Source organism: Eucyclogobius newberryi, unplaced genomic scaffold (genome assembly GCF_026437365.1).
Source record: "Eucyclogobius newberryi isolate DKJ021-1_F unplaced genomic scaffold, fEucNew1.0.hap1 SCAF_15, whole genome shotgun sequence".
Taxonomy (NCBI): Eukaryota; Metazoa; Chordata; class Actinopteri; order Gobiiformes; family Gobiidae; genus Eucyclogobius; species Eucyclogobius newberryi.
Window position 1 is genome coordinate 1,106,537 of NW_027315779.1, and position 111,568 is coordinate 1,218,104.

Here is a 111,568-nt window from a genome sequence, read left to right on the forward strand (position 1 = left end):
TCTGACTACTTATGCTATCAAACAATAATTATTTTTTGATTCCACTTGCAAACTGTTCACCGCCTTCTTTTCTTTCTCTCACTCCTGAGGACCTGTGGACCCAGATGTCCCTCCCCTGATGAAGTGGTCCCTGCCCTGTGTGGACGGTCCCTCATCTGCCTGAGGAGTGGGTCCAGCTCGCCCCCGACGGTCCCTCATCTGCCTGAGGAGTGGGTCCAGCTCGCCTCCGACGGTCCCTCATCTGCCTGAAGAGTGGGTCCAGCTCGCCTCAGTCGGTCCCTCATCTGCCTGAAGAGTGGGTCCAGCTCGCCTCAGTCGGTCCCTCATCTGCCTGAAGAGTGGGTCCAGTTCGCCTCAGTCGGTCCCTCATCTGCCTGAAGAGTGGGTCCAGCTCGACTCAGACGGTCCCTCATCTGCCTGAAGAGTGGGTCCAGTTCGCCTCAGTCGGTCCCTCATCTGCCTGAAGAGTGGGTCCAGTTCGCCTCAGTCGGTCCCTCATCTGCCTGAAGAGTGGGTCCAGTTCGCCTCAGTCGGTCCCTCATCTGCCTGAAGAGTGGGTCCAGCTCGACTCAGACGGTCCCTCATCTGCCTGAAGAGTGGGTCCAGCTCGCCCCCGACGGTCCCTCATCTGCCTGAGGAGTGGGTCCAGCTCGCCTCCGACGGTCCCTCATCTGCCTGAAGAGTGGGTCCAGCTCGCCTCAGTCGGTCCCTCATCTGCCTGAAGAGTGGGTCCAGCTCGCCTCAGTCGGTCCCTCATCTGCCTGAAGAGTGGGTCCAGTTCGCCTCAGTCGGTCCCTCATCTGCCTGAAGAGTGGGTCCAGCTCGACTCAGACGGTCCCTCATCTGCCTGAAGAGTGGGTCCAGTTCGCCTCAGTCGGTCCCTCATCTGCCTGAAGAGTGGGTCCAGTTCGCCTCAGTCGGTCCCTCATCTGCCTGAAGAGTGGGTCCAGTTCGCCTCAGACGGTCCCTCATCTGCCTGAAGAGTGGGTCCAGCTCGACTCAGACGGTCCCTCATCTGCCTGAAGAGTGGGTCCAGCTCCAGTCTCCCTCGTGTCCGTCTGTGAGAGTCGGATCTCTCCTTCACTGGAACTCCTCCAGGTTTCTACGCTTTTTTCCCAAAGAGGTTTTTTTTGTAGTTTTTCCTGGCCGAGAAGGAGAGTCTAAGGACAGAGGACCCTGGGACATTGTCCCTCGCCACCACAGACATTGTTGATTCATTTCTCCCTGTGGCCCTCAGAGGCAACTGTTGTTGTGATTTTGGGCCTTACAAAAATAAATTGATTTGATTTGATTTGAATAAATAAAAAAATAAATACATTGCACACATGATTAGAACTGTATACAATATTTATTATTGACAATTGATTTATTTCCATTGGTTTTCATGTAGTAAAGATGGACACTGGTTTTACAGGGCTTTGGGGTTTTGTTTCAGAGAAAGTGGGAGAGGTAGCGACAGAGAGAGGGAGGAGAGAGTGAGAGAAGAAGAAGAAGAAGAAGAAGAAGAAGAAGAAGAAGAAGAAGAGAGAGAGAGCAGGGAAGAATATGGCGCTGCTGGAGAGGAGTCCAGGGCAGCATACAGGCTAAGGCTTCTTCTGTGAGTGTGTGCAAACCATCACACCGTCAAATAGGGTTTCCCCGTCTAATTGTGTCCTTAAAGCCTCCAGTGAAAAAGACAAATCCTTCCGTAACACCCAACCATTTCAGGAAAAAAAAAAGAGTCACCATTTACAAGTTTCCGTAAAGTTATACAAGGGGACTTCCAAAGCAGAGAGTTTCAAACCGTCATTCTGTGGAAGGAATATTCAAATGGGCAAAGGAATGGCCAAAAGACAGTGTCCTTTTATAGACGGGAGTATAAAAATATATCCAACCAAAAAGCACGGTGAATCCAAACACAAAGTAATCAACTATAGACCTTTCTGACAATGTGCTTTGTGCTGCTCGCTCACTGTTTTATCTCAGACTAATTGGAACTATTTCTACGCTAGATTTAGTGTGTGAAGTGAGAGTTGTCAGCAGCTGAGGTTCAACAGGAAGCAGTAGTTAATGTTAGAAGGGAAGTTATTGGAAAAGAAAGTGTCAAAGTTTTAGAATTGTGTGTTTGCGTGTTCCAGAAAAAGGGGAAAATCTGTAAAATATCAATTTAAGAACTTTTGCTGATATAAAAACACATTGACCCCTTAGAATGAACAGGTTGACCCTTTACATTTCTGTCTCGTCAGAAAGTAAAGAGTAAAAATAAACATGATAGATGTGACTCGGGGCAAAATTCAGAAAACTAAAACAATATTCCATCGGATCTCAATGTAAATGTATTTTTGTGGTAGAAAATTCTGCACTTTTTAGGTATTTCATCTTGAGTCATTTTACAGTGGAAAGTTTTTACTTGTACTTCACTACTCTTGAGAGCTTTGTACTCCACTGCACTTTGGAACTTTTTGCACTTTTCATGATTTGAGGGGTTCTTTTTAACATTTTGTTCATGGTGACATTCTGACTAATCATAAAGTATACATTAGAATAGTTAAATTCACTAGAAAATGTAAGTAAAGTATTTAAATTGACCTTTGTTGATTTTTACAGTACAAACAGGTGCTTCAAAACTTTTACTTGAGTAGATTTCATACACTTTTACTAGTTTACATACTTTTGTATCTGCACTTGCTTGAATTGAATACTTCTTCTTCCTTCACTGATGTTTTTATAATAACAAGAAGTATAAGTATAATTTGGGTAAAGTGTGTAATGTACCATTACACACACATGTCATTATTAGACCAAAAAAAAACATTTTTTGTTATTTGTGATGTTCTGCTTTATCCCAATTCTTCATTTGAATCATGTTTTTTGGGCTCCATTGCAATATTTGTAATGTATTTATTCACACATTTGTCAATGTTTAAAGGGTCTCAGATAATCAAAATATATAATAAAAAATAAAGAAATAAAATAAAAATTGGTTTTGTCAACGAAAAAAAAGAAGAAAAAAAATGCATCAAACTAATAAATCTTGACATATTTTTGGGAGGATTGTTAGGAAAAAGGAAATCATGAACCTCGGCTTTACGGCCACCTCTTAGTCGTGCCGGAGTCTGGGCTGATTTCAGACTAATATGTTGCTGTGTGAGGTGTTTTTCTCATTTCACGGCTTTAATTAAATGCGATACAGCCACTCCACGCTGCAAAAAGAATAATCGCAACTACATTCATGGTTTTAGCTGTTACATTTGGCAAAGTAAAAGACTTGGACTGAAAGAGCAGAAAGAACCAAACTATGGCATTTTCACTGAGTGTTTGAGTGACACGCTAAAAGAAGCTATTTACACAGTTTCAGTATATTTTGCATTCGCTTACGGTATAAATATTATTATTGAAAGTTTCCTTTAGTCTTTTCTGTAGAAAGGTAATTTTATTTACATGATAATATAATATGTACCAATCGAAAGGCTATTATCTGCAGTATCATATATGTACATACATCATCATGATTACTTTAATTGGACACGACGTCACTTTTCTGAAGTGAGATCCACCATCACTTTGTCGCCGTGGAGATGCTGAACTTTCCACAGTATGGCATTAAACACAACTATCTTGCATTTATCCAATTACAGGTGCTTTTATTACTCAAAACTGTCTTGAAAACACAAATTCTTACAGTGAGCGACGTCGCCTCGCCCCCAGATCTGACCCGTAACGCGCCACGTCCTCGTCTCCGCGGAGGGTCGATTTGTTTAAAGCCATAATGCGGAACATTCCAGGCAAAGAATGATGACGGATCCCTCCGCCGGTAAAGTTACAGAGAGCGCAGCACTCCGGAAAAACAAAAATGTGCCGACGCCGTTAACAATTATAACTGTGATCAAATGTAGGATTGAGACCAGATACCATTGTGTACATCAACCAATAAGACAGACGTGAAAATGAAAACAACATTGTCACAAAACACGAGATTCCTTGGCCTCTTCCTAAACAGGTATTCCAATTTCAAAATAGTACCACAAATCTTCATAAAACCGCTAAATGTCCGAGCGTCAGGTTGAGGTCAGACATCGTGAGAGGCGGGTGACCCAGATTCAAAATAGTAGAACGTTAACACTTTGACTACAGCATGCAGTAAGTAACACACCTCCCGCGGCGGCGTCTTCCAACAGCCACGGCGGAACCTTCCCCTCACGCCTCCGTGCCCAAATCCACGGCGTTACAAAAGGGAATGAGTCGCGTGTGTGTGAAGCGAAATGGAGACGCAATGTTCCTCGCACGAGTCTAATTACAGTGACACAGATTCGTCTCCTAAACACAGTACAGACGCGGTGAACGCAACGCTAAAGGGCAGTTCTGTGGTCTGAAGGCAGAGTGGCCATCGTAAAAGTCCAAATAAACAATAGACAGTGGTGAAAGTTTAGCGTTGTTATTATTAGGCCCGAGCGCCACAAGCTGGCGAGAGGCCTATTAATCTCGTAAGGCCGTGCGAAGCACGGCTGCGAAAGTGCGCACGTAGTGCGCACAAAATCGAGCGCGAAGCGCTCGCCCACTTCCAAACACTCACTAACGCACTCCTCCACTCATGCACGCCCCGTGCATACTAATTAGTTGTAGGAAAATGGAACATTACCGTTGTAAACGGGCGAAGCCCGTGCAAAAGTTCGCACTAAACGAGCACTTTACATTGGGATGACGACCGCGAAGCGGTCGTCATCCCCATATAAAGCACTCATTTGCGCTAAGTAGCTCACGAATACGTTCCCCATCTCTTGCATGTTCCGTGCATATAAGCATGTAAGGCAAAAATTGAACATTATTACTGTATAGAGGGCCAAAAACACAAAGTGGGCGGAGCCCACTCAAAATTATCGAAAGTACCCGTCAGTGACCAGGGACCCACACCATGAGGTAGGAAAGCGCGAGCGCTTTCCGAAAATGTATAGTTTATGATATTTGAAAAATGGGAAACATTGTTTTCGCATCGGAATATTATTCTTTCTTTCTTTCTTCTTCTTCTTCTTCTTCTCGGGACCAACCCCCCTATTTTTCACCCAGTGAACATTGACGAAAAGTCACAAAAATTTGCACGCCTCTAAAAATCGTGCCTCTCTACATTCTGGCTATTTCCCTTTTCTAAAATTAAAAAAATTGGCGCGTCAGCGCCCCCAAATGTACCAAAAATGCATTGAGAGATGGGAAATGACCCAAAAAAAATCTGATCGTAGAATCATGAAATTTGGCGCAGAGGTAGATGGTGACAAGAGAAGTAAAAAATATTATTACGGCAACGCCGTCCGCCCAACCAAATGTCGGCCATATTGCTTCAAAAATGGCTAAACATGACTTCGGAGTTTTTCCAAACGTCGTACTTTTACGAACTCCTCCCAGGGCGTTGGCCCTAAAAAGCTGAAATTTGGTGAAAATGCTACTGAGGAGTGGGACATCAAAAGTTATCCAAATTACATTGATACCTCTCACGGTCTCTGTGCGGCGAAGCCGCAAACTGTAGCTAGAATTTCAGAAATCTCCCATATTTAAAATTTCTGCCGTTTGCGCAGATAAAGTCCGAATTGCGTCAAATTAGAATCAGTTGTTAAACTCTTTGCCCTAAACCTACTTGAAGTGAAATAAATTCATTTGGCGCCACAGCGCCCCCTACAGATTTTATATGGAGGTTAAATGTTTAGTTTTGCGAAATTATATGAAATTTGACACACAACTCAATTTTAGCATCCCCATCAAAAAAGTCAATGACTCATGTCATAATTGTTATGGCGTTGCCGTAACGATGACCGAAACCTTTCATGTTTACACTTTAGACTTTCACAAACTCCTCCCAGGGCGTCAGCCCTATTAACCTGAAATTTGGTGAGACTCATCTTCAAGACCATCAAAAGTTATCCACATTTTCATTCAAAGAGTCACGGTGTCTGTGCGGCAAAGCCGCACATTTTGCCAAGAATTCAAAATAAAATTGCTTTTTGATGGTAAAACAAAGGGGAGAAGATGTGACAGCGTCACAGATTCAGCAGTAGGCGTAATAAAAGGACAATTGGGGCGCGTTAGCGCCCCCTCCTCTTGCGGCGTGGCGGCGGTGTGGCGGCGGCGTGGCGGCGGTGTGGCGGCGGCGTGGCGAGGGCCGATCATTGCCGCTTGCGGCTATATTTTAGTTTGTTTTTTATGACCGAGCGCTGACATTTCGTGAGTATACTATAGTTTAAAGTGGTCACATCATGCGCTGCTGTACTTGGCATTTGTATTTTAGTTTTCGGCGCGGTAGGAACACTGAAAAAACAAATAAATTAAGCATTAGGCATGGTGACTACGCTAATAGAGTTGATCGTTGGATGCAGACGGGCTAAGAAGGAGTGATGGTTTAGCAATTGACTTAAAAAAGAGCAGAACATGTTCAGGTTTCTGATCTGTGACGTTACAATCCAGAGAATGAAAACAAAATACAACTCCAGGTTTGTTAATAACATGGTTAAAAAGCTCAATAAGTTCAAATTTGCATGATATGTGGCCTTTATTGTGTAGTTATCATTGCACCATGATTTTAGCGATAGAGAAAAATAACTGCGTGATACTGTCTATTGTTTATTAAGGGAATGTGTATCAAAATGTCATATCTTTAGAGAGCACCGGGTTTTGAAGGTACAGCCTCGATGGCTTTAGGATCGTCAGTGCGCAATACGTTTCACAAAACTGACCATGGGACGTTAGCACAGAGCAGAGGAAACTGCCACCATCAAAACTATATTTGTCTTTTTTTTATTATCCTGAATGCTATTTTCAAGTGGAAAAAGTATGGTCCAATATGTGATTTTTGTTCATCTTTTGTGCTTTGTCATATGGGCCATAATTTTTCGAAATAAGATGAAAATTGACAAATTGTGTAAAGTGCTTTTTTGTTAGTGAATCATTAGTGTTTAAGATATCAAAAAGTGATATGATTTTACTGTAACTCTGAGTAAATATTAGTTTTAGTAGTCTTTAATTCCATAATAGTTGCTATTCACATAAATACATGTACATACACCGTTGTCAGGAGAAATGTATCATTATGGGATAGACCTCCTTTAATATATTTGTGTACATGTGCTTTGGGTAATGTTATTATTGATTATAATGCATTTTATTTGATATTCTAACGAGGGTACACGCATTGGAATGTCACTGTCTTAAAAATAAATATATATACAGTATAAAATAAGTTAAATTAATATTATAGTTGGTATTTCTTTTTAAATGAGAGGGTGTTTAATCTCACTCAGTCGGATGCAAACTCGCGTCAGTACAAAGTCAAGTGTAGGGCAGTCGATTTTTTTTTGTGCTAGAACTATGAAAGACCTGACAGTTTTTAGTACTCAAGCTTCGGTCACAGTACTCAAATATCACCCGTCGCGTTACTCCATGTAAACTTGCACCTAACTGGTATTTTGGCAACTACTCATACTCTGAAAAAACCAATAAAAAAACAACAAAAATAATACAAAAAATAAGTTACTACACAAGTTACACAAATGCAGAATCTAAATTAACCAGGAACAGGCGCCTTAAAAATGTTTGTAATCTCATCTTTTGAGTATCTGGTAAATATAGCGTTTAAAATCCTGAATATTCAAAAATGAAATGGGAAAAAAAGATAAACATTTAACTTTTTTTGTTTTGTTTCTACAAATGTCCCTGTTCAGTTGATGTAGTAAAGCCAGTAAACGATGTTGAAGAAGGAGAACATGGTGGGGAAGATCATCCGCGACCACTTGTCAATAGAGTTTACGTCAGTCAAATCGGGGATGGTGATTTTGAGCTGGGACGCGCGCCTCCGTAGCCGGCTCTTTTTGGTCATGTGTCTCTCCAGCGCGTTGCGCCCGAAGTTGTGCCGCGCCAGGCCGGCTTTGCGGTACTGCAGGGTGGAGCTGTCGTAGGTGAGCATGGTGTTCCGGGGGTCGTTCAGGCCCAGCGCCAGCTCCGAGATGCCCATGTCGTTCTTCAGGTCCAGGGTGCTCAGGAGGATGTTCTCGTGCGGGTCCATCTGTGCGGAAGAGGAAGCATGAGCAAGCACGGGACGCTTTGTTGTCTTATTTGAACTGGTCTGGGATGACATTTGCGTTGGTTTGAGGTGACGGGCCGCAGTAAACAAGCGGAATATTTATCGGTGATATTGAATCTGCTGGATTTACATAATATGGGCTGAATATACCGGAAAAAACAACATGCATTTTTGTCAATTTTCCACTTGTTTTAGGCTTGTTTGGGGGATGGAGGGATAAATGTGCAGGTGTAACAGTAGTCTGGCCCAGAGGGGTTTAGTCTGGTCCAGAGGGGTTTAGTCCGGTCCAGAGGGGTTTAGCCTGTTCCAGAGGGGTTTAGCCTGGTCCAGAGGGGTTTAGTCTGGTCCAGAGGGGTTTAGTCTGGTCCAGAGGGGTTTAGTCCGGTCCAGAGGGGTTTAGTCCGGTCCAGAGGGGTTTAGTCTGGCCCAGAGGGGTTTAGTCTGGTCCAGAGGGGTTTAGTCCGGTCCAGAGGGGTTTAACCTGTTCCAGAGGGGTTTAGCCTGGTCCAGAGGGGTTTAGCCTGGTCCAGAGGGGTCTAGTTTGGTCCAGAGGGGTTTAGTCTGGCCCAGAGGGGTTTAGTCTAGTCTAGGCTACTTTACCACTACAGTATAGTTTGCCCAAGAACAGTTCATCCCCGGGTTTTCTCTGGCCAAGGCCAAATTACACCCATGGTTATTCTGGGCAGGGGTAAATCTGGCCTGTTTCATTGGGTTACGGTGGACTTTATGTTTCTCTGCATTTGACCCATCCTTCAATGTAGCTGGGGCAAACTGAACAGTGTGAGCAGAGCAGAACAAGCAGTGTTCTAGTCCTAAACTGCACGTGTGAATGACGGTTGTTACTGAGTGTTTAATTTGACTGAAAAAATCAGCAAATAAGGCTAAAATGGAATTAACGAAATTGTCTTCTTGGTGCGTGGCAAAAGTACCAGCCAACAACAAATACAACTTTAGGTAGTCCAAACAAGGAGTAGGGTGGTTCTGGTTGGCGCAAGACCAAATCATGTGTAAGCTATCTTTATACGGCGTCAAATTTAAACCAGATCTTCATAAAGACTCAAATTCAACACTTTAAATGATTCATCGGAGATTTACCCTGTTCTTCTGATCTAGGCCGATGGCTGCGTCGTCCATAAAAATGGGCTCCCACATCGAGTCGTGTCCATCCAGGTCTCGCTGCTTCATTCTGGCATACAGAGTGTCGTCTCTGCCAACTACATTTCCCACAAGCCACTGCAAACACACAGCATCACTATGGTTACTTTAGTCATTTGATTTCCCTTAAGTTTTGTTGGTCATGTTAGTTGCATTTGTTTATTATTTCATGTGTTATTTATTGCTTGCTTTGGCACAAGAAATAAACAGAGTAGTGAATTTCCAGTTTTCTTTTGTGTGCATCCCATCTTGATTTCCAACCGGGTCAAATTCCTTTTTTTTTCTTTCTTGCAAAGTTGTCACATCTCGATCCAGAGCCAGCCATACAGTTATAGTTACATTGCCTAGCATTTACAAACAGACAACACTAGGTCAATCTTTCGTCTTTGTTCTGTGTCTGTAATTACCCTGACCCACATACAGTACACAGCATTATACATTTTTAAACTCATAACTTCTGCAGCATTGGAAGCAGTTCTTTCACTCTGAACTGGCATCATTTAGACAAGTTTTGAGTGCACAATGCCGTGAGCACAATAGACGCAGCTGTGGAAGGGAGGAACGCTCAGGAAGTCAATGGTACAAGACAAACCCACTGTTGATTGGCTTGGACAAAGATCTATAAATAGTCTATTAACATAGTACATTTTGCAGGGCCGCTCCCTGCTCGTCTCCTTGGAAACGTTATTGCCTTGCCTGAGATCTTCCACACAATGAGGTGTCTTTCTCACCCTCGCCAACTTTTTTTGATGAGCCGACCCCGCTCTCAGGAAAAAGGTTTTTTTTGACGAATGAAAACAGCTTTTAATCAGAAGTAAATGCAACATAGACCGTGTAACATTCCAAGCAAAGCATCGACATTCCCATGGAGACAGGTCGCGGACAAAACCGAAAAAAAACAATCATATAGTGCGCCATTGATAGTAAACCGTTTACACAGGGTTAAAGGTTCCTTATTGTCTCGTCTTGTCTCCATGGAGATGTTATTGCGTTGCCTGAGGTCTCCAATCAGAAAACATAACTCCGCTGACCTTGTTGGGATCCATCCTCAGCTTCTCGTTGTTGGCGAGCGAGGACCTTTCCGCCGCTTTCTTCTGTCTCTGTGGCCCGCGTCCGAAGAAGATGTAGTTGACGAAAGCGTACTCGAGCAGCGCCAGGAAGACGAAGACGAAGCAGCCCATCAGGTACATGTCGATGGCCTTCACGTAGGGGATTTTGGGCAGCGTTTCTCTCAAGTGTGTGTTGATGGTGGTCATGGTCAGCACAGTGGTGATACCTGGAGAAGGCAGAATATATATACGGTTAGTGGAGAACTGCAAGAGAAGGATACAGAACCCACCACTGTCAATTATACTGCGAAGTAGGATGTGAGAAGAGAACAGCACTGCATTTTGTTCATTTATAACGCTGTCATTGTTCATTTATAACGCTGTCATAAGATCAGGTATTCTTGGGTTCTTTTTACTGCTTTATGTGCCATTTCCTGGTCAGCACAGTGGGGTACCTTCTTATTTCTTATGTTTAGTTTATGTCTGTGTTTGTCGCTCGTATAGTACGGAACGGCGAACCAGATCAGGTATTGGTCGATTAATTTTGCCCCTGGCCTATGGACCAAAACAAATGCTTTTTAAATTAAATGATTTTATGCCTTTTCATGAATTCAAGACACCCACAAGACCAACCACACTACCAGTGCTTTTGTTTTGTACAATTTCATCCCATGTTGTATTTGTAAGTGTGTTTTTTAGCCACTTGTTAATGTTATGGATTGTTTTATTGGATGTTTTATTCTCATTTTATCAGATCACGTGTTGTATTTGACAGGGTACCAACAAAAAGGAGAGTTTCCCCTGTATAAGTACATTATAAAAACATTTTGTGAGTGCTCAGAGGGAGAGGATCTCATGAACAGGATTAATGAAAGGTTTGTGAATGAAGCTCAGTCCAGATAAGGAGGGAACAATGAAACATTTGCCTGACCAGCCGTTCTTAACACGTTTTGGCAGACTACTTATCAAAACCGTGAGGATCTGGGGCTCGACCGCTGCGTTTCAATTTCTAGGGCGGAGTTTAGAGCAGAGACAGAACCAATCACATAAACCCAGAAGTGACGCAAAAAACGCCACACGCTTAACCGGATGTTACGTAGCCCATGTCAACAAGGCGTGTTCCGCGTTATCCGTCCCTGAACGCAGAAAATGTCTCCTGAATCGCGATGACGCCCTTCGTATAACCGCATCTAACGCACGTTCATCACGGCGAGTAGAGCGGACTTTCCTGATTGTTCAAACCGAAGCGAGAGCAGAAGTAAACACTCGGTCACGAGCCGGGTCACGAGCCGGGTCACGAGCCGGGTCACGAGCCGGGTCACGAGCCGGGTCACGAGTCGGGTCACGAGCCGGGTCACGAGTCGGGTCACGAGCCGGGTCACGAGCCGGGTCACGAGCCGGGTCACGAGCCGGGTCACGAGTCGGGTCACGAGCCGGGTCACGAGCCGGGTCACGAGCCGGGTCACGAGCCGGGTCACGAGCCGCTTCCGTATCTCAGTGTGACTCGTTAAAACCTCCGACTGGGATTGGATCGGTAAATGGATGAACGACGACTTCATTGGCTCTGACTCGGGTTCCAGACCGTACGCATTCGAACAGAATGTGGGCGGGGCTGGCGGGTCAGGCAAATGAAACCGAGGTAAAAAGCTTTTTTTTCATTGTCCGTTTCATGATTTTAATGCATTTTTTCCTGTTGTGTGAAGCACTCTGTATCGCCTTATGTACAAATTGTCTTCTACAAATAAACTTGCCTTTCTACCTTACGCTTTAGTGAAACGTGTCGTCCAACCTGACAAATGATCTCTAACTTCCAAAAATATGACCATAACACGTGTCCTTTACAATGCTTTTAAATCCATCTTCCGTGTTGCTCTTGACTACTACTTACTGCTGTTCATCATGTCGTCAAAATTCTGCGAGGCATTTCCAACAACGCCCTTGATACTTGCGGGATTTTGCTGAGCGTGTATTATTCATCGCAAAAATCTAAAATTCCAAGTCATGTTTTCGAGACACCGGGGCAGCGCCTCCCTCTGACAGCGAAACCTCCCAGATTAAATCAGTGCCCCGTCTACATTTGATTAGGACTGTCAGGATCAATGAAGCCAAGGACCCCACTCTGTGATTTCAGATGTAGTTATAAAAATGCGCCAAAAAGAGCTGCACCGTCAGAAATGTGAAAATCTGAAATTCAAATGTCGGCCATGATCCTGTTCATTAGCAGTAACTCCTGCCGGGGAAGTTGGAGGCAATTAAATGAAACACCAAAGCAAAGATTTGAGGATTTTTGAATCAGAAACTTTATGAAGTGCAGTAGAGTTTTACATTTCCCACACAAATAAAAAAAAAGTTTTATATGTATTTAACAACATAATTATCCTTAAGGTCTTAAACAGACGGTTGTGTTGACTGCATCAGATTGTGTATTGAAATGTGAAGAGGCTGGAACAGAAAAGGTTTGAAAAGTTTCCATCCGAGAATCATTTTCAATCTGAAGGTACCGGGTTAAGGAGCTTGAGTAGAGCAGTAGATTTTCTGACCAGTACCTTCAGATTGAAAATAACGTATGGATGGTAGACGAAACAAAAACCATTGTCTACCATTGAGACCGTTTCTACCATGGACCAATGACCATATCTGGACAAATGAAGGATTAAATATACCTGTCGTGTAGCTGAAAACAATATAATACAAACAATGCAAAACAGTGCAATGAAACAGCAGCATTTTTATTTTTTTAATTTATTTCATGTATTTAATGTATTTGATTTATTTTTCATTTTAATCTTTTTTATTTATTTTTCATTTATTGTATTTATTTTATTTATATTATGTATTTTGTTTATATTATGTATTTTATTTATATGATGTATTTTATTTATTTATGTATTCATGTGAACTTAGATGATTGGACTAGAAGTAAATTGAAAACATATTTTTGGAGGAATCACTTTTCATGTATTTAATGATGATTCCCCCCAGTGTACGTGACGATTCTCCAGTGGCAGCAGTAACCCACAGCAGGAGAAGCCCCATTGTGACGGCTTTGACCTCAACTTGATCCAGCTAATGTTTTCATAGACCCCCGCAGCACCTGCATTCATCTACATTACATTATTTAAGGCAATTTCTCACAGCAAACAATTAGTAAATGGTCAGACAGCTGTCACAAAGCTGTCACCGCTCACCGCAGGATTTAGGCAATTTCACACAAGCTGCTCTCACCTATAGTACGGATTTCTAATGCTATTATTTCTACTGTAAAAGCTATAACCAGGTCAAAATGAAGACTGAGCAGTAGTAACAGTAGAAGCAAGAGTAGTAGCAGTAGTAGTATTATTATTATATATATAGTTCTATGTATGTGTGTGGTATTAGCTAATGGCAATTGTTATACTATAGAATGGCGTTTTTTGTTATAGAAGTACCGTTTTTTCCAGATTATAAATCGCACCTTTTTACATAGTTTTGGTGCGATTCATACTCCGGAGCGACTTATATGTGATATTATTGTTATTTTTACACTGACAACCACAAGGAGGCGCTCTAGGCTTTAAGCGACGTAGAAGAAGAATCTGCACTTCCTCTTCCTCTGGAGTTTGTGGAGTTGTTTAGAGGTGACACAAAGGAATTATTCTGTTACTGTATTACATTTCATTTCAAGATGAAATGTATGTTCTTGGTCTTGGATTTTATCAAATAAATTTAACCAAAAACTAATACTCCAGTGCGACTTATACATGTTTTTTCTTCTCTATTATGCTTTTTTTTTTTTTGTGATTTATGCTCAGGAGCAATTTATAATCCACAAAATACGGTAATAGGAATGATTTTGCATCACTAACTTTGTGGACAGTGTCACATATAAACCATGAAATTCAGTTGACTGCTGGTGCCTTGCCCAAGGACACAACAACATGAACTGGGCACATCCAGAGTATTGAATTGTTACATCTGATGTGAGTAATCTGGTTATTCACCGATTATTCACACCTCTGCAAGTTCTGATACGGCAAATCATGCAAAATGAAATAAAATAAAGAGAAATGTTAAAGATTATTTCAAATTAAATTGCACATTGTAATCCAAATACAACAATGACTCTATAAATCCATTTATTAACTGACACATATCTCCAGGTTTGTATGCGGACACGCCCAAAAATAAGACCGAATTATTGTAATATGACAGATTTGTACTTTTCCACAGTTGACCTCATTATGCCCTATTTTACGCATGGTTCAATGTGAATACACCATTGTTTTCTTATGTTAAAATAAATTATTACGTTTTCAAATACCAGTATCATTTTGCTTTTATTTTTTTACCATTAGGATCCATTAAAATTCTGGGCCAAGGTCAAACTAAAGGTCAAACTCAGGTCAAACTAAAGTCATCTACAAATAGACCAAACATTTCTCTGACTCCTCCGACCAGCCTTTTTTTATGCAGCACTACTTCCCCCCCCCCCCCCCCAGAGCTGAGTTCAATCAGTGAAATTGCCCTGTCGAGTAAAGCCAGGGCCGAGTGGAGAGATGTACTGAGCTCGGATGGACGGCGTGACAAATATAGACGACTCCAAACCGCAGAGGCACACTTTCTGAAAGGATTCAAGCTATATTTGAAACCCTGTGATGGGTATGTGACATGGTAATACTCGCAAGGGCTAAAAATATACATTTATACTGTAAATAGAATGCTTTTTAGGGAGAAAGGGACTAAAAGGAATTCTGAGGTCAGTTCATTTGGAAAATAAAGTAAAAATAAGCTATATCTTTTGTAGATAAGAAAGGGTCAAACTGTTGTTGCGAAAGTGACAAAAATATTTATTTATGCATTTTATTTATCTATGTACTTTTGTCATTTATTAATGTATTCTTACTTTGAAAAACATACATTGTCTGTAACTTTTACAACTTCTCTTGGGCCTGTCACCCGCTCGTCTCCATGGAGGTGTTTTTATTTTATTTTTTTCAGCTTTAATTTGAGTTTTAGCCTACGACATTAAACATATCCGTCTCCATGGAAACGAGCAGGTCACATCTGTAGAGAGGCGAGTCCACTAAGTAAGAATTCATGTTTTTCAAGGTGTTTTTGAGCAATTAAAATAAACAACAAATGTTATAATAATTGAATAATCATAAGTAGATAAATTTGTGGAACATTCCAGGTAAAGTGTTAAGATCTCCATGGCAACGAGCAGATGAAGATGACCCACACATCTAATTTTTTGGTCCTAATTTAAGATCGTGTGGACTTGGCCGGGCCTTGTTCTGATCCTTTTTTAGTTTTTAGGTTTAGTCTTTGGTTTAGTCCCAGATTTTTCTTCCTTCAATATTCTAAAGTATTTATTGCACATCTGAAAACATTAGCATTCAACCCACACTTTGAGCGTAAAGCGTATCAAACACTGAGCACACACTTTTCTCTTGATTGATGCCGATTCACTTCATGTTCATAAAAGCATTAATTCCCACGTGTTTCACCGCTGTCGATGTCGCGTCCGTGCGAGCCGTTTTTACCTAAGGCCACTCGGGCGGCCGAAGCGTCGTAGTTTATCCAGAAGGAGACCCAGGACAGGATGGTGATCAGGATGGAGGGCATGTACGTCTGCAAGATGAAGTAGCCGATGTTCCTCTTGAGTTTGAAACTCAGGGACAGACGAGGATACGCTCCTGCAGGAGAGAGAGGGAAAGCACTGGTCATTCAGACGATACGGATGTGGAGACATGAGCTGCACCTTAATGTTTGAGTCTTGGGTTCTTTTTATTGCTTTATGTGCCGTTTCCTGGTCAGCACCGGGGGGTACCGTCTATTTTATGTGTGTATTTATCGCTCACATTGTATGGAACTGTAAAGCGACCTGGGGGTAAAAATACATGCATTGTTTAATAGGTTGACATTGGAGATTTTGCAATTTCAGGTCATGAGGAGCGTGACCTTTATTTTATTTTTGATAATAGAGTTGAAACTTTAAACTGATTTAGTTAAAAAAAGGTACATATGGTTAAAAAGTGTAGGATTATCTCTTTACAATTGAGATAAGACTGAATTATCAGCTCATAGACTAATACAAAAATCCCATGAATTACAGGACATGTTTGGGGAAGTCTAAACTGCAGGTATAACATGATTATTATTAGTTTTTATTATTTTTTTTCAAAATAAAAAGATAGGCTATTTTTTTGTTTGTTGCAGAGGACAGTCTGTCACCTTTAATTATCACAACCTTTTGAGTTTGATAAATACACCAACTCCAACTCAGATTGTACTGCGATGTACTTGTGCAGCCCTAACTACTTCAACTATTTACTTTCCCAATATTTTCATCAAAATAATTGGATATCAGTATAATTTTGTTTGTATTTTTTATTGTATCATTTTGGTCACAAGATCCTAAACTTTTGAAGCACTTTTGATCAAATAAATGGGATTGAATTTCATAATATTGTTGTTTAGAAGAAATTGAAAAATGTATGATACAAACATAATTTATATGAAAACTGTCAAAATGCTGCAACTTAAAGAACTAATTAAATGCAATCGATTTCTTCAAATATGGATGTTAGGTCTGCACTTGTGGTATGACATTTACAGTCACATTTTGGCACATTTGTCATCGTTGTTCAGAATTCCCTGAAGAATTTGGACTCTAATTGCCAGCAAGTTCACCGAATATTCACTTAAGCACACGCACAAAGACATAATGACATTACATTTTCTTACCGCAGTTAATTATCAGATCTGAATCCTAATTATTTTCCAGCGCACTGACTCGTGACCTAATGAACTGCTCGAGTCTTGTTTCTCTGTGTGTCAATTGGACATTTTAACATAGTCAAAAAACAAGATGCATTTACTCTCAAGTGTCAGCGACGTGTTTATTTTCACTCCATATCTATATTTACGTGAGATTTTCCTGGAGTGGTGATGGATCGTGCCGTGTGTTTTTGCTTATCGTGGCTGGATCTGAAAGCCAGCGTCAGCGTGTGCCGTACATTCCACACTGGGGGATAAGAGACACTATTTTTGTACAAAAACAACTCACTTTTGTATTTTGAGTCACGCCTGCTTTACCGAAGAGCTGAAAAATGCTCGCATGTGAATACTATCAAGGTGTCAAAGAGCGTGTGACCTTTTTAAAACCTACTCACTCCTTACGCTGTTTCTAAAGCAGGAACACCAACTTTAAAACTGAAATATTTGCCAGACGGATATTTTGTTGTTAATAAATGACAGTGAATGCTGAGAACTACTGATACATGTTCATCATTAGTATATAACTTAACCTCCAAGTCTGACCTCAATCTAGTTTGACAGGGTATTATTTTCCTGGCCCTCCTGTTGCATAATAATGTGTGTTTCCTGTATTGTCTTCAGATCTTTTCACCTGTGCGCACAATAATCTTACTTTTGACAACTCAAGTTCTTCATTTATTCTTTCAATCTTGGCATAAAACAGGCTGACAGTACCTGACTTTATTATTGTAATAAAAAAAAGCCCCACTGAGCAGCAGCTAATAATAAATAACGTTAAACCGGAACGTTAAACTAAACCCAGCAGTTCGAGCTGAAAGCAGAGCTAGCATTTACTGCACTGGTGGTCCGCCCCTGAAGCGGCTCTGAAGATGCAAACACGCCTGACAATTCACTGAATATTAACAATGATCCAAGGAGTTTGTGAGGAAACAGAGCAGGGAGTGGCAGACAATAGGGTTTGTATGGCCATTACAGGGCTGTTAGGAGATTAGTTTCAGGTGAAACTGTAAACAGGACATCATAATATCAGGAGATTCCACCCGATGGGCAAAGCTTACTAAGGGTGGAATAAATACTAAAGTTCTCAGAATGATGCAATCATGATGACCGCGCAGCGAGTCAAACTCTAAACAAGTGATAATGCCAAAATATAAGATAAGATATTCCTTTATTGTCCCACATGGGGAAATTTCATTGGTGCAACGCAGGTAGATACAGAGGTAGATACAGAAGAACAGATCACTTATAGGAAGTCTGAAAAACACTTTCAGTAGAAGATCTCCTATAAATAAATAAAAACTCCCATAGACAAATAAATACATAAATACCATTGCATGTGATCCCGACAGTAATTGCACATGAATATGTGTCACGACAGCACATAGATTGCACATGAATTTCACAGTAATTGCACATGAATTGCACATGAATTCCAACAGCAATTGCACATATGACAGAATTGCACATCAGTATTAGGTTAGGTCAGTATTGCGACGGGATAACGTGACGATCTCCGGGTAAGACGACAGTTCTCCGCAGTTTCATGAGTTCCTCCTTTGTGGAAACGCGGTACGAGCCGGGGGGCGGGGCCGGAGCCGGGGGGTGGGGCCGGAGCCGGGGGGCGGGGCCGGAGCCGGGGGACTCAGAGCCAAAACACATCGCAACGACACGACGAAAACACTCAATCCAGCCGAATAAAGTCAAAACAAGTTAATTTAAAGCGATTCCAGTGCGTGTCCCGATCGTTCGTGAAGTTCCTCTTTCATATAAACGTGTATATAAACGTGTACCGACGACACGCCGTACTTTAGCGCGGCCGGAGGGCGCGGGGGGGGGCTGGTGGGCTCGCTCGGAGCTAGCTCACGTCACAACAACACAATGACCGCAACGAAAAACGCTCAAATCCAGCCGAAAAAAGTCAAAAACAGTTGAATTAAAAAACTATTCCAGCGCGTGTCCCTATCGTACAGTAAAATAGAAAAAACATATTAACTATATTTACAAAATATAGGAGATAAAGCACAATAAGTGTGAGAAAGAAGAGAGAGCGTTTACACCGGGCTGCCAGCTGTACCAGCGCCTTATGACGTATGAGGTGGAAATATGAGGTGGAGTGAAGCAAACTGAGGGCGTGGTCTGGCAAAAACTAACGTTAGTGAAAGATCAGGGATGTTTATAACTTTTATATATTTCCCTCGAGCAGAAATGACCAATATTAACCTGTGTGGGTTTTATATTCGAGGAGAGAGCGAGGCAGATGAGGGGAAACTTCCTCCGTCTCGCCTGATACACGACCACACACAGGGCGCAGGGCTGTGGACTCTAGTCATGCACGGTTGTGTTTTGACCCACAGGTCGGGTTGGGCCGGGCAAGAAATTCTCATTTCATTGCGGGGAAGGTTTGGACGGGTTATAAAATGCTGACCGCGTCTCGTACGTCCACGCTCCGCCTGCAACATTGCATTTTACTGCGTTTGAATTCACTTCCTCGTTCGGCTCGTTTCTTTGTCAATATGAAATTGTAATAAAACATGAAGCATTATGTAGCTTACATCACTCCTCTCACCACAATCAGCTGAGCTGTCTCTGATAATACTGTCCATAACAGCAGCAGGTCGGGGATCACAGGATATGGGATATCTTTGTTCTTGTTCTGGCAGCCCTAAACAAACAAACGTCTTGCTTCTTATGAAGTATGAATTGGCCTTTAACGCTCTTCGCGCTGCGTTGGACCTGTTACTGTGCGGTCTGGACTGGACCGGACTGGACCGGACTGGACCGGACTGGACCGGACTCGACCGGACTGGACCGTAGACTCATATGCTCAGATTAGAGAGGAACATCTGTTTGGAAAATCAAATGAATCCTCAGAGTCGCATCACATTCACCCAAAATCCTTCTGCGCACATGAGATCAGACGGAGCTGACCACAGTGTGACCACAGTGTGTCCACAGTGTGACCACAGTGTGACCACAGTGTGACCACAGTGTGTCCACAGTGTGACCACAGTGTGTCCACAGTGTGACCACAGTGTGACCACAGTGTGACCACACCACCGTGTGACCACACCACAGTGTGACCACAGTGTGTCCACAGTGTGACCACAGTGTGACCACAGTGTGACCACAGTGTGTCCACAGTGTGACCACAGTGTGTCCACAGTGTGACCACAGTGTGACCACAGTGTGACCACACCACCGTGTGACCACACCACAGTGTGACCACAGTGTGACCACAGTGTGTCCACAGTGTGACCACAGTGTGACCACAGTGTGTCCACAGTGTGACCACAGTGTGTCCACAGTGTGACCACAGTGTGACCACAGTGTGACCACACCACCGTGTGACCACACCACAGTGTGACCACAGTGTGACCACAGTGTGTCCACAGTGTGACCACAGTGTGACCACAGTGTGACCACAGTGTGACCACAGTGTGACCACAGTGTGACCACACCACAGTGTGACCACAGAGTGACCACAGTGTGACCACAGTGTGTCCACAGTGTGACCACAGTGTGACCACACCACAGTGTGACCACAGTGTGTCCACAGTGTGACCACAGTGTGACCACACCACAGTGTGACCACAGTGTGACCACAGTGTGTCCACAGTGTGTCCACAGTGTGTCCACAGTGTGATCACAGTGTGTCCACAGTGTGTCCACAGTGTGTCCACAGTGTGTCCACAGTGTGACCACACCACAGTGTGACCACAGTGTGACCACAGTGTGTCCACAGTGTGTCCACAGTGTGTCCACAGTGTGACCACACCACAGTGTGACCACAGTGTGACCACAGTGTGTCCACAGTGTGTCCACAGTGTGTCCACAGTGTGACCACAGTGTGACCACACCACAGTGTGACCACAGTGTGACCACAGTGTGTCCACAGTGTGTCCACAGTGTGTCCACAGTGTGATCACAGTGTGTCCACAGTGTGTCCACAGTGTGTCCACAGTGTGTCCACAGCGTGACCACAGCGTGTCCACAGTGTGTCCACAGTGTGTCCACAGTGTGTCCACAGCGTGTCCACAGTGTGACCACAGTGTGACCAAAACAACCAAAACTTGTGCAAAACAAATAAAGGTAAATTAAATATAGAAACAACGCTCCGAGGCTGCATTTATTTTCCTTTTCTTAGACCGCGGTTATTTTATTACTTGCTTTACGGATCCGCCGCACTTAGGTTATTGATTTCTACAATACAAATACATTTGTTTTTATAAAGTACCGCAGACAACGCAAAATAGCATTAAATGAAATATAAAAAGCCGTATTAAGTCAAAAGATAAGAGCGCGTGAACCGCATTCAAAAGTTATATCTTGAGCTCATCTCGCCACCCGCAGGTCGGGCCTCGCGACCCCCGCTTAGGGAACCACTGTTTCAGAGTATTCCAGTCACAATAAAATGATAAAAAAGCCTCGCTTCCACTTCCACCATCTGTTAAATGTATAGCTGACACTCGCCACTTATTGTAAATCCTTCCTGATGGCAAGGACGCGACACAACGGCTCGTCCGCTGCTGCTGATGCGTTCCACAGCGACCTCGGGGTCAAATCGTCCACATCAAAACACAGCTCTTGTTAAAAAGGGATTCCCCAAACTTCCATCTCCACAGATGAGCTGACGATGACGAAACGCAAGGGCCAAACGATTCAAGCTGAAACTCACGCATGGATCCACAGACACGCAGCCAATTCAGCCACATTATGTTATTAATAGATCCGGGCAAAGCGAGACAGCGTTCAGTTCACTGGTTTTTCACAGTTATTGAATTAGTGTTTTGCATGTATTCAATAAACCGCTTCCCTATATATTGTGCTCCACAAATTGTTAATTTAACGTGCACAATTGCTCGTATGGCAAATGTATAAATATGTAAATGAAATGTAGATGACTATCACTGTGAATCTGTTAACGTTCTCTTTAAACGGCAACATAAGGTGTTTAAATGCTAATGTTATGGTAATGTTTATAAAACGGGCAAACCAAATTAAAACTGCAGCATTATCCATTATGTTGCCGGGGAATGAAAATAATATGATGTGGCCAAAAGCAGGGAAACAATAGCCTTTTAATTAAAAAGATGTGATAGCAAAATAAATGTAATTGGAATAAATGAAACACAAAGACAGCTCATATTTACGGAAACAAATGTAGATGAAATGTTATAGTGGAGCAATAATGGAAACGGCTGCTCAGTCGACTTATCTAAGGCTGCAGTTTGTTTCCTGGAGCGCCGATTTTTCTATCTTGACTTGACACAATGAGTCTGTGGCCTCAAAGATGAAAAACAATCTTTACTTCACATTTACGTTCAATAAATCTTATTATAGGGCATAAATAAATAAAGAAACGTTAAATAGAGGTCACTATTGAAGGTTAAGGACAATTAAGAGTAAATTTAGTGTCGATTCAGATTAATTTACTATATTATTTACTAGGCCTGGGACAAGAAACAATAATATTGCACTAGAGTAATCGTTTGTGATACTTTTTGTAAAATCCCGATCATTTTCAACAAGGACAATTGCCATTATACCACCAGAATGTGGAAAAAAAGTAACTTCTCCATGATCATTGCTGTTTTCACATTAGTTCACTTCTATAATAGTCGTTTGAACACCAATTTAATCATAAGAAATGATTAGTCTTTCAACTTACCTTTTCAAACAGTCAGAAATATTAATAGTTATTGTAATATTATCGTTAATAGCAATGATTTTGGCCATTTATTATCCTGCCGATTATCTCCACACATTGCCTAGACGCGGTGCCTTTTTTGGGGGGTCCACAGTCACTGACGGTTTTTCCCCTTTTGTCTGAGACCACTTTCCTCTTTTAGGGGGTGTTCAAGCAGGCGGAAGACCCTCGTCCCAAACAGAGCCCCTCCAATATCATTACTGAGGTACTTTTTTATGTAGTCGTAGTCTTTAGATGGAGCTTATCACTTCTACAAATCCTCTAAAGAACATCCATTGTGTTTGTTCTACCTGTTGAGAAGACCACCTTCTTGGCGAGGAGCTTGTGGTCCACGATGGAGAACTGGGGCAGCTCGATACGGTCCACTCCGGTCACGGCGTTGTGGCCCCCCCTCCAGTAAAACTCGATGTCATCAGTGGTGTATCCGTCTGAGACAAACACAAAGAGCTTTTACTGACGCTCACGAAACCAGAGATGAGCTTTGGCTGTTTGGAGAGTAATAATCACCAAAAATATTGATAACATTTGCCATTTTCTACATATTTTCCGGACTAAACTTTTTTCATAGTTTTGGCCGGGGTGCAACTTATACTTATATTTATACTTATACTTATACTCCGGAGCGACTTATATGTGATATTATTTGTTATTTTCACACTTGCAACCGCATTTCATACTCCAGTGTGACTTATATATGTTTTTTACCTTCTCTATTATGCATTTTTTGGCTGGTGCGACTTATAGTCCTGAAAATATGGTGTTATTAATATTATTTGTGGAGCGGAAAACGATCAAAGACGCAGCGCAATTCGTACTCACGCCGCTGCGATCCACTCAATACGCACAATAAAACTCATTTTTATTCATTAATTTCCTATCAATATATCACATGTTTTACCACTAGAACTACGCGTCCCATAAGCCTTTGCAGCAGCCGCCAGTCGCACCAAGCAGTACAGACTTCAGCAGAAAGGTGTGAGCGAGGGAAAAGGGCGATAAAAGGTGAGAAACTCGTGGAGGATGAGAGAGTTCTGTGGACGTTAGAGCTGATGTGGATCTAACGAAAAATACAAACTTCAAAGTGCAAAACCAGGAGCAACAAGTAAAAACCTAGGTCAGTGTCGCTGTCTGAGTTTGACACTGATGCTGACAGACAATCAGAATGCACTCATTTCATTCACTACAGGAAAATATAGAGTCATAGTTCAGAGTTAACAGGCCTTTGATATCAACATTTCATATCACAAGTAAGAACGCACCATGAATATGAACTAAAACTGTCTTTCACATGCTGATTTGTGCAAAACAGTGCCCAAAAATGACCAATACTATAAAAAGCAATTCCATTTTGTACATACATTCTACATAAACCGCGACCCAAAATGAGTTTGACACGTCTAATACAGACGGAAACAAAAAACATTGCTGTAAAGACCATTGGAACGTCGTGGCTTTACCCTGAAGATGAAATAAAGCACCACATTCACAGAAAGCAGGAGGAGCCAGGCTTCTTTGTAGTCGTTATGTGACTGGGATCCTCTCTGGACATGATGAAGTTTGCATCTCTGTGTGAAGCGGTCAGCACATGCATGAAATGGCCTCTGCTTGAACGACCATTTCAAACGTATGCATTAATGTTGAAGCAGTCTGACTAATCTATATCCGTGTGTGCATCCGTGCGCTGAGAGGCCAAGGGCGGCTCATTTAATGCTTTGTTGACCTACCTATATATACCGTAAATAATATCTTGACCTTGGTGTGTCTGCGTTAAACTTGGCCCAGTTCAAATACCAAACTTCAAGTCAAATATTTATTTTATGATGATTACTTTTTTTGCTTTCATGTGGAAACAACAGAATGGTGTATTCGGTTCCAGCAAAGTTTTTATTATGTCATTTAATCCATAGTTTTCTTCACTGTAACGTAAAGGCTGTTTTCCTGAAATGCATTTTGACACCGTCGGGACACAAAGAGCACGACTTACTCTACCACCTACACACACTTTATAATGTTGTGTTTCACAAGATTTTGATGCGACGAAGTCTAAAATATGAGGCAACATTTTATATTTTTAGGCAAATTTTCAGTCGGATCGAGTTTACTTATAAACTAAATAAGATATCCAGAATCCCCTATGTAAACTTTTTGTATCTAATATGTGAACAAAATGAACTAAGACATTTAAACCTGGCTCAGTCTAATTTACATATTTAAATGTCCCAAATACATTTAAATATGCTTTGCACATAAAATGCCTTATTTCCATATGGAAACCTTACATGATGATTTATTTATTGGCCTTTATTTAAAAGAGATGCTACATCTTTGTTTTAGGGTACGCCCCAGAGGGGAGGAGCCTATTGTACATGTGGTTAGTGGTCGGGGAAACTGGAGTAACCAGGAGGAAACGTTGGTTTGGCAATCAAAATTCTTTACAATTCTAAAACTACTATTTAGACACAATTACAATTGAACATGTAAATAATTCGACTCGACATAATAGCCCATTGTGCCGTGTCCAAGCGCAGCCGCGGAGCAGGAGCCTGGGTCAGAACACACGCTGGTCAGATGGTCAGTCGGCACTAAGGCCACTGCAGGAAGAGCCTGGCGCACCTGCCCACTGACCAAGAGCCAGTTTAACACTAAACGCTCTGGTCGATTGTTGAATAGAATGAAATGAAATTAAGCTTTTGTGATTTCTGTCATGTCTTTGTGAATGCGTTTTTCCTGTTGCCTTGTGTACGAATTGCGCTGTACAAATAAACTGGCCTTGCCTTGCCTTACGGAGACAATTCCAATTCCATTTAGGATTTTTTCCCCTATTCACCTGTAGCGTCTCTGCTTAACAACACCCAATCCACAACACAAGGCTTCTTTAAAAACCTTTAACGTCTCGATCAGCGTTTTGACTGAATAGTTTTTTCCTGGCTGTGGATACGAGGGTGGCGTTCTGGGACAAACAGTGGAGCTCTGCATCGGCCCGGCTCGCAGGACAAGCCACGTACTTGTGCCAGCGTCTGTTGAAGCTGTTCCAGAACTCGGGGCATTCGCCGCACGCTCCACAATCACTTCACCGAAGGTTCGAGAAAAGTCCGAACCCAGGGACACGAGGAGAACCATGGACACGAGGAGAACCAGGGACACGAGGAGAATCAGGGACACGAGGAGAATCAGGGACACGAGGAGAATCAGGGACACGAGGAGAATCAGGGACACGAGGAGAACCATGGACACGAGGAGAACCAGGGACACGAGGAGAATCAGGGACACGAGGAGAATCAGGGACACGAGGAGAATCAGGGACACGAGGAGAATCAGGGACACAAGGAGAACCAGGGACACGAGGAGAACCAGGGACACGAGGAGAACCAGGGACATGAGGAGAACCATGGACACGAGGAGAACCAGGGACACGAGGAGAATCAGGGACACGAGGAGAATCAGGGACACAAGGAGAACCAGGGACACGAGGAGAACCAGGAACACGAGGAGAACCATGGACACGAGGAGAACCAGGGACACGAGGAGAATCAGGGACACGAGGAGAATCAGGGACACGAGGAGAACCAGGGACACGAGGAGAACCAGGGACACGAGGAGAACCATGGACACGAGGAGAACCAGGGACACGAGGAGAATCAGGGACACGAGGAGAATCAGGGACACGAGGAGAACCAGGGACACGAGGAGAACCAGGGACACGAGGATAATCAGGGACACAAGGAGAACCAAGGACATGAGGAGAACCAGGGACACGAGGAGAACCAAGGACACGATGAGAACCAGGGACACGAGGAGAACCAGGGACACGAGGAGAATCAGGGACACGAGGAGAATCAAGGACACGAGGAGAACCAGGGACACGAGGAGAACCAGGGACACGAGGAGAACCAGGAACACGAGGAGAACCAGGGACACGAGGAGAACCAGGGACACGAGGAGAATCAGGGACACGAGGAGAATCAGGGACACAAGGAGAACCAGGGACACGAGGAGAACCAGGGACACGAGGAGAACCAGGGACATGAGGAGAACCATGGACACGAGGAGAACCAGGGACACGAGGAGAATCAGGGACACGAGGAGAATCAGGGACACAAGGAGAACCAGGGACACGAGGAGAACCAGGAACACGAGGAGAACCATGGACACGAGGAGAACCAGGGACACGAGGAGAATCAGGGACACGAGGAGAATCAGGGACACGAGGAGAACCAGGGACACGAGGAGAACCAGGGACACGAGGAGAACCATGGACACGAGGAGAACCAGGGACACGAGGAGAATCAGGGACACGAGGAGAATCAGGGACACGAGGAGAACCAGGGACACGAGGAGAACCAGGGACACGAGGATAATCAGGGACACAAGGAGAACCAAGGACATGAGGAGAACCAGGGACACGAGGAGAACCAAGGACACGATGAGAACCAGGGACACGAGGAGAACCAGGGACACGAGGAGAATCAGGGACACGAGGAGAATCAAGGACACGAGGAGAACCAGGGACACGAGGAGAACCAGGGACACGAGGAGAACCAGGAACACGAGGAGAACCAGGGACACGAGGAGAACCAGGGACACGAGGAGAATCAGGGACACGAGGAGAACCAGGGACACGAGGAGAACCAGGGACACGAGGATAATCAGGGACACAAGGAGAACCAAGGACACGAGGAGAACCAGGGACACGAGGAGAACCAGGGACACGAGGAGAACCAGGGACACAAGGAGAACCAGGGACACGAGGAGAACCATGGACACGAGGAGAACCAGGGACACGAGGAGAATCAGGGACACAAGGAGAACCAGGGACACGAGGAGAACCAGGGACACGAGGAGAACCATGGACACGAGGAGAACCAGGGACACGAGGAGAATCAGGGACACGAGGAGAATCAGGGACACGAGGAGAACCAAGGACACGAGGAGAACCAGGGACACGAGGATAATCAGGGACACAAGGAGAACCAAGGACATGAGGAGAACCAGGGACACGAGGAGAACCAGGGACACGAGGAGAACCAGGGACACAAGGAGAATCAGGGACACAAGGAGAACCAGGGACACGAGGAGAACCAGGGACATGAGGAGAACCATGGACACGAGGAGAACCAGGGACACGAGGAGAATCAGGGACACAAGGAGAATCAGGGACACGAGGAGAATCAGGGACACAAGGAGAACCAGGGACACGAGGAGAACCAGGGACACGAGGAGAACCAGGGACACGAGGAGAACCAGGGACACGAGGAGAACCATGGACACGAGGAGAACCAGGGACACGAGGAGAATCAGGGACACGAGGAGAATCAGGGACACAAGGAGAACCATGGACACGAGGAGAACCAGGGACACGAGGAGAACCATGGACACGAGGAGAACCAGGGACACGAGGAGAATCAGGGACACGAGGAGAATCAGGGACACGAGGAGAACCAGGGACACGAGGAGAACCAGGGACACGAGGATAATCAGGGACACAAGGAGAACCAAGGACATGAGGAGAACCAGGGACACGAGGAGAACCAGGGACACGAGGAGAACCAGGGACACGAGGAGAACCAGGGACACAAGGAGAATCAGGGACACGAGGAGAATCAAGGACACGAGGAGAACCAGGGACACGAGGAGAACCAGGGACACGAGGAGAACCAGGGACACGAGGAGAATCAGGGACACGAGGAGAACCAGGGACACGAGGAGAACCAGGGACACGAGGAGAATCAGGGACACGAGGAGAACCAGGGACACGAGGAGAACCAGGGACAAGAGGAGAACCAGGGATACGAGGAGAATCAGGGACACGAGGAGAACCAGGGACACGAGGAGAACCAGGGACACGAGGAGAACCAGGGACACGAGGAGAACCAAGGACACAAGGAGAATCAGGGACACGATGGGAAACTGCATGTTCTCAAGAGCAGTGACGGCAATTCACCAAACAAACTGTAGAAGGCTTTTGGGATCGTGTGGGATCATTACTGGGAAAAATCATTGAAGTTACACCAAGAGTAAAGTCTGTTCCTACACAACAGAAGTAAAAGCCTATTAGCACGGTCATATGCTCATGCACACACTTCATACAATGTAGGAGTGGAAAACTACTAAGAGGATGCCCAAGGACTTTAACAGCTGCCATTAAGTTCACTGCCGGCACACAGGAAGGCCTCCACGCCTCACAATACCTCAATTATAGAAGATGTCTGGTCCTACTATACATTATTCAAGCATGTTAAACATACAAGACCACGCGTAGCAACTCGGGGGAAGCCCTTCACGGGAAATACAGAGCCATTTTATAACATTTTATCCTACAAGGAGATAAATAATTAAAACTAAAAGGAAGAATGAATAAAAAACATGCAAGTATCCATTTTATCCACTTAAACCTGCAGTAGATGTGTAAAAGGACGCATTAATATTCATTGGAACCGCAGTCGCTAGCTGCTTTTGCTCTCATTTTGGCTAAATCAATGGAGACGACGACAGTGGGCAAGAGGACTAAAAGATTGACTAGAGCAGAGATGTAGTTATTGCTGATGACGAGAACTGGTGGAGGAAAAAAAGGAAGCAAAGTACAAAGTTCTTATCTGAGCCTAAGTAAACGTTGTTGTGTAACACGGGCCGAGGCAAAGAGTCTGCAAAGAGCCTACGAACGCGGTTAAAGCAATATACTGTATGTGCCTGCCCAGACGCAGGAAGAACATGCAAACAGAAGAACTCCACCCGTTTGGAGTCGAGCCCGGAACTTCCTTATTGTGAGGCGAGTCTGGTAGTTACTCAGCCACTAAGCCACCACGAACCAAAAGAGTCAGCGCTAAAGAAATGCCTGTTTTTGAGGGGAATTAACAACCTTTTTTAGAAGCAGAACCGTAAAGAAGTCGTAAACATGTCTCGCATCTTGTCAATCATTTTTAAATGCCTGAAACCACAACTGGAGATGGTAGAACAGGTTTAAAAGGTGGTCAATGTGTCAATTTTAAGTGTCTAAGTAGCTTTCCAACCACGTACAGGACAAACGAGGTACTACACCGACTAGTTTCATAAGGGAAAAACTGATTGCCACGCCCACTTTGTGCTTCCTTTCACTCTGATGTGGTGAACTGTGATAGAGAAACAGAAACTTTTATTCATCAAATGTCTAGTCACACATTTCCACTTTGGTCTCATCAAATAATCGAAACAGATTCAGATGACAACAACTCATTATTTTTCTACGATGAATGAAAGAGTAAAGATTACACCGACTCTCATCCAACAACTAACTCTGATCAGTTGCTTACGTTTCTCATTCAGCACAATGCCTTTTTAAAAAGTAGGCCTATGAGTGATACCATTTGGTCTCATTGTATTTATGGAGTGTGGGATTTGCAGTACGTATTATGAGGTTAACGGTTTAAAAAAGCGCTTGACTTTTGCTGTATTGCCCATCGTACAATAACAAGTGAGGCCAACGTTCATGGTTCATTTTGTCTGTGAGCTTGAACCTGTTCTGACAGTGTAAACACCCAGCACCTGCCCCCCTCTTCTGGAACCTGCCCCCCTCTTCTGGCACCTGCCCCCCTCTCCTGGGCCTTCAAGGCAAGGCAAGGCAAGTTTATTTGTAGAGCACATTTCATACACAAGGCAATTCAAAGTGCTTCACACAGCAGGAAAAATGCATTCAAATCACAAAGAAATTACAGAAATACAATAAAATTAACTAAATTAAAAATTATCAATCCAACTGATTTTCTAAACTAATAAAATCCCAAACAAAAGAGTGCAAAGAAAAAATCCTTTCAGTCATATGCGCAGCTAAACAAAACTGTTTTTAGCTTAGATTTGAACATTGTCAGAGTAGAAGCCTGTCTCACATCTTCAGGAAGAATGTTCCAGATTTTAGCTGCATAACACTGAAACGCAGATTCCCCATGTTTTGTCCTGAATCTGGCACCAGCAGGAGGCCGGTCCCTGAGGTCCTCAGAGTCCGAGATGGTTCATATGGCACTAACATATCCAAGATGTACTTTGGTGCTAGGCCATGGAGAGACTTGTACACAAGCAGAGCTGCTTTAAAGTCTATTCTCTGAGCCACAGGGAGCCAGTGCAGAGACCTGAGAACAGGACTAATGTGATCATACTTCCTGGTTCTAGTCAGGACCCGAGCAGCAGCGTTCTGGATGAACTGCAGCTGTTTTACAGCTCGTTTGGAGAGGCCAGTGAGCGGCCGTTACAGTCTAATCTACTGGAGACAAACGCATGGATAAGACTCTCTAAATCTGGTTTTGACACTATATTTTTGATTTTGGCAATGTTTTTTAGATGGTAAAAAGCTGCTGATGTTATTGATTTGACGTGGCTATTGAAGTTCAAGTCTGAGTCCATTATTACCCCCAGATTTCTAATTTGGTTTGTAGGTTTTAGAGCGAGACTCTGGAGGTGACCGCTAACACTTTCTCTTTGTTTCTGTGGGCCAAAAACGATTATTTCAGTCTTGTCTGAGTTCAGCTGGAGAAAGTTGTTTTGCATCCACAAACTGATCTGTTGGATGCAGTGACAGAGTAAATCTACTGGTCCATAGTCACCTGCCGACAGTGAAACATAGATCTGAGTGTTGTCTGCATCATAGTGATAGGACACATTTTCACTGCGTATCAACTGACCCAACGGCAGCATGTAGAGGTTGAACAGAAGGGGACCCAGGACTGACCCTTGGGGCACTCCACAGGTCAGGGTCATGTGGTCTGAGACACAGCTACCAATTTCAACAAAGTACTTCCTGTCTTCCAGATAGGACCTTAACCAGTTTAGGGCAGTGCCAGTGATGCCCACCCAGTCCTCTTGTCTCTGTAAGAGGATCCCATGATCGACAGTGTCAAAAGCAGCACTCAGATCTAACAGAATTAAGACTGAGGCTTTGCCCGTGTCAGTGTTCAGGCGGATGTCATTTGTCACCTTGACAAGAGCAGTCTCAGTGCTGTGATAAGGTCTAAAACCTGACTGAAAAACATCAAATGAGTTGTTTATTAAGAGGAAATCTGTGAGCTGTTGGTAAACAACCTTTTCAAGGACTTTGCCCAAAAATGGCAGATTAGAGATGGGCCGGTAATGACTCAGTACTGCGGCATCAAGACTGCTCTTCTTTAGGAGAGGCTTTATGACCGCAGTTTTCAAAGACATTGGGAATGTTCCAGATTGAAGCGACATGTTAACTATGTGAGTGAGTGGTGCTAACAAACTGTTCAGCACAGACTTTAGAAATTTGGTGGGTAACACATCAAGGCAGCATGTAGATGAACTCAGACTGGTGATGATCTCATGGACAGTTTTGTCAGTTACTGGTGCAAAGTGAGTTAGCTCTAAGTGTCTTGGTGGTTTTAGGGTAATTTTTCGCATTGTGGGATTTATAGCATTTTTAATGCCCTGAACTTTGTCATTAAAGAATAATGCAAACTCATTACACTTGGATGTGGAAATGAGTTCTAACGGCAGCTGAGCTGGAGGGTTTGTTAATCTGTTTACTGTGGCAAACAGGACACGCGAGTTGTTACTGCAGCTTCCAATTATTTCAGAAAAATATCTTTCCCTAGTTCTACATAAGATTAGGTTGTACATGTTCAGCTTTTCTTTGTAAATCTCTTTTTGAACCTGGAGCATTGACTTGCACCATTTCCGTTCGGCCCTGCGGCACTCCCTTTTCTGTGCCCTGACCGAATCATCATTTCTCCACGGCGCCTTCTGCTTATTTTTTACCATTTTAGCCTTTATAGGGGCGATGGTGTCCAGAACATTCAAAACACTAGATGTAACAGAGTTCAACAAATCATTTACATTAGAACATGAGACATTTTCAAAGTTTATCATTTCCATAAACAGTGCACCTGTGCCATCACTTGTGTCTCCTCTGAACAACTGCAGGACCAACTGGAGGTTTGGGAGAAACAGACAGGTCAAAGAAGACACAGAAATGATCAGACAGAGCAACATCGATCACATTAACATTTGAAATATTTACCCCCTTTGTAATTATGAGATCTAGAGTGTGTCCTTTGCTGTGGGTGGGGCCTCTCACATGCTGAGTAAGACTGAAGGTTTCAAGGACAGCATCAAGCTCTTAAGTGTTTTTGTCACAAATTATTATCAACATGCACATTGAAACCACCCGTAATGACCAAACCATCAAAGTCTGTGCATACGACTGAAAGCATCTCAGTAAAATCATCAATAAAACTTTGGCAGCGCTGGGGAGGCTTGTATAAAACAATGAAGAGAATGGATGGAGACCGTTTTAGCTCCATTTTAAAGGATACATACTCTTTTAAAGGATACATACTCAGTTCAAAAAGCCAAAGCAAGAACAGGGAATAATGGGAAACTCGCAAAAGCAAATCTTACATATACTTTTACTGATTTACCGTATTTTCCGCACTATAAGTCGCGTTTTTCATAGTTTTGGCCGGGGCGCGACTTATACTTGTATTTATACTTACACACTTATACTCCGGAGCGACTTATATGTGAGGTTATTTGTTATTGTCACACTTGCAAATGCATTTCATACTCCAGTGCGACTTATATATGTTTTTTTTCTTCTCTGCTCTGCCCTCAGTAAAAGTGTTTCAGTTAAGAGTTAAAAATCATTCTTTGCTCTCATGTATCATATGTAATATTTTATTTTGAAGGCCCAGTCAGTCATTACAATGCATTGTGGGAAACATGAACCAAGCAGATGCATTTTTTTTGGCTGGTGCGACTTATACTCCGGTGCGACTTATAGTCCGGAAAATACGGTTTATTAAGTTTAAGTATAAGTTTATTTTGAATCTAAAAAGACGCTTGGATGTCACACTATTAGACGTAAATATCAGGCTCTACGCTCTGAACGCTTTTGTCTTCATTTGAGGTAAACAGGCGCCATGTTGTGGTGGTTGTAGCTGCTACGTGATTCCTTGACAAGACTAAAACCATGAATTAATGTTGTAATATTGTGAACAGATCTGAGAGAAACTTCATCCCAACAACAAACCACTGAATTCTGCAGCTGGAAGAAGAGTTCAAACTGTGTCATTACATCACAGCGATGGGAAGAGGCCACTCCGATTGTCTGTGTGTTCTTTATGATGTAATCCTGAACGCACGAGCCTGACGCAGGAGGCAGCAAGGACCCGAGTGTATCATGACGTGTAACCATGACGCGTAACCACGACGCGTAACCATGACGTCGTATGGTTCAAAGTTATGGCCACATCCAAACACTTAGCTCCATACAACCGAGAGTTAAAATGTACGTATTCAAACGCAGACGTATGATTTTCGTTATTTAAGTAAAAATCTTTAAGACCAGGAGCAACGTTTCGTCCGGCCCCAAGCCTGGTTTCCGTAGCAATTCCAAGTTTGTGGAGCTGTAAAGTGAATCTGTAGCTTTATCTGCATTTATTTCTCTTCTCTGTCTCGTTTTGTGATGCATTAATGTTAGACGCATTATGCACTCAAAATATAATCTTCCATCATGACCTGAGTGCAAAAACACATTGATAAACAGGAAACTTGGGCTCAACATATATCACATATAAGTTATCTTCACTGGAAATATAGCAGTTTATCACAAGATCAAGACAGCGTTTTGGCGATAAATAATTGTTTTCTCTTCATATCTGCTTTTTGCCACCGTTTTCCCCGCATTATTTTTTTCCCAGACATTGTTAGTCTCTCCGTGATACCGACGTGCGCGGCCGTAACACCCAATCGCATCCCAGTAGTAACTGTATTGCTGTTTTTGTACCGGTGAAAAGCACACGTTATGAGCATTTTAACCTGAAACCAACGGAAGCCACACACTTCGCCGTGTCCCCAAGTCGCTTCCACCGTTTGTTCTGCGCTCACAACGGCCCCTAACGACTTCCTATCTCCTCTCTACCATTCTGCACTTGCTTCCATCTGATTACCTCCATCTCCTCCGCCGCTCGGCCTCTTTCGCTCGTGTTTGTGACGTGGCCGGCGCGCCACAGTGGTTTTTTTTTTTTTTTACGTGAGCGCTTCTATGCCCCTCCCCCTCCGGCCTCGTTTTCCTCTTCATTAACACCACCCTGACCTACATGATCTGTGGTCTTCATGCGGACTTCCTCTTCCCTCCCTCCTCATCCCTTTGACACGAATAATAGCGTCTCTTCGCCTGCACTGATAGATTGTGTTTTACTGTTAGAAGTAAAAAAAAGTATTAGTATTCCACCAGTCAGTGCAAATGTTGTGTTTTTAATTGGGACACACGTTGTAATTGCAATTCGATCTGCCGTTTATCATTTGACAGTCACATCACATCCAGGAGCATTAACATTTTATCATGAAAAGAAAAAAATACAATATATATAATATTCTGCATTTCAGATCTTTTTATGTTTTGTATGCGTAATCTACAGGGTTGGTTTTACAATTATTGTGTTACTTTAACCATTGCAGCGATTGCTAAGTGTAATCACGCAAATTGTGTTTTGGATTGCATTAATCTTGTAATTTTAGCATTGAAACATTAAAATTAGAGAAAAAATGTGTAAAATCTATAAAAATAATCAACCAAAAGGCCGTCTTCTTGGTAATTCTGAGTAAATTATGCATATTATACATTTCTAGTGTTCCTTCAATTCTTTCATCTCTTGCACACCATCAGCTAATGTGATGCTTATGATTAATTAAACTCAATTTATTATTTAATATGAGCCTGCAGGGGATTCACTCAACATGTGAACAGACATATTTGCTGAAGCAGACATTTCTTGATTTTACTGTCAAATGCATGTTCTTTTCGCACTAAAAGCAAGTAAACACAAACATCCAGCGAAGGCTCCAGAACTGTTTCATTGTGAACGTTAACCGGTGGCGTTTATGGATGGGCGAGCAGACTTTTAGTGTTATTAATATTTAGTGGATAACATTTGCTCATAAACGTGTACAAAAAAATCCCAGGCAGAAGTCATTGTCGAACCCCATTCTGAGCTAAACTGCCATGTCCTGGTGAAGTGCTGAATGGACTCGATAGTGTCACTTCATTGCCTGTATTTCTAACTGACAAAATTAAAGGCGGTATGGACGATTTTTCGGCGATTTGAGAACGCAGGTGGAAGTGCACATGCCACTCCCCCGTGTGGACTGATACAACACACACGTGCGTTTGTTTATTAGCGCAACGGAGTGCATCGCATCTCTCGTCTCCCGTAGATTTCTGTCCACTTCTGCGTCAGCTCGAACTGTCTTTCTCCGTCTTCATTTTGCCCCGTACACTGAGGGAACTATATTATGATAGATCCATGCGCTTAGGCACGCGGAAACGTGGGGACGAGCCTGACGCGGCTGCAGGTGAGCGATAGGTGCGTTTTATGATTGATACGTGGCAGGACAAATGATTTATCCACGCCACGAGGAAATATGATAAAAAATTTGCTGAAAAAAATCGTCCATACCACCTTTAACTGAAAAAAAAACTTCTGTTGCTTCGCTTCGCTTCTCCTCTGCACATGCTCAGTTAGGCACAACCTGCAAACATCCGAGATTCCCACACAGGTTTATTCAGCGTGTTTTGAGGCTCTAAAACAGACCTGAGCATTTGTGGCCCTCGGCATGTTTTAATCCGGCCCCTAGAAAGATTTTAGTTTCTATTTTTTAACTGTCTGTTACATCTGTCTGCACTGGTATCCTTAATAAAGATGTTAATTCATTAAATAATGGATTCAATAGCCAACATTTTACAGAAAAGTGATATTTTATTTGATATTTAACATATATAGATTTTATTTTTTTAGCACCAATGATCGCGGGCCGGCCTGGATTCGAATATGGCCCTCGGAGGAAAATAATTGCCCACCCCTGCTCTAAAACAAGCAGCTGCCCGCTCTGGTTCTAAAAGCTCATGTTAGAGAGCGGAACACGAACGAGCCTCTGTTTGAAGTGAGTGAATGCGCAGCACGGGAGATGACAAGCTAGATTCCCGAGCTGCAGTACTGCCCAGTGCCCTGTAGAGGCCCCTAAAAGAGACCGCAACTTTCAGCCACGCTCCAGCAATTAGGATTGAGGGGAAAACTGTCTTATTTGGATATATTTCTGAACAACACTGCTTGCGTTGATTGCCCTGACTGCAGGACACGGCCGTTAACCGTCTGAATTATACCATCGTTACAGAAAAACTTAAACCAGAACCAGAACACCCATGATAGAAATAAGAACCAGAACATATACAACCCGTGCAGATCATTCATAAACGGACAATTCAGTTTAAATGATCTGAACAGCCTCGCTCTTCCTCCTGCCATCTTCTTCGCTCCAAAACACGGCACAGATTCATTTTTGATTTCTTTCGGTTCAAAGTCACTTTTAAGTCATTCCCGATGTCAATTAAAGACGTCGTCTAAGTTTCCGCAGCGGCGCTCAGAGATCCGCCGCTGACTCTGGAGCTTGGACAGGGGACGGCACGTCAGAAGATAAGATAAATAAATAAACTGAGAGTATTTACACCCTGGAGGATGTTAGAGCGTTCTAAAAAATGGCCTCCGATGGGAAGAGATAGAGAGAGGAAGTCATTCTGTCTATATGATGTGCATCGCTGGTGCAGAAAATATAACTATTATTTGGCGGGGACGCGACAGCACTGGCAATGTGTGGGGGGAAAAACAGGAGGAAAAGAGCATTGACTCTCCATACAAAGTGGACTCTCGGTGACAGCTTCTGCATGCAAAATCATCAGGATCAGGGAGCCTTTTGGAAATGGAAACGATACAGCGGTAAACCTCTGGGGAAAAGCAGAAAATAAACTCTCTGGAGGTTTTGGTTTGGTTTACGCACATGATCTATTGAGCCAACCCATTAGGTATTAAGCACCGGTGCATATTAAAGGTGCACTGTGTAACTTATCTGGATGGTCAGCTTGGCTCCATTCAATGAGGTGTTAATATTACGAGGCGGAACCTGACCTGTATCTTGAAGGTCTCTATGGAGGCAGTAAATGAACAAAGCAATAATAGTTTAGTGTGCAAAGCAATCACATCTCTATGGAGACAAGCGGTTATCAGAAAAGTTACACAGTGAAGCTTTAAACAACACATATTATGCGTTATTTGTATTATTGACCTTTAAACATGCTCAGAACTTAAACATAATGTATCGAGCACACATTGACAGCCATGATTTGCGTTAGAACTCCATCTACTGGTCGCAAAGGAAATTACCATGGGAAAGTAAAGGAACGCTAGCTTGCCACCGACATGCTAACACAAGCACGCAGCTGTAACGAAGGTGATTTATAGACGTAAAAACAGCACTGAGCTCTACATGTTTTTCTGAGACTCAATTAAGCTAAATACAACGACCGGTATGCTTTTTGATCAGGGAAAAACACGATTGAAAACTTACAACGATAAATTTAGCATGCCATTAAAACAAAATGTCCACTTGTCAGCTTTCAGGAGATTTACTTGGTTTAACAGTCGGTTTATTGACACAATTCAAAGATCTGTTTAAAAGAAAAAGCACACACACACATTTATACCAGATTTCTATACACACATGGTCCTCCCAATGATTATTTAGTGAAAAAACAATGCAGTGCTTGTTCTGTTATCCTGTTATGCCTGATGCGTAGTCCAATATGAGGTAAACAGCTGCGTGTAACAGTGACCCAGAACATCAGGAGGTTAGCCCTTATGAATAATACACTTACTCGATGGTATTTTCCTGCTAAGGTAAAACTACTACTACTAAGCATGTATTATGTAGAGGCACGCGTGATAACTACTAAACAAATACGAGTTGACAGTGCTCGCCTTGCAAGGTTAATGCCCGATCTGCCACATCTGTCAGGCGAGAGGTAAAGGCGAGGGTTGGGTTAAGCTCCTACTGTTGTGCTTTTGCATGGAAAGTTTAATGCAGTACTCTGGAGCATAGCTATCTCCATGGAGGCAAGGGGGTGACGCCACCAGGCCAAGATCTGCGAAGAGGATAGTAAGTAACTGTCCCCTGTACGAGGCACTATGTAACGCAGTTTTTTGTCTTTAACTGGACACAACACGACTGGCGGAATTAAATAAACCACTAGTAAATAAACTGTTAAACCGTTTATCTTTGCTTGAGTTGTTAAAAAATCGATACATTCTCAGGCCATGTCCACACAATCTGATAAAACGCATATATTTTTCTATGATTTGACCTGTCGTCCACTCATAACTGGAGTATTATGTCCTTGAAAATGGTGCTTTTGGAAAAGACCAAAGTGAAGATTTTGGGTTAATGTTTTAAGTTCCCAAACGTCACTATCTGTGACAATTAATGATTACACGTCACATATTATGCGTCCTTGTTTATGCCTGACAGTAGACGGCATGGATTATTTAAGAAGTGTGAGGCTTAGAAGCAATTCCACCTCTTTGTCGGTCCAAAGGAATGAACTTCGTGTTTTGCGGAAGTGACGACGAGAAAAGGCTCGATCTCATTGGATAGATTGGCTCTAACTTTGAGGTAAACACCACCAACTATTAGTCTGACATGTTTATGACTGCACTCAAGAGCGCAATTATATGGGTTTGTATGGATGGACATATATTCAAAAGGATTATGTGTATACTTTTTATAAAACAAAGGGCGGCGGTATCAAAATACCCCCCTGCGTGCGTACATGGCCTCAGACTAAAAATTGTATGATCCAATCTGTTTGATGTTCAAAGTTAGATCCATCTTGACTAAAACTTGTATGATTAATATTCTTCAATAAGTGCATGTGTCAGAAGGATTTGTTCAATATTTATTACAGAAATCCATCAGAATTTTTTCACCAAAGCACCAGAGTTACAGGACCCGGGGCAAGGAAAATTTAGCTGACTAACTGTCAGAAACTCTGTGAATGATTCCACTATAGAATCTACTAAATAGTGCAGGGCAGATAGTGAATGAGGGGTCAGGAGCCGGGCGGGTACATTCAAATGCAGGCCATGTTTTTCGAGCACCTAAAAAATTAGACCACGTTTTAACTGGCCCCTCCAACTCTCTAGTCTATTGCAGCAAATCATTTTACAATCCATATTTGTAGCGATGCACATTTGTCTCCACAGCATTTAAATGTCCTTGTGTCATTAAGCACAAAACGCACTAGCATTAGCATCTAAAAACAACCCCATACATACGAGTGCGAGAAGAATACCGTATTTCACAAATATGTACCGAGCAATTGACGAAACCAAAACTACTAGAATGGAAAATGGGCTCGTAATTGAACAGACTGATGTGTACTCAGGACTTTGTTGATAATTGAATCCCACGCGCGGCTCCAACACATTAACTTTTAATGGCCGCGGCTCACAGCGGGAGCAAACATTCGCAGCTACGGGCCTCGCACTAAAGGTGTCCTGGGCAAAACGCACCGTAGTTTTTGATTAAGACGTTTCTCTGTTGACCCCTTTGGCTGAAACAGTGGGCCCTCGACACTGGCACTCACATGAAAGCCAACATGGAGATGTAGAACTTCTTAATATAGCTACAAAATAAAACAGTGTGGACCAGGTCAGCCTGGGATCACACCCACAGCCTCTCTGTGGAATCAGCACCACTAACTACAGCTGTGCAGTGGAAGGATGGAGTGATTCAATTGGATATTGTCAGTTTACTTACAGCTTTCTATCTCCAGCGTGCAGTTCTGCTCGTCCAGTGGGTATCTCCTCAGGTCCATCATGCAGGCGGCGGTGGTGGTGATTCTGGGAAGGAACGGGCAAAAAGCGAGGTGAGTTTCCAATCACATCACTTCCTGTAGCTGTAAATGTCCAAATATTCTGCTCTACTTTCAACCCAAGATTTTGTTTTATTTTTTACGACGTCAAATAAACACATTTTAGTTCCAATGGCAACACCTTTCCAACGTAGAAATGTACAGACAAAGGTTTATTCTTTAACATTTTTTCAGCAATATTAAAGCTGGAGTACCACTCTTAATTCTATAACCGTGTATGTAGACGTGGGCAATATATCTTAATGTAGATAATACTGTGGATGTTGTTTTGTAGATATGTAAAACTTAAATATCAAGTATGGTTTATTGTAAAAATGCTACATAAAGAGCTACTTTGAGCTCAAACTGCTCAAACGTTTATAGACATGGTTTGACACGTTATGATATCTGTCTCGGTCTTGTTATCGGGATACTCCAACAAATATTGAGATGATCGTTTTTGTCAATATCACCCACCCTTACGTGTGACGCATCTGAAAATAAATTCATGTGGGTATTATACATTTTATAATACCCACATGAATTTATTTATATTTTGTTGCTACAGAGTTTGTGAAATTTAAATGCATACTTCCTCCATTTGCAGTTAGAAAAGCACTGTACTTGATTAAACAAAGACAGAAATCCAAGATGGAATTTTAGAATGCTATACTCTTTTATATCCTGAAAAGTAGAGTGCCCAGTTTGAACCTATTTCAGCATTTGGAGAGGGAATGCTGAGGATATGGGGATTACAGGGCTAAACTAATCCTGCCACTGCCCTCTCACTTTTTGTTGGGATAATCCTTTAGACCCCCATTGAAAAGAAGAGGTGTGTTCCAGCTCAATACAGTGACAATACAAAACAGCACAACAACGGTGAACAGAATTTGTTCAACAAGCATATTACGTCCTAATTATGTTGCATAAATAAAGTCATAGACAATTTATATTCTAAAGTTGCAATATACATTTCTTTAAAGGACACATACGATGACAACATGACTTTTTTGAGCTTTTAACCATGTTCTAACATTGTTTATTCATTCCAAATTATACCTGGAGTAGCATTAAGTTTCATTCACTCTAGTTTGACAGATCCTGTTCAGAAAATCCTCACCTCTCCGAGCGTCAAAAACACTCTATTCTGCGTTTCCCCGCTGTGTGATACTGTGACCCGATGACACAGATATTCAGCTCTGTTTTTGAATCTGTAAATCAATGTTAGACTCTTTCTGAGCGTGTCTGCCGTAAAAACACAATCAACTTGCGTGTCTGCAATAGCATTCGGAGAAATGTATTAATTTTCCCTCTGCTGCCAGTAGATGGAGCAAAAGTATATTTTTAGAATAGGAAATGCCAGTAAAATAATGTTTTTTTTTATTCTAAAACATGAGATGTCAAAGTAAATGTACTCAAGACCATGTTTTAAGGCCAATAACAATTCAATTCAGGCAAAAATATTTCTCTAAGCAAAAACCTCTCCCCTCTGCAGAATTGATAGACTTGATGGATTATGTCTGAGTAATAACTAATAATAATGTCGTAAAATGTGTAGGTTGGGGGCCAGTTTAAAGCTCTTTTCTACACTGTGACTATGTTTTAATCAAGTCAAATATAAGACTGGAGATTTGAGGTTTTATTTTTTTGGCTGATTTTGCTTTGTGTAAGTTATAGTTCTGAGTCCTAACATGATGCAATAATCCTAGCTTCTCCAGACACCAATGACGTTTAATGGGCTTATTCTTATTATCTATATGATTCACTTAAACAAGGCAGTGATGTACCTCTTACAGTGTGGCCTAAGTCAGAGGGAAGTTTATTAAATGGACCATAAATGCAGTTCACTTCACAATCCATCTGTTTACATTGCCACGCCTAATTTGTAATATTGTCGAATGTGGCATGTTGAATCTTGTAGTAGAAAATGTGTTGTCCCAGATGTGTTGCAGAAACTGTTAATCTGAGGTGAGAGAAGTTTGATTTTGTTCTAATCGACAAATGAACTCCTCTGTTTCACAGGCGTCGTGGAAATAAACACATCTGATTGGACTTTTGGAGTTTGACTGGCGGAAACTCACTCTGCGGAAAGCATTGCATTATTTATTCTGTATCCCAGGCAAATATAAATGAACTATAAAAATGAATGAAAGAATTGTGTTTGTATTTCTACTTTTAATCGGGCTGAATTTTGGTTCTTTGGACTTTCTTGGACTTCTTGGACCTTTTATTTTATTGGAAAATGTAATCGTGGACCTAAAAGTTAGTGCAATAGATAAAGACAGTAGAAGGTCTAATATCTATGGCAATTATAAATGTGTTTTTTTATGTTTTCTGTTTTAAACATCTCATAATTCAATAATTCATTCAATTATATTTAATTCCAAGTCCATTTATTCTCCTGTTTCCACACATCCAATGAAGCAAATGTTGCAAACAGAAAAACACTTTGAATAATTAAATGTCTGCTCCACTGAAAGATTGCTCTGAAATGACTATTTCTGACAGCAGTATGGTTTCCGGGAAAAGGGCAAAAACAACCTCTGATGACTAAAATAATGATTCACTTCGGAGCTATGACAACATTGACTGGACGTGTTGTTAAATGACCAATTTCAAATAATTGTCTTGTGTACACATGGAACAGATGCATTGAAGTCTTTTTATATCTCAATAAGCTGCGTAGGCCCTCGATACGCCTGTGTAGTTATTGTGACGCCTGTGTAGTTTCGGTTTTATAAGACTTACTCCTTTGTGGATGGTCTATTCGTAAGCATACTTACTGTGCTCTGCCATGTTTTATCTTCTATTCTTCTACCCAACAAAAACATGACATAAAACATCATTTTTTCACCGCTCATTTTAATTTCCACTCCGCCGATCGCTCATGTGCTTGTTTGCGCCTGTTCCCAAAAGAACCCGTTATCAAAGCCCCCACGATGTCGTTCTGGTACCACAACTTACATTGGACAGTTATAGCTGATGAATTGTAGTCTAGTTCCTAGTTTAGTGCTGGCATATTGTAAATTTGGGTCATGCTTGGTTTATTCCTGATTAACCCTTGTGCTGCCCTCGTTTGTTAATATATAAAACAAACCATAATTGATTATCAAAAATGTTATAAGCTCAAATAAACAATAAATATTTTTTTTCAGAATCAGAAAGGGTTTATTGCCATTGACAATATATAAACTTCACAAACATAGGAACTTATCTTGGTGATCGGTGCAACATAAAACAATTGATAAGTAGGAACAATTCTTGAACAATTCTTGGCTGGAATCTGGGTTTGGGGACTTGACTTGACCAGAGGGAGCAGTGTTGCATGCTGGGTAATCGTCTGCACACCTGAACAGAGATAGCTTAGTGCCAGAGGCTCGTCTTGAGTCTGGTCCACAGCGGGGATAATCACCAGCGCGGCCTTGTGCACCTCTCAGCCCAAAGTCTTTTACATCATTCCAGCTTTTCCATCTGGTGCAAGAAAACTTACCTCTGACATTTCTGATGCGTCTTGTAATTCATTTCGAACATCTTAAGTGCTCAAAACTTCCCCAAGATAAAATGAAATTGCATGTTATTATGTTTAATTTAAAGGGGTAAAAATGTAGAGCATTATCAGAGTGGCTAACTACACTTTGTACGTACATTTATGAGAAACCAGGAAAGTAGTAAGGATATTTACCTAGTAAGATAAATACATTTTTTCCACATTACTTTAACTTAATAATTTAATTGTAAATCAGGTCTTATTACTGTATTTTCGGACTATACGTCTTTTTTCATAGTCTTGGCTGGAGTGCGACTTATAATTATATTTATACGTATACATACTTATACTGTAGATTCAATCAATCAATCAAGTTTATTTGTAGAGCACAATTCGTAAAAAGCGCATTACAAAGTGCTTTACAATGTTAAGACATAATGCAGTTTATAAGAATATAAAACAGTGTATGTCAAAATAAATAAATACAAACATTAAAAACAAATTATTGTGGTATTTAAAATATTAAAAACCATGTAAAAATATTTCAGTCATAGGAGCGGCTAAACAAAACAGTCTTTAGCTTAGATTTCAACACAACCAGGGTGGAGCCCTGTCCCACAACTTTGGGAAGGCTATTCCAGACCTTTGCCCCATAGAACTGGAACGCAGATTCTCCGTGTCTGGTCCTGACTCTGGCACCAGTAGGAGGCCGGTCCATGTTCAGTCCTGACTCTGGCACCAGCAGGAGGCCGGTCCATGTTCAGTCCTGACTCTGGCACCAGCAGGAGGCCGGTCCATGTTTAGTCCTGACTCTGGGCACCAGCAGGAGGCCGGCCCATGTTTAGTCCTGACTCTGGCACCAGCAGGAGGCCGGTCCATGTTTAGTCCTGACTCTGGCACCAGCAGGAGGCCGGTCCATGTTTAGTCCTGACTCTGGCACCAGCAGGAGGCCGGTCCATGTTTAGTCCTGACTCTGGCACCAGCAGGAGGCCGGTCCATGTTTAGTCCTGACTCTAATGTGATGGTACTTCCTGGTTCTAGTCAGGACCCGAGCAGCAGCGTTCTGGATGTACTGCAGCTGTTTTACAGCTCGTTTGGAGAGGCCAGTGAGCGGCCGTTACAGTCTAATCTACTGGAGACAAACGCATGGATAAGACTCTCTAAATCTGGTTGGGACACTGTATTTTTCATTTTGGCAATGTTTTTTAGATCGAAGAAAGCTACTGATGTTATTGATTTTATGTATCGGTTGAAATTCAGGTCTGAGTCCATTATTGATCCTACATTTTTCACCTTGTTTACAGGTTTTAGAGAGAGAGACTGGAGGTAACACTTTCTCTTTGTTTCTGTGGGCCAAAGACGATGACTTCAGTCTTGTCTGAGTTCAGCTGGAGCGGGAGGATTAGATTTAAGAATTAGATCAGTTGTAGCTCAGTGCTCTGTAACATTTTCTCCCACTAGCAACTTTATATGTTTTACATTCTGCTCCTACCTAAGAAGTTACTGTCTTATAGGGGAAAATATAATCCATTTCTGATTTATAAAGATGTTACAGAACATGAATTACTGTAAAATACTTAAAATCATTTCATCATCATTCATTTAGGCCATTATCACCCGCCCCTACAGGATTGACATAACTCTCCCTGCTCAAGATTAGATTTGGTTTTCGATCTGGTCTTCCCCCTGAGAATTGCAATGCGTGCAGCGTGAGCACGTGACAGAGACAGGTGATATCAGACCAGCCCTGAATATAGCTCTCCTGTTTCAAAGTCTCTGTGCACAGCCTCGTCTGCTCCTTAGTGACTATACTCATGAACGCTGCCAACTGTTCTGACTCATCTCCATATGTTTCCTCACCTTCAGCATCCCTCACTCTCCCTCTCTTAGCTTCCTGGACTAAACCAAACTTGTGGGGTTGAAGCAGCCTGAGGTCTTTCCTGCCATCAGCCAAAATCACACCAAACAACATCTCTGAGATCTGAAAATGTTATGGCCAAATTGACTTGCGTGCCTAGCTTTTTATTCCATCAATATTGCTTTTACCTGCAGGCTTTTTGTGTGGTTAAGGTTAAGATACATTGTATTGTCCCCGTGGGGAAATCTGTCCTCTGCATTTGACCCATCCTTCAATGGCGCTGGGGCATCTCCTCAGATCTCTTCTCCAGATCTTTGCGCTGGGCTTGGTCAGGACTATCTTCGCTGGAGGATTTGACCTATTGATTATGTTTTGGTTTGGTCCGGCGTACCCAGACACGGGTAGAAACATGCAAACTCTGCACAGGAAAAGCATTACAGTGTTACAAGCTGAAGAGAAAATGGAAGCTTTTTGACAGCCAATGTGAGCACTGTCTGGTGAAGGTGTCTATTCTTAGAGGTATAGAGGTGCTTCTCTATTTGTTCTTATCACTGAAAATACATCTTGGTCTAATGTTTACCATTGATGCGTTGTCAGAATACTGATTCTTGCCATTGCCTGTTTTTGAGTGACTTGTTATTTACAGTAATGACAGCTTTCAGCGCGTTCCTGCCCATCGCCAGCTGGTCGCCTCCCACAGGCCAAATAAAAAACATAGGGAGCTGAGTGTCCATGCCAGATCACTTGGACTCTGGTGCGAGGATTCACAGCAGCAGATGATCATGAAATTGACGCTGTTACTTAGATCAGATTAGATTAGTCTTTACTAATTTGTCCTTGGCATTTGACCCATCTTTCAATGCAGGTGCTGGAGGCATCTTCTCAGGAGCAGTGCATCGCCCAGGGAACCATCTCCAGATCTTGACCTCGGCTTGGTCAGAACTTGGTTAATGGGGAAAGTCCCCAGTCACAGGGAGAAACATGCAAACTCCACACAGAAAGGCCTTTCGATTTATGAAACTGCCCATTTCAGTAAATAATTTAGCTTCTAGTTTAGGGAGCGAGTGGAGAGAAGTGACTCCAGCTTCTGTCAGTTCCTCTCTGTGGTAAAGTCGAGAGCAGACGCCAGCCCATAGAACTGCTCTGCCTAAGCACATCCTGCTGAATAAGTTCAGCTTCACCGTCTCTGTGGGCTGGTTAGGTCAGACGTGAGACTTTTTGAAAGAGGAAAAAGGTGTTTAATCACTGTCAGTCCGAACCAGTCTTCCTATTGATGTTTAATCAAGTATTGCTCAGGTCATCAAAATGCATCAATAAAAGCAAATTTTCTATGTATTTTGACTGAAAACTGCAGTTTGGATTGTGAACATTAAAGCTACTGAATTTGAATAGCCAGAAGAACATGTATTTGTGGTATAGTTGTTCAAGCAGGTGCCGCTCTTGGCTGTAGGGGGTCTTCTTGAGTTACATTTACTATGCTCTCCCTGACTAATATTATTTTTTGCATTATAGTTAGATAAGATATAGACCGGTACATACATATACTGCTTCAGGCCCCTCCCTATATAGAGAGGCTCACACTCCTGTAGGCCTGTTTGTACCCTGAAGAAGGCCATGCTCGGTCAAACCGTATTATGTGTCAATAGCCATGTAATACAGGCATTTTAATTTTTTGTAAAATCACCCCTAAATGTCTTTAAGGGGCGTGCGTGATCAAGCGGGCAGTCGCTTCCACAGCTGTGCGCTACAGCCAATTACTGCTCAGGCCCCGCCTCTGTCTCCCAGATGTTCCCAACGCAACTCATTTGTTACAATTTAGTCCAATTTAAAGTGTGTCTAAAGTCTCTCTCCTAGTATGGAGGCAGTGTCAGGGTTTGTCCAGGAGAAAACGATGGTCATTGTATAAATAGTTTACAGAATAATAAAACAAAACTAATTTGTCTCTTCAAGATTCAGGCCTATTATTTAACTTTTCTTGATAGAGGGTGTGTCATCGACATCTGTTTGTCGTCCTCATAAAGACCTTAATACGTTTTCATATTCGTGATGGCCGTTATTATGCACCTTTTACGACCACGCAGAGTTTTAACGGCATAATAAAGGCCCTTGCAGGTGTGTTTACATGTGAGTACCAGAAGCGCTTGTCCCCCGCTGGCTCTCACCAACATTATCTCTCACGATGTGTGAGCTGCAGGGCATCTGGCTCTCTCCTCCGCTCCTCACTCCATTTATCAGCCACGCCCTTTCACTCACACGCCTTCTCCTCTCACCTCGCATATTTGGCCACTTTATTGTGTTGCTCGGAGCACTCGAGCGGCTAAACAAAAACACATGTGCTCACGGCGGCTCTGCACATTGTGTCCGAACACGGCCCCGCCCAGTTTGCCTCCAGTTGCCTCCATTAAGGATTTTAGAATGTTTGAAATGTTCTGTGTTCATGACCTAAAAACGTAAGCACCAGCATCTCCTCTGCTGTTCTTCACACTGACATAACTCACCACCTCTGCACTATTCGCGTCACTGCCTCAATTTCATCACAGGGACCATTCAGGTTTCCATCATCTAATCTAATTTACGACTGTGATAAATCAAATCGCACAGGCTTCCCGGGGACAGGGAAAAGCTGCATTGGCAAGAGCTGTGTGGACTTTGGGACATGAGTGAGATTCTCTGACCCAGTTTAGGATGAGTCCGAATTTGGTCATCCTACTTACATGATATTGAGTGTCACGGGTGATGGATTTCTTCCTCCGGTCTCAATCTAATCCGCCTTTATCCAAAGTAATATTTGTGCCGACTTTTTGTGTGCGCAGGAACCAGCCAGAACCACATTTCATGAGATTATGGATTTTTCATTTGCATATGGAATACTCAACAAGGACTGATACTATGGGTTAGCTGGGTCACCTTAAATGACCTGCCACATCGGGGATGTTGTAGACTTTTGCCTGTTTGTTCCAACATAGTGAAGTCAGTATAGAGCTACTGAAGTATTTTGTAACTCTCAAAATGACTAAAGACATGCCCCGTTCATTGATTAACAGGGCGTGTCTGTTAATCATCCTGGCAAAATCCCCCTTTTGACTGTTAAAAAGCATTCAAAACTATTCTCAAAATCTCACAATGCACTCACAAGATCACAGGCTCATGCAGTAGTAACTGTTTGTACAGAGAAGTAAATTCGGTATTCATATGCAAAAAAAAAAAGGCAGGATAAATAACTAGTTGACGAATAAAGATTAAAAAGTTTCCCCCCTCGCTGTGGTTGACTCAATCTCGTGTCTCGGCTCATCTTCTCATTCCATTCCTTGTGTTGTACTACGTTAACTTACAAGGTATTTCCACACCATTTTTAACCTCATTCTTTTCCCAGTTTGTCTTTAAAACCAACCTCACTAATGGGTCACTTTGGTCAGCTTTGGCCTTTCATCAGAGTTTTGCCGCTTTTTCCTTCTGCGGAGCCCGAGCACTGCCAGGATGACCACAGAGATGTAATGCCTTTCAATAACTTTTTATAGACGCTGGGCATCAGAGGCCAGTTTGGAAAACGAAGCGATGAGCCATCATCGAGTGGCCAGAAGTGAACTGTCATCATTTTGGACTTTGAAGGCGAGATGAATGGGCCATCAACTTCAATAATCCAATAGGGGCAGACTGGCTTTGGGCAAACGGCAAACAAGACACATCGGATGAAATTAAAATTGATATCCAGTGCTAAGAAAGACGATCAAAGAGCTCTCAAGAAGAGCAAAGTTACACAACATGAGCTAAATATCAAATATGGGTTGTTATGTGATAATAATTGGTTTTGGGATAAGATAAAGTTAACGATTTTGACACAAACATGATTACTACAACTATAACTGATGTTTGTGTTTATATCAATTCCAAATACTGCCAAAAATGCATCTGGTATTCTTCTAGGAACCAGTTTACATATAGTACATAAAAAAACGATGTAGTTATTACAAAATGTGCACAGTTGGAGGAGACTTTGTATTGCACTCTTGGATACCACAACCCTGACAATTGTAGTGAAACAGTTCCTTGGTGCGAGGGCAGGTGGCACTATGAGTCCAAGACAACGATCACTACAAGTCAAATTTAGTTGTTGACAGCAAGTCATTTCATACCTTTCAGTTTATGTTTTGCAGTAAAGATTGACAGAGGGTCTTTCATGCCACACACACTCACTCCAGACCTGAGTGAATCAATAGTCTGACTAAACCCTGAATCGATCGGAGATGTCACGAAACTCATTGAGATTTTAGATATTGTGAAAGCATCATTATAAGTCCTGGGCCGTATTGAACCAGCAGAAGCACTGTCACTCTGGATGAATAAAGAGTCATAAGAATAAAGAGCTGTTTCATGTGGAAAGTGTGTTCATTTTTGACGTACCAGATGTTGACAGATTCGTTCAAATTGTACTTTTTGAATATATGAGATGCTACTTTCAAAGGCACTGTACAGAATGTTTACTGTCTTTAAAATGAGAAAAAACAGAACTAGTACGTTTTAAATTTAAAGCTCTCCAAACGTATTCCCCACTTTAGTGACACATTCCTAGCAGCAATTATCCAAAAGATTCTCTGAAATGTGTTTAGAAGTATTTTACACAACTGGAGTTTTGGCATCACGATAAAGCTAACAAAAACTAGCACGCCAAGAGCACCTTTTCTGGTTTGTGGGGAATAAAACGCTTTATAATTGGATGTAGACAGCACTCAGCCGTCTGATTTTGACCTTAAGAGCTTTAACAACATATCTGTACTGGGACAATCAATATTACACGAAATAAATTGGGTGAAATTAAATATATTTAACTTATTTTTACTTTTTCCATTTTATTGCACATAACAGCAGTAAACTAATGTCACAATGTTTATGTTATGCAGTGTCAAATGTCCCTTTTGGTGTAGCAGTTTGGTAAACCGTTACCAAACTTCTCTGTTAAGCCTAAAAGAGGGGAACTAACATGTAAGTGGGGTCTAAAGTGGAGACGATCAGCTTGACATTACAATACAAGTTTGATTAGATTCTTAATTTAGGTCGTATGTCACTTTGAATCAAATCCAGGGAAATCACTAGAACACTTTCACCACCAATAAAATGATAGTTGGTCTAGTCTTATGGAGCAATGTTCCAGAAGCTTTATAAGACAAGACTCAGATCAGGCATTGACAAGGTGATATGGCCACAACTGAGTAACACTCATGATTTCACACAAAAAACCTGTCCTTTGACTAATCGCCATTTATATACGATTGATTCTTATCTCTATCCTTCGAGGGTTTGAAATTGGTCTTTAATCTTAGCTTTGTTTTAACTCAATTTCACCATAAAAAATATATTTAGTTGGAACTACAACATTTGAGCTGATTTTTGCTGTTAAACAAGTCCCTAAGTCTCAAACAAAATTAGTTGTTTTTCACCTAGTCACACTTTTTTGACGATGAAATACCTGAAGAAGACCGTGATCACAGGCTCCTGACCGCCACAGTCAGACCATCTCAAAACCATGCTGTCTACGATTGTGTGCAACGTGTCACCGTGGTAACAGCGATGTCCCTGCAAAGTATCAATAGGACGTGAGACTTACCTCAGTCCGTACAGCACAGTTCCGTCCGGGTGCAGTCGGATCATCCTGTTCTTCACCGTCACGCCGTGCACAAAGGATTTCTTATCGTTGAGGAAGTACGTGTCCGGGACCCACAGCTGGTCGGCCACGCGGTTGTCCAGAGTCAGGTTCAGGGGGATCTCGGAGTAGGACAGCCGTTTGTCCCTCCACGCCTGCTGGAAGTACATGGTCAACGTGTAGTCCTGCAGGGAAGAGCAAAAGAGAGAGAAATTACCCAAAAGGCAAGCGTTTTCTACTGTCGGAATGTGTTTTCTTTGAACTGATTCAAGGGTTCTTAGGTTCCTAGATCAGACACTTCAACTCTGACTGAAACTTGCATGAAAGCCGAGGGCAAGTTTTACCGAAATACATGAAATAAATGGAAAAAGATTGGACTCCAGCGTACCACTTTATACATTTCCTTGCACGTAATGAAAGAATCAACCCTAACAGTAGAAATAGTTGTAGTAGTAGATTTATTCGGAGTTGTATTCCTGACACAGGCGATGAGGAAAAGTTACTCTTGAGAACAGTCTTCCTCGGAGCTATTTGTGGTTTCAGACTGAACTTTACGACTAGACAAGACTTCAATATTATATGAAGTTCACATGAAAGCAAATGGGACATACTCTCAAAGTACAGAGCAATTGGGGATTCCTTCTTCATGGAAACACTAGGTTAGAACAAAGTGTGAAAGAATGCGTTAGAGAAAGAACAAAATGGGGAGACAGATGGTGAGTTGAGCCTTTGCCACTACAGAAGTGCTGATATATATTGTTATGAGCATAAATTGGATTGAGTTTGCGTTCATGCGAGTGGGTAAAGGAAAGAAGAGGAAGCCACATGCGCTAGACAAATGAAAATAACCTCCGGGCATTTTCCAAAATCTGTTTCACAAACTCACATCGATCCGCTCTATTTGGTTTGACCGTGTTTCGGGGATTAGATCCGGGAATGGACTCAAACTTTCTACGTTCTACATCCCGAACGCATTCAAAGGAATTTACATCAAGGAACCATTCAACCAGTTCAGACTCTCAAACACCCACTTTCTCACAAGTGTATGTAGAAAATGGAGGCAAGAATTTTGAAGTGTCTTTAATATGTTTAACAAAGTATTACAACTATTTTCTACCAACTTATTGCACTTATTTCACTTGTATAATAAAAGTAAAGGCTCAATTTCAGTGCTTAAAACAGATTGGTAGTTACTGTCGCTGCATTTATACTTCCCGTCCGACCATTTCTAACGTCAGGTCTTTGCTCCGCTAAATAGCCACAAGAGGGCACTAGACGTAACTTAGATAATTGACCAAAACGGAAGAAAAATAACAACCAGAAAAACAAACATGGAGGCACCCACGGCAGTTTTTTTTAATCATATTTGTTGTAAAAGAGTCAAGGAAACAAAGAGAAGCTTTTATTTGTTTGGCAGCTTGTTCTAGGTCCAGTGTTGTGCTGTGTTCACTACTGTGCCCAGTGGTCAGCACATGTACAGCGCCGTACTACACGTCCACAAGCTCAGAGGGGACTGACCAAATGATGGACAGATCAAAGCAGAGGAAGAACAGAAACCTCTGCGTGTTTGGAACGTAGAACAGAAATGAGCCTTCAGTGCAGTCGACAGTAGTAGGTTTTATCTTCCTGTTTATAGGTGAGATCTTGAGGACTTTTCACCATAAGATTGACCAGCGGTTCTCAAACTGTAGCGCGTGTACCACTGGTGATATGCGGTGTACTTCAGGTGTATGTGGATTCTTCTGCAGTTTTAATATTTGCTGAAGTTAACAACAATTCATTTCCAATTGCTGTCCTCTTTTGGGTTTGTCCTTCTTCAGAACCAGGAAAGAAAAGTCCTATTTCAGGCTTTTTTGGCCATAGTTTAGATCCAGAATAGATCTGTTTTAGATCTGGTTTATAATTGGTGGTACTGGAAAAGCCAAATACTTTCTTAGGTGGTACTGATATAGAACATTACATTTTTCACAACTCCAAAATCCGTGGATTAGAAAATACATCAAAATGTATTGTCCACTTTTAGTTTGGAATAAATTAGTCTCAACCAAAGCTATTAAAAATGAGTTTACCCATAGAGTATTACACAGTACAATTTACAATGCTTATAAAAGTTGAAGCTCATTTGCTAAACAAAACTAGAGATTTTTTTTATATTCAGATGCAGTCTAAATCCCAAACAAAGTAAATCTAGGACATGGTAAAACAGTCAAGCTGGCATTCACTCCACTCGTACCAATCACCATAAAATATTCAAATGCACGCGCCGTCTGAGGAACTTTTGTCATGACTGGCACTCCCAACTTCTTTCAGGAGCGGCTGAACATGCATTTTTGAATATGGCCGACGGGTACAGATCTGACATCCTGCCCCGCCCTGGGATAAGAGCTTTAGGATGCGGAGGGCGAGAGTGGTACGCACGACCTGAGCTGACTGAAATGGGTTTAGGCTGTGCTTCTGTTGTTTGTACCTTTTGGCTTTGGGAACAAACACGTTGGGATTGAATTTTAAAAGATGGACGTTACGCACGAGTCACTGAGGGTGAGAAAGATGAAAAAGGAGAGAGAACAGACAAGCACGTGGTAAAAAGGTGAATCCCGGAACGAAATTTACGCAACACAGATATCACAATGTCAAAGTTTCTCTATAAAGCGCATTTGGCTCCAGTTAAGATGTCATGTGCATAACTGTATGATCTCATGTTGTGGCAAGTCGCAAATTAGCACTTAAACTTGAAATCGATTGTATCATCACTCATCAATCAAGGCGGGTAGTCCTCAGTTTCATCTAAAAGTACATTTCCTTGAATAACTTTCAAAATAAAATTAAAAAACATTCAGACACCATATTTATACTCCAATACTTTTTTTTTTTTTTTTTTAGTCTGCAAGTGACAAAAGCTTTAAATAACGTATTCAACTAGAAAATCTGCAATGGCTGAAGCCATTGCTGGAGTGTCTGCGTCTCTCCCTCTTGTATTGTGAGTGATGTCACAATTTTTTTTATTATTATTATTATTATATTTTCCATTCCTCCCTCTCCCCCTCCCCCCCCCCCCTCTCTCTCTCTCTCTCTCTCTCTCTCTCTCTCTCTCTCTCTCTCTCTCTCTCTCTCGCTCGACTGGCTCCGTCCCAAAATTCTAAAGAATAAAGCCTAAAGAATAAAGTATAAAGAATTCCGCTGACACTCATAATGCCTAAATTCATTTACAAGAGTCTGAGGACTACGAAACGTCTGAGGAATAAAGTCTGGCGGTAATGCAACACTCGGATGCCAACCGCCATAAAACAACAACAACAACAACAACATTTAAATGGGGAAAAAGTACTAATACTTTTGCAAATTCTGTAAAAAGTACAAGTTTTTCAAATGTCAAACGTAATAGCACACGTACTACTGCGAAAGCGATCATAATGAGGTATAACATGTTCGGTTGAAGCGTTAAGGAGTTGAAACTGGCTAAATGGAAAATCATGGAAAATATAATAATAAAAAATACGTGAAATACAAGAACATATAGTGCCTGCGTGACATCACGCAGACACTCAATTATTGTTGATCTATCTTTTGAAAACATGTGTATAATTTAATGCCAGGTAAATGGAGTTAGTTGCGTAGTAGTTTCCTCAAGTACTTAAAAAAATAAAAATAAACCTCTTACTAAGGTCATTTATTGTACTACTGTTATTTTGAAGTAACAGCACTTTGATTTGGAAATATTCAGAGGTTGTCTACAGGATAAAACCTTGTAAAGAGTCCGAGAGTCACTCCCTCCGTAATGGAACTCTTACTTGAGTAGACAGACTTAGTAACTGTTTGAAGAATATAAAAACCTGGATGACACTTAAGTATCTGCTTCTTAACACTGAAAAAAACACCTCTAATTCTACGGCAAGAAACCTTCTAGTCTTATTTGATCAAGAGCTCTCGTTCAAAGTGCATATAAATCAACGTTCATCCGTGTGATAAAGCTTTAATCTGAAATATCTTGCCTAAAAGCTGAGAAACACATGCATGTATTTGCTACATCTAGATTAGACTACTGTAACTACTGTGTCCTAAAGGCTCCATAAAAGCCCTCAACTGGTACAAAACACAGCAGCGACATTACTAACAGGAACCATCTGCAGCCTGTTCGTCCGTGGGAGTAGGAGCTCTCCTACACCGCGGTTCTCCTCGAGGTTTCTACTTTTTCCAACAGGGGTTATTTTTGGAGGGTCTAAGGACAGGAGATGGTCTGGGACAGTTATCCATTTGCTAAAGTCCTGTGAACATTGTTTAATCTGCTTCTCCCTTTCACTGTGGACCATCAGGGAAACTGCTGTTGTGATTTTGGGCGTGACAAAAATGAATGAATGAATTTGAACTTGAGTAACTTTGTTGGAGAGTACTGTTACTTCACAAGTGTATTTTACTGAACACAAAATACGCAACTATAGTGTGTATAGTCTTGATATGGTATGGTTTTATATATTCTTTGTACAAGTCAATACAACAACCATGAGAATGTGAAATGAGACATGCTGAGGCCAGGTTATAACACAAATGTATTCTAGAAAGTACATATTTGAATACATTTGAAGAAGATGGATGAATACAAAGGCCTGTCAATGGTACACATCTTCTTCCAGGGTCACGTAATTCAACAAAACCAGCGTAAACCATCCAATCTCATACTGCACACACTTATTCTCCCTCTGCTATTGTAGAGCGTTTTCACAGATCACATCAGGCCCGGGCTCACCATGAAAAAGAAACAAACTGTGTCCTTGCTCGACCTCCTTTTTGAAATACTAACGACCGAGACCGAGAATCTCTTCAGTTTCACGCAATACCATAACCTGCCTCAACTCCTTCCACCCCAATCTTCCTCCACTTAACATGTTTAATTACACAGATGTAATCAGACCGAACTTGTTGTCGCTATAATTGGGGCCAGCGCCGCTTCTTCTGCACATGCTCAGTTCCTCCCTCTTCCTCTCTCCCCAGTGGTGGCTTATATAAGCATTAGGCTCTCTCCTGGTTCCTGGCCCACTGTGTTTGTGTTGTGCTTGTTGCCATGGCCGTGGAGCTAAACTATTTTCTCCGCACTCATCATTACATACCATCAAAGAGGAAGTACTGGCTGTGATGTACGGAGCAGTGGGGGGGCCTCCTCAGTTTCTGTAGACACTGAGAATGCACGTTGGCGAATCGTAGCGTCGTGTGTCCCGAAATGGCTGAATCTGAAGCTCAGTACAAACCGTGGAAGACACTTTTGGTATTTGGCTTTGCTTGGATGTAGCTCATCGACATCGATTTGAGTTTTAAGTAAAAAAGAACTAAGAAACAAGAATAAACAAGGCAAGGCAAGTTTATTGTAGAGCACAATTCGTACACGGGGCAATTCAAAGCGCTTTACACGACAGAAACAAAGGCATTAACATATATCGGACTATAAGACTATTAGTTCATAGTTTTGGCCGGGCGACTTATAGTCCGGAAAAATACCGTATAACAATATAACAATACTTAAGAACAAGGCAAATTGTTGTTGAGATCGTTACAAAATCTGAACTAATACCTCAATAAAAATACCTGGCCCTATACTGCCATGTCAAAGGTCAGTCATTGGAACTATCCATGGGTTTCAGAATGACAGGAAAATAGAACCGATGGCGGTGAGAAGATTTGTCAAACGTGTTGCAAAGATTTAACAGGCAGTAAATAAGTAAGCAAGTAAGCTAAACAATTTAAACACATTATAATATCTTCTAAGTCCGAAAAAAGGTCCCTTATAACATTTAAAAATGCACTCTGTCTTCACTCCGTTATCCTACCACTTGAATCAAATTATTGTGACAAATCTACTGTAAAAATAGACAATGACTGACATTGATATTTAAAACTGCACTACACAGATTATTAAACACAAAGACGGCGCCATTTTAAATAAAAAATACCAAAAATTAAACCATTTCAAATTTTCATCAATTTACACTTAATTCTTAAAAAATTCATAAGCCTTGACTGACTTTTTAACCCTTATTTGTTTGAAAATAACAATGTACAATAGAAATAATAATTTGACTAATCAACGAATCAAAAAGCTTGCTGACGAGTCAACCACTAAAATAATGATCAGCTGCTCAGCCAAAAGCCTTCTCAGCCTTTAGATCTCCTCTTAGTATTTTAATTGTTTAGTTTATTTTAGGTCAATAAATACACATAAACTGTTAAACAAATGCGAGCCAAATTTAATACAATAATGTCCAACATTCCAGACAAAACATTGACTCTCCAAAAGTGACAAAGTGCACCTTTAGATGCACGTGTTTCACTTGAACTCAACCTATTTCCTATATTAATCATGGGTTAATCCCGTGTTGTGCGATTTATACCTGGCAGTGCGGATTACACCAACTTCCCGATTGTTTCCTGGAGCTGCGCCTCGAATAGGACACCGCCTTTTGTGCTGCGAATTGCATTACTTGTCACAGCGACATTGACAATAAGCTTCACTTATACAAGCCCTCTGTCATCCTGCCAACCACATACGCAGCTTGTTTTCATCAAAGCGAGCTACTTTAAACGAGAGCAGGATACATTGACAGCCGCATTGGTGCTATTTTTATTGAAACCTATGAGTGACGCCATTGTCCTCCCCTGAGTGCGTAGTATTGCCGTATTGAAGATTCTTGAGTGCTGCGGTGGCCGATGTGTGCTTTCTGTGCTAAGACGGAGACATTGTGCGTCTTCTGCTCCGTGCACGTGGGAGGTAAAGGGTTTCGCTAAATGGAAAACCAAGGGAGGCTTGTCATAACAGCAGCCGTAATGACCATCAACACATAAAAGTTGCAGGGAGAAATGGTAGCAAAATAACGCCAGAAAGCTGATGAGAGAATGACAGTGAACTGGAATAATTATAGTCAAATGGGGGTGTCGTGAAGTAATGTCTGCAACCAGCTGTATTGATAATTGCGGAAGAGTTGTATAACACAAAGTAAGATGTAAATGAACGAAAACATCAACTCCGAGTTTGAATTACTGCTGTAGACAAAGTTGTTACATAAAAATAATGCCGAGTACATGTGCAAATTCCCTTTCAGATGCAGTAATGTGCGGTGATCCCCGACAAAGGGATGTGCGGTAATGGAATAAGCGTGTCTTAACAAGGACACATCCATTTCTACCGTCGTTGACATTTCTACGTGGTCGGCTCTATCTATGACGTCGTCCAACTGTTACAGTCGACGCGTGTCACAGGAGTTGGTTTGCTCTGCAGGTCTCGTCGTCTCCGAGCTGACCTTCTTAGCTACTGTTTAAACCTGTGTGTGTGGAAGCATTGTCAGGCGTGACTAGCCGAAACTAGCGCAACTGATGGTGAGTAAACTTCTACTGCCTCGGACACCCAGAGTCCCCTGCCTCTCCTCACAACTCGACGACTCGTTAGGACAACATGTGCTTTCTTTAGCTTTTATTTGCTGTAACACGGTCGAACCTGCAGATTGTGGCTTAGTCTGGACTGAAACTCCTTCACTTTCTGCAAATCGAGTTTCTTTTTCACAATTTCCATTCAATTGGCGACTGTTTCCTCGACCGAGTGTAACCATGAAACATTGGGGCACAAAAATTCTTTGTTCGACATAACCATGAACATAGATTTTTGGCAGAGAAACTAAAAAAAAAGGGTTAAGCACTGACAAAAAGCAGTATTGCAATGACAACATGTTATGTCTTGTGGTGTCTCGTCTTGTGGAAGTTCCATCCCAAATTAAATATAAATAAAACCCATTTATAAGTTTAGTTTTCTAGTTTAAGCTCATTGTTTTTTACACACAAGTAGCACATGATAAATTGTAGTCTTGACATTGCCCCAGCAGCATACAGTATTTGCCAAGGTCTGTTTCTCACCTTTCGAGCCGTCTGCCTCACTTGAGAACAAGTTCCTGTGAAATTACTTCAGAGTTGTGCTGCCGAGCCTACCTGATCTGTTACTGGCACAGGCTGTCACAGCAACGGCCATCACCGTGACGACCAGAAGCTTGTTTTATCTTCATTTCATCGGGCAAAACTTGAAGAACTAATCGTTATCCGCAATGTTGGCCAAGGGTATCGAAACCTCCAGCTCCTATCCGTCTGAACAAGTGCGCAGCGATGATCTTTCTTCAAATGTGAATATTCATCCCATGTTGGGTTTAGACTACACCACAACTGTGCATTATTAGTCCATTATATTCACCTCACATAATAGTGTAGCCGCAGCTGCCCTGGGGATTGACTACGAGAAGTGAGGCTGCCAATCCCGTGACTATAACGGTACGAACTGGTCGTAATGACAGCGAACTCCTGACTTCATGGTTGTGAATTCATGGTGTTCGTTCTAACCTGAGTCACTTTCATCCCAACTAAAGCACATTTAAACACTTTTATTCTATGCAATATTGTCATAAATAAAACTGATCAGACTTTTTGTTCAAAGACATGACTTAAACGTGTATGAATCTGCTCTAGAGGCTCAGATTCTTGCACTGAAGACATGTGTTGTGCATTGATGACTCAACTAAACGTCATGGCACAGCAGTGTAAAAATGTCACAAAATCTTTCGGATATTACACAAAAACAAACGAGTCAAGAGTGAAACAGCAGATGAAACCGTCCAGACACTCCCAATGCCGACTCACTCCATGCTTTCTCCTCTCTGGTATCTTTATAATAATACTAAAATACCTCAAAGTCAAAAAAATGTATTACCATATTGTATTATAAATTGATTCATGTTCTATATTGCATTGAATTTATCGAAAAATGACAAATATATATTACCAGACACAAAGAAAACTATCAAATTAAGTTATGTTATACCTCCAACTATGCGTATTTATAGTGCAAGTACTTTACCTGCCAATATGCAAAACATACTAATTCAGGGCTATACAGTACGAGACTAAAACTACAGGAGTATTCAAAAGTTTTAACTGGGACATCACATTCGTTTTTAATTAACACCCTTGACTGGTGTAGTGCGTGATAAAAATCATTAAATAATAATTAAAAAAAACAATCCTTGCGAATGGATTTCTGAAGAGTCCTGAAAACGTGCTTGAGTTCCGTGTATTTTCACTGCACAGTCAAATATCAGAGTATCAGAGGGTATATACGGGGTCGATCAGTGCTTTTCTGCCTTGACAAATTGAGCAAACTCCCTCATTGAAATTCCCGCACACGAATGTTGTACAAGAAACTGCAGCGCGCCTCGAGAATGCCAAACAGCCCCACGCGCGGCCCACACATTCTGCATTGTTAAAAGTATAGGCGACTCAAGTGTATTATGTTGTGCAGGGTTTTGTTCGAACAATGGAGAGTGTGGATGGAAACGGAGGGTGCAGCTGTCCAGTGTGACCTCATCAGCTCCTCTCACCTCAGAGTCGCCCTGACCTCTGACGTCCACTGACCCTTCACCTGTCGTCAGCGCCTCGGCAAAACCGCACCCGCCCACACAGGAAACCATAGAAGCGTTTAGGTTTGTGCCGTATTTTCCGGAGTATAAGTCGCATTTTTTGGGGAAAATTGATTTGATAAACTCCAAGACCAAGAACAGACATTTCATTTTGAAGTACAATTTAAAATAATAACAGATGAGAGAACATGGTGAATAGGTGTATGTATGCTAACGCTAACACCTTCAGCTACATGACGTATGCTAACGCTAACACCTTCAGCTACATGACGTATGCTAACGCTAACACCTTCAGCTACATGAGGCACAGACAGAACTGTGGTAAGTGTCTGGTATGTTAACGTAACATATGAACAGTTCTTCAGATAACTATAGCATAAAGAACATGCTAACACGTTTAGCAAAGCATCAGTTTTACCCCAAATCACTAAATCCTTTGAATTCTTCTTCCTCTGTGTCACTTCTAAACAACTCCACAAACTCCAGGGGTAGAGGAAGTGCAGATTCTTCTTCTGCTTCGCTTAGAGCCTAGAGCGCCCTCTTGTGGTTTTGGTGTGAAAATGATCAACATGTGAAATGCGGTTGCCAGAGTGAAAATAATGAATAATATCACATACAAGTCGCTCTGGAATATAAATTGCACCCCGGCCAACATTTTGAAAAAAGGTACGACTTATAGTCCGGAGAATACGGTAGTTGGATTATTAAGTAATGGCAGTAGGATGGAAATAGCGAGTGTAACTACATGGAAACAGGACACGTCCGTCATTCTACTTTATTTCATGGTCATCGATCCTATGAAGTATGAAGAAGTTCATTACCAGGAAACATGGTCAGTATGTTGTTGGTAATAATACTGACGTTGCTAAATGTTTATCACAGTTATTTCAATCCTATTCCTGTGTCAAAAGCAATCAGCTATATTTAAATTTGCTGTCATACATTAATGATGTTTTTTTCTTCGTCTTAAGGAGATACTAACATGGACGGTAATCTTAATATATATATATATATATATATATATATATATATATATATATATATATATATATATATATATATATCAAACTCTACAGATTATATCTACTAATTTTCTTTTTTTCCCACAATTACTTTGAAAAGCAGACAAAACTAACTAACAAGAATGTTTTGGTGCAATTTATACAGTTGATGGACACACATTCATGTATTATTTCAACACTTATTGCTGAACTATGTCAAACCCACTTATTGCTGAACTATGTCAAACCGTGTCAAAGAGTTTGTGGCAGCTTGAGAAACGAGTTGGATGAAATAAACCCCGACTTCTTCCTCTCAGTTTCACAATCAGGTTCCCCAGCTTTAAGACACAAACCTGCTGTGAACCCTCACTTCAGAAAAGCCCCTCCAGGACCTGTATGAATAAAAACATTAATACTTTTATGACATACAGCTGAAAACAACAAACGCTTCAAAGCCTCTGGACTGCAAAAAAAAAAAAAAAAAAACGAGTTAATAAATACGAGCGCGCTGTAGCTCCGGGCCTTGGCGTTTGCAGGACGACGGGCGATCAAGGCTGGAGTCTACAGGGAGCGAGAGAGCAATGAGGATGACTTAACGCTGTTACATTTGCTCTTTCTTCCCACTGGCCTCCGAGCCACTTTTCCATTCGAGAGCGGACGAGTGGTGTGGCGCGCTCGCAGCTGCGAGGGCGAGGGCGAGGAAGAGGAGGAGGAGGTTGGTGGAGAACCGGCTAAATGAAAGGCGTCGCAAAGCTCAGTGGACCAAGTGATGTAAATTGCTTTTATTCTCGCAGCTCTTCACGTCCGCGGCCCGAACCTCAGCGTTTGCTCTCGTCTCTCTCTACGCGCCATGGATTTTTGACCGTTACAGTTTACAGAGTCAATATAGTCTCATTCCTTTACTAGTTTATCAGACTTTTTCTTTTTCTATCTACCGTGCTTTGGGTTAATTCTCAGTAGAGAACCGGGATTGAATAGAAGAATATTGGACAGATTACGCTTTAAAAACGTGTGAGTGTTTTACTGTAGATCATTATCACTGAGTAGCTGGACTATAGGGAACTGCTCCAGGGCATGAGTACGCATTTAAAAACTGCATAGATGTTATTACTTTCAAGTTACTATATCTGGTTATTTTTTATTTCCATACCATATCTGAAAACTCAAGCGCGGTGCATTTATAGCTCAGATGGGTTTAGTTTTAGCTGGAAACGTCTTTCGAATTGGAGCATTTTCGGACGGAATAAGCAATGTCAATGGCAGAATGGTAAACACTGAATTATGAGAATAACCTTTTAATCCATTCACACTGACACAACCCCTTGATCCAAACTTTAAACCAAAGTCAAAGTAACATAGAGATTAGAGTCTGCCGAGGGTGTTAAAAGAACACACAATGCCCTGGTGACGCACAGATGGACACGTGAGCTCGGTGGAGAGTCGGTGCCAGTTTTGCGCTCGCAGTACCAGGTTTCACCACCGGAGGACTCAGTTATGAAGGTGGAGGTGTTCTGGCCAAGAGTGTGAGACGTCGCTGTGGCCTGTTCACGTGAGTGGGCACCGCAGAGAGATCGGGTTCACTCTCCAGGGAAAGGAGCGTTTGTCTGTGGGATTTTTCCAAATATGCCTGGACTAAAAAGTCAGCTAGTGTGGGGAGAACATGAGCCCGGTCATCTGGCTCAAGCTCGAGCCCCCCAGTTTGTACAGCCCAGAACCAACTCACGCGTTACGTGAAATGAATTAAGCTAAATTAATGAATGAGTCCACGCTCCAAAGCTTATCGAAAATGTTGTATGTTTTTGATCCAAAGATTAAACCAGAACTATGTAACACTTCTTCTTAATCTTACTGAACAGCTTTGTAAGTCCCTGTGATGGTGTATTCTCGGGGCGTTTGAAGTGTCCGCCGTCGCCCCCTGCTGTCTCTGGGCAGAAAACCAGTCCAAAGATAACTCTGCTGAGAAACCCTGGCTCTTATTTTATATTTGGAAATGTTGAATGTTTTGTGATTATACTGCCTTTTTATGATAAAGAAAGAAGAGGGGAAAAAAGTGAAAAATGATTTACAATAAAAAGGAAATTCAGGATTGTATTATTATATTTTTTTCTTTGTGAACAAAAACGAAAGATGGAAAATCTGCCTTTTTTTTAAATTTGTTTTTGACGTCAAATTAAAAATCAAATGAGCGAAGACCACACAGTCCTAATTCGATTCACAAAAACATGTAAGTGTGCTTTAAGGCACCTCTCTGTTTCCACACACGTCGTACATTGTGAGAGTGGCATTCCGCCTTTCACACAAATGGAGATGGAGTTCATACATTTGGCCGTAAATGCAGCACGTCTACAGGTCCAGATGGTTTAAATGGTGATCGATGTGAACCATTTCTCTCTCTCTCTCTCTCTCTCTCTGACCTTGAAGAGTGGCACTGCATCCTAAACAAGTCAAGCCTCCCACTTTAAAGCTCTTTACAGTGTTGATTTGATGTTTCTCCAATAGCCTGAACCAAACATGCTCCTTCCATCACTTACAGCCACACCGCCACTTATGTCCATGGCAAAAGAGGAAATTATATTCAAGCGGCAAAGAAAACAACGTAAGTACAAATCATAAGCGTCAAGGTGTTTGAGGGAAACTGAGAAATGTGCCGTCTAAAATACAGCAACGCAACATCATCAGAAACATAACTCTCCAAAAAGTGAAAAAATTAAAAAATGTACTCTATTTAATAATAAAGGCTGAAATTGTATAATTTTGAAGCAGAATTTGTGAACTTAGTTTAATATAAATACTAGAACACACAAAGACTATACGAGACACGATATTGGGTCCAAGACAAGATGAGATTTAGATTAAATACATTTTGTTAACACTTTTTCTATTTATATCTTTTTATGTTCTAGTGGCATGTGTATTTTTTTATTTTCAGGAAAAGTTATTGTGTTTTTTGCAATTATTATGATTATTGAAACAGTTCTATCTGAGTTTTTTGGTGAAATTGAGTTATTCTTGTTTCTGAATACCGTCTGTACACTGTATAAGGATTGCAATGTTTTAGGTTTATATGAGCATTGTTGGTGGTCAGAACTGTAAACCTAAATATCTCAGAGTGACCCAAAATGCACATAACCCTATACAAATCTGCATTTGTGTTCAACTCATATTCCCCACTTGTATTTACATCAGATACTGAACTATGGACATTATCTCTGAACAGCTCTCCAACACCTATCGCTCCGTGTCACCCAGCCACTTGGCATTTTTTTCCCCAAAAGCCCTCCAACAAGTGGCTTTCAGCTTCCTGCCTCGTGCTGCCCTCCTGCCAACAGCACAGGGCACGAGGAACCTGGCGTAGGGCGTAGGAAACATCTGATGTGTCCTAATAATAGACACAGGATCCCTTATGGAGCTGAGTGACATGGATGCTCGGGCGCTGCAGGCTGTGTACAGTGCGGATATAGAAATAAGCTGTGTATTCAAACAGCTTGGGCGCCGCGGGGAGTAAATCTGACACAGGGAGCACACAGGGGTGGCTGCACGCGTTTATAAGGCCCATTTCAACCAGAATAAATGCTGCTGATTAGTCATGTTTGTATTTATTTAGACTAGTACACTGAAAATTATGTTATTTCTACTGATTTTCTTTGATGACGCAGTTTTAAGAAGGAACTTAGAGGCAGCCAGATAAAACATTTGCCTGACCAGCCGTTCCCGACACGTTTTGACTGACTTTACAAAACCTGAGCGTCTGGGATCCAACCCAGTCACGCCAATTTCCAAAGGGAGTGATTGACAGGCGGATGAACCAATCAGACAAACGCATTGTCCGTTCGTGTCTAAACAAACATGGTGGATTACGAGGAAAGAATAAAAAATATAGCCGCAAGCGGCAATGATCGGCCCTCGCTACGCCGCCGCCACGCCGCAAGAGGAGGGGGCGCTAACGCGCCCCAATTGTCCTTTTATTACGCGTACTGCTGAATCTGTGACGCTGTCACATCTTCTCCCCTTTGTTTTACCATCAAAAAGCAATTTTATTTTGAATTCTTGGCAAAATGTGCGGCTTTGCCGCACAGACACCGTGACTCTTTGAATAAAAATGTGGATAACTTTTGATGGTCTTGAAGATGAGTCTCACCAAATTTCAGGTTAATATGTCTAACGCCCTAAGAGGAGTTTGTGAAAGTCTAAAGTGTAAACATGTTCTGGCGATTTCCCCATTGGAATAACATGGAAGGTTTCGGTCATCGTTACGGCAACGCCATAACAATTATGACATGGGTCTCATTGACTTTTTTGATGGGGATGCCAAAATTGAGTTGTGTGTCAAATTTCATATAATTTCGCAAAACTAAATATTTAACCTCCATATAAAATCTGTAGGGGGCGCTGTGGCTCCAAATTAATTTATTTCACTTCAAGTAGGTTTAGGGCAAAGAGTTTAACAACTGATTCTAATTTGACGCAATTCGGACTTTATCTGCGCAAACGGCAGAAATGTTAAATTTGGGAGATTTCTGAAATTCTTGCTACAGTTTGCGGCTTTGCAGCACAGAGACTGTGACAGGTATCAATGTAATTTGGATAACTTTTGATGTCCCACTCCTCAGTAGTATTTTCACCAAATTTCAGCTTTTTAGGGCCAACGCCCTGGGAGGAGTTCGTAAAAGTACGACGTTTGGAAAAACTCCGAAGTCATGTTTAGCCATTTTTGAAGCAATATGGCCGACATTTGGTTGGGCGGACGGCGTTGCCGTGATAATATTTTTTACTTCTCTTGTCACCATCTACCTCTGCGCCAAATTTCATGATTCTACGATCAGATTTTTTTCATTTGGGGGCGCTGACGCGCCAATTTTTTTTTATTTTAGAAAAGGGAAATAGCCAGAATGTAGAGAGGCACGATTTTTAGAGGTGTGCAAATTTTTGTGACTTTTCGTCAATGTTCACTGGGTGAAAAATAGGGGGGTTGGTCCCGAGAAGAAGAAAGAAAGAAAGAATAATATTCCGATACGAAAACAATGTTTCCCATTTTCCAAATATCATAAACTACACATTTTCGGAAAGCGCTCGCGCTTTCCTACCTCATGGTGTGGGTCCCTGGTCACTGACGGGTACTTTCGTTAATTTTGAGTGGGCTCCGCCCACTTTGTGTCTTTCGCAGCCGTGCTTCGCACGGCCTTATGAGATTAATAGGCCTCTCGCCAGCTTGTGGCGCTCGGGCCTAATAACACTGAGAAACGTTACCGACTTCTGCTGAGTCAACAAGCGACGCACTAAACTCTGTCAATCTGAGGAAAATGAAGTTATATATTTTGTTCTGAATGTTCCGAAAATATTTGAGAAATGTCTTTTGAGAGACACGTGACACAAATTAGCGGCGGTGGTTGGATCGGTTAATGCTGGAAAGTTTTTTTGACGCCCGCCAATGGTGCGAATCCAGACCGAGACGCATTCGAACATGCTGTGGGCATCTTCCCATCTTCTCCAAATCCTGGCTGCCTCGCTGTCCCACTCCAAATGTCTTTCAAGCTCATCACGCTTTGCTTTTTCATCTTTCAGTTTTGCCTTGGGACATGTCCATAGAGTGCCAGAATCAAATTTGAAGGACTTGAGAATCCATCCACCTCAACCGACTGCACAAAACACAACATAGTGAAGGGTCTGTACAAAATGGCACAACAACATTTACTTTACTCAACAGATAGCTTCTTTAACAATATATACGCTGTAACGGAAAAAATTGGAACAACAAGTAACGTCCAGGGCCTTTAAAGACAACAATTATAGGATGCTTTGTGTCCTTAAAGGAGTGGCGGTTTAGAAAAGGGGGTAAGGGTGTAGGAGGGAGAGAGGGCAGAGGAAGGCTAATATTATTACGGTGCTTTCATATCACCAAAGAGATGGCATTTTCTATCTGAGCTGTTAAAAGGAGCAGATTGAAGGTTGGCAGTCAAGAGCACGTCAAGGACTATTGCGTATTCTTCAGCGTTCATAAAAAAATCTGGGACTTACCTGCTTTAATACAAGAACTGTGAATTTGAATGTTGTGTTATTGAAGTTATTGGATTATTTTGGTCGGGACAGTGTAGGTTAATAATAATGACCCTCATACATACACCAATGTAGCTTAAAATCACACAAGATTGGACATTCTCTTGCTCTTTGCATGCGCTCGTGTGGGAGAAGAGCACTACTGCGCATCAGAATCAGAATCAGCATGGTCGGTGGACTGATAACTTACGAATGTAGCTAGCGGCTAAAGGCTAAATTGGTGAAACGCACCAATAACCGCCGCCCTTGGCTCAAAATGCCATGTTCGGGGCTTGGGTGCAAAGCTTACCGACAAAGGCTGTTGAGATTTATAGCAATAATAATGTCTTTGTGTGTTGCGTGTGTGTTCGGTGAGACGTGTGACATGTGAAGCTGAAATATCCTTGAGCAAGGACTCCCTGGAAGAGGCAATATCTCCTCACAGCTGGACTGACCTACAGGAGACACAGGGGTGCTCAGTGTGGGGAGAGAGAAGAGGAGAGGGGAGGTGTGCGCCAAAGATACCAACAAAGTAATGGTACAACTGGGAATGTGCAACAAATGGAGACCTGTAAAACATTAATGGGATTTTCGACCGTCCTACCTGAGAGTTTTGAGCAGCAATGACCTTCTTAAACTTTCTCTGATTCATAAAACAAAGTAATTCAGTGAAGTTGAATAGGTGTATGAATCTGAACAATGCGTACAGTACCCTAAACCATTATTTTAATAAGAGTAACATATAGAGGCATCACTTTACTTTGCATATCACATCTGGATTTGTCTTTAAACCAGTTTGCACCCATTATTTTAATATAAATACTATGATCTATAACATTTACATAATGCAATTTTCATCTCTCAAAGTTCATAACTATAATGATTTCCGTTTTTAAATTCATTAATCTTTTTTCCTTTTTTCTTCTTTCTTTCTTTTGTTGTTATTTTACTACGTATCATCGTCATTGTATTATGTAAATGTATACACTGCTCATGGTCTGCCCAGGACTAAAAGGAAATATTTGTAGAACAAATCACAAAAGTGCGAGAAATATCCCCTTATACGCTTATTTGAAAGTTTATATCTGCTCTTTTTGTTGCACTTTTTTTTACTGTTCACTCGATATTCAAATATTGTATATTTTCAAAATAATATTAACAATATGATCCAAATGTTGACAGTACAGTAAAAAAAGGCCAAAGTTATGATGGATCTATAACTGTTTACTCTTTGGAAAATGTCACCTTTTTCTAATGTTAATGAGCTTAAGTGAACCACAGCAACGATTCCTAAAAATGGCCCAAATGGATTTTCTTCAGATGTGAGGATCCATCATGAATAGACTTTAGTGTCATGTTGCCTGGACATGCTGTGCTGTGAATGGAGCACACTACTTTACATGATTGGATGCTAATTTGATCGAAAATGAAAAATGCACATGTAAAACAGGCACACAGTGTACCCAGCACTTCAGCACAACAAACAGAACCAAGCGTCCCAAATGTCACTGGGATAGATGTATATTTGTATTTATTGGACCTGTAATACATGACACATTTATTATAATTGGTCGATTATCTGAATAACACATCAGAATATTTAAAACATGCATTAAAAAATATTGGATTGAAATGCACTGTGACAAATAAACCAACAATAAACACATTCAAGGTTAATGTTTCCGCCCACGGAAAAGGTGAACTTTTTTGGCGGAGGGTTTGCCACCTGCTTTTTTCCAAGGAGATGCTATTTTTTTGCATGGAATGTTCCACAATATTGCATTAAAAGTTTCTATCTTATGCCAAAGGGACACAACAACAGAGAAAGTCTAACAACGACCGTACAATTCAATCAATTTTAATATTATTGTTGTAGTTTAAGCAGTGTGACGTTGCGTAGATTAAAATGTGCTGTACAAATGAATGGATCGGACTGGGTATCTTGCATTTATTAATTCAAACCATCTAAGAATATCCCAGGTGTCAACGTTACGCTACTGTCAAACGTTTTCTTATTTTCTTAAAAGTTGCAGCCGTGTTTGAAATGTCTCCTGTAATTGCCATACACAGACTTACTTCAAAATCAAAAAGCAAACTGTAATTGCCCTGTATTCTACATGATCTACATAGAAGGCGTTGTCTTCTGCGTGCTAACTAAAACAAACACTAACGCCTTTAAGCCCCAAATGTCCCCAGACCTTCAAAATGACAAATCACCTGCAGAAAGGTCAACAGTAATCCTCTCTTAGTTATTTGTTGTAGCAGCGAGAGTCTCTCAGTATCTCACCCGGACATCACGGTTACACACAGATGGTGGTCAAGTGGTTGAAACACAGCACACGTACGCCAGGCTCCAGTGTCGTGAGTTCGATTCCCGATTTCGATCATTTACTGCATGTCCTCCCTTCTCTCTCATCCCCCATTTCACACAGCACGTTCCTGTCAACAAAGCCTACGGGCCACGGAATACAACACAAAAATCTGATTGCACAAGGTCATGAAATAGGATGAACCACTTTTATTTTAGAGAAGAATTGTGGAAAGTCCTTCAGATTGGTTGGTTGTTGTTTTTGACTTTGATTGGGGTGGAAAAAGCAAATGCAGTAAATGTTTTTTTCTACATTTTTTTTTTTCTATGATTGGACGACATATGTTGTTAGATTTAAATATTTCCCAACATAAACAGATTTCAACAAAAAATAGGAGACAATCTTAAAACAATTATTATTATTAACGTACATTTTTAAATGCTTGTTTCTTGTTTTTATCCATTATCAGAAGCAATAAAAACGTTTGAAGGGATTTAATTCAAATTATAATTGCTTCCAAACTCCCACACTTTCACACACTTTGTCACAAAGAAAATCTAAACGTTTGGGAAACCAAGTCATCGTCCATTTCACCGTCTCGATCTCATTAACAGCTCTTAGACACATACTGCTCCATTGTGAAAACCAATCCACACCTAAAACATGTCCGTCTGTAGCTATTATCAACTTCTGCTATTTTGGCAAGGCGTGATGAAGTGTTCCTTTGACATCAGTGAAATATGTGTGAGTGCCAAATAATTCACCCAACGACAGACGAAGTAAAATGACAACTACAGTTTGTTTCAGATGTTGTCATACCATTTTGACCTTGAATGCCAAATCTGTCAACTGTCTAATATGAATCTTTAGTGCGGTTGGATACATATTTGGATTTAGTCTCAAGTTTTAAGACGTTTGGACCTTCTATTTTGTATATTTCTCAAGATTATATTACAAAAATATAATTGAGATCAGAGACTCATCCAAACTGCCTTTGAATAAATGTATCTTTATTGTTTGTATTTGTTTGTCTCCTGTATGAAAAGTGCCTCATTATGATTATTACTGTTTTTTGATCGCATCAGTACAGCCAATTCCTTTCCTTTACAGAGTCACAACAGCCACTGGGACTGGGGAAAACAGAATAATTAAAAAAACAGATAAAACCTGGAACCCTATTGGATTTAGTGCTTTTTTCATTCTGATTAGGAATAATGGTATGGAAAACTACACAGGCCCTATGATTGATCCTTGAGGAATGACACATAAAAAAATGGCAAAATGCAGTTTGAAGATCTATATAATTGGTTCATCGACAATACATTTCACTTTTAACCACTGAGACAATATGCGTTTTACCACAATATTGATTTACACTTGGTAGAAGGCCCAAGCATTCAACTTTGGGGGAGTCAAAAACAAAACAAAAAAAAAGCACTCTTGTAGACACTTCACTTCATAGTCTTTGAATTATTGGGGCAAGTTCAAGGCCAGAATCATTTCAACCCCATAAAACAGACAACTTTCTGACCTGAATCTAATAATGGAGCCTATATACGTATGTTTGCTAAAAATGCCTTTACACGTGGATCTGTTTGCGTTGTATGGCCTGATGAGCTGAAATGAAGCAATCAGCGCACTCTCTCACACGTTGGAGCATATCATACTGAGTGTGTCAGTCTGAACATGTTAACTTGATTAACTCTCTAAAAATAACTCCACGCGCCGAGGCCTGTGATCTGCTCGACAACTCACGATGAGGTAATGCGCCAACTAAACAAACAATGACAGTCCATTAAAACCTATGTAGGTCATTCCAAGTGGACAAAATATGCAAACTCAAAACCTACTTTCTAACATGTCCTAACTTAAATGTTTTCAGATTAATATGGATGGTGGAAAATGTGCATGCATAAATCTGTGCAATATTTTCACAGATAAAAACATATTTCTTGTGAATGTCGCTTTCTTCCCAAAGCATATTGCGCCAAAATAACACGTCAAAGTGGTTAAATAGAGTTAGAGTTAATTTATTGAATGCAAAATAAGACATTGTAATAATCTCTATAACTGGACAATTTGCATGCATAAATCTGCGCAATATTTTCACAGATAAAAACATATTTCTTGTGAATGTCGCTTTCTTCCCAAAGCATATAGCGCCAAAATAACACGTCAAAGTGGTTAAATAGAGTTTAAGTTAATTTATTGAATGCAAAATAAGACATTGTAATAATCTCTTTAACTTTATGTAGCCTCTAGTAATGTTCAAAAACACTGTGTTTTTTTGTTGCCAGTCTTTAATAACTGACCCTCTAAATGAAGTGAGGAGCCAATGAGCTGAAGGTGCTGCTGTAGGTGGTGATTAATCCACTTCTATTTGTCACTCGGACTAATCCCCTCACGGTGAGACCAGCCATTATCAAACACAGGCCCACAGAGCAGAGCCTTGGATGGTCTGTGTCCGATCAGAGAGACAACAGAAGCCCAGATTTATAACAGCATGGGTGGGAATATCTGACCCCATTCTAGTGCGTGCCCCACTGACAAATCACAGGAAGTACACTGTCAACTTTCTGTGTTTTGACAAGGTGTGATGAAGAAAGAGGGCAAGTGAAGCCTTAGGTTACGTCTCTCTGTGGCAAGTATAACGCAAAGTAAAGGAGCGTAATAGAACAGAAACTGCATAACGGGATGTCTAGCGACCTGAGCGATATATGTCGTTTGTCGTTCTCACATGGTCATTGCATCAGAGAAACTATATTTCTAGCTACTACGAATGTATGTCCATTTTTTGTTGAGTGAGTTGTGACATAGGACTACAGACCCAGCTTAAAACTAGCCACTGTGTCCAATACATTATCCTTTGAAATGTGGACACTACCAGGCTCGCGGCGCTCGTCTCGCGTGACAAGACGAACAAGAGGGCGCTGTTTTTTAAGCTCGGACCCTGCAGCTGGAGCGGGACAGTTCTTCTCCCCTTATCACTCACTGTGCCGGGAAGCTCTGCCTAAGTGCTCTGCAAATCTGACCCATGAGGGATTGATCACACGGCTTCTCCCCCCTGACGTTTGTAGCTAGGGGTGTCTCTAAAATAAATCGTAATCCAGCTGGGTCCACAACTGTATTTTCGAATGCAGTCTGGTCAATTATGTGCCTAAATAGCGCTGAAATGTTACAATTAGTTGGATCATTGATAAAGTTAGAACAGGCTATAAGGAGAATGTTCGTTTTTTTTTATTTTTAGATTAGCTCAAGCTCATGAATGGGTCAACCACAATCCAAGGGTTCATTTCATACCAATACAAGTTCATACTGTCATTGTGTCCGTGGGAGACACTTCGCCTGCCTTGCAACTGCATTTCAAAGCCAACGGTCACTTTTGCTGGGATCCCGATGGAGTAAATGGCTCCTTGATTGTGCTATCGATGTTGAGATTGCGTGCTCAGTAATTCAATGATCTCACAATATTTACTATTTGAGGTTCCAATTCCAGACCTGTCTCCAAGTACCTCTGCGAACATGTATCTGTAAATTGATTTAAATAGACACAGTAACTGCAATAAGTAGCAGCCACTGTTGCTAACAAATCATCAGGCGCGATCGTGTTTAGCTGCACCTCTTCTGGACGATCGAAACAAAAACAAAACAAAAAAACAGCAGCCTCGTGCAGACCAATAGGATTGAAGCGGGAACTGCAGCGTCAATCAGAACTACGCAGGTCTTGCTTATCCCCAACGCGCCTCTGAAGAATAGGCACCATTTAAGGAGCATAGTATTGTGGTTATGCTCCAGCTAACGCTATCAGCAATAATGAGGTACAAAAGAATAATGACTACCAATGATATTTAGAAAAGTTTCCAAGCTAATCATTGGATTCAATTTGTTGCTTCAAAGGTTTAGTTGCATTATTCATAGCGTAATTAGCTTAAGGTGATTACTTTTATTTTTAATACAGACTGACTGAAGATTGAAATCTTTTCACAGTGTCTGAACAAATGATAAACTTTTAGGGAAGATCCTCAAAAACTTCAATAACAATCAGTCATAGGCCTTTTAAAGCAAGATGGGCAGACACAGCTATGGAGACAAGCATGTGGCAGACCCTCAACCAGAGAAAAAGTACATAGTGCATCTGTAATAGTACAGTATACTTCAGACACGATTATGATAAGCCCATAACCACCTGAAAAAAACAACAACAACAACAGCAAACATAAATTAAACGCACAAATTCATCACCATTTACTGCATTGGCTCTGCTCATAAGCCCACGCCATTGTGACCAGCGACACAGAAATCCTCTTTAGGCCCGCTCTCGGCCCACTTAACACGCTGCCTCACACTGAAATCAAGCGACAAACGAGCGTAATGTAAATGGACGTGTAAATCTCTACAGGCATATGTACGTATCTGAAGCCGGAAGTATGAATAATGCAGGCAGGAGCACTTTTCACACAACGTGCCACTCGCCTCCTCGCGTTCCCCTGTGTAACCCCGGACTACACCAGCACTCGGGCGCGCTCAGCTGTTTTTATGAAACGTACAGGGCTTTTGTGTATGTTTCATGTTGTTTGCATGTATGTAATCCGCTCGTGCATGTAGAGAAATTATGTAAGATCTCCAGGTGTGATGTTAGTAAAGTAAAGGCTGAACATGATGTAAATTTACTAAGATTTGTCTGTTTTCTCTTATTGTCAGTACAGCCAGGTGTTCAGTAAGGCTGGGCAATATGCCAAAGTGTGAATATCACTATTTTCTTGGAGCCAGCTCATGATTTGGAGATTCATGTACACTTAGTATCGTTATATTTCCTTTGATGAGTAATTTAAGTCATCTGCTTTGTCTGCAATTGGAAATTCGGGGCATTGTTGGGACTGACCAATAGAGAAGTGGGTTGTTTGAGTTTAGAGCTGCATTCAATACAACATTTGTGCATCAGGATACTGTATGCCGTTATTATTCAACATCGCAGATTGTCACAGGAATTTCAATTTTAACACTAGCCAGTCCTAGTTTTAAGGGTAAAGAAGTACATAGATGTTTTGGTTTTATTTTTTGTAAGGTAAGCCATGTGTTAGAACGTACCACAGTATTACAGGTCGTCAGGTCAGGGCTTCTTGATGGTTCCAAAGATAAGCTTCGAAACCCGGGTGGACCGATCCTTCTAGGCTGTTGCCCCCAAATTATGACATTTCCTGCCCATGGCCCTTCGTATGGCAAACTATAGCTAATGATACTTTTATTTAGCTTTTGGTTGACTGATGGCTCTAAGTCTCTGCTCTTTATTGTTCTTTTTCTTGTTGCTTTTATTGTCCTCTGTAAAGCCCTTTGTGATTTCTATCTGTGAAAGTTGCTCTATAAATAAAGTTTTACTTACTTCTCCAAACACTGACATAACTTTGGCAAAAAGGCTATGAAGCTACATTGAAGCAACCATGCAAAGCAATGTAAATGTGGCATCACTCCAACCCTCATTTCAAAAAGTTACAGGGTATTTTCTAGTAAAAAAAAAACATGCTCAATGTACTGCTTGATTAACATAAACCGCCATACTCCCTCTATCTTGATACAACCTAGACCTACTGGAAGCCCTAATGTATTCAGCCAGTATTCAGCCCAAAATTCAAATATAATTAGTGCAGATAGTGTTCTCTCTGGTATTGCTCCAGCTTGTCTTCAAGGTTTGCTTAATGCATCTTGTATCTTGCTGCAGCACAAATAAATCAATAGTGTTGGCGTTGGAGGCTGGATTTACCTCTCACAAAAGCCCACTCTCTCTTCCTATCAAGTGAAATGCTTTGACCCAACCTAAGTTCATTCTTGTGGTGGGTATTACATAAGATTTTGCCAGGGGCTAGGCTAACGCACAAGTTTGGACCCCACACAACTAGAGCGGCGGATTAGGATTCGTGAATGTCTACTGTACAATTTCACAGTCTAAGTATTCCCTGTGTACATCCTTGTTCGGCCTATACGCACAGGGATTAAGGGACTTTGTTTTTGCTCACTTAAAATTGCTTTTGCAAAAAAAAGTTTTGTACAAATGATTTTGCTCGAGCCAGGCGGCCAGTCAAACTAAAAGACAGAGGCTTTGTATTGTCAAGCCAACAAAGCTGGGACACTTTCAAAGAGATCCAATGGTGCTGAGGCTTCTGCCTCGCTAATCTCAATTTCACAAATGACAACAAAGATGAGATATTATTTCATGTGTGGAATGACAAGACCAACCAAATTCAAAACCATTAACTAACCCAAAAATGGTTACATACTCCCAAAGCGAACCAGTCTCTCTTGCATTCCTTGACAATGGCCATTTTAGGTTAAACTGATCTACTCGGAACCTTGTTTGCGGTGAAAAAACATGGTACTAAAGTAAAGGTAGTATGAAAGGCTGTACGTGTCATGAATGAAATTAGGGCTGAACGATTTGTAAACACTCATTTAAATTGCTGTGTTTCTGCAAGATTTGTGATTTTTGAAATACAACCAACATTTAGTTTAAAAGCAGTCACATAATGTAAAATCTGAACCGCTAAACCATATGTATTTCAGAATATGAATGAATGAAATGAATGAATGAATGTAATTAATCAGGAAGCTCAATGAATGATGATTTTTAGTACTTAGTAAATGTTTATTATGTAACTTTTCTGATGGGAACAAGCGGTTGGCCAGAAAAAGGACTGCACCTTGTAATAGCCATCATTTTACAACTTTTCAGACTAAATTAAGTCATACTTGTCAGCTATTTAGAGCTGTGAATGTGACTGGGACTGCGGTCGTTTCCCATTATATTTCTCTTATTATAGTTTGAGAAATGTGTGAAGATTACTTTTACAGTTTGACAGCTCATTCACAATAAGAACACTTACACATGGCAATTAGCACCATTCCTTTTCTTGGCAGTGTCTTATCACGTTGTCTTAACAGTTTGCAGTTACCATGCAACCACCGGGATGAGTGAGTCAGGTGTGAGTCTTTGCAACATTGTGTACAAGTAATAGCATTTATTTCTGCAGATTATCTCCATCTAAAGTTCTCCTTGGCATCACTCAAAACAATGCATTTTATCTCCTCAGTCATTGCATTCGTACAGTGTATCGAGCGCATCTACCTGTTACTTGGATACTTGTTGCATCCTTCTACATACAAGTGTAGTTTTACAACAGTTGGTGAATTTTTGTCATTATAGTTATGGGGTGATAAGCGGTAAAAAAAAAAGTCAAAGGGTTAGTTAAGATTAGTTAGGAAGAGTTTTGAAAAATGTCTTAGGACTGCTCGCCGGTGGTGCAGTAATTTAAACAAAGAAAAGAAGGTGGGTCTCCAAATAAAATGTTAGTCAATCCATGTTTTGAAAGTCTAAAAAATATAATAAAGTGCTCATTTCATTGCAACACATTAGAGCAGGGCCACATGTACATATTATTTCAATGCTATGATATTTAAGGGGGATTCAAGTTAAAGTTTATGCACTTTATATAACAGTTTTCCCTTGCCATTTTTTTCTCTGTACTTACTTTAGTCAAACGCATCTGTTTAGGTAATACAAGTAGGGTTAAAAATGTCACGTAGCAAAGTAAATACAATAAAAAGTAAAACATTTAGCTCCACTGCAATCTTTGTTTACTACCGTCAAATTCGAGCTATATGCCGCCACTTTTTTCACACGCTTTGAACCCTGCGGCATATACAACGATGCAGCTAATTTATAGATGTGTGCGGGCTAATGGCCTCTAGGGGCGCTCTAGCAGGAAAGACAAGAGTTTGACACACAGTAGAAGAAGACTTTTAATGGAAGTACGAGAACAGAGCCAGATGTGGAGGAAGACCGACGCAGGTAAATCAGCGTACACAGAGAAATCAAGGACAGACAGACGTGTACTCTGTTTGTTAAGCTTCAAAATGCTGCGTGTTTTATTACAATTGAAACTCATATTCACTGAGAAATGAGTCTAATGGGGAACTAGATTTAGACACGGCTAAAGGCAAAAACACATGTGCGATATACGCGGTTCGCATTTTCTAACCTGCCCCGACTCGTGCGTAACTACCGTGTACCATCTTTCTGTGTAAATAGCTCTCCTGCAGCTTTTATTCAGGAGCGCTCAATAGCCCGACTTTCTCAATAAGCCATTTTAGATCAATATTGCAGTGTACAAAAACTTCTGCGCAAAATAATGATCTATGTCGTTTATAGTTTTATATACCTTGAAAAAAGCCCAATATGTCTTCTTTAATGCTGAGGTTGTAAACAATGTAATTATTTATTCAAGCAATATTGATTGAATAACATTATCTAATGCCAATAAATCATCACTTAGCCGTCCACCTAAACCTGCATGTTCAATAGAAAAGTGTCCTTATGGAGAAAGGCAGATCATTAAGACTTTATGTGGAGTCAGAGATTATGCAACAGAACCAAAGTGCTTTCTCCTTTTGTCTTTACTTTGTATTATCATGTGGCAGAGCAATAAGATCTGTCAGCCCACGCCCATTATATTGCATTACAGCTGCATAATGTATACACCACTTTTCAACGCTGCCGTGATGCATTTACGCCACACTTTCCATCAGGGAAAGAAAGATGACTGCGCATCCAATGTACAGTTCAATTACAAACACCATTTTTCCAAAGATGAAATAAATGAACAATGTTAATGTTCAATGTTTGAATGTTACAGATGTGAGATGTTTCTCTTTTTTTTTTAAAGTCATGTCCAATTATATTCTGTTATAACAGTATCTTTCCATCAATCTGAGTGGCATTAGGAGGGATTTGGGCATTTTCCTAAAACCAGAGGGTTGTCGGTTCAAGCCCTGCCCAAGCACAATATTTAAGACACATTCTAATACGATATAGACAAAATGAACAGAATAAATCACAAGGAGTCACCTGTAGTGTCATCTTCCAAATCTTAATTCAACAGTTTTTAGTACAATACTTGAACTTGATTGTAAAAATAACACTTGATAATGGATTTGTGTCAATTTTGCGTGCCATTACTTATTGCATATTTCCCTCTCCAGTCACAATAACATCGATAGGAAAAGCATCACAACAGCATCAAAATCTGCCAAAATACTGCACAACTGATTCTCTATGGCCGCCCCTGATGGAAGAGAGCAGCACATGTGATTCCTCGACTCATCTTGCCATCAGTAGAAGCTTAAATGCTGAAAATCCTATGCTTCCAAGCCATTGCAAGGTCCTTTTTCAATTCCACAGCGACACTTTGCAAAAGAGAGGCTCCGAATTGCTTTAAAAAGTACAGAGGGTGACAAAACACTCAACAGCAAACGCCGGGAGAGGGCAACTAAGCTCCTCCTGACCTTTCTGTGCATCGCTGACGATACTTTCACTTTTTGCAGTGGGATATTAAGTTGAGCTAATCCTCGGATAGGAGTGTTTCTTCCCCCGATGAAACTGTTGGCTTAGGACTGCAGTGCTGTGGACTCTCAAGCAGAAACAAATATTTGTGCTTCAATGGGAAAAGTGGGAACGCTGATGGGAAAGGATCACCAGGAAGAGGAAAGAAGAATCCATCGAGCACTTTGTATTTTTCATTACGGCTGGATTTGATGCATGATTTAACACTACTTTCACTTAAGTACAGGTTTTCTAAGTTCTACCGGGGGAGTTTTTGATGCCTGTACTTGAATGTTTTGATTATTTTATGTATTTTATGTATTTTATGTATTTTATTTATTTTCATTTATTTTCATTTTATTTTCATTTTATTTTCATTTTATTTCATTTTATTTCATTCCATTTTATTTCATTTTGTTTTATTTATGGATCCCGCAGATTTCATATACAAAATTATCTATCTTTGCACAGTCACTTGGCCAATAGGCGCGTTCGTCTTTAACTGCGTTACGTCAACTCTAACGTTCCTTCACATACAAATTACTGCATAAGCCGGTCCCCACAATAAAGTAAGTTTAATGTTTATTTCAGGAAGTTTATGTCATTTATCCGGTCTCGTCATCAGAAACACGTCACAGACAATGTTCAGTGGTCACTATATTCTTACAAGAAGCGCCCAACTTCAGAAATCTAAACTAGCTCAGATGCCTGTTCACATACTAGTTATTATTATTCTGTGTGTTTTTTATGGATGGTGGATGTGTTGGTACCAGCCTAAACACTCTTGTGAAATAATTCTAATGGACGAACGAGTTGTGATGAGGGTTACTATATGTTTATAGATAACATCAGCACTGAACGCCTCGTCTAATGATAAAGATATATTACTTGTTCCCACCAAGTAAATCCAAGTGTAAACAAAACAAGTCAAGTGGCCATTTAGTGCCTGGAAAGTAACCTACAAAACGCTCAAAAGGCTCAGGTATAGATTGTCTTTGTTTATACAGTATACTGCACTGCATTCCTCTAAAAAACTTAAAGTGAAAGAAAATGTGAGAACGACTGAGTTTTCTATCATTATATTTCTCGGTCTTCCACGTACCCCGCAGGCCACGGTGCAGTACATTTCTCGACAGGCCCGAGTTCCTGGCTCAAGCACCTTTGACCAACAAACCATATGAAGTGTGAGCAAATCAAAGACTAAATTATACACGAGAAACTGATATGAACAAATGTGAACTTACAGAAAGACCAGTCCAGAAACAAGAAGAAAGAGTTCCACTACCGCAGTGTTCCTGTATGTTGTATCTGTATGGTGGCATTGGTATTCAGGCAGCATCATATTGTCCAGCCTCTGACTCACCCCGAGAGGACCCTCACAGGCCTCATAACACACGCTGTAGCTAACCGGCTGCTTGTGTTAAGTTGTCACACATGCCTTTCGCTCTCTCTCCCTCTTCCTTTGTCTCTCGTCCTCTCTCGTCCTGTCATAAGCTGAGGTGAAATACATGACCCCAGGTTTTCTACCATCATATCCCATCTCCGTTGCTCCTTCAGGGCGCGGGACATTTGGCTTCTGCCTACAGGAGCACTGACCTTTCATGGTCATGTAATCTACACTGGCCAGGGCCGTGGGCAGGGATCGTATGTGGTGGAGGCGACGTGACTCGTAAGAAAACCAAGGACAATGGTGACACATGCTACAGAGCACACAGTCAATTGTTTTAGAGCAAATATTGATTTGATGAAAACACAACAGAGTTTGGGCTGTTATAGCATTTTCCTATTCTTGCACTTAAATCAAATGTAAGTAAAATTATTATTTATATTTGTATGTATTTATATATGTGTGGATATGTGTGCATCTTACTTTTTATTATATAAAATTGGACTTTTCATTGTGGCGTGTTAAAAACATGAACAACAGTCGTAGAAAAGGATTGACCAATGGAACGATAGAACACACCTGGACAAAAAAAGGGATTTCACAGAAATATATATATTTTTTTTTAAATTTATAAATGACTAATCACAATAGTAATGCAGTGCATGGGCCTAATACTGTGCAGCTCAAACAGAAGATCTATTGACACGCATCATTGCCTCGCCACAGATCTGAACTGTAACTGCTGCTACTGTCACCTGCTTGTCTCCTTGGAGATAGATACATTTAATGCCATACTATGGAAGATTCCAGGTAAAGTAACAACATCCCCATGCAGATCAGCAGGAGTCAGACTGTCATAACTGTCATATTTGTGACATCATGAATGACATGGTTCTTTCTGTGTTCAGGTTCCACCACCGGATAAAAGGGAACAAGCTACAACTCACTTATTCCAGACAAATAAATCATTCCAGGATGAATCAGGAGCAGTTGGAACTCCAAACCCATAAATGAAAAAAAAAATAAGTCCTTTTATTTTCACTTTTATGAAAGTCTCTACATCTATTCTTTTGTGATATTGGCTTTAGTTTTGGAATGGGATTTGAAAACCCAAATGCTCAGTCCGTCTGCCAGAAGCAGCTTTACTTCTCCTTTATTTACCCAAGAATCTAGCCGGGATTTGAAATCTGACATTCCTCTGTGTGGAGCTTGTGAGTACTTACAATTAGAGTAACTGGGATATCAGAAGCATCACAAAGAGTCCAGCCATTTATCTGTACTCCAAATGGTTCAGGAACAGCCTCAGCTTGAATTGGGGATTTTTAGTCAGACGTTTTAGGAAAAATAGGCCCTCATGATCATGGCTTAAAGTTCTGACTCCTTATATAAGTCCTCAGCTCTGGCATCTCAAAAGTTCAGATGAGTACTTTGTGTTCTTTCCAAACTCGTTCTCAGTTCAACAGAGTACATCTGAAGTCTGCAGCGTCTCTTAATGTCAAAAGTAGGCTTTATTTCGGTGCCATCGGTTACGCAGTGTGAACAAAGACGCTCCACACAGATCTCTGTTATGTTCCTTCTTTTTCTAATGGCCCATTCCCAAACCCACAGTTCATACTCTGCGTTATCACTTCCATCTCTCTGCCTCTAACGTCGCACCGCGGCGGTGGATCGTAAAATACTGTAACACAGATCAAAGCTTAGATGTCCCAATGTGCCCGATGTGACGGCTAATAGAGCACGGTCGGGCACACGTCTCGGTTACAAAGAAAGTGCGCGTGGTTGTTCAGTCATACTCTGCCAGAGAGCCAGATGGGGCAGAGGAAATGGGACAAATGAAAGTGCTTGTAACCCCAGCTGCTCTCCTGAAAAGTGGTCACATTTACGGAGGGAAGGGGCGGTCGGCCAGGATAAAAGATGGCCGAGCATTACGCGCGGTCTCTCGGCGCTTTCGGAGCCGGAGACGGGTCAGGTGGTAATGACCGTCCGCCCGCATTAGAGCCCCGTTCCGTGGGCCGGCGCTGACAAAAGGCTGGGGATGATCAAAGAACGCCGCGGTGCTGATGGCTTGGTGGGTTTTCAAAAGAGAAAGAGAATGTTTTGTCCTTTTTTTTTGGTCTCTTTTGGTTTGGCACATGCGTGTGGGTGGGCATGTGCGTGTGCAGCCTACAATCCCCATGAGAAGCTTTGGATGGAGCTGCTGCGACTAAATATGCAAACTTTGGGACAGTCTGTACTTGCTGGTAATATTTCGCTGTGTGCTGGCTTTGTGCAAGCGATTAGATGATTAAAGACAATTGGATAAATACAGTCATTACTTGTTGGTCGGGCTGTGCAATTAAATACATGTAAGTTGATAACTGCGATTCATTCAATTGTATGCATTGTAATCGAGAGGTCCACAGCCAATCATCTGTCGGCAAAGGAACTGAACAAAATTAAACTACCGTATTTTCCGGACTATAAGTCGCACCAGCCAAAAAATGCAGAATACAGAAGAAAAAAAACATAAATAAGTCGCACTGGAGAATGAAATGCGGTTGCAAGTGTGAAAATAACAAATAATATCACATATAAGTTGCTCCGGAGTACGTAAGTAGTAAGTATAAGTATGTAAGTATAAATATAAGTATAAGTCGCACCTCGGCCCGAAACCATGAAAAAAGGTGTGACTTACAGTCTGGAAAATACGGTATGATAATATGAACTGAGTCCAGATGACTACAACTGAAGCTTTTTCTACTATGATAATATGAAGTAAAAATTGGTAAGCTACGTAATATTCAACCACACAATACATGCAAAATTGAGAGAAATATACAGCAGCAGTAACATTTGGACAACGGCCATGTGTTCAGGCACTTTTTTTTAACCTTAAGTATATGACGCAGTGATTTTACTGTTAAGAACAACGTATAGGGATGGGTGATGTAGTGGTTCGGATGTATTTTCTTTACGGACAGAAAATGGGAATAGTAGAACAATCAGGCTAAAAATATGGCTGTATGTTTTGACGCAGCAAAGGATTTTTTATGTGATTTCAAGTGAAAGGTTTTAAAATTTAAACATTGGCGTCTGCAAATATCGGTTATGGAGAACTGCAGAAAGTCAAATGTAGGATATCGGTATCAGCTAAAAAAAGATCCATATCGGCCCATCCCAAAATGTGCATAATTAATTCCTTATTTAGAACTTCAATAGGCAGAAAAAACACTCAATAGCCAATACTCCTGTACCAGACATTCTGCAGTAAATACTCTTTTTTTTAATCAAACAGCTGCCAATAACTGCACAAGAGTCAATAACTAACTAACAATGTCAAGAATGCCAAGCTCCAGAATTGTAATCTGCATGAACTTCTTTATAACTGGCAAACATATCAAAGGGACTTGCCAATAATGTACATTTTACACCCACCACGATGCCCATTCCCATGATCACCCGCATAATCAAGGGAAAACTTAAACAACGAACGTCAATATCATGCAAAACCGATAAGTGAGAAGCTTTTATAATTGCTTTTCAGTGCATAAAAAGTGAATTGTCAAATATTATGCCTGAAAACACCTGCCGAAAAGCGTTACAACTTGCATCTACAAACTCCAAGCTTGCAAAATGAACATTTAGGGGCCGCTGCCAAAAATATACTTCCACATAATGATTTTCTGACATTAGCATGATTCATAGCACAACATTAACAACACCCGCAAGAAATACAACTCTAAACAACACTAAAGGTCCAAAATATGTTCAGGAAAGATGCTAATTATATACTGATAATACATTTTCATCAACACTTAGGGTGACCACCACTTATTGGGAAAATCCTCCTTTTTCATTGGTGTTACATGAATAGTAAATAAAAATTCCAATGAACCTAGAATATTGTATAAAATCAACACTATTTGGAAATGTTTACATTAATTATGCTCTATTGATGTTACGGTTCATAAAAACTGAAATGTATAATATGTTATAGCAATTATGATCTATTAGGGGTAAGTGATATTGACAAAACTGCATTTTATTGATTATTTTCATTATCTCTATATATGATCTATTTTCTTTACATTACCTTGATTGGTTAGGGGAATGCGGGGAATGTGCTAAAATGTCTCGGTTGAGGTTCAATCCAGCATAAAACATGAACGGACCGTGATATTAACTATAAAAGGGCAGAAATACCACTTCATACCCTGCTTTGAATTATAGTCAATATATTCGATATTCTAATTTTGCAAATATCCAAGAACAATCCCGATATCATGCCATTTTTGATGGATCTCCTATTTCTGATATCTATAAACCTAGATTTCTCACATGTATTCCATCACATCGCCCACTTTTACCACAATTTCAATCAGTAAAAGTGGGACAAAGTTGTTGGACACGGTGGGACGGACATGATATATTTAGAATCTTAGAAACTGCGTTAAAACTGTATGATTTGCAATGGGCCTTTTTAGAATAAGTATCATCATTTTATAACCCAAAAAGATTATATTTTTAGAAGGAACATTTACATCATCCTGTTTTCTATCATTGACCAGTGTTGGAAAAAAGTACGATTTTGTTTTTCAGTCTAGATACAGGAGCAGAAAAAGTATTGAAGTACTTCTTAAGTATCTCAGACAGATTTTGAAAACTATTACAGCTCAAAAAGAAGTTATTTAGATTAAATATATATAATATCGACCAATTTGCTACAGTTTTTTTTAATTATTTGTTAATTTTTGTCTGCTCAAAATTGGGACATTAAACTAAAACTCAGGTGGTCTCAAACCGTAAAGAAAAGTACTTTTTGTGATGTTAAGAAATGTAGTGGAAAGTAAAAAGCATCCGCCATAAAAGTTAATTCAGTGAAGTACAGTTACCGAAATCAATTTGAGTTTATGGCTTATCATACATTTGATTTTAAGTCCAGTACTTTTACTTGTGTACTGCTACTTCCCAACACAGTGAAAATATGGCCCACCGGTCACACCAGTGGCACTAAAATGTCTGAGAAGGACAACCAGGAGATGGACACGTGGTCACTCCTCTGACAGCCGCTTTACACGCACCGGCCTGCAGTTCCCGATCGCAGACACTAGGAGGCGCACTTGTATGAAGCAAAACTTGCACTTGCTCCACATCCACGCCACGGCACACACAAGTTGAGCGCGGTGATGACAGCCCAGTGCAAGCCACGTCTAATTAACTCGCGTTGTAATGAGAAACATCGTTACGGGTATTACGAGTTCAGCAACGCAATGTAGGCCAGCGGGAGACTATGCAATACGTAAATGTTGAATGTATGGATAGAATTGTCTTAAAGAAAACTATTGATTGGAAATCTGCGCGTGTTCTGAAATGAATCAGTTTTTTTTTTTTTTTTTTTTTTTTAACGCAGCGCTAAAAACAACAAAACAAAGCATAAATCATCATCTGTCAATCAATAAAAGGGACTCGAGGGACAATCGGTGTGCACTGCCTTCACCTAAAACGATTATCGGCGTCTGAGCACCCAGAGCCACGCGGGCAGGGGCGAGGGAGAGGGAACAGAGGCAGTTATATAAGTTGCATTAGCAGGGGTTTCCCCGTTAGTTTGGGGAGACACGGGATTATTGGACCGCTTTTGAGAGAACGGCCTACTTACCATGTTGACTTCAGAAACCATGTCTATGCTGGCAATGTCAATATTCATCCCCACGCCAACCGGGGCACCTAAAAAACAACACGCGTCACACAATTAAAAAGCGCGTTAATTGAGTCGTGATTGGACGCTGCATTCGTCTCAGTCACATCCAACTTGTATCTCGTGCACTTGTCAGCAAATTGTGGCAGTGAAACGTGCTCATTCCACGTATTAAAAAGCTCAAGAGGACCAATTAAAAAAAAAAAAAAGTTGTTGACATGATTGATCTAAAACAGCCCGGACATGTCGCTGCTTTTCAATTTATTCTGAAGAGCCAAGTGGGTTTTAGAGCGCCGTATCCTTCCACGGCACTTTCACATATTACTACAGAGTGCAATTTACATGTTGGTTTGATTGGATTTGTCACCCCTGCGTCCTGAAAATGGCACGCGGGGCAGAAGCCGAACACAGACCCGGGTCCTGGGCGATTGTCTCTGTGAACCGCGGCTCTGCCACACGGGCTGACAAGGCGCGGGATGTGATAACCATGCGTTCATTTACCTCCAAAATCGGGTCTCAATCGTATATCGTAACCTTTCAGCAGTCTATCCACTGTTTCCTTCACCAAAGTCATGTTGCTCGGGTTATGGACACCTCCGGGACTACGGGACAAGACAATAATAGTTAAATCGAGCAGTCCCCCCCCAACTTTAGTTTAATTACCCTGCAGCGTCTATACTATAATAAAGGTATACATATGATTGGAGCCGGTTGGGACCCGTGATACTCTTACCTTTGCGCGCACACGGCGGCCACAACGAACGCGAAGGACCACACGACAAAGCACCGCATCCTCCGTAGTCTCAAAAGCGCCATACTTTCGCTTTTGGTCCCTTATTTCTTTTTCCCGAAGACGCGCGAGGTCCAACTTACTCTTGCCAGCGCAGTAATTCCAATGTCGGGCGCATGCGTGTTCCCGACCACAACATGAAGCAGGAGAAGCAGCCAGCGAGCCGCCAGCGCCGCTACTGCCGCTGCCTGCTCTGGCCGCTGCCGTGGGAGACGCACACGGCGAGGGATAGGACCCAGCGACCGACGGATGCAAGTTGCACGCGGGATGGGCAGAAAGAGGTCTCCCGTGCAGAGGGAAAAGCCACAGAATGTACTCGTAGTAAGGTGGAAGTCAATGGTCCGATTCCCCCCGGGGTGGACGGGGAGGCGTGGGTGGGGTTTTCTGGTTCTTTGGACACTTCAGGCAGCCTTTCGTCATTGAGCAAGGCACTTAACGTGGAAACTCCCTCTTATGAACCAGCGCAGTCTGATGATAATGGGTTTGGACGAGGAACATCAAAATGATATGTTCAAAAAGCTGATGGGATGATACGATCGCGTTTATGAATAAACCATCGCTCGTGCGTAATTGCGCGTGGACCTGGCTCCATACGGGCACGAAGATGAAACAAGTGCAACGTGGGGTCTACTTTACCTTTAGACACCTCTTAAAACTTAGATAAAAAGACAATTATATACATATATTTTTAAAGTCGAGTAAGATTTTTCACTTTCATCCTATGCGGGTCACAATCACAGACAACGACTCACGTTCTTGGACAAATGTATAGGTTTCAATTGGATGATATCACTATATACTTATGATAAACATCCGCTTGTGCGTAAAACACGTGCTTAATTGGGAGTGGATTTTGTTTCATACTTGCACCTGAAGCTTATGTTATGTACCCGCTTTAAAGCTTTGGTAATAGATGATAAGTCTGCAACTCGGGACCTGTTTTGAATATCTACCATAACGATACGGGTATTGAACAATTGATGTAACGTATTGGTCAAAATAGCATGTAACAAAGCTGATGGATGATGTGCTTGTGAATAAACCATCATAAGGTGCACGGAAAGCGTGTGCGTAAAACTTTTGCGGTACTGCGAACCCCTTGGGCTTTGCCTATAGACCGCTCTAACAAGTGTGCCTTATAGTTTGTGAAGTATTCTTTTTCACTCATCTTTTTCACATACCAACTTACTTTTCGCGAATATATGCAGTTTTCAGAGATCATATGATTATAAACCATCTCACGCACGGAAAAAGCTTGTGCGTAAAACAGGCGCGTAATTGAGAACAGAGTTGGCTTCTTACTGAGACAAAATCTGGTACTAGTGCAGCGTCTCATTTGGACTGTGCCTGGTGTGTTCACTCTTCACATAGTATGAAACCAAGTATGAACGCATCCTTACACATTATAACTTTTGTAAAAGAGACGTCTTAATTATAGTTTGTTGAGTATATTTTTTCACGTCTGTCTCATCAGGGTCACATAAAAAAAAAGAACCACTTAGTTTCTTTCAAACATATACAGCTTCAAAATGAAACAACCTCAGGGGCAATCAACTGAACGTTTAGTGAAGAACAAACAGACAGGTTTCTATAGTTCTGGCTTTCCAAAGGGCATTCGAAACGTCTCAGCCCATCTTTGCGCCTATTAATACTCCTCACTTAAATGCCCATGCTATTTTCCCCTGTAATGGGTGCCGCGCTTGTTCTGTGCAGCTCCAACAACTCACGCATCGATCCCCACTCACTCATCCGGGCGTCTGACGAATAAACAACGAGTGAGGAGCGTGGCCGGGCGCTTTGGAGAGAGGGCGCGCGCGCTCGTGTGAAGCGCCGCGGGGTTAAAAGCGGTAGCCTCGTGTGCGCAAGGAGCAGAGCCGGTGCAGAGCCCACACTCTCTCCCCCTCACAGCGGCGTCCCTTTGGCGCTATGTGCACGCACCGGTGGGCAGAGGACGCGCTCCACTGTGTAACACCCGGACACGAGTCACGGATACAGTGGGCGCAAAGGCGGCGCAAAGGCGGTGCAAAGGCGGGGTGCCGGGATGTGGGAGACCTACCAGCTGTCAACTGAGAGGAGGAACGCAATCTAACTAGGGAGAAGTGGCAAAAATAACCGGCTATATTTGATCTCTGCACAGTATAAAAGTATAGTGAGACGTCCTCGCGTGTAAAAAATGATGACATGCTGCAGCCACTGAATTATTGACTGCCTTTGACCTGAGGGAGGCGCTGTTATTAACAATGGTATTCAGAAACAGCATGTCTAAGTTAGTGTGATTTATTTATGTACGGTCGCATGCATTTTGAAAAAGTACAATATTCTAACATTGCAAGATGATTTTTTTATAGTCCATTTAATATTATAGTATCATATAGATTTAAGAGTTAATTTGCAGCAGATACTTTATTTTTTCTCATTATTCTCTCGGTTGTCTCAGTGAAGTACAGTTGATTGGACTTGATTAAGCAGGCGTGATTTTATATTCTTACTATACAAAAATGGATTCCGCTGTCAACATGTATTTCAAGCCGCAGTTTTGCTTTTTTAAATTATTTGTTTTTATTATAGATATCTATTTTTACAAATAAATTCCTAAATTCCCCCTTTATGTGCGGAGTGTGTATATTTCACTATTGCAATATGTGCATTTTTCAAGCCTATACCTGGATTAAATAAATATATTCAGTTGGGTCTGCCTGAACATTCAGTAATAAACATTGAAATTAATATGCAAATGTGTGAAAAGTGATTTGCCGGATTTACAACATAGGAATTTCATGTTCTTACTAGTGATATATATTTGTCTTAGTAAGGCATGGATGGAACACGAGCCAGTTGGGGAAGACGGAGGGACGTCCCATTGATGTGTCAGGGTTTGAGAAGGGTGTGGTGGACCCGGTGACCCGCTGTTAGAGTAATGTCAATCTGGTGTTTTCCTGCTGGAGGCCTCCACTTCAAAGGAGCAGGGAGGATCAGCACCACGGACAGCTTCTCTCCTGCCAAACCCGCGCAACAGCCAAATCCCTGCTGAAAATGCACTGTAATAAATAATGTAATTTCAATGCAACGTGGTTTGAATGTTATCTTGGAGTGGGCAGGTTGAGCTCCTGTAAACTCTGGATTTGAAAGGAAACATAGTATGCAAAATCTACGTTCATGACCTTTTAACCTTGTTACAATGGTACCAGCCTATGGAATGCAGATGTTCTGTTTAAAAACAATGGAGGGGTCTATTTTTTAGCAGCAATAGTAGAAACAGCAGTATAGTATTATTATTGTTGTTGTTGTTGGTTGTTGCAGGTGTAATAGTACTAACAGTGCTAACATTTATCCTTGGGAGTTCAGAACTCGGACCTTAGAGAGTTGTTTTCTCAGAATGTCTGTGTTCCAGTGGTCAAGTCGGAAATACTATGAGCAATACATTCGAGTCTATGTACGGTCATGACTCAAATCAAATAATACAAATAGTAGGGTAGTAGTATTGTAATTTATTGGTACTATGTTTTTGACATCAGTTAAGTTTACCAGGATCAAGATATTTAAATGTTATCCTACAATTGCTTCAATAAGCATTTTAAAGTTTGCTATCACATTTTAGGAGTCTAACACAATAAATAGACAGAACTTAACTTTGTGTTGAACTAGAGTCTACCATTGCTTAAAATGTTTTACACTCCACGTACATTTCTGGAAACAAAACTCGTTCTTATGCATGACTCAAATGAATATTGGCCTTATCTCTGAGGTTATACTGTAGCTTTCAGAGCATACATTATGCATTTGGCTAATACATAAAATGCTTTTCCAATCAGACCTAAATTACTTCCATATAATCTCTGTCTGTTTTCTATTAGACATATTGTTCTTAATGTCTGGTTTCCTGCATTGTTTAACCTCCCCAAAAGGCTTTTTCTCTCTCTTCTTTTCTACTCCAGCTCTGTCTTTATGCATTTCTGCTCAGAGATGGAAATAATGACTTGCTTTTCTTTGAGACATCATTCATTTCGACTTGTGCACAAAACAGGTTGTCCTCTGCGGAAGTAAAAGCATCTGTGCGGGGTTTGTTTGGCGCGATAATGGAAATGTTTTATGTTGATGGAGTTATGGCCGTCTCTCTCCCTTTCCTGTCTTCTCTCTCTCACATTCTGTCTCTCTTTCTGTCTCTCTCTCTCTGTTTGTGTATTGGAGAGGAGAGTGGGGCTGAGTACACAGATAGCACGAACAGGAGTCTATCATCTGCTTTGGCATTCGCTCTTGTTTTAGCAATAAACATGATGGAAAATGTCAAATATTGGGATAAAGTGCTACACCAGGAAAACTTTGAGCAAACGTTGTTCTTTTAAGGTCATTCAAAAACAACTAAAACTCTTCATAAGACATGCATTGGGTGAAGTACACATAATGGAAGAGTTTGAATCAATCGTAACCAATGAAATTACTCACGTGGAAATGCTAAATTTGCTCAACAAATAAGTTAAAGTATATGAGGCAGGGTGGTTACACTGCAAAATACTCGTCCAACTATTGATTATTATTGGTTTTGCTGCAACATCTCATTGCATTTATTGCTATATAACTTCACCATTCTTTACTCTTAATAATTACCAATGACAGGTACTTCTACTGACATTAACCTTACTTCAACTCCTACACTACACTAACCTCTACTGTCACAAATTATCCTGTTTTTTAAAACTGTTTAGGTATTTTATTCAAATGTATGTACAAATGGTTCAATTATTAGTAAATATTTCTTTCCTATTTCAAAACTTAGTAATTATAAACTTGACTCTAGTTTAGATTTCAAAGTTGTTGTTTTCCCTGTTAAAAAAAACCCAAAACCCTTTCAGTTGTATTTGTTTTCAAAATGCCTCCAACTTTATCTTGACGAACGCAGGGGACAACATAGATTTAACTTCTAAGTCCCCTAAAAACCTGAACAAACATTGGCAGTCCTACAAAACCACTCCAATCAGCTTTATTTTCTTACACATTTGAGTCTGTCCCAGCGGGTGGTGGTGCTGTTGCTGCTGCTCGTGGATTATGCTTCAGTTCTTAATTAACTCGACTGTGGAGTTACACCTGGTCTGGTCTCAGCAGGTAAAGTCTCCAGCCGATCCGGTCTGTGAAATCCGTCCAGCGCTGTGAGCCGTCCAACATGGCACCTCAAATATGTCCAAAAATGTGGCTCAGTTTGTTGGAGAACCCTTTTGCAACAGGGGAAGTTAAAAGCAGATTATTTTCACTCTCAAAAGGCATTAAGTATAAAGAAACAACTTGGATAGAGTGGATTAACTGGTTCGACTTGGATGGTAGACCGCTGGGACCACTTCTCCACAGCTTTTATGAATGTGGTGTGTGAGAGTGGTGGTTTATTATTATTATTATAATTATGACTACTGTTATGAATCCAGGTGGGTCATTGATCACTGAGGTTGCTGGAATGGAAGAGAATATTGGGAATGAGAAGGATAAACAATAAATTAAATTGGTCAAAGGCAATGATGATTAAATGCAATTATAAAATATATATATATATATATATATATATATATATATATATATATATATATATATATATATATGGTTTAATGGATGATTGGTTAATTGCTTATCCGTCCATATGCTGCACCGTACATAACTGAGCCACTTATTTTACATAATAGCCTTATATTTTTACTCTTATGTCTACTTGATTTTGATGGCATTTTTAAGTTGCTTCTGGTGTTGTACTATCTGATCTTATCTGGTTGTTTATATCACATTAACTTGTTATTCAGGAAGTTGTATTTCAACGTGACAATGTTGAATCAGGGATTTAATAGATTGGTCATTATCAATGTGCATGTAGATATTTGATATTGTATATTACCAGATAACCAGATCCACCACTAAAACACATCTAAATCTGGACAAAATCCCAATCAGTAAACGAGGTCTAAACCAGGAGAAGACCTCTTAAACGGGACTGAATATAGAAGACAAGGTCAACCAGGAGACCAGGGACATTGTGTTAACAGTGTGTGAATGTGTAACTGCGCTGAGGACTATATTCATATTATGGTATTTGTTTGAATATTCAACATTTGTCCTCTAGATGAGACATTCCACCATGTAGGAGGTAATGGGACCCCAGTGCCTTGCTCATGGAAGCAATGTCAGCATACTACAATAAGAGAAACAATGGAACTCAACAGCCTGTGTCATAAAGTTATACATGTATTTACAGTCCACCAATAAAAACAAAGCAAAACATAACCAAATACAATACCACCATGTTTTAATTCATAGATACTATTTTGTTTTTCAGCTCATCTGAATGTTTTAAAAATCATTAATTTCCTCTTTCAACAATGACACCTTTCCTCTTTGTGTCGATGACAATTACAGCAGTGGAGGAGCTGATTAGCGCTTTAACCCAGTGGGAGTACGGCGCATTCACAAGCAGTTAAATGACGGCTGTCTGAGCGCTGACAAGGTGAGCACCGGGATAATGGGACTAAAGTCTGACAAACCCAAACAAGTGAAGAGAAATTACATTGTCGACTTGATCGATTATCATTAGCGAGAGTCATTTTCAACTCAATTTAAGCCGGCAGTAGACTAAGGCAGAGGTGTTATTCGGATGAAATGTTTTATTATTGTATTGTATTGTTTGATAGTTGATTAGGACTGTTGTGGTTTCAAGTACAAAAACGCTGAGGGCCTATTTTCCCCCCATTTCAAACGGAAGATGTTCCTGAATCCTGAATTGACTGGACTCTTTGTGAAGCTGAAACTTTGTATTCTGTCTAGTTTATTTTAATTAGTACAAGTACAAGCAATCTCTGCACAGAGGAAATCTGATTTTAAATTCCGCCTAGGTTTTCTTTGTTGAATATATGAATGTGTAAAGCTGGTTTCTGGAGGGATAGTTTGATTGACACTAGATTGAGCTTTGTTGGGTTTTGACAATTCTCTTTTAAAAAAAGGTGAAGATAAATTCACTAAAAATTAGGTTTAGGGACTTGGCAGAATCCATATATTATGTATTATATATTGTATGTATTAGGGTATTTTGTATTTGTGGGTTTGGAGAACTCCTCCTTGAACCGACACCTTAACGTGGTGGAGGGGTTTGAGTGCCCGAATGATCCCGGGAGCTATGTTGTCGGGGGCTTCATGCCCCTGGTAGGGTCTCCCAAGGCAAACAGGTCCTAGGTGACGGGTCAGACAAAGATCGGTTCAGAAGCCTCTTATGACGACGACACAATCAAGGCAGTTCACGTCGCCCGGATCGGCGTCACCGGGGCCCCATCCTGGAGCCAGGCCTGGGATGGGTGCTCCATGGCGAGCGCCTGGTGGCCGGGTCTTACCCCACGGGGCCCGGCCGGGCACAGCCCGAAAGAGCGACGTGGGGCCGCCCTCCCGTGGGCCCACCACCCGCAGGAGGATCCATAAGGGGCCGGTGCAGAGAGATCTGGGCGGCAGTCGACGGCAGGGGCCTCGGCGACCAGATCTCCGGACACAGAGACTAACTCTGGGGACATGGAATGTCACCTCGCTGGGGGGGAAAGAGCCTGAGCTTGTGCGGGAGGTTGAGCGATACCGACTAGATATAGTCGGCCTCACCTCCACGCACAGTTTGGGCTCTGGAACCCATCTCCTCGAGAGGGGCTGGACGCTCCACTTCTCTGGTGTTGCCCGCGGGGAGAGGCGGCGGGCTGGTGTGGGCTTGCTGATAGCCCCTCAGCTCAGCCGCCACGTGTTGGAGTTTACCCCGGTGAACGAGAGGGTCGCGTCCCTCCGCCTTCGGGTGGGGGACAGGTCTCTCACTGTTGTGGCGGCCTACGGGCCGAACAACAGTGCAGAGTACCCGGCCTTCTTGGAGTCCTTGGGAGGGGTACTGGACAGTGCACCGACCGGGGACTCCGTTGTTCTACTGGGGGACTTCAACGCCCACGTGGGCAATGACAGTGACACCTGGAGAGGGGTGATCGGGAAGAACGGCTTCCCCGATCTGAACCCGAGCGGTGTTCAGTTATTGGACTTCTGTGCTAGCCACGGATTGTCCATAACGAACACCATGTTCAAGCACAAGGGTGTCCATCAGTGCACGTGGCACCAGGACACCCTAGGCCGGAGGTCAATGATCGACTTAGTTGTCGTGTCATCAGACCTCCGGCCGCGTGTCTTGGACACTCGGGTGAAGAGAGGGGCAGAGTTGTCAACCGATCACCACCTGGTGGTGAGTTGGATCCGCTGGCGGAGGAGGAAGCCGGACAGACTTGGCAGACCCAAGCGCATTGTGAGGGTCTGTTGGGAACGTCTAGTGGAGCCCTCTGTCAGTAGGGTATTCAACTCGCACCTCCGGGAGAGCTTCTCCCATGTCCCGGGGGAGGCTGGGGACATTGAGTCCGAGTGGACCATGTTCTCCGCCTCCATTGTTGATGCGGCTGCTCGGAGCTGTGGTCGCAAGGTCTCCGGTGCCTGTCGTGGCGGCAACCCCCGAACCCGGTGGTGGACACCGGAAGTAAGGGATGCCGTCAGACTAAAGAAGGAGGCCTATCAGGCCACTCTGGCTTGTAGGTCTCCGGAGGTCATCGACGGGTATCGGCAGGCCAAGCGAGCCGCGGCTCGTGCTGTCGCAGAGGCAAAAACCCGGGCCTGGGAGGAGTTCGGGGAGGCCATGGAGGAGGACTATCGGTCGGCACCAAAGAGATTCTGGCAAACCGTCCGGCGCCTCAGGAAGGGGAAGCAGTGTCTCACAAACACCGTTTACGGTGCGGGTGGAGGCCTGCTGACCTCGACTGGGGATGTCGTCGGACGGTGGAAGGAATACTTTGAGGATCTCCTTAATCCCTCAGTCACGTCTTCTGAAGAGGAAGTAGAGACCGGGGACTCGGAGGCTGGCTCATCCATCACCCAAGCTGAAGTCACTGAGGTTGTCCGCAAACTCCTCGGTGGCAGGGCTCCGGGGGTGGATGAGATCCGCCCTGAGTACCTAAAGTATCTGGATGTTGTAGGACTGTCTTGGTTGACACGTCTCTGCAACATCGCGTGGCGTTCGGGGACCGTGCCTCTGGACTGGCAGACCGGGGTGGTGGTCCCTCTGTTCAAGAAGGGGGACCGGAGGGTGTGTTCCAACTACAGAGGGATCACACTCCTCAGCCTCCCGGGTAAGGTCTATTCCAAGGTACTGGAGAGGAGAATCCGACCGATAGTCGAACCTCGGATTCAGGAGGAGCAGAGTGGTTTTCGTCCCGGTCGTGGAACACTGGACCAGCTCTATACCCTCCATCGGGTGCTCGAGGGTTCATGGGAGTTTGCCCAACCAGTCCACATGTGCTTTGTGGATCTGGAGAAGGCTTTTGACCGTGTCCCTCGGGGTGTCCTTTGGGGGGTGCTCCGGGAGTACGGGGTCCGGGGCCCTTTGCTCAGGGCTGTCCGGTCCCTGTATGACCGGAGCAGGAGCTGTGTTCGCATTGCCGGCAGTAAGTCAGACCTGTTCCCAGTGCATGTTGGACTCCGCCAGGGCTGCCCTGTGTCACCGGTTCTGTTCATAATTTTTATGGACAGAATTTCTAGGCGCAGTCAGGGGTCGGAGGGGGTCCGGTTTGGGGACCACAGGATCTCATCTCTGCTGTTTGCAGACGATGTTGTCCTGATGGCTCCATCAAACCCGGACCTGCAACATGCACTGGGACGGTTTGCAGCCGAGTGTGAAGCGGCTGGGATGAGAATCAGCACCTCCAAATCCGAGGCCATGGTTCTCGACCGGAAAAAGGTGGCTTGCCCTCTCCAGGTGGGTGGGGTGTCCTTGCCCCAAGTGGAGGAGTTCAAGTATCTCGGGGTCTTGTTCACGAGTGAGGGAAGGATGGAGCGTGAGATCGACAGGCGGATCGGTGCAGCGGCTGCAGTGATGCAGTCGCTGCATCGGACCGTTGTGGTAAAGAGGGAGCTGAGCCGAAAGGCAAAGCTCTCTATTTACCGGTCGGTCTACGTTCCTACCCTCACCTATGGTCATGAGCTTTGGGTAGTGACCGAAAGAACAAGATCGCAGATACAAGCGGTCGAAATGAGTTTCCTCCGCCGTGTGGCTGGGCGCTCCCTTAGAGATAAGGTGAGGAGCTCGGCCACACGGGGGGAGCTCGGAGTAGAGCCGCTGCTCCTCCACGTCGAGAGGAGCCAGCTGAGGTGGCTCGGGCATCTGTTCCGGATGCCTCCTGGGCGCCTCCCTCGGGAGGTGTTTCAGGCATGTCCCACCGGGAAGAGGCCCCGGGGAAGACCCAGGACACGCTGGAGAGACTATGTCTCTCGGCTGGCCTGGGAACGCCTCGGGATCCCCCCGGAGGAGTTAGAGGAAGTGTCTGGGGAGAGGGAAGTCTGGGAGTCCCTGCTCAGACTGCTGCCCCCGCGACCCGGCCCCGGATAAAGCGGCAGAAGATGGATGGATGGATGGGTTTGGAGAACAAACTGACCCTAATTCTTCCCAGAATGGTTGATTTGACAACATATCAAGCAATAAATAAAGTAAGATTCCAAGATTCTTAAGTGCGAGGGATTTAAAGGCTTTGACAACAGTTGAATGTCGGTAAAGGTCACGTACCTTAAAGCAACAGTATTCACTACTTTCTGGTGGTGGTACGTCACCTGCAAATGAGTTCTAACGGCAGCTTAGCTGGAGGGTTTGTTAATCTGTTTACTGTAACAAAAAGGACATGGGAGTTGTTGTTGGAGATTCCAATTATTTCAGAATAATATTCTTCCCTAGTTCTAAAATGAGGTTGTACATGTTCATGTACAGCCCTCTGCTGTGGGTGGAGCCTCTCACATGCTGAGTAAGACTGAAGGTTTCAAGGACAGCATCAAGCTCTTTAGCGTTTCTGTCACAAATCAACATACACATTGAAATCACCTGTAATGACCAAACCATCAAAGTCTGTGCATACGACTGAAAGCATCACAGTAAAATCATCAATAAAACTTTGGCAGTGCTGGGGAGGCTTGTATAAAACAATGAAGAGAATGGATGGAGACCGTTTTAGCTCCATTTTAAAGGATACATACTCAAATGATGAAAACACCCCAAAAGACAACCTGCGGGTAATTATTTCATCTCTAAAAACTGACACCTCCACCCTTTTTATTTTCTCATGTTTCAGATTCAAATTTAAAGTTAGGTGGAACAGATTCTATTAGATTTTTCAAAATTTCCTGTGTATTTGCCAAGCCATGTTTCAGTTAAAAACATAAAATCAAGATTATAAGAAGAAATAAAATTATTAATTGAGAGTGATTTGTTACATAGGATCTGACATTTAGCACAGCAAGTTTCAGACTAGCTTCAGTGGGACTGGGCATTATTTTTTCAGAGGGAATATGAAACAAATTTCTCCAACTGGGCAGCCTGACTCGCATTTGCTTTCCCATCTGTGTGTTGTTACTACAAAAATAGCACTTGGGGAGGCTGTTTTTACACAGGGCCCCGGGTTGGTTTGATTTTTAACATGACTATAAGTCCCGGCAACGCTGAGGCCCAGTGCATCATATCTACGGGAGATACCAGGTGAAAGGCGAGGGGGGATGGGTGGGAGGGCTTTTGTTGGTGTAGCAGGAGTCGGGGGACACAGGTTTGTGCGGGGAAGAGTTCATCAGTGTTGACATCAGAACTCTTGATCTTAGGCGTGAGTGGAACCATCTCAAGGCCTGATTTGATCAGGTATTCAAGATGGCTGGGAAAGCCCCTGGGTGAGAGTGGAGATGGGAAGGAGAGTGAGGAATCTGTAGTGGGATTAGATGTTGACCCAGGGCTGCTCTCAGGGCAGGAGCGATGACAGGGATGCTGTCGGGCCTGTCACAGAGGGGTCCCAAGGCCTTTGATGAGGACCTTGTGGAAAATAAGTTTAATGACTCCTGCTCTGGCCGCGGTGAAGATTGTTGTGGTGCTGCTGCTGCTGAATCCTTTGGTGGTGATGGTGGTGGTGGTGATGGAGCGGCTGCTGATGAGTCCTTTGGTGGAGGCGGTGGTGCAGCTGCTGATGAGTCCTTGGTGGAGGCAGGTGGAGCAGTAATCCTTCTCTCATTCCTCTCTTCTTTAACTACCGGCTACCATGGACAGAGTAGCTCTTGGCAACTGGTGGGGGTTTATTCTTTTTGTGTTTTTATTATTGTTAAGTCACTTTTCTTGAGGATTGTTTGGTACTAGCTTGTCTCAATGATGATGTCGCTACTTTGTGAAAAAAAAAAAAATCCACAGTATGGCATTAAAATCTGTCTCCATGTTGAGGGTAGCACCACCAGATCAACTTTCAGATCAGATCTGTGGAGGGTCTGTTTTTCAGTTTTTGAGCAATAAAAACACAAATGGTAGATTTGAATGTCATACAGTGAAACATTTTTGGCAAAGCAGTATAGATAGAAAAATATACATTCAAGTAATATTGTGTCATTTTTTCCCCACTTCTATGTATAGATTAACAATTTACCTACATGCTTGATTTGTGTACTAATTTGTTTTAAACTGATGTAGACTTGAAGTTATTGATTAAAGTTTTACATTGTGTGGGCTGCAGGTCTTGAGTCTAATTGAAAAGCTCTTAATGTACTTTCACTGTGTACTTAAAGAAAATTGCCTCTGCTGACTCATTCCAGCGCTGTACTCGGGGCATATATGGTACTCGAAGCAATTTCAACAATCCAAGTTCAAGTCGTTTCAACAGCCATTTCTGTTCGGTAATTGTTTTATGGGAATAATTGAGCAACCTTTATTAAATGTTCGGACGAAGGAGCCCTTATGTCAACCAAACCATTTCAACCACTGCAGTAAAGACGTATAGGGCACAATTCAAATAGCACTTTGCATTGTGGTAGCGTGATAATTACACACTGACCATATTGTCTTCTACATGATCTGCACATTTGCCCTGAATTGCTTTTTCATCGCTGCCGTTGCTGGGTGTGTGAAGTGCGCATTAATGAGAAAGACGCACCGCTGTTCATTTGAGTTTAGTGACCCACGACACGGCTTATCTAATAAGAGCATTTGTTTTCAATTGTTGTCTTTGATCATCAGTAAAAAGGCAGGACATAATGTAAATATGCAGGACAAAAGTGCAAAGGGCTGTGCAGTACAAGCAACAGCAGGACAAGGGGTCACCCTGGTAACACTGCACAACATTTCATTTATCTTCATGTACCGGTGCATTCTGACCCTCCTCCAGAAATGTTATGTAGAAGAAGAAAGAAAGAAAGAAAGAAGGCTGACAGGCAATAAGGCATCATAATGTGTTTTTGACACTGTTTGGATTTTAGTATGGCTTATTTGTCATTTGCACCATACCAAAGAGCTCAGAGTATTACATCCAGTTTTGTTAATCAACCTGTTTAGTTGCTTGTTTTCCTACTTTATTTCGATACTCACCACCTTGTTTTTCAGGTCTTTGATCACCTGATCTTCTTTGATGATTTCACCTGTGTTCTATTGTCTCCACCCATCCCTGAGTATTTAAGCCCCTCCTTTCCTTTGTTCAGTACCAATTTATCTTTTTCCACCTGGTGTCTGTTTTCTTGACCTGTGGACGTGGTTGAAATATATTTATTTTTCTTTAGCGACTACTCCCACTCTGTTGTTTATTACAAATCTTACTGTTCAGTGAGTTGTGCCTTTGAGTCCATTTCTCCTGAGAATTCATCACACAGAGTGCACTGTAAATCATTAAAAACATCCACATAAACACAACATTTTGTATTATTAATAGGAGGGACAGGCTGTGAAGGAGTTGTGGTTTGTTATTGATAGAAGGTAAATGATGGTGAACAATACAAACAATGCTGTAATTTGTGATTTGATTTTGAAGTCCATTGACCAGCCTTCATGCCTCATTACATTGCCCCACCAGAGGAGGCGACACCTGCCACAATCCCAAGGTCACGCTGTCCTTTAAACCAGACTTGGCCGCATCCCCAGCCACTTCACCTTTCATTTTGAGCTCCTCTTTCAATATGTTCCATTGGCTCATGCAGTTTGAAGAGTCTCTGCCAAAACTGCTGACAGTATCTGGGTGAGTGTCATCTTTGGCCACAGTGGGAGAGATGTGGGAGGAGAGGAGGAGATTGTGGGATTATTTTCAGGTGCTCTGCCAAAATCCCTGGTACGTTTTGGTGCCTTGGCACACGCCGATATAGACACAAATGGAAGCTGACACAAGGTGGTTTTAGTGCATGTTTATGTCCTGTTCTTCAAAGTGGATATTTTTTGTAATTATTTTTTTCACCATTATCATGGCAAGACATTATCTACATCTTGGTGTGTAGTAAGTGTGAGACATACAGTACCTACGTGGGGAAATGTTGTGTTTAAAATATTCAGGGATGACATAAACGATTAGTGTGCATAATGAGTGTAACGACCCGGTCAGCACTCTCACAGACGCTCTTTGGTTTGGGACTGGATTGTTCTCCTTGTGTCCACATTGGTCTCCTTTGCTTTGTTTGTACCGCTAAAAACAAGGGCAGTAATGGATAATCAATTGTTTTAATAAGAAAATGGTTTGCAGTGAGTATTATGGATGGATAGATCAAGTGGACAACATACAATGTAAACACATCCAACAGCTTGACCATAAACCATGAGTAAAACCACAACATTGTCATGTTACATTAAAACGTTTGATTAGTATTTAATACGGTCTTCCTCAGACCAACAGAGCAGATGATGAGTTTAAATTTCCCAATTACCTGTGGTACAAATGAGTGTCCAGTCAAATCAAATCAAATCAATTTATTTTTGTAAGGCCCAAAATCACAACAACAGTTGCCTCTGAGGGCCACAGGGAGAAATGAATCAACAATGTCTGTGGTGGCGATGAAGTCAGACAATGTCTGTGGTGGCGATGAAGTCAGACAATGTCTGTGGTGGCGAGGGACGATGTCCCAGGGTCCTCTGTCCTTAGACTCTCCTTCTCGGCCAGGAAAAACTACAAAAAAACCTCTTTGGGAAAAAAGCGTAGAAACCTGGAGGAGTTCCAGTGAAGGAGAGATCCGACTCTCACAGACGGACAGACGGACACAAGGAGACTGGAGCTGGACCCACTCTTCAGGCAGAAGAGGGACCGTCTGAGTCGAGCTGGACCCACTCTTCAGGCAGAAGAGGGACCGTCTGAGTCGAGCTGGACCCACTCTTCAGGCAGAAGAGGGACCGTCGGAGGCGAGCTGGACCCACTCTTCAGGCAGATGAGGGACCGACTGAGGCGAACTGGACCCACTCTTCAGGCAGATGAGGGACCGTCGGAGGCGAGCTGGACCCACTCTTCAGGCAGATGAGGGACCGACTGAGGCGAACTGGAGCCACTCTTCAGGCAGATGAGGGACCATCCACACAGGGCAGGGACCACTTTACCAGGAGAGGGGCATCTGGGTCCACAGGTCCTCAGGAGAGAGAGAAAGAAAAGAAGGCGGTGAACAGTTTGCAAGTGGAATCAAAAAATAAATATTGTTTGATAGCATAAGTAGTCAGAAGAAGAAGAGGATAGTGCTCAAGCTGTCATACTTCCCCCAGCATAGTTACTCCTAGGGCAGCGTAGCTGAAGCTGTGGGTTTATCTTTCTGTTCCTAACTAGTCTGACCATAAGCGATTTCGAAGAGGAACGTTTTAAGCCTGGACTTAAATGAAGAGACTGTGTCAGCATATTTAACATGGGTCGGGAGCTGATTCCATAACACAGGAGCTTGGTAGCTAAACGCTCTACCTCCTACAGTACTTTTAGAGACTCTTGGCACCACCAGAAGGCCAGCATTCTGAGAGCGAAGAGCTCTGTTTGGATGATATGTTTCTATAGCATCTTTGAGGTAGGATGGGGCCATGTCATTTATGGCTTTGTAGGTCAAGAGTAGAATTTTGAATTTGATTCTAGACTCGACGGGGAGCCAGTGAAGAGACTTCAGCACTGGCGTAATGTGCTCTCTTCTTTTAGTTCCTGTTAGTAATCTTGCTGCTGCATTTTGAACCAGTTGAAATCTTTTTATGGAGCTTTTAGGACACGCTGTGAGCAGGAGTTACAGTAGTCTAATCTAGTCGTTACAAATGCATGGATAAGTTTTTCGGCATCACTTTTAGGCAGGATTCTTCTGATTTTGGCTCTTGTTGCGCAAATGGAAATAGGCTGTTTTACAAGCTTGATTTATATGAGCTTTAAATGAGAGCTCCTGGTCAAATAAGACTCCAAGGTTTCTTACAGTAGAACTGGAGGCTACACTGACATTGTCCAGTGTGACTATCTGCTCAGATAGAGCGTCTCGTAGATGCTTAGGGCCAAGCACAATGACCTCGGTTTTTTCAGGGTTAAGAAGCAGGTAGTTAAGTGTCATCCAGGTTTTTATCTCCTTCACACAAGTACTAAGTCTGTCTACTTGATCGCTCTGATCAGGTTTCATTGATAAATACAGCTGAGTGTCATCTGCATAGCAGTGGAAGTTAATGCCATGCTTTCTGATAATGTTGCCTAATGGCAGCATATAAAGAGTAAACAGAATTGGACCGAGTACCGAACCCTGTGGCACACCGTAAATTACTTTAGAGCTTGGTGAGGAGCTCTGGTTTACATTAACAAATTGGAACCTATCAGATAGATAGGATTTAAACCAGCTGAGGGCTGTTCCTCCAACACCTACATCACATTCTAACCTCTGCAGTAGAATGTTGTGGTCAATGGTGTCAAACGCTGCGCTGAGGTCCAACAGAACCAGGATTGAGACCAGTCCATCGTCAGCGGCTAATAACAAATCATTTGTGACTTTAACTAGTGCAGTTTCAGTGCTGTGGTGGGCTCTGAACCCTGACTGGAAAACTTCAAATAAGTTATTGTCCTGCAGGTGGCGACAAAGCTGTTTTACTACAACTTTTTCAAGGATTTTAGAGACGAAGGGAAGATTTGAAATAGGTCTGTAGTTTACCAATAGGTCGGGATCTAGATTAGGTTTTTTCAGAAGAGGTTTAATGACTGCATGTTTGAAGGACTGTGGAACATAGCCACTTTGGAGTGAAGTATTTATTATATTAAGAATAGGGTCTATAATTAGGGGAAGAATGTCTTTGAGGAGTCTGCTTGGAATGGGGTCTAGGACACAAGTTGAGCTTTTAGAGGACATAATGGCTGAAGTTATCTCTGCTTGATCAACAGCTGTGAACCTTTCTAAGTTTACAGGTGGATTTATATGGGACGTTAGATTTACAGCTTGGGCTAGTTCAGGGCTAATAGCGGGGGTAATTTCATCTAATTTCTCCCAGTCCTGGTCTTGGGTTCTCCAAACTGAGGAAAGTAGCTCAAACTCACTGAACAGAGGATGTTTAAGCCCAGTTAATAGTTTCAGGGCTTTGTCTTCAAGTCAAGATAAATAAATGTCCAGCCTGTTCAGAGTGATGCGCTGTGTTCTACTGACTTTGAACTATTGAGCAGTTTCGCAGCTCTATTGAATAGATAAAATGTTATCGACAGTATATCATTATTCAAATATTTGTATCACTCGAACTCTATGTGAAAATAAAAGTTGGAGATGATGAATTCAAAGTTAACAGATCACTCTAAAACGGTTATGGTTGAATGTAAAAACGGAAAGGTACACCACGCCTGAAATACTCCGCAGTGTGGCATTTATTTTATTCATTTGCTCAAAATATGGTGAAAAAAAATGCATTCTTATTGTGAACAGGGTCGTTTTTCTATAGATCTGACCTGTAACTTAACATAGTGCACTCTAAGTAAATGTAAAAAAAATGAACAAACCTGGACACTTGCAGAATTACCACATCATAATTGGGACTAAACCCAGAACTAAAACTGAACCAGGACTAGAACCCAACCAAATCCAAATTAGATTATACATTAGATTATAGTCTAAATTAAACTGGTTCCACCGCAGGAACAAACAACCTTCCCTTACTTTCTATGTGTGCATTTCTGTACAGTTGAATTCCTTTCCCGTAGCAATGCCACCTACAGAAATAACAGTGAATGCGGTAGTCATGCCCGAGTCATGACTCTCTGACCGGGGCAGCCAGTCACATATGAACACACTCGACATGTTCAGAGAGCCCTATACAGAACATATCATTCTCCAGCTCTGCAGGCTGCACGACTTTAGCCTGACACTCAGGTCTCTAACTATGTGGTAACCATAGAGACTGTATAATCATCTGTCAAACATGTGCTAAAAGAGGAAAATCACATTGCAAGAATTTATTACCAAACTGCAACCACTAGACTATCGCCTTCTATGATCGTTGCTTCTCTGCTGCTTTGAATCTTTAAGTGAAAGAACTGAAGTGAGGTTTTATTAAGTATTTGAGAAAGTATACTGCTTTTTAAAGTTCTGTATAAAAGAGCTACTTTTGCTTTCATTTATTCCTTTCTATGTGAATATCTATGTGAGCTGTGTAATGTGACACTTTCACAGGATCCAAGCACATATCTGGCTTTTGGATTGCATTTCTTGCTGTACTTTGGGGATTCCTTGTGCTAGGGTAATTATTTTTGTTCCATAATAACAGATTTTTTTGATTTTTCAGCATAAAATACATACTTAAATTATAAAAAAGCATAAAAAAACAAAAATATTTTATGTTCCATTGACTTCTATTATAAACAAATACAGTATATTCACCTGCTGTCATTACCATAGATACGTGTGGAATCATATTCAAACTTTTGTAACTTTTTCAGTTCGAGGTTGAAAAATACACACCTGAAATAAAATATAACAAATCCTGCCATTTAAAAAAATGTAATTAAAAAAATCAGAAGGACATTGTGGTTGTCGTATTTCCCATGTACAACAGTAAATGCATTATTCTGAAATAAGAACTTTGTTTAACAGTGTTTGCCCCTCAGGAAGCCTCTTCATGGCTTGCGTTGGTGACTGTGGCTCCCCCTAGATGCAGATGTGGGTGGTGATCCCGGGGGCATGGCCTTGTTCCAGGTGCGAGAGAGCTTGCCCTGTCTATTCAGGGCCGGCTGCTGCAAAGATCATTCATTCATTCATTCATACAAACCTGATTAAACCCCCCGGGCTTCTGATCCAACAGCAGTGTGTATATGTGTGTATACGTGTGTGTATATGTGTATAAGGAGTGGCCTGTAAGATAAGATATTCCTTTATTGTCCCACATGGGGAAATTTCATTGGTGCAACGCAGGTAGATACAGAGGTAGATACAGAAGAACAGATCACTTATAGGACGTCTGAAAAACACTTTCAGTAGAAGATCTCCTATAAATAAATAAAAACTCCCATAGACAAATAAATACATAAATACATAAATACCATTGCATGTGATCACGACAGTAATTGCACATGAATATGTGTCACGACAGCACATAGATTGCACATGAATTTCACAGTAATTGCACATCAATTGCACATGAATTCCAACAGCAATTGCACATATGACAGAATTGCACATCAGTATTAGGTTAGGTCAGTATTGCGACGGGATAACGTGGCGATCTCCGGGTAAGACGACAGTTCTCCGCAGTTTCATGAGTTCCTCCTTTGTGGAAACGCGGTACGGCACCGGCCGGGGGGCGGGGCCGGAGCCGGGGGGCGGGGCCGGAGCCGGGGGGCGGGGCCGGGGCCGGAGCCGGGGGCCGGGGCCGGAGCCGGGGGACTCAGAGCCAAAACACATCGCAACGACACGACGAAAACACTCAATCCAGCCGAATAAAGTCAAAACAAGTTAATTTAAAGCGATTCCAGTGCGTGTCCCGATCGTTCGTGAAGTTCCTCTTTCATATAAACGTGTATATAAACGTGTACCGACGACACGCCGTACTTTAGCGCGGCCGGAGGGCGCGGGGGGGGGGGGCTGGTGGGCTCGCTCGGAGCTAGCTCACGTCACAACAACACAACGAACGCAACGAAAAACGCTCAAATCCAGCCGAAAAAAGTCAAAAACAGTTGAATTAAAAAACTATTCCAGCGCGTGTCCCTATCGTACAGTAAAATAGAAAAAATATACTAACTATATTTACAAAATATAGGAGATAAAGCACAATAAGTGTGAGAAAGAAGAGAGAGCGTTTACACCGGGCTGCCAGCTTGGTATAGCTGCTTTCCAAATGTCTGAGCTGTAAACTTCTACCTTCTCTTTCTTTTTAATGATTTTTTGGCCTGTAGGCTTTATCAGACTGGACATCTTAGCGTGACATGGGGATGAGAGAGAAGGGAGGACATGCATTGAAATGTTGGAGCAGAGATTTGAACTCACAACACTGCAGCCGGCTGCACATAGAACTTGGCATTTGTGCCACATTCACCAGGCGGCACGATTACACCATAGTGTTGCATTTGCAAAAATACTGTAAGATAATATACATAAATAATAATAATAATAATAATAATAATAATAATAATAATTCAATTGGTTTGGCACTATAAAAAAAAAAAACAACCTTTTCATAAATCTGGAAGAATCTAACTTTGTGAACAAAACACTATTGTCAAACCATCATTAAGACACAGCCCAGAGAAAGCGTCAACACTTTTAGACGTGAGCTATGAGAAATTTAAGTGTTACACTGTTGCTGCAAATATGTATAAACTCAATCATTTATCTAACCAACTCTGTGGTGGCATCAGCTCCTGTAGGTGTGGTCAGCAGCATCACAGGGCTGGACAAAGCTCCGTCCTGGGCTGTGCTCTGGACTCGGTGCAGAAGGTGGGGGACTTCTATGTGCCTCTGTTTTTATTATTATACTTCTGTGCCTAATCTGTGTTGCAACATTGAATTTTGGGACATTGTTGTCAGTATTTACATGTTTAGCATCAGCTGTCACAACTGTTTGAGACTCGGACTCTGTGGAGTCTGTGGATGAAAACCTGGTTCAGACGAGTGTTTGGATGACCACGGGCTCCAGAGGCTGAACGGCAGCACAGGAGCAGCCGCTGGACAGTAAAGACCAACTAAAAGGAAAATAACAATTTTTTAACTGTCGGATGTAAAATTTTACATGTGGGAATTCTGACCTCCGAGGACAACTGGAAAACAGCGTTAGTGTCAAAGTGATTGAAGAAAACTGTTATGAAGTTGATGTTGTCGTTGCTGCTGGATTTTGACTTTTAAATACATGTCTCATAGTGTCAGATTATGCTTGTTAGTGTGTCATGATGATATAGAATAGATGATATATGAAAATCACCATGAGAAGTAACAAGACATTCTTTCTCCGTACGATTTTGATTCTCTCGTTACTTCCGTGTCGAGAGCTTCGTCTTTCCCTCTTTTTTCCGCTACATTTGTCGTTCGATTTGTGTTTCACTGGGAGCTGTTGACACGAGTTTGATTTTGTGTCTACAGTTTACACCTCTGCACAGCTGAGACAAGTTTAAAAAAAAAAGAGAAGTTTACTCAAAAATAACACTGCCGGAAAGAGCTGGGTTACCATAGCAACTATAACCTTAATTTATCCATCCGTTATTATACAGAGAGGCAATTTTACATGACAAATCTATGAGACCTTAGACTTTTCCGTAGCCTTTGAACCAGTCATGTACAAACTCATAATTTAAAATCGACTTGTGCGACTCTAGGGAAGGACATGTTTTCATTTTTGGAAAGTTTTCAAAGTTTGTAAAACAGTTTTGCAGTTTTGATTCCTGCGAGCTATTGGCAACCGCCCAGCGAGAAGGCGTTTTCCCCCCGTTACAGTCAAGCAAAAGATCAACTGAGGCAGAGAGACCAGCTGCATGCTAAAAATAAACAAATGGATAAATAAAATCACATTTATTTATCTTACGATTATATAGAGGACGGTCTCCATGGAAACAGCAGCAGTCTTCTCCTTCGTCTTCTCCTCCTCATCAGCGTCGTCACATCCAGAGGCGGTGGAGGTGGTGCAGCGGATCAGGAGGGAAAAAAATAAATGAATAAGACAATGTAGATCTGTGGGTGGGCTGAGCGGCCAACTTTTTTGAAGCAGGAAGTTGAGAAGTATCTGTGACAGTAATGGGTTTTATGGGGCTTCAAAACGTGTGAAAGGTGCTATTAGTGCACCCACTGCTGGATTACTAATGGCGGAAGCAGACGCGACAAACTTGCATTTTGACTGACGAATGCATTAAAGATTGATTGATCGAGACCAAAACTTAAATGCAAAATGTAAATTAAATGTGTTATCTTAAGTGCACTTTGACTGCTGGAAGTAGGGTGACCACGTGTCCTGCTTTTCGTTGTACCGTCCCGCCATTTGGGCTTCGGTCCCGCCTCTCATACTGTCCATTAAGAGATATTTGGATTGAGGGGAGGGGCTGGTGAGCAGAGGGGAGGGGCCATTGCTTCTGGTCCAGAGAGAGTCTTTGCACTGGGTCAGAAAGTTCCAGTAAACCTTGACTATATTAAACTGTTATGTTGTATACCACACTAGTGAATAGCATGAAAAAGTTAAAATAACATTGTTATTGTTTGACTGAGAAATATAAATATAAATCGATATCGTGACCCACAGAAATGTTCATCTTTATAGTGTGGACCAATTGTAGAGCTATTCCCTATTAAAAGACCTTTACCTTTAGTCCATAGGCTTTAATTTTCTTTATAAAGTGGGTTATGTCAAGTCGCCTCTGCCACAAAAGTCTCACTTTTAAGACTTTTTGAGGTGGTCGCCGTAGCTGGACCTTGATCAGAATCTTAACTGTTCATCACATTTGCTGTTGACCTGGTTTATGGATAATATCTTTGTAATTACTGGGTCTTTCCACAAGTTGGCATTTCTTGTTCACAATAGCTTCAGAAAGTGCTGCCAATATCAAATCAATTAAGCCATAAGATAAATATGACAAGATTGTGGAGCCAATTCTAAACAAATAATTATGAGATTACATTTTTGTGGATTATAGATTGTAAACCTTTCATAGTGTTATATCCATGGATTTCATAGGAATGACGAATTAGGACCAATCAAAACAAGATCTTTTGAATGGTAAAGAGTTGCAGAGTTTGGAACGTGAAACCCATAACTTCACATTTCGGGGGAAATTATCATGGAATGACAATAGTCTACATTATTATTTGCTGAATTTGACTAAGCAGATGGTATTTTGTCCAAGACCATAACTTTTGAGGTCTCCATGCAGAAAAAAATAAGTAAATTAATACATTAATGGAAGAACCATTACAAAATAAAGGAAGAAAGAATGTAAGAAAGGAAGGAATCTTTATTTTTCATGACAATATATTTGTTTTGACTTTTTGGCTGACACTTTTTTCTAAACTTCACGTTCCCTAAGCGACCGCCCCTCGTTCAAAGTCTGGGGACATTCCAACTCCAGTCCATATTTAACCCTTGTTTCATATCTACTGTATCTGTCTCCACTTTTAGCTCTAACCCTCAGAATTCCCTCACAATTCTATTTCCGTTTTGTTCCGATTCCGCCAGATTTTCGACTGTAAGTGGTTTCCATAGAGACCGCATGATTCGGCTCATGGAGAAGTCGAGCCTCATGTGGGAGCTCTCGTGTATTTATAGCACCGCTGAGTTCTTCTCTGGCCAGGAATTAGTTTTAGAGAATGCAACGTTTTGGGTAATGACGGCGACCGGCAAACTACCGGAGCGGCTCATGAAACTATACACAATTCTAATCAAAGAGTTCCCAAAAGTGCCTTAGGTAAAGCTTAGAGTGCAGTGTTGGAGATAATCGGATTCTGAGAAGAGATTGTTGTTGTCTTGTCTTTACAGTATTGTTGCTTTCTTGTACTGTAAGTCGATGCAAGTCTATTTCACCAGAGGCTGGAGTTGCAGCATTGACAGCAGTGTTTTTATGTGTTTCCCAGATATGTTATTGTCTTGCTATTTCTTTTTTTCATGATTCCTTTAAACATGCAAAGAATCAAGAACTACAGTATTTATTTATCAAAATGTATGCTATGTAAGGATTATGGTCATAGATTATACTACTGGGGGAGTCTAACACGTTCATCTTTGAGTATTTAATGAAGTACATCTATAAAACTAAACCAACATATTTTAATTATACAGTGTTTATGTTTCCCACAAAGAGGAGACTATAGTGTGCGTCTGTGCCACGGTCATAAAACAATCTGGATAATATTTTGGCATAAAAAAAAATCTAAAACTAGTGGCTCATTGTATCATCATAAACCTTTTAGGGGACATATTGCG

At 41.8% G+C, this 111,568-nt stretch overlaps 1 protein-coding gene across 1 annotated transcript; it reads right to left on the reverse strand.

Annotated features, from left to right (window-relative positions):
- Positions 1–6,761: 6,761 nt before the first annotated feature.
- LOC140360481 (gamma-aminobutyric acid receptor subunit beta-2-like) lies at positions 6,762–87,658 on the reverse strand. The gene is made up of 10 exons (XM_072445689.1): positions 87,361–87,658; positions 87,129–87,229; positions 86,589–86,656; positions 51,381–51,601; positions 40,340–40,422; positions 23,002–23,139; positions 15,768–15,920; positions 10,228–10,472; positions 9,137–9,274; positions 6,762–8,023 (listed from the first exon to the last, which is right to left on the reverse strand). The coding sequence occupies exons 1-10, from the start codon at positions 87,441–87,443 to the stop codon at positions 7,679–7,681; spliced, it is 1,575 nt and encodes a 524-aa protein (XP_072301790.1). The 5' UTR covers positions 87,444–87,658; the 3' UTR covers positions 6,762–7,678.
- Positions 87,659–111,568: the final 23,910 nt, after the last annotated feature.

Excerpts from the sequence above, each read along its gene's own strand:
- LOC140360481 (XM_072445689.1), bottom strand. The coding sequence starts at position 87,443 with ATGGCGCTTTTGAGACTACGGAGGATGCGGTGCTTTGTCGTGTGGTCC. Across the intron at positions 51,602-86,588 it reads TGGTTTCTGAAGTCAACATG|GACTACACGTTGACCATGTA; the intron begins GTAAGTAGGCCG and ends TCTTCCCTGCAG. Across the intron at positions 8,024-9,136 it reads GCCTAGATCAGAAGAACAGG|ATGGACCCGCACGAGAACAT; the intron begins GTAAATCTCCGA and ends TCTTCCGCACAG.